Source organism: Hemitrygon akajei, chromosome 24 (assembly GCF_048418815.1).
Source record: "Hemitrygon akajei chromosome 24, sHemAka1.3, whole genome shotgun sequence".
NCBI lineage: Eukaryota > Metazoa > Chordata > Chondrichthyes > Myliobatiformes > Dasyatidae > Hemitrygon > Hemitrygon akajei.
In genome coordinates, this window is record NC_133147.1 from 58213394 (window position 1) to 58354416 (window position 141023).

A 141023-nucleotide genomic window follows, 5' to 3' on the forward strand; every position below is an offset into this window, starting at 1 on the left:
CGTTTTACTCAGGGCGCTAAATCCACGATCTGTGTACAGCACCTACCACAGTCCAAATTTCCATCCAAGATCTTGTCAATCGAACGGGCTAGACGGAAAGAACGCTAATGCTGCACGGTGAATAGAGTTGGGAACCATAGTGCCAAAGCAGTTAGTGGGTGGGTTCTGGCGACAGATGTAGGTAAATCCTCAGACAAAGACAGGAATCGTTTGGTTGAACATGATGCGACTGGTGTCCTCACAGGTCTATATTCCAAAGTAAGAAGTATTGTCAGAAGGCGGATCACTTCAGGGCATTTATGAACACATGGAACTAGGAAATAAGCCGCTATTGAGACTTGGTTGCAGGACGGCAAGGACTAGCAGCTCTATTCTTCCGGTTTGCTATGTTACATGTGAGAGAATGGGACTGATTCAAAAAAAGGGAGGAGTGGACTTATAAGTCAGAGAAAATATCACGGCAGGTCGTGGTCAGGACAGACCAGCGAGCTCGTCTAGCGAGGTGTTAGGGGTGGAACTGAGAAATAAAAGGCGATTATCCCGTAAATGTGACTATATAACAGACCACCTAACAGTCCAAGGTATTCGAGGGATAATTTTGCAGAGAGACCGCAGACTGATGCAAGAAGCCGAACGTTGCTGTAGAACGTGATTTTAATTGAGACATACTTACTGAGAGTCCCACAATGTAACAAAATTACATGGGGTAGAATTTCTCAAATATGTTCCCGAAAGTTTTCTTAACGAATATGTAGAATTCTCATCGAGAGAGTGTTCGGTACTTCTTCTGCTATTAGAGAATAAGATAGAGCAGGTTGCGGAAGTTTGTGTAAGGAAACACTTTGCATCTGGTGAGCACAATGCCATTGATTTCAAAACAAATATGCAAAAAGATAGGACTGCTCCTCGGGTTGAGATTAAAAATTGGAAAAAGGCCACTTTTGATGATATCACAAATTTTCCAGCAAGTGTGGATTGGGTCAGCCTGTTTTCGGCAAAGGTGTGTTTGGTAAGTCGGAGGACTTCAAAGATGAAATTTTGAGAGTACAACGCTTGTAAGCGCCACTTCGAAAAAGTGGCAAAGATAACTTCTGTAAGGAAACTTGGTTTTCCAAAGATATTTCTAGAGGCCTGGTTAAGAGGGGAAAAAAGTGGCTGTCATGGCAGGTACATGCAGGTGACAAAAACTCAGGTGCCTATGAACTACATGAAATGCAAGAAAACTCTTAAGAAAGAAATCAGGTCTAATAGAAGGTACGAAGTTTCTCAAGCAGAAAATGTGAAGGAGAATCGTAAGGGATGCTACAGATATGATAAGAGCAAAGCGATTGCAAGGACCGGCATTAATCCTCAAGAAGAACAGAATGGTAAACGATGCGCGGAGACAAAACAGATGGGGGAGGTTTATTTTTCCCCCTTTTGCGTCTGTATTTACAGAGTACACGGACGGGGGTCAATAGAAATGAGGCACAGCGTCGCGAATTTCATGGGCCCTATACAGATTACAGAGAAGGAATTGTTTGCTGTCCTGAGGTAAATCAAGATGGACAAGTCACCAGGGCCTGTCAAAATGCTTCCCTTGGACTCTACGTGCGTGGAAAGTCATGTCTGGCCAATCTTATGAAGTTTTTCGAGCACGTTACGGGGAAAGTGTGTGAAGGCAACTATGTGCATGTTATCTACATGGACGTTAGCGAAGCATTTGACAAGGTCCCGAATGGGTGGTTGTCGAGAAAGTTCAGTCGCTCGGCATTCAAAATGAGGTATTGAAGGGATTCCACATTGCCTTTGAGAGAGAAGCTAAGGAGTGGTAGTAGATGGTTGACTCTCTGATTGGTGGCCTGTGACTCGTAGTGTGCCACAGAGATTGGTGCTGGCTCCGTTATTGTTTGTAATCTGTAACAAAGATCTGAATGATAATGTTGATAAATCGATCAAATGACACGAAGATCGGCGGTACAGTGGGCAGCGAGGAAGGATTGCAGAGGGATCAGCTGGTAAAAATGGCTGAAAAATTGTGTAAACCAGGAAGGTCTTACACAATAAAAAGTTGGGCACTAACAGGAGTGGTAGAGGAATGGGGTTAGAGGTCCGTAGTTCGCTGAAAGTAGATGGGTGCTGAAGAAAACTTTTGGTATATTGGTCTTAATAAATCAAGGTACTCAGTAGAGGTAATGGAATGATATTGAGCACAGGACGTGTAATGTTACGTCATGAATGAGGTCTAATTTGGAGTATTGTGTGCTGATTTGATCACCTACCTACAGGAAATATGTAAATAAGTTAGAAAGGGTCCGGAGAAAAATTTCATGAATGTTGCCCAATCTCCAGGACCTGAGTTAAGAGGAATGATTGAATAGGTTAGGACGTTATTCTTTAAAATGTAGAAGATTGAGAGGAGATTTGTTAGAGGTATACAAAATTATGAGAGATATAGATAGGGTAAATGCAAGCAGCCTTCTTTTCCACTGAGACTGGGTGGGACTACAACTAGACATCATGAGTTAAATGTGAAAAATGAAGACTTCTGCACTCATATTAAGCTGCCATCATAAGTGGTGTTTGTGAGCTCGGTTTACGTTTAGATAGGTACATAGTTTGTAGGGGAATGGAGGGCTATCGTCCCCGTTCGGTTAGATAAGAGTGGGCAGTTTAATTGATTACAGCATGGCTCGAATGGTCTGTTTCCGGGCTATGTTTTTCTGTTCTTCTAATGGCCCCTACAACAAAGACCAGTCCATCTGCCCCCGCTTGTTTTTTTTATTCATGTCAATCAAACGCTATCGCTGAATAGCCGCTGTTGAAATCCCAAATTGCTGCAAATCGATGCCCTATGTGCTAAGTCGGTAAACCTGAGTGAGCTACGTCTTCTCAAGCTTCTGATCGCTGACTGACCGCTATTTACTTCATTTAAAATAGTTAAGGGTAATTTATTTATTTATGTATGGAGATACAGCACGGAGTACGTCATACTGTAATTCGACCCACGCTGCCCAGCTACCAAACGATATAGCCCCATCCAAATCACGGGACAAATTATAATGACCAATTAACTTACTAACCAGTACGTCTTTGGACTGTAACCGATGTTCCCTAAGGTAACCCACGGCACATGGGAAGGAATGTGCAAACTTGTTTTCAGAGGACGTTAGAATTGAACTCTGAATTCCGACGCTAGTAATAGCGCCGAGCTAACCGGTAGCCTACCGCAGCATCCCAGTTAAGACTAACAGTACGAAGCTGGAGTACTAGGGCAGTTTTCGGTAAGAAAATAGGGAGTTAATTTTGAGTGATACTTGGGGACGCCTACTTATGGAGGGTGTTCAAAGACCAACACACCAAAACTGTTCCATTACGAAAGTAGAACAAAATTAACAAGGTTTCGGGAAACTTGCATGTCGATAAGGACGGAAAATCTAGACAGATTTAGTCAGATACAACCAGACTGAATTGTTAGTTAATTCGGATCATAAAAATAGTAGTGCATCCGAAGGTTTCTGATTTGGCTGTAGATCTGAAATACAGCCGTGGTCATCCTCAACAAGAGGAAACTTCCGGTTGTAATGAAGAATAAAACAATGTTTTTCCTTCGGTTTTCCATCTCCAGGTCCTTCTTTTGCTTTGCAATTATATGGACCCGGAGCCCTCTACGGATTCTGTTGGCCGTTAAGATCACCTGACCACCAAATCATTACGCAACAAAATGAGATAACCGGGGCACAGCACGTTAGGGTGCAGTCAGTTACATAATATGAGGCCCAAGCGACGGACGGAATGCACCCCTGATTTATGCCTCAACGCCAGAAGACGCCAACGATGAGGTACTATGACGGGAAAATGAAGTACCACGGGACAAAATGTAAATAGCCCAGTACGCTTACTGGGCCGACAAGAAAACATAAATTCCCACCCCAAATGTCCCAAGCAAGGGTCAGTGAACAAAAAGTTAAAGATTTATTTCTGTCCATACAGGCTGCCTGACCTGCTGCCATCCTTCAGCAATTACTTGCTTTACTCTAACCGCAGGCCCTGCATTTTATTTAATCCATGATCTTATTCAAATGTCCCTTCAAAGTCCGTAATGTACCTACTTCTAATATCACCCCTGGTATCGGGTTCTATGTATCCAGCACTCTCACCACAGCACACGATAACAGTAATGTTATCGGCGAGAATATAGTTGCTGCTAAGCCATGCCTGGCTATGCGTTGTTGAGTTCAGAGAGAGTAGAGCAATGGACTATGATCTTTGAGGTGTAGTTACCTTGACTAACTGTCAATCATAGAAACATAGAAAACCGACAGCACAATACAGCCTTTCGGCCCACATTGATGTGCCGGACATGTCCCTACCTCAGAAATTACTAGGCTTACATATCGCTCTCTATTTTACTGAGCTCCATGTACCTATCTAAAAGCCACTTAAAAGACGCTATTGTATCAGCCTCCACCACCGTTGCCGGAAGCACATTCCACACACTCACCGCTCTCTGAGTAATAAACTTACTCCTGACATCTCTTCTGCACCTACTCCCCAGCACCTTAAACCTGTGTCCTCTTGTGGCAACCATTTCAGCCCTGGGAAAAAGCTTCTGACGATCCACACGATCAATGCCTATCATCATTTTGTATACCTCTATCAGGTAACCTCTCATTCTCCTTCGCTCCAAGATGAAAAGGCCGAGTTCACTCAACCTATTCTCATAAAGCATGCTCCCCAATCCAGGCAACACCCTTGTAAATCTCCTCTGCACCCTTTCTATGGCTTCCACATCCTTCCTGTAGTGAGACGCCAAGTGTGGTCTGACCAGCGTCCTATATAGCTGCAACATTCCCTCTTGGCTCCTAAATACAATTCCACGATTGATAAAGGCCAATACACTATACGCCTTCTTAACCACCGAGTCAACATGCGCAGCTGCTTTGAGCGTCTTCTGGACTCGGAACCCAAGATCCCATTGATCCTCCACACTGCCAAGAGTCTTACCATTAATATCGTATTCTGCCATCATATTTGAGCCACCAAAATGATCCACTTCACACTCATCTGCGTTTAACTGCATCTGCCACTTCTCAGCCCAGTTTTGCATCCTATCAATTTCTCGCTGTAACCTCTGACAGCCCTCCACACCATCCACAACACGTCCTACTTTTGTGTCATCAGCAAACTTACTAACCCATCCCTCCACTGCCTGATCCAGGTCATTTATAAAAATCACGAAGAGTAAGGGTCCTTTAACAGATCCCTGAGGCACTCCACTGGTGACCGAACTGCATGCAAAATATGACACGTCTACAACCACTCTTTGCCTTCTGTGGGCAAGCCAGTTCTGGATCCACAAAGCAACGTCCCTTTGGATCCCATGCCTCCTTATTTTCTCAATAAGCCCTGCATGGCAGTATCAACTGCCTTCTTGAAATCCATATACACTACATCTACTGTTCTTCCTTCATCAATGTATTAAGTCACATTCTCAGAAAATTCAATCAGGCTCGAAAGGCACGACCAGCCCTTCACAAAGCCATGCTAAATAATCCTAGTCATACTATACCTCTCCAAATGTTCATAAATCGTGCGTCTCTGGACCATCCGCAAATGCTCATCTTATTCCGTTTAGTACCATGGGCTGCTATCTTTTTTGGAAGCCTCATTTGTAAGACCTGTCAACCTGCCACAATAGCAATAATGTTCCCGTCGAGAAAATACATGGTGCTAAGCCGCGCCTGGCTATACAGTTATGATGTCAGAGAGAGTAGAGTGCGGACTACGATCCTTGACGTGTAATTGTGTTGAGTGACAGTCAATCATCTGTGCGTGCTCATATCATTCCTTTAATACCATGGACTGCTATCATGTTTACGAGCCTCATTTGTAAGACCTGTCAAAGGTCTTCTGAAAATACAAGTAATTAACATCGACAGACTCTCTTTTGTCTATCTTATCCACTATTTCCTCTAGTAATTTCAAAGTATTTGTCGGGCAAATTTCCCCAGTAAAACCATGCTAACTTCAGCCTATTTTAGATATGTGCCTGCAAGTAAACTGACAGTTCTGCTTAAGAAAGGGTTCAAACATCTTACTAACCATTAAAATCAGGCCAACCGGCCTATAATTTGTTGGCCTTTGCCTCCCTCACTTTGTAAAGTGTGGAATGATATTTGAACATTCTCAATCCTCTGGAACCATTCCCAAATGTATTGATTCTTGTAAGATCACTAGCAACGCTTCAATATGCTCTTCAGCTACCTCCTTCTGACAGGTACTCCATCTGGTCAAGGAGACTAATCTACATTCACCCCTTTTCAGTTTCCAATCAGCTTCTCCTTAGTTTTAGCAATTGCACTCACGTCTTCATCGACACGAAGAATTTCAGGCATACAGCTTGCGTGTTTCACGTTGAAGTCTAACACAAAGTAGTTATTAAGCTCCTGAGCCATTTCTTTGTTCTCCCATTACTACGTCTCCACATTTATTTCCGCGTGGTGCACGTCATCTCTCGATTTTCTTTTACTTTTTCTATGCCTGAAATAAATATTTTTGGGACCCACGTTTGCGTAACTTTCTAGCATGAAAATATTTTGTATTTTCTCTGTTTAATACTGATGGTTTTTCAAAGTTTCCCACTCCTCTGTCTTCCCTCTTGAATTTTGATATGCTAGATGCCTCTCTTTTCTGGCCTCCTGGTAGTGAAGATGCATCAGAAATGGGCTTCAAAAGAGATGGTATTCCCCATCTATTTTAATCTACTTCCCTATCTTGCCATGAAAACCTTAGGGACCCTGTGGTCCATGAGGTCACGAAGAGAAAGACTGATCTTAACGACTGAACAAAATTCATCTCTTTTCCGTTTATGCTGTTTTTGGCTTCCCTGATCAGTCACGGTTGCACCAACTTCCCTTTAGAATATATCTTCTTCTCGGGATGTACTGTATCTATCCAGTTTCTTCTAATTTGCTCCCAGAAGCTCCTTAATCAAATATTCCGATGCAATGTCACCTCTTTCTAACGACTAATTTCATTGTTTAACCAAGAGCACTACCCCACACCCTTTCCCTACGTGACTATCGTCAGGACGCAGTGATGATCCTTGGATGTTTACCTTCAAGCTATGATCTTCTTTTGAGATACTACTCAGTGTTGGCCACAACGTTATACCTGCCAATTCCATACTGCACTGCAAAATTATTACGCTATTTCGTATGCTGCCTGCATTCAGATTAAACACGTTCCGTCCTTTATTCTCTGCCTCTTTCAATTGTACCGTCATGTTGCTGGAGTTAAATCGTTATTTATTTTTCAATCTTCTTGTCTTTACTTATTCTGGAGTCCTTTATAACATTGCCTTCTCTTTTCTTCCCTTTTACGTTATTTTCACTGATAAACTATTGAACTTATTATTCAGTTTAAAGACACGATTCATCCATTCCCAGTGACAGCACATCGAATGAACTTCGCAGACAAAATATCGCACTCATGCTGCACAATTAACCCACAAATTACATCGCAACTTAGACACAAGGATAGGGGAAAAGCTAAACAAAAAGATACAACATAACAGGAATCTACACGAAGGGAAGTTGCTTTACTCATGGCAACAGGAATTAGCCGATTACTGGTACAAGTGCTTGTTGCCGCCTACTTTGTGTTCAAGGTCGAGATGATCAATTATATGTTATAGCTGCATCAGTGAGAACCTTGTTCTAGACCTGAAATATAATCTACATTTCTGCCAATAACGCGTGTACGTCACTGGATTTGAAATATTATATAGTGTTGGTCTTCGAAACCAGTCAGTATTCATACCATTATTTTATTAACTTAAGAACGAGACGAAGTGGACACTTGACCCCGTTCCTCAGCTCCTCCCTGAACTTCCGCTGGGTCACAGCATAAATAAACGTGTTGGTGCACGTATTGAGAACTTGCAACATATAAGCAGTCTGTTCTGTTATATAATTGGGATCATTATAAGAGGAATAAATGTGAATGTTTGCAATTCGCCTGTAGATTTGAAATGCAACCGAGGTAACCCACAACAGCAGGAAGCTGCCGGCAATACTGAAGAGTAAAACCATGGATTTCCTTCGGTTCTCCATCTCCAGGTCCTTCTCGTGCTTTGTAGTAGTGTGGCCCCGAAGCCCCCTGCGGACTCTACTGACGGCTAAAATGCGTCTGACCGTCAAAATATTAAACACCAAAATGAGACAAAACGGGACACAGGGCGTTAGGATGCGGTCAGTTACATCGAATGCTGCCCACGTTACTGATGTAAAGAACTCCCGCTTTGCGATGCAATGCCAGGGAACGCCAGCGATGAAGTATTTTGGTTCGTGAATGAAGTACCAGGGGACAGAAAGTAAACAACCCAGTACGCTTACTGTCCCGATAACTATATCAGCCGTTCTCTCGCAGCAATATTTTGTTTTCAGCTTATCACAACAAATGGCCACAAATCGATCAAAGGTGAAAGCAAGCGTCAGCCAGACAGACACGATAGTGGATGCAGAAAGCAAGAGAACTGTGAGACTGCACACCGGAGTAATTGAGAGGAATGAATTACCGAAATAAATCCAACCGATTCTACTTATTATAACGTCAGTGAACACAGCGAAGAGATCGGCTGCTGCCATTCCCATCAGGTAATGAGTGATGCATTTGGAGAGACCGCACTTGCCCCGGGACAGGATTAGGATCGCCAGAAGGTTAACTGTAAAAATGAGAAATGGAGCAGAGCAACTGGTGAACAGACTTTATATAAATAATGTTATGTTTGCATGAATATATTTCACTTTGCCTTTTGAGGTCTGCACCACATTCATTACAGAAGTACAACTCAAAATAGTAGCAATACATTGTTCTTCTCAGATATTCAATTCCATTTCCCGCTAAAAATGAGCACCATGTCGCTAATTTCATTTTTTTCTAGCTGAATTGCCAATAAATTCATTATTTAAATTATAAACAGTCGTTCTTCATTTAAAAAGCACCTTGCACCAGTGTTGAGCTCTGTGAACCCACTGTGCTCAGCCGTAGGGAGTACGTGAATGTCTTTGTCTTGTTTTCACATATGAAACCGTGCATCAGGTCCTAGCTATTTAATAGACTGTGGAGCCATGCTGTTTCAATGTTTAGGACAAACATACTCAATCTATATGTGAGTTGTCCTCCAGGCCTTTCTTCATCAAGTATCCTCGCATTGAATTTTCCATCAATAATCCCAGGCAAGACAGAAAGATTTAGATCAATGGCATGACTGCAGTTTCAGTGAAATCCTTCTTTCTCAGCTGTTGTTATTCTTACTTGTAGTATGTTGGCCGTATGTTATTCTGCTGAATGTAGTGGGTTTTCAATGTTGGTGCGAGAATTTGACGACATACGAGCGGGCAAACCATATAGTTCGGTTGTATTCCTTGTTAACACAAAAATGCCATTTCACTATATGCTTCGGTGTACATGTGATAAATAAATGTAGTCTAACCTAATTCAATATAATTTCTGATCATCTGATCTAATTATTTTCATCTGATGAATGTAAAATCGTAATGTCAAGCAATTGTGCTCTTCCGAAAGAAAAGGAAATTTTTACTTCCTTTCCATCCAGACCACAGCCTTTCAGAATGTTATGCGTATCAGTTATATCTCCTATGTGTTTTATGTATTTTGTTCAGATCAAAACCTGCCAGTTGATCTTTTCTTTAAGTAGAAACTTCATCCCTGACAACGTCTTTATCCACTTCATCAAAACAGTACAAGGTGCTACCATTACTTTCCTGCTCTGAAAACTGCTGGCAATGCACGGAACTGCTACGGGCAACTAAGTATTTAGGTCTTTTCCTATCTGGACGAACTTTCTATAATAAACTACGTCACCATCAACGAAAGAGTGGTCCCGATGTCAAGTGGTCTCTGCAATTGATATCACTTTTGGAATGAGTTTGACAGCCAGCTTGTCTGCACAATTTCAGGCGCTAAATATCCGTTACCGTTGTTCTCATGCACATATGGAACCACTCGCACTTTTATGTAATTAATTTCAATTGATCCTGGTTGTACCATCCATTTGTCTCGTCCGTTTATATTGTCGTCCGCCCGCAATAGATTCCACATTACCGCATTATCACAAAGTTATTACCCACTGATGGTATGTTCAACTACGATTGTTCATTTCTGAACAAAGAACAGTGGACTCAGCTTTAAGCTTTGTGCAGTCCACTAAGAATAACAACACTGACATCTGGCAGTCAGGAGCAAACTGTACCTCTTAGAATTTAACTGAAGGAAAATGATTTCTCCTTGACCAAATAAGATTTTGTAATTTTGCCACGTCGTGTGTGTCCAGTCGAACATCTTGTTGAAATCCAAGTAATATTTAACAGGCCATTATAATCTACTTCCTGTAGTAAACTCTGAAAACCCGTTTTAATACGTAGGTAAGCCTACAGGAGCAGAGGCTGAAGTTGATTTGGTATTGGGAAATGAACCAGATCAGGTGTCAGATCTCTCAGTGGGAGAGCATTTTGGAGATAGGGATCATAGTTCTTTCTCCATACCTTACAAAGTAGGGCTCGTAAAAAAAAGAGCCGTTTACGATGCTCTCAGATGGCAGAGAATGCGCAGGCATTTGAGTGCAATTAACACTATGCATGCAAAACGGATTATTTAGTTGGGCAATTAATTTGGTTTTTGATTCGGAGCAAGGAGGCTGTAGGTAAACGGCTAATGATTTCCGGAGTGAAAGCAGTTTTACTACTCGGGATAAAACAGAGGCAAGACTGCGCAGGCGCGTGACGTCAAGCGGGAAAGCGGGAAAGGTTTAAAAAGAAGACAGCCATATCCAGCGGGAAGTGGAGTGAGAGGTGGCAGAGTGAAAGGGCTTTGGCTCGACGGGCTTAGGCGATAACGGAACGCGGCGAAGCAGGTTTGACTGTGTTAATTGCGGAAAGGAAGTAGTATGTGTGTGAGGCAGGTTTTCTGTGGTCGGTGTCAGATATCGGAGGTCCTGGAGTCTCCCAGCCTCCCGGACGGCTATATCTGCACTCGGTGTGTCGAGATGCAGCTCCGAAGGGACCGAGTTAGGGAACTGGAGATGCAGCTCGTGACCTTCGCCCGGTCAGGGAGAGCAAGGAGGTGACAAAAAGGAATAATAAGCAGCGGTCACACTGGCAACACGGGACACAGACAAGTGGGTCACAGTCAGGAGAGGGAGGGGGCAGAGTTTGGTACTAGAGAGAAGCCCTGTGGCTGTAGCCCTTGACAATAAGTACTCCGGTTTGAGTACTGTTGGTGGGGTGGTGGAATAGCCTAACTGGGGGAAGCGACAGTGGCCGTGCCCTGTGGCTCAGAGTCCGGCCCTTTGGCTCAGAAATGTAGGAAAAGAAAGAGGAAGGCAGTAATGATAGGGGACGTTGTAATTAGGGGGTCAGACAGGCGATTCTGTGCACACAGGAAAGAAACTCGGAAGGTAGTTTGCATCCCAGGTACCAGGGTCCGCGATGTTGCAGATCGCGTCCAAGATATCCTGCAGTGGGAGGGAAGACAGTCAGAGGTCGTGATACATATTGGTACCAATGACATAGGTAGGAAAATGGAAGAGTTCCTGACAAAAGACTACAGGGAGTTAGGGAATTAGTAATCCCAGGATTACTACCTGTGCCACGCGACAGTGAATATAGGAATAGAATGAGGTGGAGGTTAAATGAGTGGCTGAGGGATTGGAGCAGGGGTCAGGGATTTATATTTCTGGATCATTTGGTCCTCTTTTGGGGCAGGTGTGACCTGTACAAAAAGGATGGGTTGCACTTGATTCCCGGGGGGCCGATATCCTAGCGGGAAGGATTGCTAAGGCTGCTGGGGAGAGATTAAACTAGAATTGTTGGGGTGGGAATCAAACTGAAGAGACTGGGGACGAGGAGGTTGGCTCACAAATAGAGAAAGCCTGTAGACAGTGCGAGAGGGAGGATAGGCAGGTGATAGAGAAGGGACGCGCTCAGTCCGAAGGTTTGAAAGGTGTCTATTTTAATGCAAGGAGTATTATGAACAAAGCAGATGAGCTTAGAGCGTGGATCAGTCCTTGGAGATACGATGTGGTGGCCATTACAGAGACTTGGACGGCTCAGGGACAGGAATGGTTACTTCAAGTGCCGGCTTTTAGATGTTTCAGAAAGGACAGTGAGGGAGGCAATAGAGGTGGGGGCGTGGCGCTGTTGATCGGAGATAGTGTCACGGCTGCAGATATCTTGGTCCCGTCTGGCAATTCCCCATCTTGATATTACCTTCTTAATTGAGCCTTAATCCCCTCGTCTGATTTCCAATCATTCCCAGTTCCACTAATTTCAGCACACCTGGTTCCCATTAGCGAACATAGGATAAAACTCGGGCATCACAGCCATGCTTTTCCAGTTCGTTGGTCGACTCTAGCGTGAGTAAACCTCGTTTCCTGATTGCTCAGGACTGTCAGTTCTGAGCTCCGCATCAATTCCTGGATACTCTACGTAAACTTTGTCTCAGTGTAAAGACTCTCCTCGATACCAGTTCCCCGTTCGTGTCACGACTCTGCCTCTGAGCCTGTGTCCTGCACTTGGGTTCGTGTTCAGCCTCGTCCTTGCAACAGCAGAAAAGGTAGACACCATGGAGGGATTGTCTACGGAGTCTCCGTGGGTGGAGGTTACGAACAGGAAGGAGTCAAAAACTTTGCTGGGTGTTTTCAAAGGCCGCCCAATAGTAACCAGGATATCGAAGAGCAGATAGGGAAACAGATCCTGGAGAGATGTAATAATAACAGTGTTGTTGTGACGGGAGATTTTAATTTCCCAAATATCGATTGGCATCTCCCTAGAGCAAAGGGTTTAGATGGGGTGGAGTTTGTTAGGCGTGTTCAGGAAGGTTTATTGACACAGGAGCCTACAGGAGCAGAGGCTGAAGTTGATTTGGTATTGGGAAATGAACCAGATCAGGTGTCAGATCTCTCAGTGGGAGAGCATTTTGGAGATAGGGATCATAGTTCTTTCTCCTTTACAAAGGCATTGGAGAGAGATAGGAACAGATAAGTTAGAAAAGCGTTTAATTGGAGTAAAGAGAATTATGAGGCCATCAGGTAGGAAATTGAAAACTTCAGTTGGAAACATATGTTCTCAGGGAAAAGTACGGAAGAAATGGGGCAAATGTTCAGGAGATATTTGTGTGGAGTTCTGCATAGGGTCGTTCCAATGAGACAGGGAAATTATGGTAGGGTACAGGAACCGTGGTGTACAAAGGCTGTAATAAATCTAGTCAAGAAGAAAAGAAAAGCTTACAAAAGGTTCAGAGAGCTAGGTAATATTAGACATCTAGAAGATTTTAATGCTAACAGGAAGGAGCTTAAGAAGGAAATTAGGAGAGCCAGAAGGGGTCATGAGAAGGCCTTGGCGGGCAGGATTAATGAAAACCCCAAAGCATTCTACAAGTATGCGAAGAGCAAGAGGATAAGACGTGAAAGAACAGGACCTATCAGGTGTGACAGTGAGAAAATGTGTATGGAACCGGAGGAAATAGCAGAGGTACTTAATGAATACTTTACTTCGATATTCACTATGGAAAAGGACCTTGGTGATTGTAGTGATGACTTGCAGCAGACTGTAAAGCTTGAGCATGCGGATATTAAGAAAGAGGATGTGCTGGAGCTTTCGGAAAGCATCAATTTGGATAAGTCGCCGGGACCGGATGAAATGTAACCCAGGCTACTGTGGGAGGCGAGGGAGGAGATTTCTGAGCAGCAGGCGATTATCTTTGCATTATCAGTGGGGACGGGAGAGGTTCCGGAGGTTGGATGGCTGCTCAGGAAACTATAGACCAGTGAGTGTTACCTCAGTGGTTGGTAAGTTGATGGAGAAGATCCTGAGAGGCAGAATTTATGAACATTTGGAGAGGTATAATATGATTAGGAATAGCCAGCATGGTATTGTTAAGATCAGTCCCTGCCTTACGAGCCTGATTGAATTTTTTGAGGATGTGCAAACACATTGATGAAGTAAGAGTAGTAGATGTAGTGCATATAGATTTCAGCGAGGCATTTGATAAGGTACCCCATGCAAGGCTTATTGAGAAAGTAAGGAGGCGTGGGATCCAAGGGGACATTGCTTTGTGGATCCAGAACTGGCTTTCCCACAGAAGGCAAAGAGTGATTGTAAACGGATCGAATTCTGCTTGGAGTTCGGTGACCAGTGGTGTCCCTCAGTGATCTGTTCTGGAACCTTTACTCTTCGTGATTTTTATAAATGACCTGGATGAGGAAGTGGGGGATGGGTTACTAAGTCTGTTGATGACACAAAGGTTGGAGGTGTTGTGGATAGTGTGGAGGGCTGTCAGAGATTACAGCGGGATATTGATAGGATACAAAACTGGGCTGAGAAGTGGCAGATTGTGTTCAACCCAGATAGGTGTGAAGTGGCTCATTTTGGTAGGTCAGATATGATGGCAGAATACAGTATTAATGGTAAGACTCTTGGCAGTGTCGAGGATCTGAGGAATCTTGGGATCCGAGTGCATAGGACGATCAAAGGGGCTGTGCAGGTTGACTGTGGTTAAGAAGGCGTACTGTGTATTGGCCTTCATCAATCGTAGTATTGAATATAGGAGCCGAGAGGTAATGTTGCAACTATATGGGACTCTGGTCAGACCCCACTTCGAGTACTGTGCTCAGTTCTGCTCGCCTCACTGCAGGAAGGATGTGGAAGCCATAGAAAGGGTGCAGAGGAGATTCACAAGGATGTTGCCTGGATTGGGGAGCATGCCTTATGAGAACAGGTTGAGTGAACTCGGCCTTTTCTCCTTGGAGTGAGGATGAGAGGTGACCTGATAGAAGTATATAAGATGATGAGAGGCATTGACCGCGTGGATAGTCAGAGGCTTTTTCCCAGGGCTGCAATGGTTGCCACAAGAGGACACAGGTTTAAGGTGCCGGGGAGTATGTACAGAGCAGATGTCAGGGGTAAGTTTTTTACTCAGAGAGTGGTGAGTACGTGGAATGCGCTGCCAGCAACGGTAGTGGAGGCGGATACGATAGGCTCTTTTAAGACTTTTGGATAGGTACATGTAGCTTAGAAAAATGGGTAAGCCTAGTAATTTCTAAGGTAGGGACATATTCGGCACAACTCTGTTGGCCGATGGATCTACCAAGTGCTGCAGGTTTTCTATCTTTCTACGTTTTCTAATACATCCGCACACCATCTTGGCAGGAAGAACCTGTTCCAGTGCTCTCTTGTTCCTTCTTTGATATTCCTCTATGTTCTACATGCAACGTTGGACAAGGGGGCTCCCCCCCCCACCTCCCTATGTCAATATGATTATGACTGTTTGATGCTGGTCTCCGTTTCTCTCTGGAGCCAATTCCTCACCAATATCAACTCTTCCAGTGTTTAACTAGAGTGCCATCACTTCAGGGTGTCCTACTACAATGATGTCTACGGTGACGTCGGGAATGGCCAATTAGAACTGTAAGGTTCGACGTGAAAACACGACTTTAAGGGTTCACTGGTATTTAATGACTTCCTTATTAAAGCAACTGCATTATAAGAAATAGAAAGAAAGGGGGATAGGCGAACTCTGCATTTAAAAAAAAGATAAACTGGGAGCACTTCGTAGGTGCAAGAGCTTCGGTGCAAAAAATACCACAAGTAACGCATCAGGCAGCTTTGATCACCACAGTAACACCGGCATTCGCAGCAAGTCAAAACGAAACATTGATTCCAGACATTGAAGACCAGGTCTTTACCACGGAGTATCAGGTGCAAAATTACACCAAGAATTCTGGAACATCAAATTTAAAAACTGCACGTGTGCTTTTGTTTCTGTTGCAGTTCCCGTTCAGACCACATAATGACCCCATCCCAGACCCCATTAGAGTTACACAACCCATTCACCCTGGTACGAACTGACGTGAAATCGGGTAATTGTATGTAGCTGTTGATCCCAGGAGATTATGGCTTTGTGCCTCTGGTAGACTGTGTCCTCTCCAGGGCGCAAGACGGGGCGGGAAGATTTGAAAAATCGGCTGTTGCCCCACGCAGCGGGTCCTTCTCTCTACGTTACTGATGTAGTCCAAGGGAAGGGCAAGCGCCAGTACAGTTTGGCACCAGTGTCGTCGCAAACGTTTCCAGAGTGAAGTTGCAAACAACACCAAACTGCCTTAGGGACCCCGGCTCCGGATTTCTTCCTCGGGGATTACTTCCGAAACCTTTCCCATGGATGCGCAAGTCAGCGCAAGTTTTAAATCAGAGTTTTCCTTCTCCTAGGCGGGCTGCCGTCAAAGTCTGACGAGCCCCACCTGCACGAAGCATCAGGTTTTGAGATGCCAGTGGTCCGCCTTTGCCCCTTCTTTTGTCAGTAGGAACAGTTCCACTCTCCCTTGAGTGAAGTCAACTCAAACTCTACTTTCTAGCTTCTTACAATGTAGTATGTTCGACTGCGTTTACTTCTCATACTATAATAAACATTAGTATTAGCGACGCACATTGTTTCGGCTTTCTTGATATGATCATCCTAGCCTGAGCAAAGAAACTCCAACGTGACGGGCCAAAGGAGCGGTTGGTGCACTTTTATAGTGGGGAACGTAAAGCGAAGCACTTCGAGGCAAAATGAGAAAGATGGTTAAAGTGTAGCCGTGATGGGGTCAGGGTGGCCCTGTACAGTGATGGTTAAGCAGGATTATAATGTAATTCAACGTGAAAATGCCAGTTAATGGTTCATTACTACGCAATGACCTTGTCAAGGCATCAGCGTTATAGGAAGTAAAAAGAAAAGGAGATACCAGGATTCTACAGTTTTTTACAAAATTCAAAACCTGGAAACGTTGCATCGGTGCAAGAGTTTCAGCGCAAAAACAAACAATAGACAATAGGTGCAGAAGTAGACCATTCGGCCCTTCGAGCCTGCACCGCCATTCTGAGATCATGGCTGATCTTCTACTATTAATACCCGGTTCCTGCCTTGTCCCCATATCCCTTGATTCCCCTATCCATAAGATACCTATCTGGTTCCTTCTTGAAAGCATCCAGAGAATTGCCCTCCACTGCCTTCGGAGACAGTGCATTCCACACCCCCACAACTCTCTGGGAGAAGAAGTTTTTCCTTAACTCTGTCCTAAATGACCTACCCCTTATTCTAAAACTATGCCCTCTGGTACTGGACTCTCCCAGCATTTGGAACATATTTCTTGCCTCTATCTTGTCCAATCCCTTAATAACCTTATATGTTGCAATCAGATCCCCTCTCAATCTCCTTAATTCCAGCGTGTACAAGCCCAGTCTCTCTAACCTCTCTGCGTAAGACAGTCCGGACATCCCATGAATTAAACTTGTGAATCTAAGCTGCACTTCCTCTACAGCCAGGATGTCCTTCCTTAACCCTGGAGACCAAAACTGTACACAATACTCCAGGTGTGGTCTCACCCGGGCCCTGTACAAGTGCAAAAGGATTTCCTTGCTCTTGTACTCAATTCGCTTTGTAATAAAGGCCAACTTTCCATTAGCCTTCTTCGCTGCCTGCTGCACTTGCTCATTCACCTTCAGTGACTGTTGAACAAGGACTCCCAGATCTCTTTGTATTTCTCCCTTACTAACTCTACCCCGTTCAGATAGTAATCTGCCTTCCTGTTCTTACTCCCAACGTGGATAACCTCACACTTATTCACATTAAACGTCATCTGCCAAGTATCTACCCACTCACCCAGCCTATCCAAGTCACCCTGAATTCTCCTAACATCCTCATCACATGTCACACTGCCACCCAGCTTAGTACCATCAGCAAACTTGCTGATGTTATTCTCAATGCCTTCATCTAAATCGTTGATGTAATTCGTAAACAGCTGTGGTCCCAATACCGAGCCCTGTGGCACCCCACTAGTCACTACCTGCCATTCCGAGAAACACCTATTCACCGCTACCCTTTGCTTTCTATCTGCCAACCAGTTTTCTATCCATGTCAATATCTTCCCCCCAATGCCATGAGCTCTGATTTTACCCACCAATCTCCTATGTGGGATCTTATCAAATGCCTTCTGAAAATCGAGGTACACTACATCCACTGGATCTCCCTTGTCTAACTTTCTGGTTACATCCTCGAAAAACTCCAATAGATTAGTCAAGCATGATTTGCCCTTGGTAAATCCATGCTGGCTCGGCCCAATCCTATCACTGCTATCTAGATGTGCCACTATTTCATCTTTAATAATGGACTCTAGCATCTTCCCCACTACTGATGTTAGGCTGACAGGACGATAGTTCTCTGTTTTCTCCCTCCCTCCTTTCTTAAAAAGTGGGATAACATTAGCCATTCTCCAATCCTCAGGAACTGATCCTGAATCTAAGGAACATTGTTAAATGATTACCAATGCATCCGCAATTTCCAGAGCCACCTCCTTTAGTACCCTAGGATGCAGACCATCTGGACCTGGGGATTTGTTAGCCTTCAGTCCCATCAGTCTACTCATCACCGTTTCCTTCCTAGTGTCAATCTGTTTCATTTCCTCTGTTACACTATGTCCTTGGCCCATCCATACATCTGGGAGATTGCTTGTGTCTTCCCTAGTGAAGACAGATCTAAAGTACTTATTAAATTCTTCTGCCATTTCTCTGTTACCCATAACAATTTCATTCAATTCATTCTTCAAGGGCCCAACATTGTTCTTAACTATCTTCTTTCTCTTCACATACCTAAAAAAGCTTTTGCTATCCTCCTTTATATTCCTGGCTAGCTTGCGTTCATACCTCATTTTTCTCCCCGTATTGCCATTTTAGTTAAGTTCTGTTGTTCCTTAAAAATTTCCCAATCATCTGTCTTCCCACTCACCTTAGCTATGTCATACTTTTTTTTAATGCTATGCAATCTCTGACTTCCTTTGTCAACCACTGTGGCCCCTTTCCCCCCTTTGAATCCTTCCTTCTCCGGGAGATGAACTGATTTTGCACCTTGTGCATTATTCCCAAGAATACCAAGTACTGCGTCAGCAGCTTTGTTGGCGACAAAACTCCGGTGTTCGCAGAAACTCAATGTGAGACACTTACTTCCAGATATTGAGGATCAAGTCTTTTTTACGGATATCTGATGCAAAATTACACCAGGAGTTATGGAACTGCTAATTTTCAAAATGTTCACGCACTTTTTGTTCTAATGCAGTTCCCTTTAGCCCACTTGATGTCCCCATCCCTCACCCCATTGGAGTTACACCACCCGTTCAACCTGGAACGCACCGACGTGAGAGTGGGTACTTGCAACATTATGCCTTGCTTTTACTGTAATTATGCTTCATTATTATTGTTATTTTCAACAGCACGCAGTTGCATTGCAATTAGTCCATCCTCAAGCCGGTGCAAACATTGATTCAGAGCAAACACGAAGAACCCTTGCCAGGGTTAACCCACGAAAAGCGGGAGGTCCCGACAACATCCCTGGATGTGTACTCAAGGAATCTGCTGATGTATTAGCAGATGTCCAGACAGATATTTTCAACATCTCCCTTAGTCAAGCCATTGTCCCCAGATGCTTCAAAACCTCCACAATCATCCCTGTAGCAAAGAAATCAGTTGCAGCCTGTCTGAATGATTACCGTCCCGTTGCCCTGACCCCCATGGTGATGAAATGTTTTGAACGGCCTGTCAAGCCTCATATCACGGCCAGCCTCCCCGCATCGCTGGATCCTGTACAGTTTGCTTATCGTCCAAATCGCTCAATGGAGGACGCATTATCCACCACACTGCACACAGTTCTCTCTCACTTGGACAACAAAGACACTTATGCCAGAATCCTGTACATTGATTTCAGTTCAGCATTCAATACCATCATCCCGCAGAGACTAGTGGAGAAACTGTCGCTGCTTGGCCTTAACACTGCCATGTGTCGTTGGATTCTGGATTTCTTGACAGAAAGACCACAGTCAGTCCGTGTTGGCAGGAACTTCTCTGACTCCATCACACTGAACACTGGATCCACACAAGGCTGTGTGCTTAGCCCATTGCTGTTTACACTGCTAACACATGACTGTGCAGCTAGATTCAAGGAGAACCTGATCATTAAATTTGCTGATGATACTACAGTGGTGGGTCTCATCAGCAAAAATGATGAAACAATGTACAGGGAGGAGGTTAAGCACCTAGAGAGCTGGTGCAGTGACAACAACTTGATGTTTAATGTCACCAAAACCAAGGAGATGAACGTCGATTTCAGACGGTCTCAGCCTGAGCACACACCCCTCAGCATCAGCGGCTCCACAGTGGAGAGAGTGGAAAACAAAAGTTTTTGAATCTTGAATCTTGAATCTTGAACATAATCCGATCATGAATGTCACAAGACAACTCAGAGGCGTCCACGAACATTGGTTTTATATAGACGGCAGGATGGATTTCGATTCAATACTAAGACACGGGTTTTGATGATTCTCACTCAATCATGCTAAAGCAATGGAATTCTATTTAAGGTAGTTAGAACGGCTCTTGCTGGTTGTCACCCGGTGCCCGAATGTTTGATGATTCATTTATGGATGAATTGGAAATGGAATTGAAGGTCATGTAACTATCAGCGTCATACCCACATCTGATCGAAGAGCGGTCATTGCTGTAACATCGAAAGATGTTTGGTTCTAAGGAGCAATCTGAGGAACATCCTGAGTGATGTCCTGTGCCTGGCAGGCCGACCTCTGACCATCTCAAGAGCTGTCCTGAGTGCGAGCCATTATCACAACCACAAGAATGTTTCTCTTTGCGTTTTGATGATACGATTTATCATGGATGGCTGATCCCAAATTCTGTCAAAGATTGCCTTGGGTTCAATTGAATTCACCGTCCGATATAGGCGAAAAAATTACACCCCGGAAAGATACTTTGCACGTTTAGTCGTCATCCACATTCCTTTAAGCTCTGAAATTGTCCGTAAAGTGACGAAATCGACACGAAATATTACTGATAAAATAATTACCAATACATATGAGCGAGGGAGAATAATACCATGACAAAGAAGGACGGGTTGTGGTGGATGAAGTTCCATTACCGCCTGCAGAGTAGATCGCTACAGGAGTGTATAAGGCCCAGCTATCTTCAAATGATTCATCGTTACCTTTCCTTCAATTGTAAGGAGATATTGAGTTCGCAATTTTTGGAAGAGAAATGGTGACTGTTCAGTTATCGTACAGGTGCGCATACGAATGTAGCGAGATCTGGGCGTCGATATTCCCGCGACAAAGTACAAAACAATGGCACTACGCAGCAACAGAGAATCCATGCCTCACCCTTTGACATGAAATTGTATTCACTGACTCCTACAATCAATATCCTCAGCTTTATCATTGCCCAAAAACTGAATTGGAATGAAAATGTACGGTGCGGCTACCAGAGGAGGTCAGACTCCAGGAATCCTGCGGTGGGTTTTCGCCTGCTAACTTTTAAATGCTGTTCACTGTTTATGAGATCAAGTCAGTAGTGTGATGAATACTCTCCACTTGCCCTAATGAATGTTGCTTCATAAGACCATAAGGAATATGAGCAGAATTAAGCCATTCACCTAATCGAGTCCGCTCCCCTGTTTCATCATGACTAATCCCGGATCCCATTCAACCCCATACCATGTCTCTACCATGTCCCTTGATGCCCGACCAATCAGTAATCTATCAACTTTCAGTTTAAATATAACGACGGACTTGTGTCCAACGCAGTCAGTGGCAAGGCATTCCACTGCTTCACCACTTTTTGGCTAAAAACAGTTACCATTACTAAAAGGTCACCACTCAATTTTGAGGCAGCGCGCTCTAGTTCTGGATACCCCCGCCATAGGAAACGTCGTCTCCAAAGCTACCTAATCTAATCCTTTCAACATTCGGTGGGTTTCAAAGAGATTCCCATGCATTCGTCTAAATTCCAGTAAGTACAGTCCCAAAGCTGCCGAACGCTCTTCATTTGTTAACCCCTTCATTCCCGGAATCATCCTTGTGAACCTCCTCTGGACTTGCTCCAACGATAATACATCCTGTCTGAGATAAAGGGAGCAAAATTGTTGACAAGTGCGGCCTGACTACTGACTTATAAAGCCTCAGCTTTATCTCTTTGCTTTTATACTCTATTCCCCTTGAAATAAATGGCAACATTACATTTGCCTTCTTTACCACAGAATCAAATTGTGAGTTAACCTACTGGGAGCCTTGCACGAGGACTCCCAAGTCCCGCTGCACCTCTGATGTTTGCAATTTCTCTCCATTTACATAATATCTGCTCTATTGTTCCTTTTATCAAAGTGCATACATTTCCCCAACTCTATATTCCATCTGCCACTTTTTCCCCATTCACCAATTTGTCTAAGTCCTACTGCAATCGCATTGCTTGATCAGCACTCCCGACCCCTTCACCTTTCATAGTATAATCCGCAAACTTTACCATAAAGCCATCAATTCCACTATCTAAATCATTAACAGGGAATGTGAAAAGTAATGGTCCCAAAACTGACCACTGAGGAACATCTCTAGTTTCTGAGCCAACCAGAAAAGACCCATTTATTTCCTCTCGCTGCCTCCTGCCAGTGACCATTCCTCTATCCATTCTAGTATGTTTTTATAACACCATGGGATTTTATCTTGTTAAGCAGCCTCATGTGAGGCACCTTATCAAATGCCTTCTGAAAATCTAAGTAAGTGGCATCCACTGCCTCTCTTTTGTCCACCCTATTTGTTACTTCCCTGAACAATTCTAACAGATCTGTCAGGCAAGATTTCAAAAGCCATGTTGACTTTGACTTATTTTATCATTCGTCTCCAAGTACAGCGAAATCTTGTCCTTAATAATAGACTCCAACAATTTCCTTACCACTGAGGTTAGGCTAACTGGCCTATAATTTCCTCTCTTTTGTCTTACTCCCTTCTTAAATACTGGAGTGATACTTGCAATTTTCTACTCCTCTGGGATCATGCTAGAATCAAGTGATTCTTGAAAGATCATGACCAATGCGTCCATTATTTCTTCTGCAACCTCTTTAAAGATTCTGGGATTTAGTCCATCTGGTCCAGGTGACTTAGCCACCTTCAGAGCTTTCATTATGGCTAGCATTCTTTTTCTTTGTAACAACAATGGCGCTCTCTCTTGTTTCCTGACACTCACAGAACTTGTGTCTTCCACATTAAAGAGTGAAGCAAAGTATTTATTAAGTTCATCTGCCATTTCTTACTCTCTCATTGCTACCTCACCAACATCATTTGCTAGTATCCAATATCCAATATCAACCCTCACCTCCATTTTACTCTTAATATATCTGAAAAGGAACTTTTAGTATCTTGCCTTATATTATCGGCCAGTTTGCCCTTATATTTCATCTTTTCTCGACTTGTGGCTTTTTACTTGCCTTTTGTTGGATTTTAAAAGCTTCCCCATCATCCAACGTCCCACTCGTAAAACTACCTTATATGCCCTTTCCTTAGCTCCCCTTGTCTACCACGGTTACTTACACCTGCTAGTGGAGAACTTCATCTTCTGTGGGACACTTCTATCCTGCGCTTTGTGAACTATTCCCAGAAACTTCAGCTATCTCTACTCTGCCATTATCCTCCAATCCACCTGGACAAGCTCCTGTCTCATGCCTCTGTAATTCTCTTTATTCCATTGCGATACTGATACACGTCACTTATGCTTCTCCCTCTCAAGTTGCAGGATGAATTCAATCATATTATGATCACTTTCTCCTAAGGGTTCTTTACGTTAAGCTGACCTACAGGATCTGGGTTATTACACAACAGCCAATCTAAGGTAGCCTTTCCCTTAGTAGTTCGAACACAAGCTGCTGCTCTAAAAAGCCATCCCATAGGCATTCAACAAATTCCTTCTCTTGCGATCCAGCATCAACCTGATTTCCCAATCGCCTTGCATATTGAAGTTCCTCCATTACAATTGTGATATTACCCTTATTACATGCCCTTTCCAGTTCCCTTTGAATCTCAACCACACATCTTGGCTACTATTTAGAGGCCAATTTCTCATATTTATGAGAAATATGTTTCTCATAATATTTTTTTACCCTTGTAGTTTCTTAACCTACCCGCAAATATTCGACATTCTCTGACCCGATGTCACCTCTTTCTAAAGAATAAATTCCATCTCTTACCAACAGAGCTACACCACTGCCTATGCCTTCCTGTCTGTCCATTCAAATATATCCTTTGATCTTAAGCTCTCATCTATGTCCTTCGTTCAGCTACGACTCAGTGATGCCTACAACTTCTTACCAATCTGTAATTGCGCCACGATTTCGTCCACCTTATCTCAAATACTACGCACGTTTAAATACAGCACCTTCAGAACTGCATTCTTCGCCCTTAAGAATTTTACCTCTGCAGTACAACCTTACTCTTTGTTCTGTCTGCAGCTGGCTTCTCCTTCTTTATATCGATAATTCGTATTATATCGTCTACTTACAAACCAGCTTCAACAACACTTAAATATCAAAGTAAATTTATTATCAAAATACGTATGTGTCACCATATACCAACTTGAGATTCACTTCAAAGGTTTAATTTAAGGTCAGAGAAGTGTATACAATATACGTCCTGAAATCTTGCGTCCTGAAAGGAAAATTAAAAATAAATCATAACGGTCCATTTTAGCAGGGGATCAAATACAACGACTAGGAAATCGGCCACAGCCATTCCCAGAAGGTAAAGCGTGACGCATTTGGAGAGACCGCAATTCCTCAGGACAGGATCGCAATCGTCACCAAGTTAATTGTAGAACAGAGAGGGAGAAAGAGAAAGAAAGAGAGGAATCACTAAGAATAATCTCAACAGGGTGGGGTCGAGCTGACTGACTAGTTGAAGCTGGGGACAGAGTGCCATCTAGGAACAGATAGTGCGCCATTTAAAAGGGTCATATCTGCCGAATGCGTACCGGCTGGTTAACTACCTTCTCAGACATAACTGACACCGTAACGTCATAAATCAAATTAAGTCGATGGCAGGAGAGACAGCAATGCAGGATAAACTTAACTAGCGGAGGTTTATTGTCAAGTACACTTCTCCGCAACAGTATTGTTCCACTTTCCTCTGTGCTCCTTAACTGGCTGAGTTCTTCGAGCATTCATGCTTTTATTCTCTCTCAGATTCTGGCACCTATAGCTTATTTGCTACCGATGTGAAATGAACGCGGCGATCCGGCAGAGGGAGGTATTGTCCCATCAACCAATCACACACTTGCAGCACTCCAGCGACCTGCCAGCTGGTCACAACAATTTTAGTGCAATTTGGTAACCTCAAAGCCAGACGGTACGATTCACATTGAATACATCAAACGGGAATGGGAGTGGTTGCCAATAAAATGCAACTAACCAGATCGGCGGTTTGCCCACCCCGAATGATGTCTGTTTTGGAAATAATTAAACATGTTTCGCTACTTTGATAGCCAATTAACTCAATTGCCTCTGTTCATTCTGAAATTGAGTTCGCTTCGTGGACTCTGCAGCACACCCAACGAACTCCAGTTCAGCCTCTGAATTCAAATACAGTATCCTGAAAGAAGTTGCAGAGGAGGGTTTTTTTCCACATCAATGCTACTGTTAAAAGTTGCCGATGGTTCTATTCCCGCCACTCAGTCTGACACTCGCTTCCGCTACACTTAAACACGTAATCCAATATCAGTACCCTTGCTGCAGAAAAGCAGTCATGATGCAGTTCCCACAAGACAAAAGGATACGAGACGGCTATATCCCATTTTTGAAATTCGATAGGTGACCAGAGATACACGTCTGAAGACTGAAATTAAGTATGAATTTCCACCAACGACAAATGAGGCAGTAGTTTACCGGGAATTCCAATGGCTGAAATAACAGGGTGGAAAATGTCTTCTATCCGCCAGATTATTGGATATTGAATTTCAGTGAGAAGCAGTGACCTTCATTGCTCCGGAATGCATAGCACTGGCAGCCACTCGCAGCTGATGCAGTCCAAAAGACACTAATTTCTACAAACGATCAATCTCCAGTGGCAAGGTTATAGCACCAATCATTTTCTCTGGTTCCTCACTGGAGCAAACACATTGCATCAACATTATTATCTATGGTGCATATCTTGTAGTAACACATAAATGTCCATGGCATCAGATCTCCTTCAGGGAAAAGACCAGTGTGCCGTGAAACATGACTGTTTAAAAGCAACGGCTCTATTTTCAGCTTTTACAAATATTGGCAGATGTCTGTCCTGTTCACATTTTGACCTGAGCCTTTCACTGTTTCTCTTTATTTAAAACTCTGCTGCACGTTATGATGGTTTTCTGTGCTTTGTTGTTGTCACAGCAGCCGATTAATCTAGAAATGAATGTGGTATCTCCGCAATGTTCACTGAATCTAAGGCAAATGAAACTCCTCTCATTCTGCTCCTGCAGAGTTCGCATTTATTTCCTCTTTTTTAATCCATTATCTCACGCTTTTCCCTCTTACCAGTGACTAACACAGGACACAGCACTCCACGGGAGCATATGCAATTCTGTTAAGAAGTACAAACCACTGAACTTAAATGAAATCCCAACTCAGAAAAAGAGAAAAAAAATTAGCACTACAGAAGAAAAAGTTGATCAATGGAAGAGCATGGCCCTCTATGAAATACATCCGCACGATCTGATCAGACTAGATGTCATCAAGAAAGCCTCGAACACCTGGCTCAGAGTTGGAGACCTCTTCCCAGAAACAGTGGGTTTCCTTATGGCAATACAGGACCAGAGGGTTAACACAAAATAAAATCAACAATACCTAATAAAAACATCAAATTTCACACAAGAAATGCAGAAAATGCCAAGAGAAACCAGAACAATCCAACACATCACAGGACCTCCCAGCAGTTTAACTCAATCTGATTACTTACACAGACACAATCATCCGGCAAACAACAGTTATCAAAATCTTGCTTTAAACTACAAACTCATAGAAGACACCATACCTTATTGTAAATTTAAGCCTAATCTAGTTTTAGAGTCCGGGTACAGCAAATTATGTTACAACAGATCCATTATTGCATATACGGAAATCGATAATAACCATACTGAATAAACAAGGACAGGATAAACATGCAAGAACCACTTACTTAGTATATATAGTCTTTCGAAACGCACATAACTGACAGAAATCAATAAGAAATGTAACACCAGAAATATGCTGAAGTAAAAGAGGAAGTTGAAAGAGTATGAAGCATAAACAGGGTATACCTTATCTCGATAGCGATATATATAACTACTGCCACCTCAAACTATTACAGCGTATTACCACTCGCACTGTGTGCTCTCATATACTTTCATATACTGAAAGGGCGAAGTACAGTGCATCTGGTAAGGATGTTTCGTCAACGGGAGAAGTTTAGTCTCAGAGGGTAGAGCCTCAGAATAGAGGAACATCCATTTGTTGAGGAGATGAGGAGGAATTCCTTTAGCCAGAGAGGTTGGTGATACTGTGGAATTCATTGTCACCGAGGTCATTGAGCACATTTAAAGAGGAGGTTGCATGATTCTTGTTATTAAAGGCATCAAAAGTTACAGGGAGACTGTCGGAGAATGGGCTGAGAGTAATAATAAATCAGCCATGATCAGACTAGTTGGGCCAATTGGCCTAATTCAACCCCTATGTCTTATGCATGAGAGGGCAGGTGCTATAATGAGAGGTTGGGCAAACTTGGGTAGCTTTCCATGGGTTGATGTAGGCTGAGGAGAGAGATCTGATTGAGATTTATATGATAATGGGACTCTTGGATAGATGACCAGTACTTTTCCCCCCAGCTTCATAGTGTCTAATATTCAAGAGCATGCATTGAAAGAGAGAGGGGATGAGTTCAAGTGAGATGTGCAGGGCATGTTTTTTCGGAAGAGGGTGGTGGGTGCCGGGAATGTGCTCCCAGAGGTGGTGGGTGGAGGCAGATGCAATAGAAGCATTTTAAATAGACATAGGTACACACAGGAAATTTAAGATATGGAAGGTGTGACAACTGATTACCAATGCAATTTGTTAAGCATCTTAACATGCTATATCACTGTGTGGTACAGAAAGTACACTATGGCAGACAGGAGGGTTTTACACAGGTAGTTAAAACACCGGCATCAGTCTACCTACCACCTAGAACTTTTTTTAGCAATTGCAGAGTTTGTCTTCCTTTGCACATTATGCTGTTTGCCAGTCTTTGTAAGTAGTTTTTCATTGATTTTATTGCATTTCTTAGTTCTACTGTGAATGCCCAGAAGGAAATGAATCTCGGGGTAGTATATGGTGACATATACTTTCACTTTGAAAACTGTGGTGCCTTTGGCAGATCCAACCACTTACCACTGTTCTGCCTTTCAATATGAGCATAACTCCAGTGTACCTGCCATCAAAGATGTAATTACAGAAAGGTGGCAGGAAAAGGCCAGCAATATCATAATGGATCTCACTCACCCTGCTCATAGACTGTCCCACACTCATCAGAGAAGTGGCTACGCAGCATCCCCAGCGGGATGACCAGACTCAGACACAGTTACTTTCCACAAGCAGTGAGACTGATCGATACCACCACCCACTAACCCAACCCATGACCCCACCACCACCACCACGATACACATTACATAGCGTCAGTTTAGTCGATGTATATAATAGATATTTCTTCATAGCATTCAATAGGATTGCTTTTTTATTTATACTCAATATATATCTTCACACAGAGAGTGGGGGATGCATGGAATGCACTGCCAGCGACAGTGGTGGAAGCGGATACAATAGGGTCTTTTAATAGCTTCAAAAAACAGAGGGTTATGTGCTAGGGAAATTCTAGGCAGTTTCAGTTACATGGTCAGCTCAACATTGCTAACTGAACAGTCTGTAAAGTGCTGTAGATTTCTATGTTCTGTGTTAATGTGGTTTCCCTGCCTGTTCTCATCCTGCTCATGGACTGTTTGCTCCACGCCCATCAGGGATGCTATGTAGCATCCACGCCAGGACCACCAGACTCAACATGTACATTCCTGATGAATTAAGACTGATCAACACCTCCACCCACTAACTCACTACACCACAACCTCACTGCCACTGTATTATCATGTCCTGTCCAGAGTCACCTTATGTACAGACGCTCCAGCACCTGTTGTCCATTTATGTACATACCATCCATATATGTATATAAGCTTTACTGGATTTACCATAGATTATTTGTCTTTCTTTTATTATTGTGTTCTTTATCTCATTGTTATTTTGTGCTGCATTGGATCTAGAGAAACAAATATTTTGTTCTTCTTTACAGTTTTGTACTGCAAATGACATTAAACAAATGAATCGCTCCCATGTTCCTCCACTACATTCGTCCTATGATTTAATTCACTTACAGCAATGTAATTATAAAGCAGGGAAACAAACCTTTCTGCTCAACTCACCCAAGGAATCAACTATAGTTAGTCAAAACAGCCCAGCACATCACCTTCACCAACCTACTCACCACTGAAGACACATATAAAGACAGGTACCAGAAAAGGGCCAGTTGCATCATGACGGAGCCCAATACCCAGTTTAGGGACCGTTTGTTCCATTCCCATTAGGGAGGAGGCTATGTTGCATTCACGACAGAACCACCAGATTTAAAAATAGTTAATTTCCCCAAGAAATCTGGCTGATCAACATCGCCACTAACGCACCCACTCCACACCCCCAACCACCACTACTTTATCAATTCCGATCAGTCACGTTATGTACTCCTGTACCTAACATCAATCTGTTTAAGCATATATGTATTTTATTTTTATTTAGTAATACTGCACTGAACAGGCCTTTCTGGCCCAACAATCTGCACTGCCCAACAACCCACCTATTTCACCCTAGCCTAATCAGGACAAGTTACAATGACCAATTAACTTACTAACTAGTTTAGAATGTGGGAGAAAACCAGAGCAGTTGGAGGAAGCCTGGATGAACTCTTTATGGAGGATGGTAGAATTGAACTCTGAACTCCAGTGACCCTGAATTGTAATAGAGCTGCTGTAACCATTATACTACTGTGGTATTACTACACACTTTTTTTCTTTTGATTTTGCTCTCTCCTTCCTCGTGTTTGGTAAAGGAGACACACAAATTTTGGCAGTTGAAAATAAAATATATGAATTTTATTTATAAAAATCCAAATACAAACAAGTATTAAAAACCCGCAAGCTTCTGTACATTCCCATTAACCTCAAGTCAACAGGTCATGATTAAGTACAAGAGTCAGGAAGACACATTGCAGTTGCATAGAACTCTTGTTAGGGTGCTTCTGGAGGATTGCATTCAGTTCTGGTCATCCCATTATGGGAAAGATGTGTAGAATTTAGACAGAGTGCAGAAGAGTTTTACCAGGATGCTGTCTGGATTAAAGGGCTTGTGCTATAAAGTGTTAAGAACAAAACAATACAGCAGGGTACAGGTTCTTCAGCCCATGATGTATGATCCACCTAATACCTTGCAATATTCTTACGTTCATGTGCCCATCTAAGTCTTTAATGTCCCTATTATATCAGCCTCTGCCATCCCCGGCAGTATGTTCCAGGCACCTAACACTCTCTATGTAAAACACCTACCCATGACACCTTCCCTAACATTTCCTCAAATCACTTTAAACAAATGTCCTTTGGTATTGGCCATTACCACCCTGGGAAAATGATGCTGGCTGTCCACTCCATTTATGCTTCTCATAGTCTACTAGGTCATCTCTCATCTTCCTCCACTCCAAAACGAAAAACTCTACCCTGCTAAACCTTTCCTCAAAAGACATTTCCACTAATCCGGGCAGTGTCCCAGTAAATCTCCTCTGCACCTTCTCTAAAGCTTCCCCATCCTTCCTATAATGAGGTGACCAGCACTGAACACAATACAGTCTATAAAACTGCAACATTACTTCTTTTGAAAATAATCCCCTGGCTAATGCAGGGATGTAATGTTGAGGCTTTACAAAGCACTGGTGAGGCTGCACTTGGGAGTACTGAAAGCAGTTTTGGGTTCCCTCTCGAAGAAAAGATGTGCTGACATAGGAGAGGGTTTAAAGGAGGTTCATAAAAATAATTCCAGGGTTGAGAGGCTTAACATATGAGGAGCGTTTGATGGTTCTGGGCCTCCACTGACTGCAACTCAGAAGAATGAGGGGTGTCCTCATTGAAACCTATGGAATATTGAAAGGCCTTGATACAGTGAATGTGGAGGGGATGTTTCCTATTGTGGAGGAGTTTAAGACCAAAGGACAGAGCCTTAATAGAGGGACATCTTTTAGAACAGAGTTGAGAAGGAATATCTTTAGCCAGAGAGTGGTGAAACTGGAATTCATTGCCACGGGCAACTGTGGAGGCCAAATCATTGGATATACTTCAGGCAGAGGTTAATAAATTCTTGTTTAGTCATGGCATGAAGGGAGAGTGAAGTCAGGAGAATGGGGCTGAGAGAGGAAAAGGGATCAGCCATGATAGAATGGCAGAGCGGACTCAATGGGCTAAATGGTCTAATTCTGCTCCTATATCTTATGGTCTAATGAAAACCAGCACACCATGCGTCTTCTTAAGCAGCTTATTAACTTATGCAGCAAGTTTGAACAAACTTGGATTGTTTTCCATGGAACAGAGGTTGAGGGGAGACTGCACAGAGGTTTAGAAGATTAAGAGGGGCAAAGATAGTATGGACACTCAGAATCCTTTATCAGGATTGAACAGTCTAATACCAGAGGCCATGCCTTTAAGGTGAAAGGGAGTGATTTCAAAGGAGATGTGTGGGGTAAGCTTTTGTATACAAAGAGTTGTGGTAGAGCTCCGGTCGTGGTGGTAAATGCGATAGAGGCATTTAGGTGAATCGAGATAGGCAGGCAAATCTGCAAGAAATGAATGGATATGGACATTCTGTAGGCAGAAGGAATTAGTCTTGTTAGACATTGATTTGTAGTTTAATTGGTTCGGAACAACATTGTGTTCAAGAAGGTCCCGTTTCTGTCCTGCTCAGGACAAGGGACTTCATGCTCAGAAGCAAGGGATGAACCTGAACACCTGTGGCCCCAGCACTCAGATGAGCAGGCTCTGGGTCGAAGGCTCCCACTCCATATGTTTGTGTTGATGCCTCTGGTTTGGTTCAGAACCACTCCTACCTGATATAGAGGCAGCACACACTTGGGGAGGGGAGTGGGGAGGGATTCATACACCTCCTGCATCCTGCCCTGATACATTTCTCCAATGTCATTCTTCTTGCAGGGGGCTTTAAATGGACCTCAACTTGGTCTAAGTGGGTCCGCTACTCCTCTAGAGTGGTGCTATGGGACCCATTTACCTGTCTTGAACCCTCTGTAACCTACACCCTCTCGCCTAGCCCAAGATCCAATGTAAGACCAGGACCCAGAATAACGCATGCCACCCACTGTCCAAGATCAGACCTCAGTGTAACTACAACTTCTGTCCCAGCCATGACTCTGTGTAGTCCACACCCTGACCCACCTTGGGACCCCAAGTAATGCACACACCCTGTGTAATCCACATCCACTGTGTCCCAGTCCAGGAACCTGCGTCATCCACATTCCTGTTCCAGCCCAGGACCCTGTGAAGTGTGCAATCATCCCTATCCAGCACCCTGTGTAATTCACATGTCCTGCCCCTGTGCAAAGACCAGGAAGAGCTCTGTCATGTGCCAGCCCTCCTGCATTCAGCAAAAGCTGCCCACCCAGCGACTCCACCCCACCCCCATCTGTCCATCTTGTCACAATCGGATTGTCCAATCCTCACCCCCGACTCAGGAAAAGCACTACGGCCACGGCATAGACGGGACCCAGCGCCCCACCCGCTGGCCTGGCAATTCCAGCCTGTGAGACTCGAAACGGGTAGAAGAAGTCAATGGGCAGCTTCCAGTCCAGGGATGGCCGGCCCCTGGGTGACGGTGGGTAGCGAGTGGTCTCCACGAAGATGACAGAGGATCTCAGAGAGACTTTGGTGCTTGAACACTGTGAAACAATGAAATGTTCTTAAGACACTGAAGATTCTTACACAGAACATAGATCAGTGCAGCACCAGAACAGGCTCTTCGGCAGTCTGTGATCTGCCAAACTAATTACACAAGTAGTCAAATGCCTAACTCGAGTAACCACTCCTTCTTCTCTCTTTTTCCATTCCCCATTCTGTCTCCCCTTTCACCCCTTCTCCTCTCACCTGCCTATAACCTTCTTCTGCTTCCCGTCCTCATTCCCTTTCTCCAATGGTCCACACTCCTATCAGATTTCTGTTTCTTCAGCTCTTTATAAGACCATAAGACACAGGAGCAGAATTAGGCCATTCGGTCTAACAAGTCTGCTCCACCCTTTCAACCCTATTCTCCTGTCTTCTCCCCATAACCATTCATGTCTGACTCATTCAGAACCTATCTACCTCCTATAGCTTCCTTTCTTCTGCCTCCTTCCTTTCTTGAAGAGTGACATATGCAATTTTCCATTCTTCTGGAACTGTACCAGAATCCACTGATTCTTGAAAGATTGTTACTAATGCCTCCACAATATTTTAACTACCTCTTTTAGAACTCGGGTGTAGTCCATCAGGTCCAGTTGACTTAACTACCTTCAAACCTTTCAGTTTCCAAGCACAATCCCCCTAGAAACAGAAATTGCACTCACTTCTGCCCTTTGACATTCTGGCAAACTATTAGTGTCTACCACAGTGAAGAGTGATGCAAAATACTCATTCAATTGATCCACCATTTCCTTGACCCCTATTACTACCTCTGCAGCATCCTTTTCCAGCTGTCTACTATATACTGTAGCCTCTTTTACTCTTTACAAATCCAAAAAAAACCAGTATCAATTTTGATATTACTGCCTAGCTTACCTTCATATTTCATCTTTTCACCTCTTATGGTTTATTTAATTGCCTTTATTGCTTTTTTTTAAATATTTCCCAGTCCTCTGAACTTCCCACTAATTTTTGCTGCATTCCACCTATCAACTCCCAGCTTCACACTTAATCCCTCCCCTCCCCCACCTACCTACCTTCCCCTCATCTAGCATCACCTATCAGTTTCCAGCTTGTACTCCTTCCCCTCTCTCCTATCTTTTTATTCTGGCTTCTTCTCCCTTCCTTCCCAGTCCTGGTGAAGGACCTTGGTCTAAAACTTCAGTTGTTTATTACCCTCCGCTGCCTTACTTGCTGAGCTCTTCCATCATTTTGTGCCTGTTGCTCTGGATTTCCAACATCTGTAAAACCTTGTTTTTGTGGAACTACATTAAACTCTTCTGCATAGAGATTATCCCTCCAATTCCTGGACATTTTAAGAGCCCCATGAATGCGTTTATCATATCTGCCTCTACCACCACCTTGGCAGCATATTCCAGGCATCCACCACAAAAATGCCCTGCACATCTCCTTTCAAATTGCCATCTCTCACCATAAATGCATGCCCACTGGTATTACAAATGTGTAGATATTCCCACCCACTGGAAAAAGATATCGGCTCTCTATCTATGCCTCTCATAATCTTATAAACCTCTTTCAGATCTCCCCTCAGCCTCTGTTACGCCAGAAAATGCAATCTAAGTTTGTCCAACCTCTCCTTATAGCTCTTACCCTCTATTCAATAGGCCAAAATCTTGCTTCACGACCCTATCTACCTGAGATGCCACTTTCAAGGAATTATACATCGGTATCCCCACATCCCTCTGTTCTACCACCAACTCAACCTGCTAGTTAACCTTTAGGGAATCCTGCACAAGGATTCCCAATCCCATCACCACCATATTCTTGAATAAGAAAGGCCCAGAGATCCACTGCCGTCAAAAGAAGTTTGATGAAACCTCAAGTTTCGAATGCCCACCTATTACCTCGAATCTCTTGATGCTGCCTTGAAAGGCTCTCAAACGTTCACCCCTCTGAGGAACAGACCAGGCACCTACCTGAACCTCCTGGGTGTGGTACTGGAAGCGAGCACCCAGCACAGCGGACTGAGGATTGGAGAGTGGACCCAGTTTCGCCCACAGGACCTGGATGTCCAGCGATACAGCAAGGGTGCAGCTGACCTCGCAAGTGATGTTCTGCAAAGGGAAGCACAGCGAGTTTTTGTGACAAGATGCAGCACGATAACAGGCCCTTCTGGCCTAATGAGACTGTACTGCCCAATTATACTCACTCAAATTCAGAAGAATAAGTGAGGTGGGAAGGGAGCTCATTGAAAAGTATTGAATATTGAAAGGCTTCGAAAGAGTGAATGAGGAGAGGATATTTCCTATGGTGGGGGAGTCTAAGACCATGGCACACAGCCTCAGAATAGAAGGATGTCCATTTTGAACAGAGATCGGGAAGAATTTCTTTAGAGAGTTGTGAATCTGTGGAATATGTTGCCACAGGAGGCTGTAGAGGCCAAGTTATTAGGTATATTTAAGACCATAAGATATAGGAGCAGAATTAGGCCATTTGGCCCATCGTGTCAGCTCTGCCATTTCATCATAGCTGATCTAATTTTCCTCTCAGCGCCAATCTCCTGCCTTCTCCCTGTATCTCATCATGCCTTGACTAATCAAGGATCTATCAATCTCTGCCTTAAATTGACCCCATGACTTGGCCTCCTCAGCCACCTGCAGCAAGCAATTCCACAAATTCACCATTTCCTGACTGAAGAAATTACTCATTCCATTCTGAGGCTGTGCGCTCTGGTCTTAGACTCAGCCACAGGAAACACCCTCTCCCCACCCACTCTAATGTTGCCTTTCAACATTCCATAGGCTTCAATGAGATCTCCCCTCATTCTTCTGAATTCAAGTGTTTAAAACCTCAGAGCCATCAAACGCTCCTCAAATGACAAGCCTTTTAATCCTGGAATCATTTTTGGGAATCTCCTTTGAACCATCTCCAGTTTCAGCACATCTTTTCTAAGACAGGGGGCCCAAACCTGCTTACAATACTCTAAGTGAGTTCTCACCAGTTCTATGGCAAGTCTCAACATTACATCCTTGCTTTTATATTCTTGTCCTCCTGAAATATGCTAACATTGCATTTGCCTTCTTCACCACAGACTCAACCTGCAAATTAACCTTTAGGGAATCCGGCACAAGGACTCCCAAGTCCCTTTTCACCTGAGTTTTTCATATTTTCTCTCCATTTAGAAAATTGTCAACCCTTTCACTTCTTCTACAAAGTGCATGACTATGCACTTCCCAACAGTGCATTCCATCTGCCTTTTCTTTGCCCATTCTCCTAATCTGTCTAAGTCCTTCTTCAGCCTACTTCCTCAAAACTACCTGTCCCTCTGCCTATCTTCATATAATCTGCAAACTTTGCAACAATGCCATCAATTCCATCATCCAAATCACTGACATACAAAGCAAAAAGAACTGGTCCCAACATAGACCCCATGAAATATCACTAGTCACCAGCAGCCAGCCAGAAAAGGCTCCATTTATTCACACTCTTTGCCTCCTGCCTATCAACCACTGCTTTATCAATGCTAGAATATTTTTTGTAATATCATGGACTCATAGCTGGTTAACCAGACTCATGTGGCACTTTGTCATATCAAAGTACCTAACAACCAATTAATTCTCTTTTGTCTATCCTGCTTGTTATTTGTTGAAAGAATTCCAACCAATTTGTTAGGCAAGATTTCTCCCTTGAGGAAATCATGCTGACTATAGCCTATTTTATTATGTGCCTCTAAGTGCTCTTAGACCTCATCCTCAATAATCGGTTCCAACATCTTCCCAACCACTGAGCTCATACTAACTGGCCTATAGTTTCCTTTCTTCTGCCCCTCTCCCTTCTTGAAGACAGCAGTGATATCAGTAATCTTCCATTCTTCCGGAACCATTCCAGAATCTAGTGGTTCTTGAAAGATCATTACTAATAGGACACTAATCAGACCCCACTTGTGCTCAGTTCTGGTCGCCTCTCCACAGGAAGGATGTGGAAGCCATAGAAAGGGTGCAGAGGAGATTTACAAGGATGTTGCCTGGATTAGGGAGCATGCTTTATGAGAATAGGTTGAGTGAACTCGGCCTTTTCTCCTTGGAGCGACGGAGGATGAGAGGTGACCTGATAGAGGTGTACAAGATGATGAGAGGCATTGATCACGTGGATAGTCAGAGGCTTTTTCGCAGGGCTGAAATGGTTGCCACAAGCGGTCACAGGTTTAAGGTGCTGAGGAGTATGTACAGAGGAGATGTCAGGGGTAAGTTTTTTACTCAGAGAGTGGCGAGTGCATGGAATGGGCTGCCGGCAATGGTGGTGGAGGCAGATATGATAGGGTCTTTTAAAAGACATTTACATAGGTACAAGGAGCTTAGTAAAATAGAGGGCGATATATAAGCCTAGCAATTTCTAAGGTAGGGTCGTGTTCGGCACAACTTTGTGGGCCCAAGGGCCTGCATTGTGCTGTAAGTTTTCTATGTTTCTAATGCCTTCACAATCTATTCAGCCGCCTCTTTAAGAACTCTGGGGTGTACACCATCTAGTTCAGGTGACTTATCTACCTTCAGACCTTTCAGTTTCCCAAGAACCTTCCCTCTATTTATGGTAACTTAAGACACCTGAAACTTTCTCCATATTCCTCGTGTCTTCTACAGTGAATGATGATGCAAATTAATTATTCAGTTCATCTGCCTTTTTGTTACGCATTACTACCTCTCCAGCATCGTTTTCCAGCAGTCTGATATCCACTCTTGCCTCTCTTTTACACTTTATGTATTTCAATAAACTTTTGGTATTCTCTTTAATGTTATTGGTTAGCTTACTTTCGTATTCCATTTTTACCTTTTAATGACTTTTTAGTTGCCTTGTTTGTTTTTTTAAAAGCTTCCTAATCCTCTAACTTCCCACTAACTTTTGCTCTATTACATACCCTCTCTTATGCTTTTATGTTGACTTTGACTTCTCATTATCCACAGTTGTCTCACCTTTCCTTTAGAATATTTCTTCCTTTTTGGGAAGTATATATCCAGTGCCTTCTGAATTGCTTCCAGAAATTACAGCCATTGCTACTCTGCCGTCATCTCTGCCAGTGTTCTATTTCAATCAATTCTGGCCAACTCCTCTCTCATGACTGTCATTCCTTTACTCCACTGTAATACTGATACATCTGACTTTAGCTTCACCTACTCAAATTTCAGAGTGAATTTGATTATATTATGATCACTTTCCCGAGTGTTCTTTTACCTTAAACTCTCTAATCAATTCTGATTCATTGCACAACACCCAATCCAGAAAAGCTGATCCTCTAGTGGGCTCAACCTCAAGCTGCTCTAAAAAGCCATCTTGTAGGTACTCTATAAATTCCCCTCCCTGTAATCTAGTACCACCCTGATTTTCTCAATCTACCTGCATATTGAAGTCCCTCACGACTTTTGTAACATTGCCCTTTTGGCGTGCTTTTTCTATCTCCCTGTTGTAATCTGTGGGAAACATCCTTACTACTGTTTAGACATCTGTAAACAACTCACATCAGGGTCTTTATACCCTTGTGGTTCCTTACCTCCATCCACAATGATTCAACATATTCTGACCCTATGTCACCTCTTTCTAATGATTTCCTTTCATTTTTTTTACCAACAGAGCAACGCTGCCCGCTCTGCCTTCCTTTTGATATAATGTGCATCCTTGGACATTAAGTTCCCAGTTATAATCTTTCAGCCAGGATTCTGTGATGCCTACAGCATCATACCTGGCAACCCGCAACTGTGCTGCAGTTTCATCTACCTTATTCTGTATACTGTGCGCATTCACATATAATGCCTTGAATACTGTATGCAACCTTTTTGATTTTATCGCACCATGCTCAACCTTTCGATTCATAACTTTGTCTGAGGTCTTACCAACATATGCCTCCACAACCTCTCTACTAACTGTTCTAAACTCCTGTTTCCATCTGCTGCAAATCTAGTTCAAACCCCAACATGCAGCATTAGCAAACCTTACTAGAAAATTAGTCTTCCTCCAGTTCAGGTGCAAATCATCCCTTCTGTACAAGTCCCACCTTTCCTGGAAGAGAGCCCAATGATCCAAAAATCTTATGTCTTCCCTCCTACACCAACTCCTTAGCCATGTAGTAAACTGCATAATCTTCCTAGTTCTAGCCTTACAAGTACGCGGCATGGTTAGCAATCCTGAGATCACAACCCTGAAGACCCTGCCCTTTAATTTAGCACCTAACTCCCTAAACTCATTATACAGAAGCTCGTCACTCATTCTACCCACGTCATTGGTGCCTGCATGGAGCACAACTTCCAGCTGTTCATTAAGAATGCTGAGGACTCAATCCGAGATATCCAGACCTAGCACCTGGGAGGCAACATACCATTTGGACATCTTGTTCTCATCCAAAGAAACTCCTGTCCATTCCCCTAATGAATCTTCAGTCACCACAGTGTGCCTCTTCTTCCTCCTTCTGAGTCATACTCTATGCCAGAGACCCGACCACTGTGACTTTCCTCCATTAGGTCATTCGCCCTCATCCCCTCCACTAAACAGTATCCAAAGTGATATATCTGTTGTTGAGGGGGGATGGCCACAGGTACTCCGCAATGGCTCCTTAACCCCTTTACCCTTCCTAAATGTCACTCAGATTCCTGTTTCCTGCACCTTGAAATTAACACTCTATATGTCATATTGATCACCCATTCAGCCTCCTGAATGATCCAGAGTTCATGCAGTTCCAGCTCCAACTCCTTAATGTGGTTTGTTAGAAGCTGCAGCTGGATGCACTCCTCAGAGTTGTTGTGGTCCGGGATACTGTAGGACACACTTCCTTCCCACATCCCGCAAGAGGAGCATTGCGCTAACCTGTCTGACACCTCTACTGTCCCAGGTATATATAAAAAGGAAAAAAAACTTTAGCTTTTCTTTCCTTTGCTTTCTCTGAGTGAAGCCTCTCTTCGCAAAAGCTCCAAAGAGCTAAAGTTTTAAGATCACCACTTCAACCATGTCAGTTCAGATGGTGGTGCTGCTCTCGTGCCTATCTACCTCTAATTTGCTCTTATCAATCAATCCTAAATGCCAATTGGCCACAGATCAAAGCTGTACTACACAGCTACGAACTGCTCCTGCCTTTTGTCCCTGGGCAGTAAACCTGCTTGAAGGCCCCTCCTCTTCAAACTTCCGACATAAGGCAGAGGTTGATAGATGCTTGGTTAGTCAGGGCATGAAAGGATATATGGAGAAGGAAGGAGATTGGGGCTGAGAGGGAAATGGATCAACATTGATTAATTTTGTTCCTATATCTTATGGAGCAAGTGCAATCTCACCAATTGCTTATATAGCCTCAGCAGTGCATCCTTGCTTGTATCTGCATTTCTAGCATCTGCAACACCTCTTCTGTTTATGGCCTACATCTTGTTTCTTCAGAGGTTTGGCTTGTCATCAAACACTCCATCAAACTTTAATAATGTACTGAGGAAAATACCATGACCGGTTGCATCATGGTCTGGTACGGAAACTTGATTACCCAAGAATGTACAATACTGCAGAGAACCGGACTGTAACCAATACATCATGGCACAATGTACCCCACCATTGGTAGTATTTACAGCCTCATGAAGGACGATACTTTAACAGCATTGATCTTGGGTTCCAAGCTCATAGCTCCCTGAAAGTGGCTACACAGATTGATAGGGTAGTTAAGAAGTCATATGGCATGTTTGTCTATATTAGTTAGGGCATTGAGTTCAAAAGCCATGAAATTACGTTGCTGATTTATAGTTACATCCAGGATGCTGTTGGTGCAATGAGAACACCATTGGATACCCATAAGACATAGGCACAGATTTAGACCGCTCAGTCCATTGAGACAGCTTTGCTATTCCATCATGGCTGATATACTTTCCATCTCAACTCCATTCTCCTGCCTACTCTGTGTAACCTTTGATGCCTTTACTAATCAAGAACCTATCAACCTCTGCTTTAAATATACACAATGACTTGGCCACCTGTGGCAATAAATTCCACAGATTCAACACCCTCTGGCTAAAGAAATTCCTCTTCATCTCTGTTTTAAACAGCCATCCTCATATTCAGAGCCTGTGCCCTCCAGTACTAGACTCTCCCACATCCAATCTATCTCGGCCTTTCAATAGACAGTATGTTTCCATGAGATCCCCCTTCTCCATTCTTCTAAACTCCAGTGAGTACATGCCCAAAGCCATCAAATACTCCTCATACCTTAACTCCTTTATTCCCAAGATCATTCTTGTAAACATCCTCCAAACCCGCTCAAATGCCTGCACATTGTTTTTTAAGTATGGGGCCCAAAACTGCTAACAGTACTTCAGACGTGGTCTGACTAATACCTTATAAATCCTCAGCATTACATCCCTGATTTTATATTCTAGTCCTCTGAAAACAAATGCTAACATTGTATTTACCTTCCTTATCACCAACTCAACCTGCAAGTTAACTTACACTTGGACTCCCAAGTCCCTTTGCACCTCCTAATTCTGAATTTGTACCCCATTTAGAAAATAGTCTACGCCTTTATTCCTTCTACCAAGTGCACAATTATACACTCCCCTACACTATATTCAATCTGCCACCTCCTTGCCCATTTTCCTAATCTGTTGAAGTCTCTGCAGACTCCGTGCTTCCTCAACTTCATTCGCCCCTCCACCTATCTTTGTAGCATCCGTAAACTTTGCCACAGTGTCAAGGGTGGGTAGTTAGACTTGCACTTGTTTATGGGAGATCACACCCATATCCCTCATGTGCAGTGGTGTTACCCCAACAATGTTGCGATGAGCCAATTAAATTAGTAATCAAACAGCTAACTCAACTAATTTCTTCTGCCTGCACCATGTCCATACCCTTCCATTTTACTCACATTCACATGCCTATCTAAACATTTCATAAAAGTCTGCAACGTTCTTCCTCTACCACCACCACAGAAGCACATTGCAGACATCCACCACTTTCTGCGCTTAAAAAAAAAACCTTGCATATCTTCTGTGGATGAATTTGCCTTGCACAAGCATCATATGCACAGGACATGTTATAAGCAGTATTCACAAGAAAGACACAATTTTATTTATTTATTGAGATATAGCACAGCGCAAAGCCCATCATCCAGCAACCTCAATTTGACTCTAGCCTAATCGGGGCAATTTATAATGATCAATTAACCTAGTAACTGGTGCGTCTTTGGACTGTGGGAGGAAACCTTAGCACTTGGAAGAAACCCAAGTGCTCCCTTTAAACTCATCAGGACCCTGTTTCCCACTCCCTTTAAACTCACTGAGACACCATTTTCCCCACTCCCTTTCAACCCAATGGAACACCATTATTCCCTTTAAACCACTAAGACCCCATTTCTCCCTTTAAACCCACTGGGACACCAACTCCATTTAAACCTACCGGAACCCCTATTCCCATTCCATTTAAATCCACTGGGATCCTGTCTCCCACCCCCTTTAAATTCACCAAGGCCATTTCTCACTCCCTTAAGACAGAGACCCTGTTCACCATCCGTTCCCTTTAAATTCACTGAGATTCCACTTCCTTCTCTCCTGTTAAACAAAGGCCCTGTTTCCATCTCTCCCATTAAATAAGGGCCCTGTTTCACTCTCTTCCCATTAAGCAAGGGTCCTGTTTCCCACTCCCTATAAACTAACTGTTGCCATGTTTCCTACACTCCTTTTAAACTTACTAGGTTCATTGGAAAGTATACAGTACTGTGCAAAAGTCTTAGACACATATAGCTAAGGGTGCTTAACACTTTTGCACACTATAGTAATTTCATGTATTGCACTGTACTGCTGCAAAAAAAAAAAAATTTCATGACATATGTGAGTGAGTGACATGATTCTGATATGGGTCTACTGTGCAGTGAGAGAGGAATTGTAGTTGGGAAAAGAAGTGAGGGAGAAGCAGCAGCGACAAATTCTGTAATGATCAATAACCAATTGTTTGGAATCCAATGACCTTGCCGCATGTCTCAAGGCCGGTTATGTCTGCACCAGTGCTGCTCCTCACTCCTGGCGCTCATTCTCTGCCACCTGCTCCACACCTCTCCCGTAGCTCTCCACCCTCACTGTGCCCAAACATCCTTTAATTCCTCCTGATTTAAAAACTCATTCACTGCTCCATGTTGACAAATACAGTACTGTCCAAAAGTCTTAGGCACCCTATATAGATGTGCCCAAGACTTCTGCATAGTACTGTATAACACAGGGTAACTTCAATTTTATAAATACTTTAATTAATCGGAATTTCAATTCTGCACAACATCCAACAATCAAGAACATCTGCCAGACCAGTATCACCGAAGTCCCAAACCCACAGGATTACTGGAATTTTACTGGACTGTCCACCTTCTTTCATGAGTTTGCACCCTACCTGTCTGAAATGGGTGCCGGCCATCAATTTGCAAACACAGCTGCTGCCTGACCTACTGAGCTTTTCGAGCAGTATTCCAGTGTTTGCAGCCTTTTATATCTCCATTTTCTGATGTTACAATCCTATTTACTGTAGTATATTTGTTTTGCTCCTCAGAATTATTCACAAAATTCCCGGGAGAATTCCTCTGACTCATGCCCTTCTTCTATCCACTCCCTCCTTTTCCCTCTCTCCATCCTCCCCATCCAATCCCCTCCCTCCATCCGCCCCCATTCGGTACCCTCCTTCCTTCCCTCCACCCCTTCCCTTTTGCTCCCTCACTCCATTTACTTCTGCTCTCCCCACTCCCTCTCTCCAGAAGAAGGCACCACTGTGACGAGGAGTTTCTCACCGCTGTCTCAGGAATGCCATTGATAATCCGAGTCAGACTCTGGCGTTCGCTGCCACTGGCATTACCCAGGATGCCAAGGGAATCGGGGGGATTATCTCCCAGGAGGAAGAGATTAATGACTTCCTGGCGTTGATGGCATGTATGATGGGGGTCAAAACTGCCAAAAAAAAATGAAAGTAGATGGGGTTAGCTGAAGAAACATAAAGGAAGATCACAACATGTAAGTGGTGTAGACCAGATGGAGCGCAAATGCATATTCACTGAATAGAGGCTATATTTAAACCTGATCAGTATTGCCGTGGAGAGGATGTTTCCAGTGATGTGACAGCCTAAGAACAGAGGACACAGAGTCAGAATGAAAGGATGTCGCTTTAGAATAGAGTTGAGGAGAAATTTCTTTAGCCAGAGAGCACTGAATCTGTGGAATTCACTCCCACAGATGGCTGTGGAGGATGTCATTGGGTATATTTAAAGCAGAGGTTGATAGGTTCTTGATTAGTAAGGGTGTCAAAGGTTACAGGGAGAAAGCCGGAAAATGGGGTTGATAGGGAATAATAAATTGGCCACAATTAAATAGCGGAATAGAAAATATGGGCAGAATGGCTCCTCTGCCTTATGGAAAGTGAGTGGTGAACAAACCGTTTGGTGCACCGGCCTTTATCAGACAGGACACTGTGTACAGGAGTTCAGATATTATGTTGCAGTTGGGAAAGATACTTATGAGATTACACTTCGAATATTGTATGGTCACCCAACTATAGGAAAGACATGTTGAAACTGGAAAGAGTGAAGAATAGATTTGCAAAGATGTTGCCAGGACATGGGAGCATGTGTTGGGGAGTGAGGTTAGGCAAGTTAGGTCTTTATTTCTTGCAACGTAGGAGACTGAACGATGACCTCAAAATTGCTGCACAAGTTAATGCAGTTGACAGGGTCATTAAGAAGGCATGTTGGCCTTCAATAGTAAGGGGGTTGAGTTCAAAAGCCACAAGGTAATGATCCAGCTCTATGAAGCCCTAGTTAGACCCAACTTAAAATGTTGTGTTTATTTCTGATCACCTCATTATAGGAAGGACATGGAAGTTTTACCAAAGGAGGTGATAGGCGTAAGAATAAGGATTTGCTCTATCAAAGGAGGCATAAGGCACTCCTTCCCTCCATTAGCCTACAGGTCAACCATGGGCAAGCTGTGGCACCTGATTAACTCTCCCGATCAGGGTCACATGAAGCCATGGGAGCAGGTGATGGATGGTCATATGAGCAGCTGATGCATTGCACAAGTCCTGGTTATGTGACCAACAATACCAGGTAGAAAATCTCTGGAGTATTGATAATGGCTGGGCTCACCCATCTTATAAAGACACTGCCCAGAAGAAGGCAATGGCAAACCAGTTTTGTAGAAAAATTTGCCAAGAACAGTCATGGTCATGGAAAGATCATGATCGCCTACATCATACAACACTGCATGCAACATAATGAATGAACATTGAAGCTTTAGTGAAGGTGCAGAGTAGATTTACCAGGATGCTGCCAGGATTGGAAAGCCGTGAGGAAAGGTTGATCAAGCTAGGGCTTTTCTCTTTGGAGCAAATGAGGGTGACAGGTGACTTGACAGAGGTGTACAAGATGATATGAGACACAGATCGACTGGGCAGCTAGAGACTTTTTCCCAGGGCACCCAAAATGAAGGGGCATAAATTTAAAGAAATTTATTATTTACCATTTACGTAATGAGAATGAGATACAGCTCGGACAGTTCCTTCCGGTCCTTCAAGTCACACCGCACAGCAACCCACCAATTTTAAAGCTAGCCTAATCATGGGACAATTTACAGTGACCAATTAACCTACCAACTGGTACATCTTTGGACTGTGGGAGGAAACAAGAGGACCCGTAAAAAACCCACACTTTTTATGGAGAGGACATGCAGACACCCTACATATGATGTCAGAAATGAACTCCAACGCCCAGAGCTGTAATAGCGCCGTGGTAAGTGGGATGTCAGAGATAAATTTTTTTCCCCCAAACAGAGTGATGAGTGTGTGGAAGATTCTTTTAGATAGGTAGAAGGATGATAGAAAAATTGAGAGATATGTAGGAGGGAAAGGTTAGACTGATGTCAGGGTAGGTTAGCATAACTGTGCTACAATACTCTATGTTCTATGATCTTATCTCAGGCCTCAGTTGGTCAAAGTCAACTCCTCAGTTGGGGGAGTGTAGGGGTGATTTTTTTGGTGGTGGGTCTGTCAGTGAGGGTTGTGGGGACGGGGAGCTGCAAATGAAATCAAATTATTTCACTTCAAGTTCACTTGATTGAGCTCAGCTAAGAGCACAGAGAGCAATAAGATTGTACAGCACAAAATTAGACCCTTCAGCCGATCATTTTCTGTGCAGACTCCTATTTATTTCCCCCATCTACACTAATCCCTTTTCCCTGCATTAGTTCTTGCCCTTCCACACTTTACCTATTTTAATGTCGGTCTAAATGTCTGTTCACCAACTCCGATCAGGGAGCAGGCTGTGTAGCATCCATGCCAGGACCACCAGACTCAACAAAAGTTACTTTTCCCAAGCTGTATGGCTGATCAATCCCTCCACCACTATCCCACCCTTCCACCCCCTCAACCATTTTTGCACTACTTATTTAATTTATCTATTAAAATAAACATATATATATATAGATATATATATATCTATATATATATATACACACACACACACACACATATATATACATATACACACACACACACACATATATATATATATATATATATATATATATATATATATATATATATATATTTATATATATATATCCATATAACAATATAAAAATTACAGCACGGAAACAGGCTGTCTCGGCCCTTCTAGTCCATGCTGAACGCTTACTCTTACCTAGTCCCACCGAGCTGCACTCAGCCCATAACCCTCCATTCCTTTCCTGTCCATATACCTAACCAACTTGACTTTAAATGACAATACCGAACCTGCCTCTACCATTTCTGCTGGAAGCTTGTTCCACACAGCTACCACTCTCTGAGTAAAGAAATTCCCCCTCGTGTTACCCCTAAACTTTTGTCCCCTAACTCTCAACTCATGTCCTCTTGTTTGAATCTCCCCTACTCTCAATGGAAAAAGCCCATCCATGTCGACTCGATCTATCCCCCTCATAATTTTAAATACCTCTATCAAGTCGCCCCTCAAACTTCTATGCTCCAAAGAATAAAGACCTAACTTGTTCAATCTTTCCCTGTAACTTAGGTGTTGAAACGCAGGTAACATTCTAGTAAATCTCCTCTGTTCTCTATTTTGTTGACATCTTTCATATAATTCAGTGACCAGAACTGTACACAATACTCCAAATTTGGCCTCACCAATGCCTTGTACAATTTTAACATTACATCCCAACTCCTATACTCAATGCTCTGATTTATAAAGGCCAGCATACCAAAAGCTTTCTTCATCACCCTATCCACATGAGATTCCATCTTCAGGGAACTATGCACCATTATTCCTAGATCACTCTGTTCTACTGAATTCTTCAATGCCCTACCATTTACCATGTATGTCATATTTTGATTATTCCTACCAAAATGTAGCACCTCGCACCTCACAGCATTAAACTCCATCTGCCATCTCTCAGCCCACTCTTCTAACTGGCCTAAATCTCTCTGCAAGCTTTGAAAACCTACTTCATTATCCACACTGCCATCTATCTTAGTATCATCTGCATACTTACTAATCCAATTTACCACTCCATCATCCAGATCACTAATGTATATGATAAACAACTTTGGGCCCAGTCCATATCCCTGAGGCACGCCACTAGTCACCGGCCTCCAACTTAACAAACAGTTATCCACCACTACTCTCTGGGATCTCCCATCCAGCCACTGTTGAGTCTATTTAACTACTACAATATTAATACCGAACGATTGAACCTACCTAACCAACCTTCCATGCTGAACCTTGTCAAAGGCCTTACTGAAGTCCATATAGACAACATCCACTGCTTTACCCTCGTCAACTTTCCTAGTAACCTCTTCAAAAAATTCAATAAGATTTGTCAAACATGACCTTCCACGCACAAATCCATGCTGACTGTTCCTAATCAGACCCTGCCTATCCAGATAATTATATATACCATCTCTAAGAATACTTTCCATTAATTTACCCACCACTGACGTCAAACTTACAGGCCTATAATTGCTAGGTTTACTTTTAGAACCATTTTTAAACAAGGGAACAACATGAGCAATACGCCAATCCTCCAGCACAATCCCCATTTCTAATGACATTTGAAATATTTTTGTCAGAGCCCCTGCTATTCTACACTAACTTCCTTAAGGTCCTAGGGAATATCCTGTCAGGATACAGAGATTTATCCGCTTTTATATTCCTTAAAAAAGCCAATAATTCCTCCTCTTTAATCGTCATAGTTTCCATAACTTCCCTACTTATTTCCCTTACCTTACACAATTCAATATCCTTCTCCTTAGTGAATACACCATACCTAATCATACCCCTCACCTGTACCAGCAGCCAGCCCTCATGTTGTGCCGGAAGACCACTGCTGTCCTCAGGGTTGGGGAGCAAGATCCGTCTGCCGCACTGCGCAGGATACTCAGGCTGGTGCCAGGACTAGTTAAGGAATCCAGAGTAGAAGGCAGTGATGGGAGAACAGGCCCAGAACTGCATGGGTGACAGAAGCCCTCCACACAACCTGCCCAACTCTCCCTACAATACAAACGGGTCAGTGACTGGGGACAGGCAAACTTGCCCACTGACAACAGTCACACCTACGCTGCGTCCCAATGGATACATTTGAGACTTGTGGAGCCCAGATCTACTTAAGATTCAGTAGGGTCTGAACCATACGAGTGTCCAGCTCCCTTAGCAGCCAGTGATAATTGAACCAACCCAGTGACATATTCCATGGGCACTGAGTGAAGTTTGGGCAACCCCAGAGTCATGTTCTACAGCAGATCCAGTGGAGACTGGCACAACACGGTAACCTGCTCCCTGAGCATCCTGTGGATACAGATGAGCCAGTGCCCTGTTTAACTAGGGATCCAGCAGAGACTGAACTGGATCTGTGTTGGGTTCAACCAGGGACGAGGCAGAGGCAGATGCAGAGTAGCGCCCAGTTCCACATGGGGTACAGTGACAACTGACAACCTAGACTCCTGTGCCACTGGGGACCCAGTGGAGTCTGAGCCAGTGCACAGCACCGATTAATTGGGGAACCAGCGCAGACTGAACCACTACAGAGGAAATGACAGCTGCCACCAAGGGTCTAGTGCAGATTAACCCACCCTATTGCCACACTGGATAGAGTGGAGTCTTACCAAGCCCAGTGCCCAATTCCACTGGGACCCAACTCAGTGCCCTGTTCCTCAAGAGATCCAATGAACACTAACAATATCCATGTCCTCCTCCTTCAGATTTCGGTATCCTTGGGAGATTGGCGAAATACAGTGGCCCAACCCACAGTAGTAACTACCCAAGCACAGTATTTAGCTGCCCTGGGGTAGCTCTAATGCAGGACCTGGTTCAATAGCCCACATCATTGTCTCCCATACACCCCTCATGGAAAAAGGATATGCAGAGTCCTTCCCTCTGAAGGCCAGGATGGGCTTCCCAGTCAGGTAACCAGGATTCCCGCTCAGTCTCTTTGCTGTGCTGTTCCCCGGATCCTGGACATGAAGAAAAGACATTGCTGCATTAATATGGAAAGCCACAACACACAAATCGCCCAATCAAACTCCAGCATGCCTTAAGCCAACAAAGGGGTCAACAAAGGAGGACTCCTGACAGACCAGGGCAGTCTGCAAGCTTCAACTGACTATAACATCCCAAGACAGTGCTCAAGAGGGAGTGAGAGACAAGCTGAATTAGCATGGTTTCTTTTACAAGGCTGAAACACAACTACATGGGTACTGCTACGATGAAATGCCAATGCCGAAATCACAGCAGTGAACTATAACAGACAGCAAAGCAAACAAGTCAATAAAATACTTAACACCACAAGTGCATGGACTCACACTCACACCAGCAACTTTCTTCACGCAATAACACAAAAATGGAGAGCACACACACAGAATCAAAATACACCCAGTGGCACTTCATTGGGTTCAGGAGGTACCTAATAAAGTGGCAACTGAGTGTAGTCGTGTATGTTTCTGGTATTCTGCTGCTGTAGCCTATCCACTTCAAGGTTTCATGTGCTATATGTTCAGAGATGCTCCTCTGCACACCACTAGTGTAACACATGGTTATTTGAGTTACTGTTGCCTTTCTGTCATCTTGAACCAGTCTGGCCATTCTCCTCAGACCTCTCTCATAAACAGCCCTTTTTTGTCCACAGAACTGCCACTCACTGGATATCTTTTTTGTTCTTCACACCATTTTCTATAAAGCCTAGTGGCTGGTGTCCATGAAAACACAGGAGATTAGCACTTAGTAAGATATCACACTGTCTGGCACCAACAATTATTCAACAGTCAAAGTCACTTAAAGCGCATTCCTTCCCCATTATAATGTTGCTTTGAATTAAATACCCAGGTTTCCTCGGCTGCGTAAGGCTAGGGAAGACAATCTCCTGCCCCGCCAAACTTGTGAGATTGAGGAGTGAGCCCACCCCAAATCCCCTGTTCATGTGGATGCTGTGTAATTCACTACCCTGTTACAAATGTGTCACAAAATAAATGACAGTATACCACATACAATTCAGATTTTTCTTTATAATTCTTAATGTGATTAAAGAGTTAGTAAAGAAAAGAACAAAAACGAAAAGGGCCCATTTTGATGAAACAGTCTAATGTGCACAAGTTGGTGCTTAAAGTTTCCCAAGTCATTGATCCCCAATCGTTCTTACCCTTGGCTTCATCGAATCACAGTTCCACTCCGGATTGAATCCTACAACCTCTTCTCTCTGGCATCTTCTCTCTCGAACCAAAAAAAAACCCAAGCCCAACCTTAGTGTCCCTCACCAGAGAAACCTCTTCTTCAATTCAACCATCCTAACTGGATGGTACACAATTCTCCTCAGCTTTTATCTTCAACAATAACCCAAACACAAGCTGAAAATAAACAGTTCACACAGAACAGCACAAAATGAAGTAAATACAGCATAACAGTAGAAATATAAAAACAAGCAGCTCACACAGAACTGCTAAAATGAAATACAGAACAGCACAAAGTGAAATAATACAGCATAACAGTAAAATATGAAACAGGGCATTACATGAACAACAACTAGATCTCTTGACCACGCTTGCATGCTTTTATGTATAGAGTTGCTGACACATGATTGGCTGATTAGATATTGGCATTAACAAGCAGGTGTGCAGGTGTACCTAACAAAATGGCCACTGAGTGAGATGACTTAGACTCTAGCAAATTTCTATACATGTACCATGGAGAGCATTCAAACTGGTTGCATCACTGCCTAGTATGGAGGAGCTACTGCACAGGGTAAGTCAGAGCTGCAGAAGGTTGTGAACTCAGCCAGCTCCAACATGGGCACTAGCTGCCACATGATTGGCTGATTAGATATTTGCATTAATGAGCAAGTGTATAGGTGTACCTAATAAAGTGGTCACTGTGTGTAACAAGGGCCTGCAAAGTCTATTACTGAACTATACCAACAATGGTTAGCAAGCCTAAAATATAGAAGCAGGTTAGCAAGGTTCTGAAATACAGGACACAGAAATTATCTATTTAGAGATACAGCACAGAACAGGTCCTTCTACCACAATGAGCTGCACAACTCAGCAACCCACCCACCTGACTCTAGCCTAATCACAGGTCAATTTACAATAACCAATTAACCTACTTTCTGGTACATCTTTGGACTGTGGGAGGAAACTCAAAGAAACTGAGGTTCTTTGAGGAGGTGACCAGGCATATAGATGAGGGTAGTGCAGTGGATGTGATCTACATGGATTTTAGTAAGGCATTTGACAAGGTTCCACACGGTAGGCTTATTCAGAAAGTCAGAAGGCATGGGATTCAGGGAAGTTTAGCCAGTTGGATTCATAACTGGCTTGCCTGCAGAAGGCAGAGGGTTTTGGTGGAGGGAGTACATTCAGATTGGAGGGTTGTGACTAGTGGTGTCCCACAAGGATCTGTTCTGGGACCTCTACTTTTTGTGATTTTTATTAACGACCTGGATGTGGGGGTAGAAGGCTGGGTTGGCAAGTTTGCAGACGACACAAAGGTTGGTGGTGTTGTAGATAGTGTAGAGGATTGTCGAAGATTGCAGAGAGACATTGATAGGATGCAGAAGTGGGCTGAGCAGTGGCAGATGGAGTTCAACCCGGAGAAGTGTGAGGTGGTACACTTTGGAAGGACAAACTCCAAGGCAGAGTACAAAGTAAATGGCAGGATACTTGGTAGTGTGGAGGAGCAGAGGGATCTGGGGGTACACGTCCACAGATCCCTGAAAGTTGCCTCACAGGTAGATAGGGTAGTTAAGAAAACTTATGGGGTGTTAGCTTTCATAAGTCGAGGGATAGAGTTTAAGAGACGCGATGTAATGATGCAGCTGTATAAAACTCTAGTTAGGCCACACTTGGAGTACTGTGTCCAGTTCTGGTCGCCTCACTATAGGAAGGATGTAGAAGCATTGGAAAGGGTACAGAGGAGATTTACCAGGATGCTGCCTGGTTTAGAGAGTATGTATTATGATCAGAGATTAAGGGAGCTAGGGCTTTACTCTTTGGAGAGAAGGAGGATGAGAGGAGACATGATAGAGGTGTACAAGATATTAAGAGGAATAGACAGAGTGGACAGCCAGCGCCTCTTCCCCAGGGCACCACTGCTCAGTACAAGAGGACATGGCTTTAAGGTAAGGGGAGGGAAGTTCAAGGGGGATATTAGAGGAAGGTTTTTCACTCAGAGAGTGGTTGGTGCATGGAATGCAGTGTCTGAGTCAGTGGTGGAGGTGGACACACTAGTGAAGTTTAAGAGACTACTAGACAAGTATATGGAGGAATTTAAGGTGGGGGGTTATATGTGAGGCAGGGTTTGAGGGTCAGCACAACATTGTGTAATGTTCTATGTTCTCAACAACCACACCAGAGGAAACCCACGTCCTTCACACTGAGGACATACAAACATTGCAGATGACACCAGAATTAACTCCAAACTCCAAACCCCCGAGCTGCAATTCCGTCATCCTACCGCTAAATATCAAGACGAAGTAGTCACGGCACTGAGCAAAAAGACCAGCGTCTGCAAACAGGCACTGCGGTAATATAGTGGTCAGCATGACACTGTTAGATTTTGGGAGGTTCCAGGCTATGGAGTTCAATTCCAGTGCCACTCTGACTCTGTATGTCCTCTCAGTGGAATGTGTGGGTTTTCCCTGGGTGCTCCAGTCTCCTCCCACAATCTAAAGACATATCCACGTAGGTTAATTGGTCATTGTAATTAGACCATGAGACATAGCAGCAGAATTAGGCCATCTGGCCCATCACGTCTAATCTGCCATTCAATCATGGCTGATGCTTTTTTCTATATCCTCCCCAACCCCAGTTCCTGGCCTTCTCCCCGTAACCTTTGACACCATGTCCAATGAAGAACCAATCAATCTCTGCCTTAAATATCCCCAATGGCCTGGCCTCCACAGCTGCATGTGGCAACAAATTCACCACAATTTGCCTCCTAATTAGGTTAGGGTTAATTGGGGTATGGAGTTGCTGGTGTGGCATGGCTTTATTGCAAAATAAATAAATATAAATACATAATTACACATATATCCATATACATACACATACATGCATATATAGATGCCTACACGTATCCCCAGTGATAGACTAGTACAGCAGAAGACTGTGATTCCCCCAGTTTATGAACTTGAACAGCACAGGTCTGTAATCCCCCACTGATGAACAAGAATACCTGGAGTCTATAAACTTCAGTGATGAAATGGAATAGCTGGTGACTGTAATCTTCAGTGATTAACTAGAACAACGGGGGTTGTAATGCCCAAGTTCTGAACCAGAACAGCAAGGCTCTGTAATCTCCCAGCAATAAAAAACAACAGTTGGGGTGAGTAATCCCCAGGGATAAAATAGAACAGCAGGGAACTGTAATCCCAATTAAGGAATGAGAACAACAGTGGTCAGTAATCCACAGTGATAAAATAGAACAGCATGGGGTCTGTAATCCTCAATGAGGAATGAGAAGAAGAGTGGTCTATAATCCACAATAATGATCTAGTAGAGCAGTAACCTTTTTAAACACCCCTGCCCCCAACTCCCAGCAATGAGCAGGAACAGCACGGATGTGTTATAGAAACATAGACAACCTACAGCACAATACAGGCATTTCGGCCCACGATGCTGTGCGAAACAATTACTTACTTTAAAAATTACCTGGGGATACCGATAGCCCTCTATTTTTCTAAGCTCTATGAATTGTCAATGCTAAATTATCCCATTAATATTTTGCACCTTTTCTTTACCTGTTCCATGTCCCTTTAAACTTCTATATCAATATATTGAAAATTAATGGTCCTACACCAAACACCATTAGCAGAAGTCGATCACATCCATCATCACAGGAAATAACGTGAGTAGCTGTCAATTAAAATTTCTAGCCATTATATTTAAAACTCAGCTACCTCTGCTTTCAGTTACCTACAAAGACACTATGGGTCAGAATGTCCACAGACTACCAACGTTTACCAAAATGTTGCACTCTTTTGTCACTTAATACTCACTGCAGACCTATTGCCTTTATTTTCATCATATTAAAAAGCTTAACTACCATCTATAACAGCACCTGCTCGGTATAATTAGTGTCTCAAAAAGCTATGAATAGCAAGACCAATGAACATAGTCATTATGGCAAATGACAGTGATTTTGAAAAGAACTGTAGCAACAGAGCCCATCCCAAACACCACTACAATATAAACAGGTAGCACATATATTCTACAGGATGGATTCAGTAAAACCTGAGTAGGTACAGTTGAAGGTAGTCAAGTGGCACTGCTGCAAAGGAAGCAGAACAAACCAAGAAGGAATATCTTGTCAGTGTAAGAGAACTTAGAGACCAGATTTTAGTTCAATGCTGAGAACTTACAGATTATATTTCATTCGTGAAGAGTACCGAGCTTTACTGCTATAATTTAGTGTCTGGGCTTGTCGTCATAGTTTAGTGCTTCTCTCTTATACCCCAACACTTCAGCAATAGTCTGTTAACCCCCAAAACCGAACTGTAACAACAATGGGATCTACACCCCAGCTACTGAACTGTAATGTAAAATACAAGAGAAATGGCACTATGATATTGTGGCAGCTACCACGACACCATTACAGCTAGGGGCATTGTTGGAGTTCGGATTTCAATTCTGATGTCCTCTGTAAAAACATTGTACGTCCTTCTCTTGAACGTCTTCATTTCCTCCAGGTGCTCCAGTTTCATCTCACGTTCCAAAGAAGTACCACTTCATAGGTTAATTGGTCATTGCAAATTGTCCTGTGATTAGGCTAGGGTTAAACAAATGAGTTGCTGCCTGTTGTGGCTCAGAGGCTGGAAAGGCTTGGTCTGTGCCCAATTGCTAAATAAAAATAAATATAATTGTGGTTGCTTTTTTGAGCTTTGACCAGCAACCAATCCAGACATTAGAAGTTTGAGAGGAGTGCATTTCACTCGGATCCACTGACCGAGTAGTAAAAGGCAGCAGCAGATCACTGCAGTTTATTTGAGTTTATTTCCTGCCGAAGGGTTTCGGCCCAAAACGTTGACTGTACTCTTTTCCATTGATGCTGCCTGGCCTGCTGAGTTCCTCCAGCATTTTGTGTGTGTTACCTGGATTTCCAGCATCTACAGATATTCTCTTATTACTGTATTGCAGCAGCTTATTTGACCTCTGAACAGTGACCAATCCGGACATCAGAAGTTTGAGAGGAAGGGATTTCACTCAGGTCCAGTGATTGAGTAGAAAATGGCAGCAGCAGATCTTGGCAATTTATTTAGAGCTCTGACCAGCAACCAATCGGCGTTTTGGTTTGATTTGCAAATTAAAGGAAGACAGGGGTAAGTGCAGCCACCATTGTCAGAGTGGACATAGACGTGAGGCTTCATCTCTTCAAGGTTTCAGCAAAGAAAGGCTTCAGTCAGAGAGGCCAAAAAAGAAAAGCTCCATTTAGAGTTTTTTTTTTCCACTTCTTTATATCTGCAGAGTTAGGACAATAGGGATGCCATGCAGGATAGCTAAATACTCCTCTTGCAGAATGTGGAAAGGTAAGGAGACCTCAAGTGTCCCTGATGACCACAACTATCCAGCTGCAGCTTCTAACATCCACATTAAGGAGTTGGAGCTGGAACTGGATGAACTCTGGATCATTCAGGAGGCTGAAGTGGGTGGTAGATAGGACAATAGAGAGATAGTTACAAACAAGGTGCAGGACACAGGAAACTGGGTGACATTCATGAAGGGGAATGGGGTTAAGGAGCCAGTGCAGAGTACCCCTATAGCCATCCCTCCAACGACAGGTATATCACTTTGGGGGATGATGTATCAGAAGAAAGTCACAGTAGTTGGGCTTCTAGCACTGAGTATACCTCTGTGACTCAGACGGAAGGGAAGATGAATAAGCCAGCTGTGGTGATAAGGGTTTCGTTAGTTACAGGAATAGACAAAAGATTCTATGGATAAAAATGAGATTCCTGGATGGTATTTTGCTTCCTAGGTACCACAGTCCAGAACATCTTGGTTCAAGTCCTCAGTATTCTTGAGCGGGAGGGTGAACAACCAGAGGTCATGGTCCATGTCGGTACCAATGACGTGGGTAGGACGAGTGACGAACTTCTGCATTATGAGTTTAAGGAGTTAGGTGCTAAGTTAAAGGGCAGGACCTCCAGGATTGTGATGTCATGATTGCTACCCATGCCACGTGTTAGTGAGACTAGAAATAGGAAGATTATATAGTTTAAAACATGGCTAAAGAGTTGGTGTAGGAGGGAGGGCAGAAGATCTTTGGATCATTGGGCTCACTTCCAGGGAAGGTGGAATGTGTAAAAAAGGGACGGATCACACCTGAACTAGAGGGGGCTAATATCCTAACGGGAAAGTTTGTTAATGCTGCTTGATGGGGCTTGGGAACCAGAGTGCCAAAACAGATAGTGATGAGCCTGTGGAGACAGATGTTGGTAAGGTATCAGATGGTGTCAAGAATCAAAAGGTTGAACATGATGTTTCTAATGTCCTGAACTGTTATGTCAATGCAAGAATTATTGTAGGAAAGGTGAATGAGCTAATTGTATGGATCAATACCTGGAATTATAACGTTATACCCATTAGTGAGACTTTAGTGAGTTTTAGGAGGGGCAGGATTGACAACTCAATATTCCAGGGTTCTGTTCTTTTAAACGTGAAGGAGCAGGACGGATTAAAGGAGGGGGTGGCATTACTCTTCAGGGAAAATGTCACGGCAGTACTCCATCAGGACAAAGTGGAGAACTAAACTAGTGAGGCATTATGGGTGGTACTGAGAAATAAGAAAGGTATGACCACGTTAAAGGGGTTATATCACAGTCATAGACATTTAGAGGAAAAAATTTGTAAAGAGATTACACATTATTGCAGGAAAAATATGTTTGTTATAGGAAGTGATTTTAGCTTTCTATATATTAACTGGGAATCCGTGCTGTAAAAGGACTAAATAAGATAGAGTTTGTCAAACCTGTTCAGGAAAGTTTCCTTCATCAGTACACAATAGTCCCAACGAGACAGTGTGCAATAATGGATCTGTTATTAGGGAATGAGAAGGGCAGTTGACAGAAGTATGTGTAGAGGAACACTTTGCATCCAATGACCACAAAGTCATTAATTACAAAGTAAATATGCACAGGGATAGGTCTGGTCTGCTGATTGAAATTTTAAATTGGAGAAAGGCCAACTTTGATGGCATCAGAAATGATCTGACAAGTGTTGATAGAGACGAGCTGTTTTCTGGCAAAGGTGTATTGGGCAGTGGGAGATTTTCACAACTAAAATTTTGTGATAGCACAAGCTTGTACATGCCTGTCAGAATAAAATATAAAGATAACAAGTATAGAGAACTCTGCTTTTCAAAAGATATTGAGGGTCTGGTTAAGAAAAAAAAAGGTGCATAGCAGGGATAGGCAAGCAGAAACAAATGAGGTCTTATGGAGTACAAGAAATACTAGAGAACACTGAAAAAAACTTCAGGAAGGCTAAAAGAATGCATTAAGTTACTCGAGCAGACAAGAAAAAAAAAAGGAGAATCCTGAGGGATTCTACAGGTATGTTCAGAGAAAAAGGACTGTAAGGGACAAAATTGGTCCTCTGGAAGACCAGAATAGTAATCTGTGTGCAGAGCCAAAGCAGATGGGGGAGATCTTAAATGAATTCTTTGCATCTGTATTTCCTCAGGAGATGGGCACAGAGTCTATAGAAGTGAGGCAAAGCAGTAACAACTTCATGCAACCTGTACAATTACAGAGAAAGTATTTGATACCCTGAGGCAAGTCAGGGTGGATAAATCCCCAGGAGCCAATAAGGTGCTCAGACCCTACGGGAGGAAATGCAGAAATTCCTGGGGCCCCAGCAAAGAGATGTAAATCATCCTTAGCAACAGGGGAGCTACCTGAGGATAGGAGGATATTCAATGTTGTTCTGCAGTTTAAAAAAGGCTTTAAACAGAAACCAGGAAATTAGTCTGACATCAGTTTCAGGAAAGTTATTGCAAGGTATTCTAAGGGACCAGATATATAAGTATTTGGATTGACATGGACTAATTAAGAACAGTCAGCATGGCTTCTTTTGTGGTAGGTCACGTCAGACCAATCTTATATTCAAAGAAGTTACCAGGAAAGTGAATGGATAAGGCCATAATTCATTGAAAGTGGCATCACAAATGGATAGGGTTGTAAAGAAAGATATTTTACACATTAGCCTTCAAAAATCAGTGTACAGGAGATTAAATGTTATGATGAAGTTATATAAGACACTGATGAGGCCTAATTTGGAGTATTGTGTGCAGCTTTGGTCACCTACCTTCAGGAAAGAGGTAAACAAGGTTGAAAGAGTACAGAAAAAATTTACAAGGATATTGCTGGCTCTCGAAGAACTGGGTTATAGGGAAACATTGAATGACTAAATAAACACTATGAATAATAGAAGAAAGTCTCCCTGAACCCCTAACACTGAATTGCAATATGAACAGTGTATAAACATCCTTTAAAATTCGAAGTAAATTTATTATCATAGAATGCATATGTCACAATATAAAACACAGATTCAATTTCTTGTGGGAATTCACTGTAGATACAAAGAAATAAAAAAAACAACAAATAAGGAATAAATATGGAGAAAATGAGATGAAGTTTCCTTGGAAGTGGGTACATAAGTTGTGGGATCAGTTCAGCATTGGGGTGCATGAAGTAGAATGAAAATATCCCCTGCTCAGGAACCTGATGGTTGTGGGGTAATAACTGTTTCTGAACCTGGTGGCGTGAGATCTTAGACACCTGTACCCCCTTCCTGATTGCAGCAGTGAGAAGAGAGAATGGCCTGGGTGATGGAGTTCTGTGATGATAGATGCAGCTTTCCTGCAACAGCATTTCATGTATAGTCAATGATGGGGAGGGCTTTACCTGTGATAGACTTGGCTGTATCTACTACTTTTCAAAGGGCTTTCTGTACAGAACATTGGCGCTTCAGTATCAGCCAATTGAAACTAGTCAGCATATTCTCCACCTCACATCAATAGAAGTTCGTCAGAGATTTAGATGAATACTGAATCTTCACAAACTTCAAAGAAAGCAGAGGAGTTCCCATATTTTTTTTTGTAATGGACAGAACAGAACCATAAAGAAAGGGTCTATAAAGACCGGTACTGAAGTCTGCTGGGTCAGACCTTTAAAATCTTGATCCACTTCTGTGAGTGCTGTTCACATTTGATTCCTGCCATTATCTGTGCATCCTGGGCTGAAGATCGAAGCCCAAAGGCAGATTAGAGGCCCAGATCAAGGCCTGAAGGCTGACCAGAGATCTGGATCAAAGCCTCATGATCAATCAGAAGTCCAGACATCAAGGTCTAATAACCAGAGCCTGGGTCTCTGAATCTCTTCAAGTTCATTGGTGAAGTCAGGGACCAGTGTCTGGAGACATACATGGATGAGAGGGGTACGTTCAGTTGCAGCTCAGTGGGACTAAGCAGAAAACCAAGTTGGCATGGACTAGATAAACTGGCATAGGTGTGAAGGAGGAGCGAACAGGTCTTGTTTCATTGCTATTGCTCTGTTTTATTGTCCTCTGTGTTGTTGTGTCAAGCATTGCGAAGCACTGGAATATATGGCGACACTTGCCCCTAGTACATTCTTGGCTGTGTTGGGTACTAACATAGATGACACATTCCACTTACCTTTTCATCTACACATGATAAATTAATCTAAATCTGAATCTGTCACTTTCTGGACCTTGAACTCACCATTACAAAGAAGACGCGATAGGTTTGCTGAATGCTGGTGGCCGTCAATGGTAAGTTCGTGAAGGTGAAGCTGACGTTTGCCTCAACGATCCCTTCTTGGCCTCGACTTCTTATCATGTAGGTCACCTGGGAGGGACAGGAGGAGGAAATACACACTCAGTGATTGCTTCGTGACAGCCTGAATCTTGGTCTCATGCGCTAGACAGTGGAAGTGCCACCTCAGAGCTCAGACAACCTTTTACATCTTCACCCCCTGGTGCTGTGTGGTGTTTGCCCATATCTCTCATTACTCCACAGATTTCTCCCCAGGATCTCCCATTTCCTTCTGTGTCCCCATGACTCCAATATTGGTAGCTTTGTAGGGAACCACAACCCATGAGGAGTGGTATAAGGAGAGGTAGAACAAACTTCTGTTGTTTTCTGTGGTGTGGTGGAGGCTGAGGGGAGAGCTAGTAGCAAGAAGAGGAGGAAGGGAGTTATTGACATTGGTTCATCAGGGACTCTAGTGTTTTATAGATAGATAGCTGGACTATATCCTGTACATCTATACTCACGTCATTCTACAGATAGGCAGTAGAAAGCAGCCTAACATGATGGATCACTGCATGACATGGAAACTGCACTGCGGCGGATAGGATGGCTCTAGAACCGGTAGTCAAAACGGCCCAACGCATCACTGGCACCAGCCTATCTGCCATCAACGACACATATGCAGAAAGGTGTCAGAGAAAGGCCAGTAACATCACGAAGGATGAAACTGAATTGACTTTATTATTTACGAGGGGTGATTGATAAGTTTGTGGCCTAAGGTAGAAGGAGTCAATTTTAGAAAACCTACCGTAGATTCCGGACTACAGAGCGCACCTGATTAAAAGCCGCTGGCTCTAATTTTAGAAAGAAAATCAATTTTGTACTTGTACAGGCCGCACCGGATTTTAGGCCGCACCGGATTTTCGGCCGCACCGGATTTTCGGCCGCAGGTGTCCCACGTTGTAATATGAGATATTTACACAGAAAGATATTACACGTGAGGATTTTTTAACTTTTAATTAAATCCATATGGTAACATAAACAAATACATATTGCAAATGCTTTTTTTCGAACCGTGCCCGTAACGCGGCCACTTTTAAATATACGTTGCGTATACTTTTTTACTGAACAACATTCCAATATCTCCTAACGACTGGTAAAAAATATATATACTGCAGCCTACCAGGAAAAGTTATTGATCGCCTTTAACTTAAAAGCAGCGTTTTCGCTCCGCCGCTCGCCCCCCGCCGTCCCGTTTATCGCAAACCGGCATTTTTCCCACAAGACGCGGCGAAACCGGGTGTGACGTCATAGCATCCCGGGAAGTAGTACAGAAAACAAATATAGTTAAAACACTTCTAACTTTAACTAACAAATGAATTACTAAGCGAAAATATTATAAACTAAATAACTGCCATAAAGGCAGCACAATGCTTTTCTTCGAGTGTTTTCCATGTTGATGAGGGTGAGTACAAATGACTGATTTACAATAATTTAATTGTGAAAGTGCGCTTGATTTATCGTACAATTTCATTGGACCTCTGTGAACTACTCATCAATTTTATTGGTATACTGTTACGAGGCAAAATGTTTTTGGCGGGATGAAAAAAAACCATGCATTAGCCGCTGCGTATTAAAGGCCGCAGAGTTCAAAGCTGTTCAAAATGTGGGGAAAAAGTAGCGGCTTAAAATCCGGAATCTACGGTAGTTTTTTTTTTATCGTAGTCCCTTCCTACATTTACACACTTAGTCCAGCAGTTGTGGAGCATAAGGATCTTGGACCTCCAGAAAGTGTCCACAGATGAGTGATTGATAAGTTCGTCGCCTAAGGTAGAAGGAGATGAGTTACACAGCTCTCGTTACATGCACATGCAGTTCAACTCTTTGAGTAATAATGCAGAAAGTTTGAAGTTAATAACTCATCTTCTACCTTAGACCATGAACATATCAATCACCCCTGATGAGTTATTAACTGATACATTATTAACTTCAAACATTCTGCATAATCACTCAAAGAGTTGAACTGCATGTGCATGTAACGAGAGCTGTATAACACATCTCCTTCTACCTTAGGCCACGAACTTAACAATCACAACTGCTGTGGACACATTCTGGAGGTCCAAGATCCGTAGGCTCCATGACCGCTGGACTAAGTGTGTGAATGCAGGAGGGGACTATGTTGAAAAATAAATGTGCTAGGTTTTCCAAAATTGAATCATTCTACCTTAGGCCACAAACTTATCAATAACCCCTCATACTTCCTTCACATACATGAGGAGTAAAAATCTTTATGTTACGTCTAAATGTGCAAAATGCAATCATGGTAATTTATAATAATAAATAGAACAGTCAATGTTATATAGAGTACACTCAAGTCACCATGAGTTCATCAGTCTGATGACCTGGTAGAAGAAGCTGTCCCAGAGCCTGCTGGTCTTGGCTTTTATGCTGCAGTACCGCTTCCCAGATGATAGTAGCTGGAATAGATTGTGGTTCTGATGGCTTGAGTCCCCAACGATCCTACAGGCTCTTTTTACACCTATCATTGTAAATGTCCTGAATCATGGGAAGTTCACAACTACAGATGCACTGGGCTGTCCGCACCACTCTCTGCAGTGTCCTGCGACTAAGAGAGGTACAGTTCCCATACCAGGCAGTGATACATCCAGTCAGGATGCTCTCAATTGTGCCCCTGTAGAAAGTTCTTGGGAATTGGGTGCCCATACCAAACTTACTTAACCATCTGAGGTGCAAGAGGCACTATTGTGCCTTTTTCACGACCCAGCTGGTGTGTACAGACCACGTGAGGTTCTTGGTGATGTGGATGCTGAGGAACTTAAAGCTGATTACCCTCTCAATAGGGGTTAGACCGTCTCCACTCCTCCTATAATCCACAACCAGCTCCTTTGTTTTTGCGACATTGGGGGGGGGCTGTTTTCTTGATCCCACTGTATCAGAGAGATTACTTCTTCCCTGTTGTGGAACCATTCCTTCGTACACTCTTTAGCATGGTCTTCTCTGCTATGCTGAATGATGCCTTCTACGATTGTCAGGATGGTTTACACGTCAGATACAGGACTGGCGGTGGGCTATTCAACCTCTGGCGTCTACAGGCTGTTACAATGGTAAAGGAGACCGTCGTCAGAGACCTCTTATACGCTGATGATTGCGCCCTCAACGCCAGCACAGAGCAGAAGATGCAGCGTGAAATGGACTACCTCTCACAAGCCTGTGACAACTTCGGATTTACAATCAGCACCAAAAAGACCGAAGTTATGTACCAGCCCACACCCGGAAAGCCCTACCAGGAACCACACATCACAGTAAAGGGGCAGAAGCGACTGGCAGTTGACAACTTTACTTATCTGGGCTTTACTCTATCACGAGCGGTGAACATAGACGCAGAGATTAGCAACAGAATTGCCAAAGCCAGTGTTGCCTTTGGGAGACTCCATGAGAATGTATGGGAGCGGAGAGGACTCAGCCTTACCACCAAGCTGAAGGTCTACCGAGCAGTGGTTCTCACCACCCTCCTCAATGCCAGCTAGACCTGGACTGTCTACAGCAGACACGCTAAACAGCTCAACCACTTCCACTTGAGCTGCCTGCGCAGACTTCTCCGCGTACGATGGCAGGAAAAAGTCCCAGACATGGAGGTCCTGGAGCGGGCTAGCACCCACAGCGTCTACACCCTCCGACAGAAAACCCAAGCCAGATGGGCTGGCCATGTTGTCAGGATGTCTGACAGTCGACTACCAAAACAGCTGCTGTATGGAGAGCTGAGCCAGGGCAAGCGCTCAGTTGGAGGGCAGAAGAAACGTTTCAAAGACTGCCTCAAAGACCTCAACATCAATCCCAGTAGCTGGGAATCGCTTGCTCTGGACCGCCCAACCTGGTGGTGCAGGACCACGAAAGGAGCGTATGCAGCAGAAATCAGACGCACCACAGAAGCTCAGAGGAAACGCGCTGCGCACAAGGCTCGATCTACCTCCACTTCCACTGCAGTACCTACCCTCATGTGGGTGAGCTTTCAGGGCCTGGATTGGCCTCACCAGTCACCTCTGGACCCACAGTCACAAACCCTCCGCCTGACAGAAGTCGTGGTCGTCTTCAACTCCGAAGGACGAACAACAACAACAACAACACTTCTTCCCTGTAGGCCATCTCATTATTGTTTAAGGCTCAGTACACAGCTCTGAGGGGCTCTTGTATTGAGAGTCAGAGGTTGGAGGTGAGGGAGCCTACTCTTACAATCTGCTGGTGATCTGATAGGAAGTCCAGGATCTAGCTGCACAAGACAGGGTCAAGGTCGAGGTCGCTGAGCTTCTTGTCGAGCCTGGATGGAACTATGGTGTTGAATGCTGAACTGTAGTCCGAGTACAGCATTCTTCAGATGTGTAAGGACAGTATGTAGAACAGTGACTATTACATCATCTGTCAATCAGTTGTGTCAGTAGGCGAATTGTAGGGGGTCCAGTTTGGGTGGTAGCAAGCTACAAATGTAATCTTGACCATCCTCTCAAAGTATTTGCTTATTATTGAGGTGAGTGTGACAGGACGCCAGTCGTTCAGGCATGTTACCTTGATCTTTTTTGATTATGGTGGATAATTTGAAGCAGGAGAGCACTCTACACTGGGAGAGGGAGAGATTGAAAATGTTTGTAAACAGAATTGCTAGCTGTACTGCGCACACCTAAGTACTCACCCTGGGATGCCGTCTTGTCCCACAGCCTCACGTTTGTCCACTCATTGGAAAGATCTGCGTGCCTCAACCTCAGAGATAACCAGGTTGCAGGTTGTAGCGGTTGCTTTCCTCGAAGGCTCAGATTTAGCGACATTGAACCGAGGTTAGAAGGGATTGAGCTCATCCGGGCAAGAGGCCGTGATGTTGGTGGCACCACAATGTTTGACTTCGAAGTCTGCGATGACATGCAGCCCTCGCCACAAGTCACGTGTGTTATTCGTTGTGAATCTTGACTCAATCTTCTCCCTATATTGTTGTTTCGCAGCCTTGATAGCTTTGCGTAGATCGTAGCTGGTTTTCTTGAGCCCTAGCTGATCGCCAGCAAAGCAAGCTCTATGTAGCACTGTAAGTGCTGCTCGCACAGAACTACTGATCCAGGGCTTATGGTTCGGGAAGACCCTGACCAACTTCTGGGGGACAACATCGTCAATGCACTTCCAGATGAAGCACGTGACTCCATGTGCTTGAAAATATCCTCATCGTGGAAGACATTCCAGTCGACATCATTGAAGCAGTCCCGCAGCATGGAGGCTGATTGGTCAGACTAAAAGTGGACAGTTTTAACTATAGTTGCCTCTCATTTCAGCTTCTGCTTGTATGTCGGCAGAAGCAGGATCAAAGAATGATCTGATTTTCCGAAAGCTGGGTGAAGCAGAGCTTTGTGAGCATTGCGGAAGAGACTGTAGCAGTGGTCAAGTGTGTTATCTCCACAAGTGCCCACCTGCATGTGCTGACCAAACTTCAGAGAGACTTTCGCCAGCGATCCTCAGTTAAATTCACCAGCGACGATGAAGGCAGTCTCTGGGTCTCTGGCAGTCACCAGCGTGTTGACGGTCACGTACAGTTCCTTGAGCACCAGGTCTGTATCAGCTTGTTATGGAATGTACACCACTGTGACGATAACAGCCATGAACTCCCTAGTCAGCCAGTAGGGTCTGCACAGCAGCACCAGGTATTCCAAGTCTGGGGAACAAAAGGATTTAAGTGCATGCACATTCTGGGGATCGCACCAAGCATTGTTGACCATGAAGCATAACCCTCCTCATTTAGTCTTCCCAGTGAGGTTTCTCGACATGTTTGCCCGGAACAAGGAGAACCCAGAGGGCTCGATGGCATGATCCAGTATCTCCTCCGTCAGCCAGGTCTCCACGTAGCACAAAACATTACATTCCTTTGTTTCCCACTGATAGGAGATTCTGGCTCTCAGTTCACAAAGCTTGTTATCCAGGGACTGAATGTTAACCAGGGGTATGCTAGGGAGTGACGGTCAATTTGCACGCCGTCTCAGCCTCACAAGGACGCCAGCCCTTCTCCCTCACCTCCGGCGCTTCTTCCGAGGTAGTGGCGGCATAAGACTTGAGTCTCCCATGGATCGCGCAAGCAAGGGATCCCAGTGTAGGAAAGGTGGTACATCGAGGGTAAATGCCATCTTACCAATGTTCAGAAGGTCAGCCTATCGTATCTGATGTGACTATCAGCTACTTGAACAGAAAATGCTAGAAAAATCGTAGAATTTAGTAGTATACTGTAGATTTGGAATGAGCTCACAACACGGCTGCAATACACAGCGTCATCTTGATAATACTCCTCCCCACCTTGCTCAAGATCTGTGGATACTACAAAGCCCATCAGGGAGGAGGCTTTGTGGCATCCACACCAGGACCACCAGACTCACAAACAAGTCACTTTCTCCAAGCAGTAAGACTAATCAACATCTCCACCCACTAATCCATCCCCATACCCCCACCAGGACTGCTTTATCATTTCCTGACAGTCACCTTATGTGCAGACACTCCTGTACCTAGTGTCAATTTATGGTCATCTATGCATACAAGCCATCTTATGCATTCATATTGTGTTTTTTTTATTATTGTGCTCTTTATCTCATTGTGGTTTTTTTGTGTGGCATCAGATCCTGACTAACAATTAGTTTGCTTTCCTTTACACTTGGGTACTCGAATTGAGGTTAAATAATCCTGACATCTTGCTATACCATCCTTACCACCCTACCAACCTGTGTAGCCATTCATTGTTTCTTCCCAGAATTGGATACAAAACTCATTGCTGGTGGTTTAGGATGGGTGAAGGTGAATTTCAATGGACAGTGATGACAGTGTGTTACCGAGACTGGGACACTGCAGACACCCGTGTCATGTTTTTTATTCTGCGGCATTGGATCCAGAATAACAATTACTCTGTTCCCCTTTACACTTGCACACTGGAAATGGCATTAAAAAATCTGAAATGTAAATTGTGTGTTTTATGAATTCTTGAATATTGCATGATAAGGTATTATTCTAATATTGTAAACATTTGAATGATCTTTGTTTTTTTTAAAAAAGATGTTGACAGCTGCGAAGGTCCTTCTCCAGATGATTTGTTGTTCCAGATTTCTTATTTGCAGTCTCTTACATTTCTCTACTGCACTTATAAATGCCCAGAGTCACAAATTCCATCATGTTAAAAGATCTCCTTAATACACAGTATTCCTGTAACCTTGTGAAGGTGTAAAAAAAAATCACCTTGCTCATGGGAAGGGTGAATGCACACAGGTTCACAAAAATGATTCTGAGATGGAAAGGCTTATCATACGAGAAGCAATTGAAGATCCTGGGCCTGAACTCACTAGAACTCAGAAGAATGAGGGAGATTTCAATGAAACCTATCAAATGTTGAAAGGCCTCAAAAGAGTGGATGTGGAGAGGTTGTTTCTGATTGTGAGGGAGTCTAAGACCAGAGGACACAGACTCAGAATAGAGGGATGCCTTTTCAGAACTGAGATAGGAGAAATTTCTTTAGCCAGAGAATTGTGAATCCATACAATTTGTTGCCACCGACAGCTGTGGAGGCCAAGTCATTTGTAGCCAATTGTTAAGGATGAGGTTATGGAGTACTTGGTGACACAGGACAAGATAGAACAAAGTCAGTATGGTTTCCTTAAAGGAAAATCTTGCCTAACAAACCTGTTGGAATTCTTTGAGGAGATTAGAAGTAGGATTAATAAAGGGGATGCAGTAGATGTTGTATGTTTGGACTTTCAGAAGGCATTTGACTAAGAGCCACACATGAGACTGCTTACAAGTTAAGAGCTCATGGTATTACAGGAAAGTTGCTTGCATAGTTAAAGCATTGGCTGATGGTAGGAGGCAGCCAGTGGAAATAAAAGGATCCTTTTCTGGTTGGCTGCCAGTGACTAGTGGTGTTCCGCAGGATTCAGTCTTGGGACCACTTCTTTATATGCTGTAAATCAAGCTTTGATGATGGAATAGATGGCTTTGCTGCCAAGTTTGCAGCTGCTATGAAGATTGGTGGAGGGGCAGGTACTGTTGAGGAAACAGGTAGGCTGCAGAAGAACTTCAAAAGATTAGAAGAATTTGCTCATTCTTGCCCGAAAGTGGCAAATGAAATACAATGTTGGAAAATGCATGGTCATGCACTTTGGTAATAGAAATAAATGTGCAGACTATTCCCTAGATGGAGAGAAAATCCAAAAATCCGAGAGGCAAAGGGACTTGTGAGTCTTTGTGCAGAATACCCTAAAGATTAACTCTGAGGTTGAGTCAGTGGTGAGGAAGGCAAAGCAAAGCTATCATTGATTTCAAAGGTCTAGAATACAGGAGCTGGGATGTGATGCTGAGTCACCTTGAGTATTGTGAACAGTTTTTGGTCACCTCATCTAAGAAAAGATGAGCAGGCATTGGAGAGGGTTCAGAGGAGGTTCACAAGCACGATTCCTGGAATGAAAGGGCTATCATAGGAGGAACATTTGAAGGCTCTGGGTCTGTACTCACTGGAATTTAGAAGGATGAGGGGGGATTTCATTGAAATCTCTTGAATGTTGAAAGGCCTCAACAGAGCAGATGTGAAAAGAATGATTAAAATGGACTAATTCTGCTCCTATATCTTATGGCCTTTCTCCCATTGAAGGGGAATTAAAAACCAGAGTGCAAGTTTGATGTGAGCGCAGCAAGACTTAAGAGACCAGAGAGGCAACTCCTTCATGCAGTGTGATGAGTATAGTGAAACAATAAGAAATAGGAGCAGAATTAGGCCTTTGGCCCACTGTGTCCACTCTGCCGTTCCATTAAGGCTGATTTATTATCCCTCTCAACCCAATCTTTGATATCCTTACTAATCAAGAACCTACAAACCTCTACATTAAATATATCAAATGACTCAGCCTCCACAGCCATCTATGGCAATGAATTCCAGATATTTACCACTCTGGCTTAAAGAAATTTCTCATCTCACATCATCTCCAGATACAACCAAAATGAACTCAAACTACCTGGATTGGAAACCATGCCTTATCAGGAAAGGCTGAATGAGCTAGGGCTTTTCTCTTCACAGCAAAAGGAAGAGAAGGGGGGATCTGACACAGGTGTATGGTTATGAGAGGCATACATAGAATGGGCAGCCAGTGTCCTTTTCCTAAGGTGGCAATATTAATACTGGAGGGCATCTTACAGTAGAAAGAGTGAAGGAATAATTAGGAGAGATGTCTAAGTTAGGTGTTTTTTTTTAAAAAGAGTGGCATATGCCTGGAATACAATGCCAGGGACTGGTGATAAAGATGGAAGAAACACTTACAAAACTTTTAAACAGGCCTATTGATCTACAAAAATAAAAGGAGGGCTATGGGGTGTATAGGAGAGAAGGGTTAGATTAATCGTGGGCAACACACACAAAATGATGCTGGAACTCAGCAGGTCAGGCAGCTTCATCCCTTCCCCCACCTCCTTATTCTGGTATCTTTCCCTTTCCTTTGTAGTCCTGATGAAGAGTCTTGACCTGAAACACTGACTGTTTATTCATTTTCATACATGCTGCTGGATCAGCTGATTGCTCCCAGCACTTTGAGTGTGTGTTGCTCTGGATTTCCAGCATCTGCAGAATCGCTAGTAATTAGATTAATTGTTGAGCAGTTTTATATAGTTAGCACAACATTGTGGGCTGAAGGGTCCATACTGTGTCGTACTAATCTATCCAAAGCAGAAAATGCCACAAACATTCATCAGTAGGTCAGACTGCCATCCTCGGGCATAGAGGAAGAGCTAGGGTGCTGTATCAGAGGGATATTAGGACCACTTGCATCCCTTGTTTAATGGAATCCTCGTTATCCCCTTCTGTACTGGACGCAGCAATTCAGACAAATTAGGACTAACGAGTGTCTCAAAAAAAAATTGAGGTTTATGGCTCATGATCAACTCCTCTGTCACCCACACCTGACCCCTTACAATTTGCCTTCTGACACAACCAATCGATAGACAACGCAATAACACCGTCCTTACACATCTGGAGAAGAGGGCTGCTTATGTGAGAATGCTGTTCTTGGACTACAGTTCGGCATTTAACACCATAATTCCCTCCAGGCTTGAGAAGAAGCTCAGAGACCTCAGCCTTCGCCCTGCCTTGTGGAGCTGGATCCTGGACTTCCTGTCAGATCGCCAGCAGGTGGTAAGAGAGGGCTCCCTCACCTCTGCCCCTCAACACAGGTGCCCCTCAGGGCTGTGTACTAAGCCCCCTCCTTTACTCTCTGTATACCCATGACTGTGTCGCCAACCACAGCTCCAATCTGCTAACTAAATTTGCTGACAACACTTAAATAATAATGAGGAAGCCTACAAAGAGGAAGTCATCACCCTGACACAGTGGTGTCAAGAAAATAACCTCTCCTTCAATGTCACAAAAACAAAGGCACTGGTTGTGGACTACAGGAGGAATGGAGACAGGCTAACCCCTAAAGGCATCAATGGACCTGGGGTTAATAGGGTGGACAGCTTTAAATTCCTCAGCATATACATCATCAAGGATCTCACATACTGGCTGTGTGGTGAAAAAGGTACAGCAACGCCTCTTTCACCTCAGACAGTTGAAGAAGTTTGGCATGGCCTCCCAAATTCTAACTTTCTGTAGGGGCACGATTGAGAGCATCCTGACTGGCTCCATTACTCCCTCAATTGCAGGACTCTGCAGAGAGTGGTGTGGACAGCCCAACGCATCTGTAGATATGAACTTCCCACTATTCAGGACATTTACAAGATAGGTGTATAAAAATGGCCCAAAAGATCATTAGAGACCCGATTCACCGCAAACACAAACTGATCCAGCTGCCACCATTCGGGAAACGGTACTGCAGCATAATAGCCAGGACCAACAGGTTCCGGGACAGCTTCTTTCACCAGACCATCAGACTGCTTAATTCATGATGATGCAACTGTATCATTATATTGACTATCCTGTTGTACATAATACATAATATTATAGATAGCTATAATTGTACAATGCACATTTAGACAGAGACATAACAAAGATTTTTACTCATGTATATGAAGAATGCAAGTAATAAAGTCAATTCAATTCAATTCTTGGTGCACAAATGTATCAGTGATGTCCCAGTTCTACTCATCAGACCTGGAATACCTCACAGTTAAGTGCCATCCATTTAACCTGCTGCAGGAGATTTCAGCGATTATTTTGGTAGCGGTGTACATTCCAGTTCAGGCCAATGTCAAACAGGCTCTAGACTATATACCTCTACACCCATTACTGTGTGGCTAGATATAGCTCAAATGCTATTTATCTATTTGCTGATGATACAACCATTGTTGGTAGAATCTCAGATCGAGATGAGAGGGCATACAAGAGCAAGATATACCAGCTAGTTGAGTGGCATCACAGCAAGAATCTTGCACTCAATGTCAGTAAGACAAAAGAGTTGATTGTGGACTTCAGGAAAGGTAAGACAAGGGAACACGAACCAATCCTTATAGAGGAATCAGAAAAAGAGAGATTGATTCATCTTCTTGGGTGTCAAGATCTCAGAGGACCTAACCTGGTCCCAACATATCAATGCAGCTATAAAGAAGGCAACACAGCAGCTATTTTTCATTAACAGTTTGAACAGATTTGGCTTGTCACCTAAAATACTTGAAAATTTCTACAGATGTACCGTGGAGAGCAGTCTGACAGTCATACCACTGTCTGGTATGGGAGGGGGGGGGGGGGGGGCATGCTACTGCACAGGACCGAAAGAAGCTACAGAAAGTTGTAAAATTAGTCAGTTCCATCTTGGATACTGGACGCTATAGTATCCAAGACATCGTCAAGGAGCAGCACCTTAGAAAAGTGCTGTCCGTTATTAAGGACCCATATCACCCAGGACACATCCACTTCTCATTGTTGCAATCAAAAAGAAGGTACAGATGCATAAAGGCACACACTCATTCAGGAAAAGCTTCTTCTCTCGGACATGGTTCCTAAGTGAACATTGAACCTATGAACACTTCCTCACTAGCACCTTTTTCCCAGGGCAGTAATGGCCAATATGAGAGGATATACTTTTAAGGTGATTGGAGGAAAGTTGAGGATGTATGTCAGAGGTAGTTTGACACAGACAGTAGTAAGTACTTGGAACATAATGCCAGAGCAGATACAATGGAGACATTTAAGAGACTCTTAGATAGGCACATGGATGTAAGAAAAGTATAGGTGGTGTTATGATACCAGCCCCCTCCTTTGTGAAAATCGCAAGAACTCTAGTTAAGGGGGGTCAATGACCCGAGAGAGAGAGAGAGAGAGACAGGCTGAATGGACACAGGAAATGGAAAGACAGCAACGTGCTGGATACCGCATTCCACTGGGACAAAAGCTGGCGACTGGCATTGTTCTCAGGAGACACCTGGGAACTGCAGACGTGCCAACTCGCAGGGACATTGTAAAGCCCTCGGGCAAAGTGGGCTGGTTGAGAGAGAGATTGCATCACCTGCAACCTGATTGACACCTGAGATCCCGTGAGGCAGTATAAAGAAGGGTCTGAAAGAGGACGACCCTCAGACGCACCAAGGAGACACCAAGAAGCACGATACCGCTTCCCATGGGAACGGGAAGCCATTTTGAAATAAGCCACGTGCGTTAAATTCCGAATGCGGGGTTTGTGGCTGGAACCAACGGAAGATCGCTTTTAACTAACAACGGGGAAGATCGCTCCCCTGATTCCACGGATGTTTTGGGGCAAGTTTTTCCGTTTTATCTCTCTCTCTCTCCAACACGTGAAACCAAAAGCCTGCAGACTTCAGAGTGACTCTTTATATTTCCAATTGGACTCAGTATTATATACCCTAGACAACGAAAGAGCTTATTTCTGATTGATTATGGTTACACCGGTGTTTTAGATTGAGTTTTGACGATTTGAATGTTTTGTATTAACCATACGTTTGTGCCCTTATTGAATAAAACGTTTGAAAATAGTAGCATCCGACTCAGCTGATCCATCTATCTTTGCTGGTAAGTTACCTGGTTACGGGGTTTTCGTAACAAGTGGGGGCTCGTCCGGGATTTGACACCAAAAAGGGGGAGGTCAGTCAATCGGGATTGTAAGTCAAAAAAAAAAATAATTTGGATCTGGTACGCAGGTAGCCAGACAGAAAAACCAGCAAAGATGGACGTGTGTGAATTTATGAAAAACGCGACTGTGGCGGCGCTAGAGGTGAGCACCAAATCAGACTTGTTAAATTTGGCGAAGGGGTTAGAGGTGGAAAACGAGCAGAATCAAGCTGAGAGGCAAAGACAGCATGAAATTCGGATCAGAGAGTTAGCAGCAGCCGAGAGAGCGGCAGCGGGGAGAGAAAGAGAGAGGGAGGAGCTAAGGAGAGAGCGGTTTAATGTTAGTCGGGAGCTGAGAGTAGTACCTCCGTTCGAAGAGACGGATGTTGATAGTTATTTCTTGCTTTTTGAAAAGGTGGCAGTGAACCAGAAGTGGCCACAAGAGCAGTGGGTCGCGTTGTTACAAAGTGTGTTAGCAGGAGGGAGGATTTGGGCAGCCATGATGCCGACCCGCCGAACGGCGAGTGCGGTGGCCCCGCCCCTAGAGTCCCAAAGCTATCGCGCATGCGCGGTCACACGCAGCCTGTCCAGAAAAGCAGTGAGCAGTTTAAATCGGGCCAGCAGTAATCTGGCCAAGATGTTTTTACCGACCCTGTACCATGAGGGTTCCGAGGGTGGTAAAACAGAAAGCAGTATAGTGAAAGGGGGTAAGGGAGAGGAAATAGCCCTGCCCTTAGTGAAGAGAAAGGTCCTAGAGGTAGGAACTAAAGTTGAGAAACGGATAAAGTTGTTAAAATGTCCAGAGTTGGACATGGTTAATCTGTCTTGTTTGGCAGAATTGTTTGAAGAAGTTCAGAGTTCTAAAGGTGTTCTCGATAGTCCCGAGAGTGAAATGAGGGCAGTCTTAGAGAGGAAGGGTATCCTTGCTGTGGAGAAGTCAGCTGAAATGGCCGAGGAGGTTGTTTCAGCTCGCAGGGTTGCGCCTTCCCCAACGGGGGGCTGCCTAGAGAGTAACTGGAAGGATCGGGAGACGTTAGAATTTGAAAAAGGTACGGGTATTGAAAGCCTGGAAGGGGCCAATGTCCCGTTTGGGTGTGTCCAAGATGGGGGCGCACGTGGTGCTGAACCTGGTAACAGAGCTCAGGGGAAGTCTGAGGTGTTTGATTCAGGGGGACGGGGCGGCCGTCTTTGTGGATCAGATAGGGTTGGTTCAGTAGGAAAAGGGTTAACCTTGGTAACCGTGGGAAGTGTGAGTTCCACGGTGTTTGTATTCGAGAGTGGGGCCAAGGTTAATGCCGAATTTAAGGGGGGAATGAGGATTGTTATTGAAGGAAACGGAAAGTCTGTAGTTCCCAAGTCGAAGGAAGAAATTTTAAACCTGGCAGATCGCTCACAGAGTGAGTCGGGAAATAGCGGGGCCCCCCACTCTATTGTTACGCCAGGGTGGGGTGTGAAGAGGTTGCATTCGAAATGCTACCTGAAAGAGGAGTTGGAATTAAAAACAAATAGCCTGAAGGGTCGTGACAGTTTGGGGCATGGTGTTGAAAAAATAGCCCCGATGAACGAGGCGGGCGGGAGTTCACCACGCCAAATTACTCAAAGTCCCAACGGGGGGGGGGACTCGCCAGAAAAGAGGTGACGGTTAATGGGGGATGCCATTTTTTTTTAAACAGCAAAGCAGGTTTTACGGGTTGCGCTAAAGCCTGTGAATAATAAAGACAGACCTTTGGAGACCTGCCGGCGAAGTAAACCGACCGAAACGATTAGTATTCGCATAAACTTTTGTAGATGCACCTAAGCTAAGATCACACCTCCGCAGTTTTGTGGCTGAAAACAATAAATAAATAGGTGGTTATTGAATTGAAGTCTGATGCTACAAGACTTTAAGATATTAAGATGTTAAGATATTAACTAAAGGGGCACTGTACTTGTTAACTGTTTAGAGGCTGACTTGAATGTATAACTGTATTACTCTGTAGTGAAAAGAAAAGCTTCTGTATTGTGTTAGATTCAAAATTTCTGTAAGACTGTACCACTCTGGGTTTTAACCGCTGGTAAAAACCTTTTTAAGAGGGGAGGTGTTATGATACCAGCCCCCTCCTTTGTGAAAATCGCAAGAACTCTAGTTAAGGGGGGTCAATGACCCGAGAGAGAGAGAGAGAGAGACAGGCTGAATGGACACAGGAAATGGAAAGACAGCAACGTGCTGGATACCGCATTCCACTGGGACAAAAGCTGGCGACTGGCATTGTTCTCAGGAGACACCTGGGAACTGCAGACGTGCCAACTCGCAGGGACATTGTAAAGCCCTCGGGCAAAGTGGGCTGGTTGAGAGAGAGATTGCATCACCTGCAACCTGATTGACACCTGAGATCCCGTGAGGCAGTATAAAGAAGGGTCTGAAAGAGGACGACCCTCAGACGCACCAAGGAGACACCAAGAAGCACGATACCGCTTCCCATGGGAACGGGAAGCCATTTTGAAATAAGCCACGTGCGTTAAATTCCGAATGCGGGGTTTGTGGCTGGAACCAACGGAAGATCGCTTTTAACTAACAACGGGGAAGATCGCTCCCCTGATTCCACGGATGTTTTGGGGCAAGTTTTTCCGTTTTATCTCTCTCTCTCTCCAACACGTGAAACCAAAAGCCTGCAGACTTCAGAGTGACTCTTTATATTTCCAATTGGACTCAGTATTATATACCCTAGACAACGAAAGAGCTTATTTCTGATTGATTATGGTTACACCGGTGTTTTAGATTGAGTTTTGACGATTTGAATGTTTTGTATTAACCATACGTTTGTGCCCTTATTGAATAAAACGTTTGAAAATAGTAGCATCCGACTCAGCTGATCCATCTATCTTTGCTGGTAAGTTACCTGGTTACGGGGTTTTCGTAACAGTGGGAAGAAAGGCCGAGATTCTTCTTGGAGTAAGTTAAAAGGTCAGCACAATGTCATAGGCTGAAGGGCCTATACTGTTTCATTTTCCAGGAACTGGAATGCTAAAAATAAAATCCCCTAGTGCTCTCCCTGCATCATGAACAACTTTCCCCAACTTCTGCCATATATATACACACCAGGAGCATTATCCGATGCCCAAATAACCTAGGAAATCCATGGTTTATGACAGGGATTTGTTCCTCAGAATGTAAAGATACACCGGGACACTGAATGGACTTGCAGACTGAGTTGTACTACTAGGCCTACATCTCCAATAATTCTTCTATTTCATTGAATATACCCTATGTCACATCTCTCTTAGAAATATTTGGTATGTCATCTAAAACTTTAACAAACTTCTATAGAGGTGAGGTGGAGAATATATTGACCGGCTGCATCACAGGCTGATATGGAAACACCAACGCCCTTAGGCAGAAAAGCCTACAAAAATCAGTGGATCTGGCCCAGTCCATCACAGGTATAGCCCTCCCACAACTAAACACACCTACATGGAACACTGTCACAGGAATGCAGCATCCATCATCAAGGACCCTCACACCCAGGCAAGTTCTCTTTTTGCAGCTGCCATCAAGGTAGTGGTACATGAGCCTCAAGACCCACACCACCAGGATCATGAACAGTTGTTACCCCTCAACCATCAGGCTATAGAACCAGAAGGGTTCACCCCATTCACCCCATCACTACTCCCACAATCTATGGACTCACTATCAAGGACTCTTAATCTCATGTTCTCAATATTTAGTTATTATGATTTTTATTCTCTTTGGCTTTTTTTTTTGCACATTGCTTGCTGTCTGTCCTGTTAAGTACACTCTTTCATTGATTCTTTTGTTTTCCTTGCACTTACTGTGAATGTCTGCAAGAAAATGAATCTCAGGGTTGTTTATGGAGATGTGCTTTGACAATAAATTTACTTTGAACTTTGAAAGTCCTGTTTCCATGCTGTAAGACTATGACTGCAGCTGTTCATACTTCAATATGTTCAAAAGTTGGAAGTGCACAACAGGTAGGATTTTCACTGTGAATGGTAGAGCCGTGGAGTGTTGTGGACCAAAAGGACCCAGGAGTACAGGTACATGGTTCATCAAAGTGGCAACACAGGTAGACAGGGTGGTAGAGAAGGCTTTTGCCTGCTGGCCTTCATCTGTCAGGGCTATAAATATATTAGAGTGATGTTATGTTGAAGTTTTACAGGAAGCAATAGTGAGGCAGCTTGGACAACTATGTTTGGTTTTGGTCGCCCTGCTATTGGACAGATGCCATTATGCTGGACAGAATACTAAGGAGATTTTGCAGGATGTTCAATATTCAACACAAAATGCTGGAGGAATTCTGCTTCCCAGGCAGCATCCATGGAAAAGAGAAAACAATTGACATTTTGGGACAAAACCTTCATCAGGACTCACATATGATAAAAGGTTTTGCCCCAAAACATCAACCGGTTACCCTTTGCCATCAATGCTGTCTGGCCTGCTGAGTTCCTCCAGCAATTTGTGTGTAATTTGTATGATTTCCAGAATCTGCAGATTTTCTTGTTTGTGTACAATATTCAAGATTGTTTGATGTCATTTCCAGTGTAAAGAGATCCAAAAAAAAATGCTACTCCAGATCCAATACAACACAAGAAAAACACAATAAGACTACAAACACAACAACAGTATAAATACAGAAATATAAATAGATAAGATAGCTTATATATATAAATTGATAGTATGTCCCTCATGACAGATTCATCCAGAAAGTCATGAGGCATGGGATAAGTGGAACCTTGGCTGTTTGGATAAAAAATTGGCTTAAAGGAAGAAAGCAGAGGGTAGTTGTGGAAGGAAAGTATTCTGCCCGGAGGTTGGTGACTAGTGGAGTGCCGCACGGATCTGTCCTGCTATTAGTGATTTTTATAAATGACCTGGATGCAGAGGCAGAAGGATGGGTGAGTAAGTTTGCGGATGACACAAAGATTGGAGGAGTTGTGGATGGAGCTGTAGGTTGTCGAAGGTTAAAAGAGGATATAGACAGGCTGCAGAGTTGGGCAGAAAAATGGCAGATGGAGTTCAATCTGGGGTGAGTTCAATCAAGTGTGAGGTGATGCATTTTGTAAGGACAAACCAGACGACTGAGTACAGGTTTAATGGTCAGTTACTTAAGAGTGTGGATGAACAAAGGGACCTTGGCGTTCAAATCCATACATCCCTCAAGGTCGCTGCACAGGTTGATAGGGTAGTTAAGAAGGCCTATGGGATGCTAGGCTTCATTAACTGGGGGTTTGAGTTCAAGGATAGAGGGGTCATGTTGCAATTCTACAAATCTCTGGTGAGACCGCACAGAGTATTGTGTTCAATTCTGGTCACCTCATTATAGGAAGGATGTGGAAGCTATGGAGAGGGTGCAGAGGAGATTTATCAGGATCCACAAAATGCTGGTGGAACCAGCATTTTGTGTGTGTTGCTTGAATTTCCAGCATCTGCAGATTTCCTCGTGCTTGCCTTTCAGATTTACCAGGATGTTGCCTGGTTTGAAGAACAAGTCATATGAAGCAAGGTTAGCAGAGCTGGGATTTTTCTCTTTGGAGCGTAGAAGAATGAGAGGGGACTTGATAAAGATCTACAAGATTATGAGAGGCATAGATAGGGTGGATAGTTAGTACCTGTTTCCCAGGGTACCAATAGCAAACACCAGAGGACAAATGTATAAAATTAAGGGAGAAGTTTAGGGGAGACATCAGGGGCAAGTTTTTTTGTTTATTTGTTTGTTTTTTTTGTTTTCTTTTTTTACACAGAGGGTTGTGAGTGCCTGGAATGACTTGCCAGGGATGGTGGTGGAGGTTAAAACATTAGGGGTATTTCAGAGCCTCTTGCACAGGTACATGGATGAAAGAAAAATGGAGGGTTATGGGGTAGTGTTGGTTTAGTACTTTTTTTTAAAAGGATTATATGGGTCGGCACAACATGGAAGGCTGAAGGGCCTGTACTGTGCTGTGGTGTTCTATGGTTCTATGTCAATAAAGTGACACTAGGCACAGGAGAGTCTGTACATAAGGTGATTCTGACAGGAAATGATAAAGCAGTGGTGGTTGGGGTTGTAGAGGGATGGGTTAGTGAGTGGAGGTGTTGATCAGCTTTACTGCTGAGGAAAATAACTGTTGAGTCTGATGGTCTTGGTGTGGATGCTACATAGCCTCCTCCTTGAATGTTGCCAGTATTTCAGTGGGTTCTATGGAGACATTAAGTAGGCTCTGACTTTATTTCTTGGAGCATAGGAGACTGAGGGGTGACCTGAAAGAGGTGTATAAAACCATGAGGGGCATAGATAGGGCAAATATGCACACTTTCTTTCCCCAGGGTTAGGAAATTAAGAACTAGAGGACACAGGTTTAAGTGAAGAAATTTAACAGAGGCAACTACGAAACAGATACTAGAGGAAGTGCTTCAGGCAACATATAAAAGACATATACGTATTACTTCAATAGGGAAGGTTTTCAGAGACCGTAGCATATGGGGCAAGAGCAGATGAACATATTTCCAATAACTTTCTACAGGAGCACCATCCAGATTGTTCTGTCTGGCTGCATTATTGTGTGGTATGGAAGTTGCAAGGCAACAGACTGCAAGCCCCAACAGCGGACAGTAAAAACCACCAAGAGGATCATCGGGGTCTCCCTCTCCCCTATTTCTGACATTTACCAGGAGTGTTGCAGACAAAGAGCCCAAAGCATTGTTGAAGATCTCTACCAACCATCTCACAATATCTTTGACCCAATACCATCACAAAGTAGGTACAGGAGCATCAGGACTAGGATTGCCAGACTAGGTAACAGTTTCTTCACTCAGGCTGTGAAAGTAATGAATTGTTGCCACCACCGTGATCTCATCACTAGGATAACAAGTTGTTTACTATTGTTTATCTGTGCTACACTTTACTACATGCATTTTGAATTATATTTTATTAATTAATTCATGGTATATGATTTTGATTTATGTGCTATGTATGATACATGTTGTGTGGGTGAATCCTGATGCGGAGGAATGTTGTTTTGTTTGGATGTATATATGTACAATAAACTTGAACTTGATCTTAGTCAACCTGCAGGGAAGATATCAATAAGAGTTCAGATAAAATTTACAAGGATGTTGCCGGGAATCGAGGGTCCTGAGTTATAGGGGAAAGGTTGAATAGACTAGAACTTTAATCTTCACAGCACAGGAGAATGAGGGGAGATCTTATCCAAGCAAATTAAATTATAAGAGGTATAGATAGAGTAAATACATACAGGTTTTCCCCTGCAAAAGGTGAAATATTTAACGATAACTTGTGGAGGAACTTCTTCACTCAGAGTGCTGCGAGAGTGGAACAAGCTGCAATTAAGAGATATTTATTTAGGTTCAATATGTATGTGGATGAGAGAAGCTCGAAGGGCTATGGTCCGAGTAATGGTAGATGGGACAAGGCAGAAGACCAGATTGGCATGGGCTGGATGGGCTGAAGGGCCCATTTCTGCACTGTAGTGCTCCAGGACACTAAAATGACATGGTGGTTTGCACAAAAGGCCTCTTTCCATTCTCTATGATTCTATGGTTCTGTAACAATATGCAGAAGAGAATCACGGAAACTATAACGGCAGAGTGGCCACCAACCGGCCGTAATGACTCACTGAGTGAGCAACTGCTATCGGATGTCTGTAGGTCAGTTGCTTTCGTGCAGTAGCTGCACAAAAATCAAAAACTCCAGCATCTCGGTCTTTACGCATTGGAATTTAGAGGTAAGGGGGAAGAGAAGATGATCTCATTGAAACCTACTGAATCTTGAAAATGCCAGATTATAGAGGAGGTGCAGAGGGCATTTGTCAGTAGTGAGAGAGTCTAGGATAAGAGGCCATGGCCTTGGAATAAAAGGACATCCCTTCAGAATTGAGATTTGAAGGAATGTCTTTGACCAGTGGGTGATGAATCAGTGGAATTCATTTCAACAGAATGGCTGTGGAGGCTAAGTTGTTGGGTACATTTAAAGAGGAGGTTGACAGGCTCTTGATTAGTGAGGTTGCAGGGGAAATGGGTGGAGAGGGAATAAATAAAATCAGGAATAAATGGGGAAGCAGCGATAGCCAAATGCAGCAAAACACACTCGATGAGACAAATGGCCTAATTCTGGTCTAATTGGTATAAAATTGTCACACGTGCAAAGATGCAGTGAAAAGGTTGACTTGCATATTGTTCATACAATACAGATCAGATCATTACACTATGAATTGAGGTGTGTTCTTTCATAATGTGTCGTCTCATATGACATAGGCAATCGGAGTCTTTCCCAGGACCATGATTGTTCCTGACAAATTTTTCTACAGAAGTGGTTTGCATTGCCTTGTACAAGATGGGTGATGCCAGCCATTGTCTGGCTGGTGCCAGTGATTGCATAACCAAGACTTGTGACATACACCAGCTGCTCATACAACCATCCCCCACTTGTTCCCATAGCTTCACGTGACCCTGATTGGGTGAGGAAGAAGTTGCTAAGCAGTTGCTACACCTTGCCTAAAGGTGACCTGCAGGCTAGCAGAGGGAAGGAACGCCTTGCACCTCCTTTGGTACAGACACGTCTCCACCCCACCACCCACTGAGCTAAAACAAGGAAACACAATAATAATGCAGAATAGGTTCAAACTTCAAAGTAAGTTTATTACCAAAGTATATCTTCCACCATATACCACCCTGAGATTCATTTTCTTGCAGGCATTCACAGAGGAACAAAGAAATGCAGTAGAATCAATGAAAAACTGCACACAAAGACTATCAACAACCAATATGCAAAAGAAGACTGGACAAACAGACAGACAAAAAATGCTGAGAACATGAGTTATAAACATCCAAGAGGACCACAAACTTGTAGAGTTTGGAGGCTTGCATGCTTCAGTGATCTGGAGAGCCAGCAGGGTTGGTTGGGTAACTCATGCCAAACAAGTCAAAGTGGTTAAATTCCAAACTAAATGTGGTTCACTGGTCCTCCAGGTTCAGGGATTCATCTCAGGGCCAACAACCCTAACTGGTAAAACAAAACTTATGGAAACAGCAATAAAGAATCCTTCTACATCTGTGTGTGACAGTATTCTTGAGCCTACACCTGGGACTTGCAGAACTGACAGAAGTGAAATCTGAGAGGAAGCTACTGACATAATGAAGGAAGCTCTAACCTCTGCCAGAAAATAAGGACCTTCATTGCTGCCCTAAATGCTAGCAGAATAACAGGCAGTAAGGACAAGTTGTAAAGTGCTTGAAAGCAAGTTCATAATTTGGGAAATAGATTAAAAGCGTTTACACTTTATACCGCATTGCTATTGTCTTACATTATTCTAGATCAGTCAAAAGTGCATGCAGGTAAATAATAAAGTGCAAGATCATAATGAGGTAGATTATAAGGTCATGAGTCCATCTTATTGCACAAGACGTCTTATGCTCCAATGTCTTACGGAACTATACTAATGTGCACACCTATTTAGGGTGTGGAGAAAGCCCACAGCGAGTTGGGGAGGAAAACGTGAAAAGACCACGCAGAAGGTATGATACCTCATGCAGTTAAATAGCTGACAAGTGTGAACCCTAACCCACTCCTTTCTTCTGTGCATACTGACTCTAAAAGCTATCATATGGGTCCACTCACACACACCACCACTGCCTCACTTACCTCCGAGATGACGTTGACGCACAGGTCATTCAAAAGCGTCGGGGAAGGCACAACCTGCCCACCTTGAGGCTGAATCATCACCTAGAACACAGCAGAAACACGCCCAGAGTGAACAGAGCAGGCAGAGTTCTACCGGCTATGCCTTCAGGCAACAGCGAAGGGGACAGAAACACAACCAGACCATCAAACGACAGAAGGGATGGACACAGGGAGGCTTCTTTGTTCTAGTACATCACAAAGACTCAGAGGAGGTACTGATCATCCACCAGTCCGAGCAGGAATGGCACCAGTCACATGAAGAGTGGAGCTCCCACTGTGCCATTTCATCATTCACTCACAGAGCATAAATGGGACAGATAATGGACAAAGTGAAGCTCCCACAGTATTGGGAGCCAGAGTATGGCTCACCTCTATTAGACTGCACAGTATAATTTTTAATATTTTTATTATTTTTCAGTTTAACTTTGTATGCTAATTTGTATTTTATGCAATTATCTATACACTCTACATTCAGATCCTTAAGGCTGTTATATTGGGGTTGGTAGTGCAGATAAGCTCCTACTACCTATTAAATGCTCCTAATGACATGCATCCCAAAAGGTCTCTGATAACCAAGTCCAGCTCCTGGCCTTCATGTAAGCCCAGATAAACCATTTCTATTGACAGGAGAGGAGACAAAGCAGGTTACTAACACCTTAAAACCAGTTGCTTCGGGCAGATGGGGCTCATCAGCCATGGTAGGCAACTCATCTGGAAGAAGCAAAACTCTGATCTTGAATGTCCACTGCCTTGAGACTATACCCACTTCGGCGGAAGGTTTCAGGAGTAAACCCCGTAGAAGCATTCAGAGCTGGAGTCCCTAAAGAAGACCTACGTCAAATTCAACACTGACTGGCAACTTCTGCAATGCCACTGGTGCCAAACTGCATCAACCTCTGTCGTTCCTTTGGATTCATCAGCTATGTGAAGGGGGAAGCCTGCTGCATGAGCAACAGCTTGCTCTCCATATCATATTGTGCAGGCTTGCGTATCACGTAAACAGGCAGGACGCAACATCTATGGCCAACCCCAACCAATGGAAGGTCTCAACACATGAAATTATTCAGTGTCCCCCGTAGTGGTTACGGTTCTTTCTCTTCTAGAAGTGTCTTTGCTATCACATTATTTGAATAGGGGACATCTGATTGATTAACTCTTATGTACTAACTTGAATGGAATGTCTCTTATCTATGGTATAAGAAGGCCTGAGCATGTTGACTCACCAGCCTTTTCTATTCTTTACTCTTAGTTATTAGGCTTTTGCTACTCTACATTTCCAATTCCTTTGTTCTCTGAGCACTTATAAAACAATTGTGAAGCAACAAGTTTTGTCCATCTTTCTCGTCTTCCAAAAGAACCTTGGATTAAAATATCATTATACAACACTACCCTCATCCTCACTCCTAAAGGGATATACCTTTATTCTAAGCACCTGCTGGTTCGAGACCCTTCCAAAAGTTGAAACATTATCTCCACATCCACTATATCGAGGCCTTTGAATATTCAAAAGGTCTTAATGAGATTCCACGCCCCCTTCATTCTTCTAAACTCCCGTGAGTACAGGCCTAGAGGCATCAAATGCTAGTTATACATTAACCCTTTCATCCCAGTATTATTCTCGTAAACCTCACCTGGACCCTCTCCAATGCCAGCACATCATTCCTTAGACATTCTGCCCAAAATCTATTCACGTTATTCCAAATATGGTCTGACCATCTCCTTACAAAGCTTTAGGATTACACCTTTGCTTTTATTTTATTATTATAGCAATACCGCACAGTAACAGGCCTTTCTGGTGCAAATTGATTGTGTCACCAGTCATGTGGCCAATGAACCTACTAACGCATACATCTTTTTGGAATGTGGTAGGAAAGTGGAGCACCCAGAGGAAACCCACGTGATCACATACAAACATACAAATTCCTGAATTTAATCCAGGTTGACGGTGCTATAACAGCATTACACTAACTGCTATTCTACCATATTCTAGTCCTGTCAAAATGAATGCTCAAAGGAGAATGACAGAATCTTTAGCAGAGAGGTCTTACCTCTCTCATGATTGTGGTATTCGGAGTCTGCAAAACACAAAATACATAGAGAGAGAGCAGGTTAGAACATAGGAGTCAACGCCAGCACCATGTTCAAAGTTGCAAAGAGCTACAGTAAGGTAGACAGGCAGTTCGGCCCACCGAGTCAGTGCTACCCATCAACTGGCACTACACTCATCTCTGAAGCATCTGGATAACAAATATACTTACATCAGATACAATTTATCAATGACAGCTCTGATTACAATATCATAATTCCAAGCAAACTGATCCACAGACTCCAAGACCTGGAACTCAACAGTTCCCTTTGCAACAGTCTTTGTCATTTTCCCAGGTTTGGGGTGTCCTTAAAGTTGTCATTGCTTGGGTGGGTGGGGGGGGGGGGGGCAGGTGTTGTAGTTGGGAGTTACTCATGATGAGGCCCCACTACCTATTAAATGCTCCCAATGATGTGCATCTCAAATAACCTCTGAAATTAAGTTCAGCTCGTGGCCATGCCTGGATTAACTAAGCCCAGAGGAACTGTTTCTGCTAACAGGCGAGTCACTGGTGTCTTAAAGCCAGTCCATCTGGGCCAATGGGGCTCGTCACTCCTGGTTGGCAGCTCATCTAGGAGATGGAAAACTCTGACCTCAAACCTCCACTGCCTTGCGGCAATACCCACTCATGGAGAAGGCTTCAGGAGTAAACCCCGAAGAAAAATCCAGAGCTGGAGTCCCTAAGGCAGTCCTTCATTGAGTTCAATGCTGATTGACAACTCTTACAATGCTGTTGCTGCAGAAATGTATCGGTTTCTGCTGCTCCTTTGGGTTTATCACAGTTGCTGTATGGGCAATAGCCTGTTCTCCATGTCATACTGCCCTGGCTTGTGTATCATGTAAGCAGTTGGGACACAATATTCATGGTCAACCATGACCAATGGCAAGGGCCCATTGGGTGTCCAAAATGAGTAGGGCAGTTTCAAGGGGGGGAAGCAATACACACAAAATGTCGGAGGAACTCAGCAAGTCAGGCGGCATCTATGGAAAGGAATGCTATTGTCAATGCTTCAAGCCAAGACCCCTCATCATGACTAGAAAGAGCGGGGGCAGAAGCCAGAATCATCTTTCCACCTACAAAAGAAGCTCCCCCTTCTTTTCCACCAAGCCCTCCTCTTGAACCACATTGGCATGTCACCACTGGAATGAATTAAAGACATCCTCACCTGGAGAAGGACGAAGTACTTGTAATATTCAGCTGCATTCAATGCACGGAGCCTGTTGCAAGATGTGCGCAAGTCCTGCAGGCTGCGGGAGCACATGGAGCTGCGACTTTGCAGAAAACCTAGCCAGAGAGGAAAAAAAAAATTAAACTCCCTCCATCAAATGCTCTACCACCTTTTAATTGTCTTTTCATTACAGACAACAAACTTAGAACATACAGGCCCTTCGGTTCATGATGTTGTGCCAACCTAGATAAATGCTTCCTTCTCATGGCATTACTTGTTTAAGATGTCATTTATGGTGGGGAGGAGGTGCTTGATGGAGCTGACTAGTCCTAATACATTCAACAATTACATCCATATATTTTTAAGTGTCACTGTTGGAAATATCAGTGGGAAGTGTATATAGGAGGCTACTACTGCAGATGATCAAAAGCATCTGCAGAAATTTCTGAACTCCGCTCCATTATGGGCACTAGCCCCTCCAGCATCAAGGACATCTTGAAGGAGCGATGCCTCAAAAAAGTGACCTCTATCATTAAGGACCACTATCACCCAGGTCATGCCCTCTTCTCAATGCTACCATCAGAGAGTAGGTACATGAGCTTGAAGGCACACACTCAACGATTCAGGAATAGCTTCTTCCCCTTTCCCATCAGATTTCTGACTGGATATTGAACCCATGAATACTATCTCACAATTTATTTCATTTAACTATTTTATTTTTATATATATATATATAGTTCATTCAGAACTTACTGCAATTTATTTCGATCCTGTGCAGTAGTAGGTGCCCCCATACACACTTGATACTCACATCTCCAAAGGCAATACAAAAAAATCTATGGATGCAATTGTTGAATGTCTATATACACATACACACACACATAGTGTAATTCACAGCATTTTTATTATGTCTTGCATCGTACTGCTGCCATATAACAACAAATTTCGCAACAGATACTATTTGATATTAAACTTGATCCTGACTCTGAAAAGGTTTGATTTTCCATATTTACTGCGTAACAATAATTCTTCCATGCAATCATGATATTTAAGTTAAGTCAAACAGCATCCAAGTGTAGATGCACCAATGAGGTCCTCTGAGGTCGGGGTCGACCATGGATGATGTATCCCAGCTACTGCATGATACACAAGTTAGGGCAGTACGATACAGAGAGCAATGTTTTAGGAACAGCTTTATTTATTTAGTTTATTCAAAGATACTGCATGGAACCACATCATCCAACAACTCCAACAACCCTAATTTAACCCTAACTCGATCATGGGACAATTTACAATGACCAATTAACCTACTGGTTACGTCTTTGGACTGTGGGAGTTAAGGTAAATGCAAGCATGATTTTTTTCCACTGAAGTTGGGTGCGACTGCAACTAGAGGTCATGTGTTAAGGGTCAAAGATGAAAAGTATAAGGGGAACATGAGGGGAAACTTCTTCACTCAACAGGTTGTAAGTGTGGAAAGAGCTGCCAGTGTAAGTGGTGCACGCAAGCTTGATTTCAACATTTAAGTGAAGTTTGGATAGGTACATGGATGGTAGAGCTATGGTCCCGGTGCAAGTCGATAAGAGTTGGCAGATTAAATGGTTTGACATGGACTAGATGGGACAAAGGGCTTGTTTCCATGCCGTACTTTTCTACCTCTATGACTATGAAATCAAAGCACCTGGGGAAACCCATGCATTCCACAGGGACTCCTTACAGAGGATACCGGGATTGAACTACAAGTTGTGAAGCACTAACTGCTACTCTACCGTGGTGCCCTGTTTCCTCCCACTGCCATCAGCTTTCTGAACGGAGGATCATCCACTGTCATCAACCTCATAGTTCCCACACTCCACACCTCCTATTTCTCCTCCCTACCCAAGCTCCACAAACCCACTTGTCCAGGTAGACCTATTGTTTCAGCTTGTTCCTGCCCCACTGAACTCTAATCTGTATACTTCGATTCTGTCTTATCACCCCCAAGTTCATTCCCTTCCTACCTACATCTGTGACACTTCACATGCTCTGGATCTTTGCAATGATTTCAAGTTCCCTGGCCCCCATCATCTTATTTTCACTATGGATGTCCAGTCCCTATATACCTTCATCTCCCACCAGGAAGGCCTCAAAACTCTCCGTTTCTTTCTGAACAGAAGACCCAACCAATTCCTCTCCACCACCACTCTCCTCTATCTAGTGGGACTTGTCCTCACTCTTAATCATTTCTCTTTTGGCTCCTCCCACTTCCTTCAAACAAAAGGTATAACCATGGGCACTCGCATGGGTCCTAGCTATGCCTGTCTTTTTGTCGGCTATGTGCAACAGACTATGTTCTAAGCCTACACTGGTGTCCATCCCCCACTTAACCTATGCTATATCAACGACTATATTGGTGCTACTTCCTGCAGCCATGTCAACTTCATCAACTTTGCCTCCAACTTCCACCCCCCCCCCAATTTACTTGACTCATTTCCGACACCTCCCTCCTCTTTCTCGATCTCATTGTCTCTATCTCTGCAGACAGCTTATCTACTGATGTCTATAATAAACTCACTGACTCTTAACAGCTACCTGAACTATACCTCTTCTCACCGTTACTTGTAAAAATGCCATCCCCTTCTCTCAATTCCTCCAACTCCACCTGATCTACCCTCAGGACGAGGCTTTTCATTCTAGAATGAAGGAGATGCCATTTCCAATCAAGAACCTGTCACTCTCTGCCTTAAATACACCCAACAACCTGGCCTCCACAGCAGCATGTGGCAACAAATTCCACAAATTCACCACACTTTGGCTAAACAAATTTCTCCCCATCTCTGGTTTGAAACGGTACCCCTCTATCCTGAAGCTGTGCCCTCTTGTCCTGGACTCTCTCACCATGGGAAACAGCCTTTCCACATCGACTCTGTCTAGGCCTTTCAACATTCCAAAGGTTTCAATGAGATCCTCCCTCATCCTTCTGAATTCCTGTGAGTACAGACCCAGAGCCATAAAACATTCCTCGTATGATAACCCTTCTATTCCTCGAATCAGCCTTGTGAACCTCCCCTGGACCCTCTCCAATTTCTAAGATGAGGGGCCCAAAATTGTTCACAATACTCAAGGTGAGGCCTCACCAGTGCCTTATAAAGCCTCAGCATCACATCCTTTGCTTTTGTATTCTAAACCTCTTGAAATGAACGCTAATATGGCGTTTGCCTTCCTCACCATTGATTCGACCAGCAAGTTAACTTTTAGCGTGCTCTGCACAAGGACTCCCAAGTCCCTTTGCATCTTGGATTTTTCGATTTTCTCCCCATTTAGGAAACAGTCTGCACATTTATTTCTACTACCAAAATGCCTGACCATGCATTTTCAAACATTGTATTTCATTTGCCACTTTCTTGCCCATTCTCCCAAGTCCTGCTGCATCCTATCTGATTCTTCACCACTACGTGCCCCTCCACCCATTTTCGTATGATCTGCAAACTTGGTAACAAAGCCATCTATTCCATCATCTATAGCACTTATATACAGCATACAAAGAAGAGATCCCAACACTGACCCCTGCAGAACACCACTAGTCACTGGCAGCCAATCAGAAAAGGATCTTTTTATTCCCCCTCGCTGCCTCCTACCAATCAGCCAACGTTCTAACTATGTTAGTAACTTTCCTATAATACTGTTATAGGCTGTTAACTTTATAAGCAGCCTATTGTGTGGTACCTTGTCAAAGGCCTTCTGAAAGTCCATATATACAACGTCGACTGCATTTCTTTATCTATCCTACTTGCAATCTCCTCAAAGAATTCTAACAGGTTTGTCGGGCAGGATTTTCACTGAAGGAAACTATGCTGACTTTGTATTATCCTGTTCTTTTGTTTTTAAACTTTATTTTTATTGTTTTACCAATAACAGAACAAACAGGATAAAAACAGACAGACAGGGTCATCATAGGTGAAGTAAAATCCGTATCTTATAATAGAAAAATTGAATAGTGAAATGGATTACATTGCTGTATCAAGGTTAATCAAACTCTTATGTCCATAATTGTCCTTCAAAGTCTCAGGGGACCTTACAATCCATAACTCTGAAGTCCATTCTGCAGGTTCCCTCATAAGAAGAAATAAAACAAAGTTCTTCAAACCAAATAAATGTACAGTGAAGAAGTCATTTCAGGCTCAAATAAAATGTCCAATTTTCCCAGTATCTTTCAAACTTTTTAGTGGCATGGCTCAGAGAGAAAGTCAATCGTTCCATAACATAAATTTCCTGAACTATTTCTATCCATTCCAGGACTGTAGGAGACTCTGTGCTTAGCCATCTCCTGGTAATTGCTTTCTTACTGGCTGCTAGTAATACTTGTAACAAATACCTTTCATGTTTTTTGAGCCCATTTGGTACATTACCCAAATAAATAACGTTAAAGTCAAAATTAATCTCTGGGCTGATTATTGACCTTATCTCTATTACCACATCTAACCAATAAGACAAAATCTTTGGACATTCTCAGAAAATATGAAAATGATCAGCCAACATATTATCACACAACATTCCCCAACATTGACCTTGTTCAGGTCTGTAAATTTGTACCTTCTTTATTTTTGGCGTTATTAAAAATCTTAAGGTATTCTTCCAGGTGAATTCCCTCCACAGACCTGAGCTTGAAGTAGTCAAATCTGTTCTGCATATGTTTAACCAATCATCTTCTGTCAATTTTATGTTGGCTTCTTTCTCCCATTTGTATTTAACATACATTGTGGAGAGACCCGTTAGATTGTAAAATCGAGTAAATCCTGGTTATCAATTTCTTTTTAATATTACCTTTATACACACCAATGAATATATTAATCAGACTTAACCATTTCTCTCCAATAGTTTTAATATTATTATTAAAATATTGTCTTAGTTGTAAGATATCTAAAGAAGTCTTGTTTCTCTCAGTGATATGTTTCTGTGAGCTGTTGAAAGGACTCCAAACCCTTAATGAAGGATATTGTACAGTATGAGGTGATTCCCTTACTTGTCCAATGTGTAAATCTACCATCCAATTGTGCTGGAAAGAATTCTGTGTCATGTGCCACCCAACGTAGTATTCTTACATTTCTTTCAGATTTTGGGTCTTTAAATTCTTTATACCAGATGTTTAGAGGGACTGTTGTCCACCTAGCCAGTTTATTTAAATGCTTCTTTGAGAGTGTTTTATCCCTCAATAAAGATTGGAGAGGGAAATTTATTAGACTTTGTTCTAAATCTTTCCACTTTGCCTCACAATTAGGGTCACACCAACAGACCAGACCGCGCAGCTGTGCTGCTCTATAATACTCTTCAAAGCAAGGCACTGTAAATCCTCCTTTATCCTTAGGCAGCTGTAATGTCTGAAATCTAATTCTTGGTTTTTGTTTTCCCCAAATAAATGTTGAAATCATTCTTTTCCATTCATTAAATTGCTTACAAGGTACTTCAACAGGCAGAGATTGAAAACGAAAGAGCAATCTAGGTAATACATTCATCTTCATGGCTTCTATTCGATTATACATATTCATTGGCAGCAATGACCATCTATTTAAGTCTGCCTTAATATCAGCTGTTATGGGAATGTAATTATGTTTGTAGATAGTAGACAAGTCTTCAGGTATTTGCACTCCTAGATATTTAATATTACCTTTCCATTTGAATTTATTCATTCTGTAAATGTTTTCTTGTGGTTCGTAATTAAAATTTAAAGTTTGGGTTTTATGTAAATTTAATTTATAGTCAGAGTAAGAACTGAATTCTTCCAGCAGGAATAATTTAGGCAAACCTGCATTGGGATTGGTAAGAGTCACGAGAATGTCATCCGCATATAAACAAATCTTATATTCTGTATCTCTGATCAGTACACCTGTTATAATCTTGTCTTCTCTGATTGCCTGGGCCAATGGCTCGATAAAAAGAGCGAAAAGCATGGGGCTTAGGGGGGCACCCTTGTCGACATCCCCTTTCAAGAAATATTGTTTTAGATAAATTCCCATTTATTTTAATTCTGGCTGTAGGGGAAGAATATGAAGATTTCAGACATCCAACTACCTGATTATTAAAGGCAAACCATTTAAGTACCAAGAAGAGATATTCCCATCCAACCAAGTCAAAGGCCTTTTCAGCATCAAGGCTAATAACTACAGATTCCAGGTTATTATTGCTCATATGGTCAATGAGATGAAGGGCCTGTCTCACATTGTCCTGAATTTGCCTACTTTTTACAAAACCTGTTTGATCTGTGTCAATAAGATCTGGAATTATATTTTCCAATCTTTTTACTAATATTGATGCAAATAATCTATAATTTATGTTTAGAACAGATATGGGCCTATAGGAACTGCATTCAGTCCGATCCTTACCACTTTTAGGAATTACTGAAATTATTGCTTGATTCCAGGTCAACGGAGTCTCCCCTCCTCCGAGAACATGATTAAAACATTTCTTAAGTATTGGTATTATTATCTCTCTGAAAGCTTTGTACCATTCCACTGGATAGCCAGCGGCACCTGAGGTTTTATTTGTTTTTAATGCTGATATAGCCTTACCTATTTCTTCTTCTGTTATCTCCTGAGTTATTTATTTTGCTCTGTTACCTACCGATGGTAAATCTAAGGACGTTAAGAAATTAGGTATGTCTGCTAACTCTGCAGCTTTGGGCTGAGCATATACCATTGTGTAGTACATTTCGAAAGATTTTTGAACGTCTTCCAATTTATGAAGCATCTTATTAGTCTGGGGGTCTTTCATCTCTCAGCCTGTTGTTTATGTATTCTCCATGCAAGTAATTTCTTAGATTTGGGACCATTCTCATAGAAATTTTGTTTAACAAGCTTAGCTCTCTTCTCAACTTCACTTTCATAAATATTATTTAGAATTCATTTTGTATCCAAAATTTGATTCACGACATTACTGTCATTATATTCCATATGCTTACTCTCCAAAAAGTGTAGTTTTTCAATAAGATCTTTGATTTGTTTCTCTTTTTCCTTTTTCTTCTGATCTGACCACCTTATGAGTTTAACCTTAATAACAGCTTTGGCAGCATCCCACAGAGTGCTGGAGAACACCGTTCCATTATCATTAAATATCATATAATCTTCAAACTCTTTCTTTAGGTATTTTAAACACAGGGGATCATTCAAAAGACTGGTATTAAGTCTCCACAAGGTATCTTTGGGTTTGTCGTCCAAATGTAATGTTAAGTAAACCCCTGCGTGGTCAGGGATGTCTCTTACCCCTATATCGCATTTTATAATGCTGTGTCTCTGAATTAAACATTTTAAAAAATCTATTCTCGGGTACACAGAATGGGGGTGAGAAAAAAAGGTGAACCATCTATCAAGTGGATGTAACTCTGTCCATATAACTATCATGCCTATTTTGTATTATCCTGTTCTGTGTTACCAAGTACTCCATCATCTCATCCTTAACAATCGACTCAAACATCTTCCCAACCACTGAGGTCAGGCTAACTAGTCTATAATTTCCTTTCTGCCACCTTCCTCCATTGCAAATGTACGTTTACAATTTTCCAATCCTCTGGCACCATTGATTTCTGAAAGACCATTTCTAATGCCACCACCATTTCTAACGCTATCTCTTTCAGGAACCCTAGGGTGCAGTTCATCTGATCCAGATGACTTATATACCTTTAGGTGTTTCAGCTTTTTGAGCATCTTCTCTCTTGTAACAGGAACTGCACCCACTTTTCTTCCTTCACACACTACAACATCAGGCATACTGCTCGTGTCTTCCACAGTGAAGAGTGATGCAAAATACTCATTTAATTCATCAGCCATCTCCTTGTCTCCCATTATCATTTCTCCTGACTCATTTTCAAGCAGTCCTATATCCATTCTCAATTCTCTTTTATTAACATACTTGAAAAAACTTTTATTATCCACTTTGATATTATTTGCTAGCTTGCTTTCACATTTCATCTTTTCCCTTCTAATGATTTTTAGTTGCTCCCTGTAGGTTTTTTAAAACTTTCCAATCGTCTAACTTCCCACTAATTTTTACTTTGCAGTATGCCCTTTCTTTTGCTTTTACATTAGCTTTGACTTCCCTTGTCAGCCATGGTTATACTATTTTACCACTTGAGTACTTCTTCATTTTTGGAATACACCTGTCAAGCACCTTCCTTATTTTTCCCAGAAACGCAAACCATTGCTGCTCTGCTGACGTCCCTGCCAGCAGCTCCTTCCAACTTACTTTGGCCAACTCCTCTCTCATACCACTGTAATTACCCTTACTCCACTGAAATAGTACTACATCAGACTTTACTTTCTCCCTGTCAAATTTCAAGTTGAACTCATATTGTGATCACTGGTTCATTAGCTCCCTGATCACCTCTGGTTCATTACGTAACACCCAATCCAGTATGGGTGATTCCCTAGTAGGCTCAAGGACAAACTGATCTAAAAAGCCATCTCTTAGGCATTCAACACACTCACTCTCTAGAGATCCATTACCAACCTGATTTTCCCAATCAACCTGCATGTTAAAATCTCCCATGACTACCACAACATTGCCCTTTTGACTTGCCTTTTTTATTTCCTATTGTAATCTGTGGTCCACCTCCCAGCCACTGTTGGGAGGCCTGTATATAACTGCCACCAACATCTCTTTTACCCTTGCAGTTTCTTAACTCAACCCACAAGGATTTAACATCTTCTGATCCTATGTCACATCTTTCTACTGATTTGATGCCATTCTTCACCAGTAGAGCCACACCACCCCCTCTGCCTACCTTCTTATCCCTCCAATATAACGAGTAACTTGAACATTTAGCTCTCAGCTACAACCAGCCACGATGCAGTGATGGCCACAACATCACACCTGGCAATCTGTAATAGTGCAACAAGATCATCCACCTTATTTATTTTACTACACACTTGAGTACAACACCTTGAGTACCGTATCTGCTATCCTTTCTGATTCTGCATCCCTAATGTTTTGATACTCAGCCTGTTGGCTGCAACTACATCCCATCACCTGTCTGCCCTTCCTGACAGTCTGACTGCATGCTGTCTTTACTTTTTTACCATCTATCCTATCCTGAGTCCCTTTAGTCCAGTTGCTACCTCCCTGTTAAATTAGTTTAAACCCTCCCCAACAGCTCTACCAAACCTGCCCGCTACTCTAGCCCTGTATCTTTCAACAATCAACGTCCCAGCTCTTTATTTCATCCCTCCCCCACCCAGTTTCACCTGTCATCTTGTGTTTCTCTCTCTCCTGTGTGTGTGTCTCTCTCTCTCTCTCACACTCACCTTGCAAATCTATTTCGCATCTTTTTTTTCTCCAGTCCTGCCGAAGGGTCTCGGCCCGAAACCTCGACTATACTTGTTTTCCACAGATGCTGCCAGCATTTTGTGCGTGTTGGAAGATTAACCAATGTACGCTCCCTTGCAACCTTTTCTTTTTTTGATCTTTTTTCACTATTTATCTAAATCTATAGATCTATATTTTTAAAGTCATATTATAATTTATATTTTTCACTATTTATAACAACACATTTCACAACATATGAAAGTAATATTAAACCTGATTCTGACTGCAAATGAGGGGAATTCTGAAGGACCAGGATTCACAGTGATCACTTTGAATGGTCAGCAACGATACCTGCTGGGTTCCTGTCCGTGCACTGCCCTCCAGCCAGCGCAGTAGGCTGCATGAAGACACCTAGGGCATGGGCTTGTGGGAAGTAGGTGAGAATCTGTTGACCAACCTGGAGTTGGTGGGGGGGGGGGGGGTGGGAAGTGGGGTGTGAAGAAAACGGGGTGATTAGTTTCACAGATCAAGGATGTCAAACCCTGTCAGCACTCTTTTAATCAATGCACCATTCTGTCTGGATGCATCACGGCTTGTAATGGCAACTGCTCTGCACTTGACTACAACAAACTGCAGAGAGTTGTGGACACAGCTCAGCACATCGCAGGACCAGCCTCTCCTCTATAGATCCTGCCTACATTCCTCACTGCCTTGGTAAAGCAGCATCCATCATCAAGGGCCTCTGCCATCCAACACAAAGGTTCAAAAGTTCATTTTATTATCAAAGTTTTGTATGTAGAATACAACTCTGAAATTTGTCTCTTCTTCAGAAAGCTATAGAATACATAAAATCATACAAGTAGTTGAAGGAAAGACATCAATCCACCCCCCACATGAAAAGAAAACACAAAACCTCAAACTTCAAACACCTCGTGTAAAAACTAACAGAACACCCAAAACCCCAGCCCACAAACTGCAACAAGAAAGAATGGGTGAGAACACAAAAAAAAACCAGAACTCTTCTTGCTGTCGCTATCTGGAAGGAGGTGCAGAAGTCTCAAAACCCATACCATCAGGTTCAGGAACAGTTATTACACCTCAACCATCGGGCTTTTCAACCAGAGGGGATATCTTCTTTCAACCAAACCCTGAACTGTTCTCACAAGGTATGGACTCACGTTCAAGGACTCATCTCATGTTAGTTTACTTATTATTATTTGTCTATCTCCTGCAGCAACACACAAAATTCTGGAGGAACAAGTAGGTCAGGCAGTATCTATGCAAGGAAATAAAGAGTGGACATTTCGAGCAGAGACCATCAGGACTTGATGAAGGATCATGATGATGGGTCTCAGCCTTTAAAATCAACAATTTACTTCTCTCTCTACGTGCTTCCTGAACTGCTGAGTTCCTCCAGCATTTTGCGTGTGTTGTAGAAAGAACAGCCTGTGACCTGAAGTAGCCTAAACCCAGTGTTTGGCTGACCTGGCTAAACTCCTTTGAACTGGTCCAATTTGGGAAGACCTGAGGCACAAACCATGAAGTAATACTGTTTAAACACAAGAGATTCTGCAGATACTGGAAATTCTCAGCAACACACAAAATACTGGAGGAACTCAGCAAGTCAGGCAGCATCTATGGAGAGGAGTAAACAGTAGACATTTCGAGCCAAAATCCTTCATCAGGACTGGAAAGGAAGGGGGAAGATGCCAGAATAAGAAGGTGGGGACAGGGAAAGGAGGATGTTGGAAGATGATAGATGAAGCCAGGTTGGTGGGGGAAGGGGGAGGATGAAGTAAGTTGCTAGGAGATGACAGGTGATAAAAGTAAAGGACTAGAGAAGGAGGAATTGGATAAGAGAGTGGACCATGAGAGAAAGGGCAGGAAGAGGACTACCAGGGAAAGGTGATAGGCAGGTGAGGAAAAGAGGCAAGAGGCCAGACTGAGGAATTGAAGAAGAGGGAGAAAATTACTGGAAGTTGGAGAAATCATTGTTCATACCATCAGGTATAGACTACCTAGTTGGATAACGAGGTTTGCTCCCCCAACCTGAAGTAATACTGCTTATAGTCTTAAGCCAGACCCAATAAGAAGCTAACACAGGTCAGTCAGATGTGCCTGAGCCAACGATATATAAACGTAACAAATCAATCTGATAAACGAAGATAAGAATGGAGAATACAGGGTTGAAAGGGAAATGGATCAACCATGATGAAATGGCAGAGCAGACTCAATAGGCTAAATGCCTTAATTCTGCTCCAAAGACATAGTCTTACCTCTGGAGTACAGGCACCTACCAGACTTTGCATTAAAAAAAACTGGCTTTTCAATTTTAGATCTCAGTCGAACTTCTTGCATCGTACTTTAAAACAATGACGTCTTGTTTTTAACATTTACACACTGGGAAATAAAGGACTCTGACCATATATCTAGTCTATGTTACTATATTTATATAAATTTCTCTTAGGTTGCCTATCAGCCTCCGAAGCTGCAAAGTAAACAACCAAAATTTGCTCAACCTTTCCTTACAGCTTATATTCCCTCATGGAGGCAACTTCCAGGTAAAATTCTTTTGCACCATCTTCAAGTCTCTAGAAACACACAAAAAACGTTCTGGGATTTTGTGTACATTGCTCAAGATGCTCAACATCTGCAGAATCTCATGTCCACAAAACCTCCACATCCTTGTTGTAATGTGCAAACCCAAAATGCACACACTACTCAAAGTTCACAGTAAATTTATTATCACATTATAATATACAGCCCTGAGATTCACTTTCATGTGGGCATACTTAACAAACCTATAGAATTGTAAGAGAATCAGTGTAAGACCACCCAACTAGGGTGTTCAACCATGAGTGCAGAAGACAACAAACTGTACAAATACAAAAAGAAGAAACAATAGTAATAAATAAATAAGCAATAAATATGGAGAACATGAGATGAAGAGTCCTTGAAAATGGGTTGAAGCTGAACTGTTATCCCCTCTCTTTCAAGAGCCTGATGATTGAGGGGTAATAACTGTTCCAGAACCTGATGGTGCAAGTCTTAAGGCTCTTGTGCTGCCTTCCTGATGGCAGCAGTGACCAGAGAGCACATCCTGGGTTGGGGGGGGGGGGGGGGGTTGTCCCCCCAATAATGGATGTTATTTTCCTGCACTGGCATCTTTTGTACTCCAGATGCTGACTAACCAAAGTTTTAGACAGGTCAAACATAATAACCCAACTTTTATACTTAATGCTCCCACCAGTGAAAGCAAGCATACTGCACGAATTCTTCCCTGCTCTGTCCAATTCTGTCACCAGTTTCAGATACAAATGGCCTTCCAGTTCGCTCTGTACACCACTGCTCTTAAGGGTCCAGCTACTTTGTACTTTTCTCTTACATTTGACCTCCCAAAGTGCAGCACCCCACACTTGACAATAAACTCCATCTAGTTTCTCCCCCACATCTCCAGCTGATCTACATCCTGCTCTATCCTTTCACAACCTACTGCACCATTCACAACCTTCTGCACAATCCACAACTCAACCACTTTTTCTCACCAGGTTAGGCAACAGCTATGGAGGGGAATAAACAGTTAAAGTTAAGGTTTTAAGTCCCAGAACCTTCATCAGGACTGGAAAGGAAGGGGGCAGGCTAGAATAAGGTAGTGGAGGGAAAGGAGTACAAGCTGGCAGATTTTAGGTGAAACCTGCTCACTGAGCTGGACTTAAGTTGTGGCTTTCAACTAGTGGACTTCTGGATCGGCTGCAGTGATGCCCAACATTGCGAACTACAGTTCTGAATGCTTTTGCTTTACTTTTATTGTTTGCAAGATTTTTTCCACTCTCTCTCTGCACACTGGGTGCTTGGATGGTCTTCATCAGCCATGATCTCAGAATGGCGGTGCAGGCTCAAAGGGATGAATGGTCTACTTCTGCACCTATTGTCTATTGTCTATTGTCTATTTTCAATCGGTTCTATTGGGGTTCCTTTTGTCGTAGCTTCCCGTAAGGAGGCAAATCATGAAACTGTACAAGATATACACATTTTGATAATAAAATGTACAGAACTTTGAAACCAAGTGAGGGGGAATGTGGATGGGTGGAGAAGGGCGTCATCACCAGGTATGAAGGGCCACTATATAGGATCAAAAGAGACTACAGAGGGTTGTAGGCCAGCCAGCTCACTCATGCGCACAACATTCTCCACCATTGAGGGCATCTTCATCAGATGGTGCCTCAAGAACGTGACATCCATTAGTAAGGACCCTTACCATCCAAGACATGCCATCTTCTCATTGCTACCATCGGGGAGGAAATACAGATGCACACTCTGCATTTAGAAACAGCTACTACAAGCAGAAAGGCAGGAGTAATTCCTGAAATACTTGTGAGACGCAGGAAGGGACATTCTTTTACACCAACCCTGACTCACACTGCTTGCATTGAAGTGTGGGGACGTGTGGCATATCTACAACAGTGTAACTAGTTCCCCAGCAGACAGATTTAACACTCTCATCTGATGCTTCCTATCCGCGTTCCGTATTCGGAGGAAGCCGCGTTCCTACATTGGTGTGAATTCACGCTGCTTGCTAGGATGGAACACTGGCAATATTTCCTAAAAAGAGAAGAATCAGTTTTGCAGCAAAGACACTTGCAAATTTCTACAGATGTACCATGGGGAGCATTGTAACTGGTTGCAGCAACATCTGATATGGGGAGGGGGGCACTGCACAGGATCAAAAAAAGCTGCAGAAAGTTATAAACCTAACCAGCTCTATTATGGGCACTCACCTCCCCAGCATCAAGGACATCTTCAAAAGGCAATGCCTCAAAATGGCTGCAGCCATCATTAAGAACCCCCACCCCCATCACCCAGGACATGTTGTCTTCTAATTACCATCACCTGGGAGAAGGGTACAGAAGCCTGAAGGTGCACACACTGAATAATTCAGAAATAGTCTCTTCCCTCTGCAATCAGATTTCTGAATGCACATTAAATTGATGAAGACTATTTAATTTTCTCTTTTTGCACAACATATTTCACTTTTTAAAAATATATACTTCCAACTGTAATTTATAGTTTTTATTACAATGTATTGCAACATACTGCTGCAGCATAACAACAAATATCATGACATATGCCAGTGATATGAATTCTGATTCACCAACAGGTGGTGCCTCAAGATGATGACATGCTCTCTTCTTATTGCTACCATCAGGGAGAAGCTACAGGAGCCTGAAGATGTACACACAACATTCAGAAATTGATTTTTTCCTCTGTCATCAAGTAACTGAATTGGCCATGATCCCATATACACTACCTTCCCATTCCTCTTTTGCACAATTTTTTATTCCTTAATGCAACTTATAGTAACTTTTAATATATTGTATTGTACTACAACCACAAAACAATAAATTTCATAACATATGCCAGTTATAATCAACCTAATTCTGATTCTGTAGCCCAAGTGCCAAACTTAAATAAATGTATCAAGCTTACCTTATAGAAGTTTCCAAACTCATTTAGGCTCTGCATTGAAGGAAGAGAGAAAGCAAACATTATACAATCGCAAGACAATTCTTTGAAGCAAATGACAGCTCAAAAGATCAGCTGAATTCTCAGGATACGAGTGCCGTATGTGAACTCACTGAGAAGCCTGTACACTACATTTAAAAATTCCAGGGCCTGCTGTCCATAAACTAACTATGCACCTCTATCAAATCTCCTCTCAATCATCTATATTCCAATGAATAAAGTCCTAACCTATTGAATATTTCCTTATAACTCCGGTCCTCCAGTCCTGGCAAAATCCTTGTAAATTTTTTCTGTACTCTTTCAACCTGATTAACATCTTTCCTATAGGTAGGTGACCAAAACTGCACATAATACTCCAAATTAGGGTTGACCAATATGTTATACAAATTCAACAGAAAATCCAATTTCCTGTACTCAATAACAGCACACACAAAGTCCTGGAGGAACTCAGCAAGCCAGGCAGCATCTATGGAAAAGAGTAATCAGTCAGTGTTTTGGGCAGGATGAAAGAAGCACTAGGGGTAGCTGTGGTGTCAGGCTACAAAAAGGGGTAACTGTGGTGTGGCTGTCATGTAGTGGTTAGCATGACACTATTACAGTTCAGAGCGTCGGAGTTCGGAGTTCCGAAGTTTTTATGTCTGTCCCGTGAGCACGTGGGTTTCCTCCCCACAGTCCAAAGACCAAGCAGCTAGTAGGTTAATTGGACTTTGTAACTTGCCTTGTGATTAGGCTAAGGTTAAATGGGTGGGTTTACTGGGCAGTGCAGCTCATTGGGCCAGAAGGGCCTGTTCCAAGCTGCATCCCTAAATAAATAAAAGGAGAAGTTTTAACTTTTTTATTTTATTGAGGTACTACACAAAATAGGCCCTTCTGGCCCTTCAAGGTATGCAAACCAGCAATACCCCCCCCCCCCCCCCAATTTAATCCTAGCCTAACCAGGAGACAATTTACAATTAACCACTCAACCGGTAATGTCTTTTTGAAACTGTGGAAGGAAACTAGAGCACCCGAATAAAAACCATGTGGTCACAGGGAGGACTTACAAACTCCTTAGGCAGCGACGGGTATTGAACCCAGGTCGCCAGTACCTGTGCTAACCACTATGTTACCAAGCCACCTGCATGGAGGAATTCATTTGCTTTTTTTAAAACACAGAACCCTGGCTGCTTGGAATGCCCTGTCTATAGTGGTAGAGGCACATAGGATAGAGGTAATTAAATGGAGACGTGAACATGCTGAGAATGAAGGTATATGGAACAGATACGGACGTAAATGAGTGGATGCCATTAGCTTTATTAGTTCACATGCTTCGTTAGCATTATAGACCAATAGGACCTGCACATAAGCTCTATTGTTCTATGCTCACATTCGCACCCAATTCTAACCCTCGTCTACAGACTAGGGGCCAATAAGCTCATGAACCACACATCAGTGGGAAGTGGGAGGGATCCAGGGAAGTTAGGGGGTGGGGAAGACCACCCAGGACAAACTTGCAATTCTACAGACAGGTATTGCCAGAAGTCAAGATTGAACCCGTTTGAGGTCAGTTCTATCAGCCACCAGCCTTATCCCCATGTGTCTAGTCACTGCTACAGCCACGACGGGGTCCCATAACTGTCAGTATGAAGGTTCCACCTTACCTTGTCCTTGCCCTCGAACACTGATAGCTGTGAAGGGATGACGAAGGAGTTTCCGCCATACTGTGAAGCCAGCAGCGGGAAACTCTCCCGGGTGACGGATCGTGGCGAGACAAAGTAATTTGCATCCGCTGGAAGAGGAAACATTTGGTCACATTTTCTGAAACTTAAAGTAACCATGCTTCATACACTGTATCAGTCACAGAACATAAAACTCTGCAGTGTAATACTGGCCTTTCAGCCCACGATGTTGCGCCAGCATTTCAATCCACTCCACGACCAATCTAACCCTTCTCCCCAACACAGCTGATAGCCCTTCAATTTTCCTTTACCCAGTGAGTGCTGAATCTGTTGAAATCATTGCCACAAATGGCTCTGGAGGCCGAGTCATTGGGTATATTTAAAGCGAAGTTGGATAAGTTTTTAATTAATAAGGGTGTCAAAGGTTACAGGGTAAAGGCAGGAGAATGGGATTGAGAGGGATCGCAAATCAGCCATGATTGAATGGCAGAGCAGACTCAATAAGATGAATGACCTAATTCTGTTCCAGTGTTTTATGGTCTTAAGAATCTCTTAAATGTCCCTAACATATCAGCCTTTACCACCGTCAGTGTGGTAGAGCATTCCAGGCACTTTCCACTCACTGCGTGAAAAAAACCTCTGACATCCCTCCTAAACTTTCCTCAACTCACCTCGATAGGACGTCCTCTGGTATTGGCCATTGGCGCCCTCAGTAAAAGGCACTGGCTGTCCAATATGATGTGCTTGTGACGTATGTCATCCAGGTAAACAAAAATACAGTTTTATTGGGGGCGTTGAGGAGGTCACTGAATGCACAACAGACTATATTAACTTTTGTGTGGATGCCGTTGTTCCTGTTAGAACTGTTCGCTGCTATCCCAATAATAAGCCCTGGATCACTAGTCACATCAAAGGCCTCCTAAACCAGAAGAAGAGGACCTTTAAAGATGGTGATCGGTTGGAGCTTAAAAGAGTTCAGAAGGAACTCAGAGTACAGATAAGGGGGGCAAAGGAGCAGTATAGGAGGAAGCTAGAACAAAAGCTGCAGAAAAAAAACATGAAGGAGGTGTGGGATGGGATGAAGATCATCACCGGATGCGGTGCAAAGCGGGGAGCAAACATAAGTGGAGATGTGGAGAAAGCGAACCAGCTGAACAACTTCTTCAATAGGTTCGACAGCACAATCTCATCCTCACCGCATAACTCCACACCAGGCTTACTTCCCTCACAGGAAAATAGCCACTCACAGGAGACCTTGCCCACGCCCAGGATTACGGCTGCACAGGTGGAAGGTCAACTGAGGAAGATCTGTACCAGCAAAGCGGCGGGACCGGATGGAGTTTCCCCACGATTACTGAGGGCCTGTGCGACTGAGCTAGGAGAACCACTACAGCGCATCTTCAACATGAGCCTGGAGCAGAGAAGAGTACCCAGACAGTGGAAAACATTGTGGTACCAAAGAAACCACAACCAAAGGAGTTGAATGACTTCAGACCTGTTGCCTTGACGTCACACGTGATGAAGACCATGGAGCGGCTGATAATACAGAATCTGAGGCCACAAACCAGGCACGCCCGGGATCCTCTTCAGTTTGCGTATAAGGAGAAGGTGGGAGTGGAGGATGCTATCACGTATTTGCTGCACAAATCCCTCTCTCACCTAGATGGGGTCAGTGGTGCTGTGAGGATTACATTCCTGGACTTCTCTAGTGCCTTTAACACCATCCAGCCCAAGATCTTAAGGCACAAACTAACGGAGATGGGAGTAAACTCTCACATGGTGGATTGGATAGTGGACTACTTGACAGATAGACCTCAGTATGTGCGGTTGGGAGACTGTAGGTCTGACACGGTGGTCAGCAGCACAGGAGCGCCGCAGGGGACCGTGCTCTCTCCGGTCCTGTTCACCCTGTACACATCAGACTTCCAATATAACTCGGAGTCCTGCCATGTGCAGAAGTTCGCTGACGACACGGCCATAGTGGGGTGTGTCAGGAATGGACAGGAGGAGGAGTATAGGAAACTGATACAGGACTTTGTGATATGGTGCAACTCAAACTACCTGCGTCTCAATATCACCAAGACCAAGGAGATGGTGGTGGACTTTAGGAGATCTAGGCCTCATATGGAGCCAGTGATCATTAATGGAGAATGTGTGGAGCAGGTTAAGACCTACAAGTATCTGGGAGTACAGTTAGACGAGAAGCTAGACTGGACTGCCAACACAGATGCCTTGTGCAGGAAGGCACAGAGTCGACTGTACTTCCTTAGAAGGTTAGCGTCATTCAATGTCTGTAGTGAGATGCTGAAGATGTTCTATAGGTCAGTTGTGGAGAGCGCCCTCTTCTTTGTGGTGGCGTGTTGGGGAGGCAGCATTAAGAAGAGGGACGCCTCACGTCTTAATAAGCTGGTAAGGAAGGCGGGCTCTGTCGTGGGCAAAGTACTGGAGAGTATAACATCGGTAGCTGAGCGAAGGGCGCTGAGTAGGCTACGGTCAATTATGGAAAACCCTGAACATCCTCTACATAGCACCATCCACAGACAGAGAAGCAGTTTCAGCGACAGGTTGCTATCGATGCAATGCTCCTCAGACAGGATGAAGAAGTCAATACTCCCCAATGCCATTAGGCTTTACAATTCAACCGCCAGGAGTAAGATATGTTAAAAGTGCCGGGGTTGATTGTATTTAATGTATTTAAGTAAACTACTTAAGAACTTTTTAAAAGCTATTATTAATGCTTTTTGAGAGAGTGATTTGGATGCATATCATATTTTTACTGAGTTAAGTATGTATGTAATTAGTTTTGCTACAACAAGTGTATGGGACATTGGAAAAAATGTTGAATTTCCCCATGGGGATGAATAAAGTATCTATCTATCTATCTATCTATCAAACAGCCATTGGACAGTCTGGACTGCATTTTTCAACCCAGATGGCATGTGCAGAAACTCAAAGAAGCCAAGCAGGGTTATCATCGAACTTAGGGATCGTATAGAGGGCAAAGCCCACGGGCTATTCGACCAGCATACCATGCCAAATCTTTCCATGTTGGCTAACTCAGCCTTTGCAGTTGTCCGCTTTTCTGTGTCCCATCTACACACATGGGCATGGATTTGTGGGCCAGTTGTGGGAATCTGGTGCTCGATCCCATGTTTTGTGACTGTAGAGGAGAATAGGGGCTTGGTGAGTTTTGGGAATTTGCCCAGCAGTCCAGTAAACTCACATGCAGTGGTGCACACACTTGACAAAGTCATTGTGGTCATTGTGGGGAACTTACTTGGGGGGGGGGGGGGGAGGGTAATGATCCAAAGTCCTCGACATCCACAAGCCAGCCATTTTTAAGATCGACTAACAGTCCTTGGGCACACAGAAAATCTGCACCGAGCAGGTCTAGCCACTTTACCCAGGACAAAGTCCCATGTGTAACGTCACCCACTGAAGTAGAGCATCACTCGTTGAGTCCCACCAAGTCTAAATCACATTGCCGTTGGCAGCCTCCTATGAGGTTTTGTCACTCTTTGCTTTCTCATCAATATGTGATGTTGGCAGCACACTTAATTGAACACTCATGTCACACAGGAAGTATCACCCTGCAAGGGTGTCTGTAGTGAAAAGTCGACGACCCTGGCAGCTGGAATCCATGGTGTTCACAGATCTGTGATGTCCCAATATGCAGGTACTATTGAAGCTGTAAGGCAGATAGCACTTCCTAGCATTTGTACCAAAGTGAGCGTGGTAAAAACACAGACCTGGCATCGTCTGTTTTGCAGCATTGCTAGTAGCCTGTTTTGCGTGCTTATGTTGGAGGCCTTGCTGTGGACTTATTGAGGAACGGAAAAGAGAAGTAATTATACTCCAGCCAAGTTGTGTATAGACCATCTCCCTATAGTCCTTCACATGTGTATTAGCAAGGGCTATGCAAACTTAATCAGGCATTTGCTGCATGAAGAGTTCTTTAAAAATAAAACAAGAATGGTGATTTCCCAGGAGAAAAAGCAAGTGGCCCATTAGCTCCAATGGCTTAACATCGCAAAGACCGGGTAATGAGAGTAACTATTTGGTGTGTTCAGACTCCAATAGTCCAAAAATCAGTAAAACGTGACTTATCAGCAATCGGTATTTATCGTGCTTCGGCGGGTATTCAAGAAGACTCACCACTCTCGCAGCTATGGAAGAGTTTCCAAGCGATGCTACCACATAGTAGGATTTGGTGTTGTTGGCAGTGATTTCTCGCAGCGCAAATTGGGCCTCAGAATGTACAAACCAAGCAATGGCATTTTGCTCCCAAAACTCCAGCAGTTTCAAAGCGACTGCATTGGCTAACATGTTCAGTAACTCCTGGAATCATCCTCCAGCATTAAGGTCAGCAAGGTAGGTTCTCATAAAAATAAAACGGTCCTGTCATTTTATTTAAGAAAAAGCTGTAACAACTCATTTATTAAACTCCAAAAAACTAAACACAAAGCACGGTAGAAGTCCTTTACGTAATTACGTCATCACGTCAGACCAGCCTCTTAACATGAACCCCAAGATCAGTGGTTGTGAATTATGCTCTTTCCACTAATTACATTCCCTACATGCTGATTTAAGAATTTCTTAAATGTCCCTAATGTATCTGCCTCGACCACCACCACTGGCTGTGAGTTCCACGCATCCACCACGCTGTATACAGAAACCTATCTTTGATATCCCCCCCTATACTTTCCTCCAATCAACCTAAAATTATGACATCTCATATTAGCTATTTCCGTCCTGGGGAAAAGTCACTGACTATTCAATCTATGCCTCTTATCATCTTCTACACCTCTATCAAGTCACTTCTCATCCTCCTTCATTCCAAAGAGAAATGCCTTAGCTCGCTGAACCTATGCTCATAAGACATGCTCTCTAATTCAGGCAGCATCCTGTTAAATCTCCTCTGCACTCCCTCTCTAAAGTTTCCACAACCTAGATTGAACACTATACCCCAAGTGTGACCCAACCAGAGTTTTATATAACTGCAACATTATCTCTTGGCTTTTGAACTCAATCCGCAATTAATAAAGGACAACACACCACACACCTTAATACAGTAGCATTCTTTACTTAAATTGTTGGCCTGGGGTAAACAAAGGGCCACTGGTATTGGTGTAGAGCAGGGGTTCCCAACCTTTTGTATGCCATGGATCCCTCCCATTAACCTAGGGGTCCACGGATCCCAGGTTGGGAACCCCTGATACAGGCAATAAAGTGCAAGTGTCATCACCAATTAACTGGAGTCTGAAACTCACATTCATTCCTCAGTCATACTCAAGGAGAACAGCACGGTCCCTGTCACCAAACTGCCCTGAAGTCTGAACAGAGAAATGCCATTTTTATCCAGGATTGACTAGCAGTTATTGATACTGACCATTTCAAAGTTCAAAGTAAATTTATTATCGAACTATATATATGTCACCATATACAACCTTGAGAGTCATTATCTTGCAGCTATTCATGGTAAATACAAGCAATATAATAGAATCAATGAAAGACCACCCCCAACAGGACAGACAAATTACCAAAATGCAAAAGACAGCAAACTGTGCAACTACAAACGAAAGTAGACAAAATGAAGAGCCCTTGAAAGTGAGTCCATAGGTTGTGGGAACAGTTCAGTGATATAGATGGCAAGTGAAGTTCAATGAAGTTATCCTCTCTGGTTCAAGAGTTTGATGGTTAAAGGGGAATAACTCTTCCTGAACCTGGTGATGAGAGTCCTGAGATAGCTATGCCCTCCATACCATTCAGCATGCTGTCACAGGAAAGCAGCATCCATCATCAGGACACCCACCACCTAGGACATGCTCTCTTCTCACTGCTGCCATCAGGAAAGAGGTACAGGAGTCTAGGGACTCACACTACCAGGTGCAGGAATAGTTATTACCCCTGAACCATCGGGCTCATGAACAAAATGGGATAACTTCACTCAAAACACAAACATACAACTGCAGATGCTGTGGATCAAAGAATACCAACACAACACTGGAAGAGCTCAGCAGGTCAAGCTGCTGAGTTCTTCCAGTGTTGTGTTGGTATAACTTCACTCAATTTCACTTCCTTACTGGAATGTTCCCCTAAGATTCTTGAGCATCCACCAATCCTTGTCAAGAGGTCAACAGTGGAAAAGGTGAGCAATTTCAAGCTTCTGAGTGTCAACATCTCTGAGGAGCTATGCTGAGCCCAGCATATTGATGCAATTATGAAGAAGGCACATTAATGGTTATATTCAGTCAAGAGTTTGAGATTTGCTCTGTCACCAAGGACTCTAACTAATTTCTATAGATGTATCATGGAGAGCATTCTGACTGGTTACATCAACATTTAATATGGAGGGTCCACTGCACAGGATCGGAAAAAGCAGCAGAGGGTTGTAGACTTGACTAGCTCCATCGTGGGCACTAGCCTCCCCAACATTTTCAAAAAGTAGTGCCTCAAAAAGGCGACATCCATCATTAAGGACCCCATCACCCAGGATAGGCCCTCTTCTCCTTGCTACCATCAGGGAGGCAGCATGGGAGCCCTGAGACACACACACAAGAATTTAAGAACAGCTTCTTGCCCTCAACCATCAGATTTCTGAATGGAGAATGAACCAACTTATGAACACTACCTCACTATTCTTGCTTTTTACACTACTTATTTAATATTCATTTTTATAAACATTTCTTATTGTAATTTATAGACTTTTATGTATTAAACTGCACTGCTGATACAAAACAAAAAAAATCACCTGTGTTTGTGATATTAAACCTCATCCTATAGATGTACGGTGGAGAGCATTCTGACTTGTCACATCACAGCTGGTGCTGGGGCTCCAATGCATAAGAAAAGACGAGGCTACAGAAAGTTGTAGACTCAGCCAACTCCATAATGGGCACTAACCTTCTAGCATTGAGTACATCTTCAAGAGGCAGTAGATACCTCAGGAAGGTGGCTTCCATCACTAAAGACCCTTCCCATCCAGAACATCCCCTTTTCTCGCTATCAGCATCGGGAAGGAAGTACAAGAAACTAAAGACCCACACTCAATAAATCGGCTTTTTCTACTTTGCCGTCATATTTCTGATACTTTAAACACATGGCACTACTTCATCATTCTTTTTTTTTAAATCACTATTTAGTTTGTAATTTAGAGTTTAGTCATAGAGCACTACACAGAAGCAGGTCCTTCGGTCCATCTAATCCATGCCAAACTATTATTTTACCTAGTCCCATCGACCTGCACCTGAACCATAGCACTCCATCCCCGCACTTATCCAAACTCCTCTTGGCATCGAACATGGATTGACCACTTACGTTGTAAATTAAGCTTTTGTTCTGTGCTACTGTCACAAAATAACAAATTCTATGTCAGACAAGACCGATAGTAAACCTCATCCTGCTTCTGATTCTAATCCCATCAATCCTACAGAGATACAAGAGACTGCAGATTCTGGAATCCAGAGCAACACAAAAAGTGCTGGAGGAAGTCATCAGGTCTGGCAACATCTGTGGAGGGAAATGGACAGTGACATTTTGGGTCAACAATCTTCCATCCAGATGAAGGGCATTTACCCAGATCTTCTGGTAGTTTGTTCCATACGCCCATAACTGTGTTAAAACTTTCTTCCCCACCCCCCCCCCCATATGCCTCTTTTAAACCCTTCCCCTCGCACCTTAAACCAGAGAGGTTCCTAACCTGAGCTTTACTGATCCCTTGCCTAATGGTATTGGCCCATGACATGATAAAGGTTGGGAACCCCTGCAAACTGATAGCATGCTCTCTAGCTTTAGACTCACCTACCAGGAGAAGAAAAAACTGTGACTATTCTGTCTAAATTACTCATAATTTTATAAACTTCTCGGACAGCAGACTTAATTTAATAATTCTTGGACAAAGTGCTTGCTTCACTCTGTTTTCTTGGTCAATTTCAAAAAACATTAACTGTCACTCATGAATTACACCCTGTGCGCAACTTACGATTGTTGACGATCACACAGAAGAGAACGTCCAAACCGCTCTGGTCGAGAACTGTTGGGAGAGGATTATTGCTGACGAAAACAACAGAGTCCTTGATGCAAACCCGGCTAATGACCCTGCAGTGGACAGAGAGGAGAGTGATGGTCAGAACCTTTCTGGAGTATTCGAGTAGTTTCAGGCCACTTATCTGAGAAAAGAGGTCTGGGCATTGGAGAGTGTAAGAAGTGGTAGATGAGAATGATCTTGGGAATGAAAGGATTAACGTATGACGAACATTTGATGGCTCTGGTTCTGTACTCCCTGGAGTTCAGAAGAATTGGGGGGGGGGGGGTGGCAATCTCACTGAAACCTATTGAATATTAAAAGGTCTAGATAGAGTGGATGTGGTGAGGATGATTCATGTAGTGGGGGAGTCTAGGATCAGAGGACACAGCCACAGAATAGAGAGACTACCGTTTAAAACAAAGATGAAAAGGAATTTCTTTAGCTAGAAGGTGGTGAATTCATTGGCACAAATGACTGTGGAGGCCAAGTCATTGAGTATATTTAAGGTGGAGGTCAAAAGGCTCTTGATTAGTCATGGCGTCAATTACAGGAAGAAGGTAAGAGAATGGATGTGAGAGGGAATAATAAATCATCCATGATGGAATGGCAGACCCAACTAGATGGACAGATTGGCTTAATTCTGCTCCTATGTCTATCATCTTAGGTAAAGTTGGGAGGAGAAAGGTGTGGAGCAGTGCGGAGGGTGCAGTAAAATGACAACTAACCAAGACGCTCCAGCAACCTGAGTTCAATCTAATGAGGTCTGCATGGTGTCCTGGTGGCTCAATGAGCTTCCATACACTTCCTCAATACATACAAACTGACAAGTTATTCAGAATGTGGAGCACACTGCATGAGGGGGTTTTCGAGGCAGAGCCTCCAGTGTACAACTTGCTTCTGCTGCATGGCTATGTAGCATAATCTGGAGAGATTTTTGCAAACATGGAAAATCAAGAAAGCTCACCAACACTTCAGGTTCTTCTGGAGGCTAAATAAATTTAGCATGCCCCCATCAATTTGTTAATCCTTCCTTTGTTTAGTGGCCATAACCCCTCATTTTCTTTCCTCCACATGCCTATCTTAGAGCCTCATAAACATCCCTTTTATATCAATCTCTAGCACCACACCTGGCAGTTCATAGCTGGCACTTACCACTCTTTAGGTAAAAAAAAACTATCTCTGACAGCTCTCTCAAACTTTCTACCATTCGGCTCAGATCAGAATCATCAGTCACTTTATTACCAGTATACGATTGTGGTTCGGTACCAGGCACAAACCACGGGAAAATACCATACAGCCAACACAGTAGCAACCAACAATTTACAAGACAATAGTGCACACAGATAAGAGGAATCATCCATTAGTACGGTCAAATGTGCAAACATCAATAATCAAACAAATAAAATATTTTTCTTATTAAAATGTGTTTTATGATCATAAGACTATACTCCAAGAACAATAATTATAGCAGGGCTACCGCATCAGTGATCTGTTTGTTGTTCAGAGCCTCCGGTGGACGGGTCATGAGGTGAAGGATTTGGCGGATGAGCTGGAGAAGGCTCCGAGGAGCTGAGCTGGGTGCAGACCATGCTGCTGCCTGCTACTTGAAGACATCAAAGTTGGTGTGTGAAAGCAGTGTGCAGTGTAACGTGAGTGACTGTCTTGGACATTACTCTTGCAATCGCAAGACCCTGTTGGACATTGATAATGTAAGATGCCGCAGGCCTGTTTCCCTTGTTTGGCAGCAGCAATGTGGCCTCGGTTGTAACAAGGACAAGGCCTCAAGCAGGCTTGCCTGCTGCTGCACTCCAGCTGAACGACACTGGAGAGGAAAGCTGAAAGAGGACATTAAACTATCCAAATATATAAAAGAGGGTATAAAAGGTTTTTTCAGACCACTGGGAAATGACACTGGAGATGTAACAATGGTGGACAAAGAAATGGCAGATCCACTTAACAAATCATAGAGTCAATATTAAGCATGGAAGACAGAAGTTCAAGCCTCAGGGGGCAGAAATGAATGTAGGTGCTATTACTAAGGAGAAGGTGCTTGGGAAATTGAAAAGTCTGAAGGTAGACAGTACACCTTGACCAGATGGACAACGGTTCAGAGTTCTGAAAAAGGTAGCTGAAGAGACTGTGGATGCATTAGTAATAATCTTATAAGACTCACTGAATTCTGAAATGGTTCTGGCGAACTGCAAAATTGCAAATGTTGCTCCACTCTATAGGAAGGGAAGGTGTCAGGAGAAAGAGAATTATAGGCCGGTTAACCTGACTTCAGTAGTTGGGAAAATATTGGCGTCTAATATTAAGGATGTGGTTTCAGGGTAACTGGAGGCACATGATAAAATAGATCAAAGTCAGCATGGTTTCCTGAGGAGAAAATCTGGTCTGATAAATCTGTTGCAATTCTTTCAGGAAATAATAAGCAAGATAGGCAAAGGCAAGTCAGTGGATGTTGCCAGCTTGAATTTTCAGAAAACCTTTGACAAGAAGCCACAAAAGAGACTGCTTAACAAGATAATAGCACATGATATTACAAGAAATATACTAGCATGGATAGAAAATTAGCTGACTAGCAGGAGACAAACAGTGGGAATAAAGGGGGCCTTTCTGCTGGCTGCCAGTGCCTAGTGCTGTTCCACAGTGGTCAGTGTTGTGACCACTTCTTTTCACCTTATATGTCAATGATTTAGATAACAGAATTGATGGTTTTGTGGCAAAGTTTGCAAATGATACAAAGATAGGCGGACAGCGGGTAGTACTGAGTAAGGAGAGAGAATGCAGAAGGGAAAACAGATTGGGAGAATGGGCAAAAAAAGTGGAAAATGGAATACAGTGTTGGGAATTGCACTTTAGTAGAAGGAATAAAGATAAAGGTGTAGACTATTTTCTAAAAGGGGAGAAACTTGAAAAATCAGAGGTGCAAAGGGAATTGGGAGCCATCATGCAGGATTCCCCAAAGTTAACTTGCAGTTTAAATCAATGGTGAGGAAGACAAATGCAATGATAACATTCATTTCAAGAGGATTAGAATATAAAACCAAGGATGTAATCCTGAGGCTTTATTAGAGATTGGTCAGACAGGACTTGGGAATATTGTGAACAGTTTTGACCTTATCTAAAAAAGGCTGTGCCATCATTGGAGAAGGTACAAAGGTGGTTTACGAGAATTATTCTGGAAATGAAAGGGTTAACGTATAAGAAGAGTTTGAGGACTCTGGGCCTGTACTCACTGGAATTTAGAAGAATGAGTGGGAATCTGATTGAAAGCTATCGAATATTGAAAGGTCTAAATAAAGTGGGCATGAAAATGATGTTTGCCATTGTGGAGGGAGTCTCGGAGTCTGACGTGTTCATTTCAAACAGCGATGTGAGGAATTTCTTTAGCCAGAGAGAAGTAAATCTGCAGAATTCATTGCCACAGACAACTGTGAAGGTCAAGTCATTGGGTATATTTAAAAAGGAGGTTAATGGGTTCTTGATTAGCCAGGACAACAAAGGTTACCAGGAGAAGGGAAGAGAATAGGGTTTAGAGAGGTAATAACTTAGCCATGATGGAATAGCAGAGCAGAATCCATGGACTGAATGAACTAATTTTGCTCCCATGTCTTATGCTTTTATTTTTCTAACATGCATATGCCTATTTAACAGTCTCTTTAACATCTCCAATGTAACCGTCTCTGCCACCACACCTGGCTGTGTATTCCATGTACCCACAACTTCGTAAAATCCCCACTGCATATCCACACTAATATGCCACCTGCACTTTCCTCCAATCACCTTAAAATTATACCCCTTCGTATCAGCCCTGGGAAAAGTCGCTGGCTGCCTACTTTATTAATGTCTCTTATCATCTTATAACAAATCACCTCTCAGCTTCCTTTGCTCCAAAGAGAAATTCTCTAGAAGCTCAACCGTTCCTCTTAAGATAACATTCTGGTAAATCTGCTCTGCACTCTCTCTAAAGCTTTCATGTCCTTCCTATAATGAGATGACTGGAACTGAACACAGTAACAGTCGCGTGGCGGTTAGCGTGATGATATTTCAGCTTGGGACATTCAGAGTTCAATTCCGGCAGCGTATGTAAAGAGTTCGTACATACTCCCCATAACAGCGCGGGTTCCTTCCAGGTGCTCCTATTTCCTCCTACCATCCAAAGACGTATCTGTTAGTAGGTTAATAGGACTTTGCAAATTATCCTGTGATTAGGCTACTGTTAAACAGATGGGTTGCTGGGTGCTACAGGCCATTGGGCTGGAAAGTGCCTGTTTCACAGTGAGTCTCTAAATAAATAAAAAGTGGTGATTGTCCATCATGTCAGATGATGACAGGAAACCTGTGCACGAGAGATTTTAAAATGGAAAAGCTATTGCATTCTCTCAACCTTAAAAGTCCGGGTCCAGTGGGATGAACAAGCATCACACACTGGGGTCTTTCTTGGTTGGAGTAGATGACCATGATGTCTTCTGTGCCTTGTCATGCTCTTCACTCTCTATAGAGCATTGCAGTACCACCTTCCTATCAATTGAATCTCATTGTAAATCGCATGCTAAGACAGGTATGTCCCTCTCTCACCGGGGTATAAGGCCACCAGCTAACCTCGTCTGGTTTAACCCGCCTGTCAAAGTGGTGTACCAGGGTGTGGGTGCTGTCGCATGCTTGGAGCCACAGGGACCAAAGGTGAGCAAGCTTCCCCTAATTTAACACGAAAACCACTTCACCAGAGGTGCTACCATTCTGGACAACCCATACACACCAAATAAAAAGTACTCCATGGAAAAATATTCCTACCTTCATGTCACCTGCAAGCTTCTAACTCTGTTCTCAAATTCCTCATCCAAAGTCGTTTGTTAAAAAATTGTAAAGACTTGGGGAGCCAGAACAGATCCCTGTGTATACATGTGCATCGGATAATAAGCTGGGGTTAGTCATTCACGCACCCAACACTCAGGTCTGGCAATAGTAACTGAAAGAGACTCACGGTTCACTGCCCGGCAGGCAGGATGAGAAAGCACGGACATCAGTGGTGGAGCAGTCACGATCGCAGCAGCAGTTCAGTTCGCACATTCCTGGGGTGAGGTCACAGATACAAATGGGAACCGCTGTAAGAGGAGACATAATCTTACAATACAGCAATGACAGCCTCCAAAGATCCAAGAAACCTTTAGCACAATAAAGATGGACTCTACACCTCTCGTTGCCCTGGTAAAGCAGTCATAGAGCATCCTCACCTCTCGCATCCCACTCTCTTCTCCCCCCTCTCAGGCACTGAGTTGGTTCAGCGCTGAGGTGAGTATAGCCTCACAGAGTAGTGAGCTGAACACCGGTTCACCCTCCGTCCTCAGCCTCAATGCCTCAGGAGCGAAGGGTATGATAAGGCACCAAAGACTTCTTGGTCACCTACTGCAACCAAGGAAGACCCAAGTTTGTGACACTTCTCTGTTTCACTGAACCCGGACCTGAGGTCAAGAGAGTGGAACAGCTCCAGTGCAACGGCTTTTCCACTTTAAAAACTCTCCTGCACAGGTTTCCTGTCATCTTGCACAACTCTGAGATTCATCATCTTGCAGGCAAGCACAAAACAAAGTCACAATAGAATCCACAAGAAACCTGACAAAGACTGTCAGACATTGAATATGCAAAAGAAACAAACAGTGCAAACAATTAAGAACTAAAGGAATAATAAGTAGAACATGAACCGCAGAGCCCCCAAAAGTGAACACACACAGAGTTGGTTCAGCACTGAGGTGAGTATAGCCTCACAGAGTAGTAATCCGGACACCAGTTCACCCCCTGCCCTCAGCCGTAACGCCTTAATTCCTTTAAATTCAGCTCAGTGCTCAAATCCGCTCTTGGATTTTTCCACTCTTGGACTCAGGCTCTGCCACTTCCATCTGGCCCAAAGTTTCAATCTGGCCCAAAGTCCACTCCAGCAACGGCCATTGCGGCTGTACTTGCATTCGAGAGTCCAGCACACTGAATCCGTCAGGACACCACAAAAGTGCTAGATCATACAGACAGTTCCAGAGCATAGCTCCCAAAGGGAAGTTAGAGGCTGCAGAGTGCAGTGATCACAATCCAGAAAAAGTTTTTTTTAAGTAGAATAGTCAGTAGTTCTGCCCAACAAATGTCACCATATCTCACCAGCACAATCTTAAGACCAAGGCATTGTGGCCCTTGCACCTTATTGTTTACCTGCACTGTACTTTTTTCTGTAACATTCACTATGTCATTCTATTATTGTCACTTTGTACTACTACAATGTACTTATGCGATGAACTGTGTAAGTGGTATGCAGAAATGAAGTTTTTCAATGCACCTTGACACATGGTGACAATAAACCAATTTCAATATGAATACTTTGACTTTGATATACATCTCCTAAAATGTTGAGTCTAGGGCTTCAGGCTCCTTTCCCCACTCTCCATTGGTGATTTTAGTGGCCAATTCTAATCAAACCAAATCTTCTATTAACTGGCGTGCTGGAGCTATGGCATCAACACAGGTGAACCAATCAATAAACCAATTAGAACAGCTGGCTCTGTTGTAGGAGTCAAACTGCACACACTGGAGTCTGTGGTAGAACAAAGGATGCTACGGAGAATCCTGGCAATTCAGGACAATGTTTTTCACCCTCTGCATGCCACCTTGGCTGAACAGAGGAGCACTTTTAGTAATAGACTAAGACAACTGTGCCGCTCTAAGGAGCGCTACATGAGGTCATTCTTACCCTTGGCAATTAGGCTCTATAATGAGCAAACCTATAGCCGGGGAAGTGATGAACCCCTCCTGTTAGGCTGCTTGTAGTATTTTCTTTATTCTTTCTATTTCTCTTCTAACATTTAAATCTGTGCACTTGTAATACTACTGTGACACTGTAATATCCTTTGGGATCAATAAAGTGTCTCTCTATCTTGCCACTGCTGGCAATCTCCATGGATTTCTTATTCTTGTATGACACACCCTCACCTCCAATAATGATTGTTCCAAAGTCAAATATGTGTATTCGATCCTTTATTCGCAAACATACAATTTTGAAGCGATGGAACTTAAGCATGCCCGGCTGCAGGTTAAGCATAGTTGAGTATTTAACTAAAGATATGATATCCACCAAACCTCAGCTGCAAACAGCAACACACAAAGCAAGAAGACGCAACTTATTCTGTTTGCTTTTACCACGCCCCCCCCCATTCATGATACTAGTTTCCATAGCAACACAGATAGAGAGCAGGTGCATGGTACCTGCTGTGGTAGTGAGAAGAGGGCATGCTCCAGGTGCTGAGAGTCATAGAAACAGAAAACCTACAGCACAATACAGGCCTTTTGGCCCACAAAGTTGTGCCGAACATGTCCCTACCTCAGAAATTACTAGGCTTACCTATAGCCCTCCATTTTACTACCCACTCCTTAATGATGGATGCCACCTTCTTGAAGCACCACTTCTTCACAACGTCCTCAATTACTGGGAGGATAATGCCTGTAATGGAGCTGGCTGAGATTACAAACCTTCTGCAGTCTCTTTCGGTTCTGCACATATGAGCATCCGTACGAAGGAAATCTACAAGGAGCACTGATGTATTAAAGTATCATCCATCATCAAGGACCCCCACCATCCAGGCCATGCTCTCTCCTCACTGATGCTATCAGGAAGTACCACACCAAGTGCAGGGATAATTATTACCGTGCAACCATCAGGCTCCTGAACCACTGTGGATAACTTCACTCAACTCAACTCTGAACGGACTCCACTTTACGGACTTGCTTTCAAAGACTCTACAACTCATTATTTATTTACATTTTTTATTATTTGCACTATTATCTGTATCACATTGGTTGTTTGTCAGCCTTTGTGCATAATTTTTCATTGATTCTATTGTATTTCTCTGTTCTACTGTAAATGCCTGAAAGAAAATGAATCTCAAGGCAGCATATAACAACATATAACGTATATTGATAATGAATTTACCTTGAACTTTGAGAATGTAATGTGAAGATAATTTTGGCCCGCTTCCATGTCACTCTTAATTTCTCCTCCCCACTCCTGTGATCACTGGATTTGGTGTGCTCCACTGGATGCAGTGAGGTGCTACATCCAAGTTGCTGCCCCCAGTGTTCACTCAACAAAAGACAAGCTGTATGGTGTGTAACTGCAGACCGCTGTAATATTCTGGGACTCAGGGTCATTAATGATATTTTTTGTGTGACTGTATTTTACTGATTATACTTATCTTGCACTGTGTGTGTCTGCTGATACTGTGTTTTGACCTTGTAATGCAGTTTCATTTGGTTGTATTTATGGGTATTCATGTAATTAAGACAATTAAACTCGAACTTGAACCTGTAAAAGCAGCAGCAGTAAAATGACCTATTACATGGAGATACATCCTCACTTTATTCACTTCCATTACATCTGCTCTCCAAGCAGATGGGGCTCATCAGCTGTGATTGGCAACTCATCTGGGGGAAAAAACTCTCTGATCTCAAACCTCCACCGCCTTCATGGGGAAGGCTTCAGAAGTAAACCCCAAAGAAATATCTGGAGCCAGAGTCCCTAACACAGTCCTACTTTGAAGTCTCCTCTCAGCCTTATGAAGCTCTCAGCCCTGAAGAAGGGTCTTGGGCTAAAACATCAACTGTTTATTCCTCTCCATAAACCCTGCCTGACTTGGTGAGTTCCTCCAGCACTTTTGGTGTGTAACTCTTCTCAGCCTTCCATTCTCTATTCTTGATGATGTTGGATGTGGCCATTCAACCCACCGATCAGTCCTGTTTCCCCCATTTATATCCTTGCAATTGTACTAACCCTCGTCATACAGCATAAAAATTGGACCTGCCCTTCAAGTGTAACGTGTCCATTGTTGGATTTAGGTTCAGATTGTTGTTTTAATTATGTTTTTCCTTGTAGCTTTAGCGTTTTCCACACTCGTTACGTTATTTCTATAATCACCTATTTGTCTGTAACCTGTAGTACATTCAGTTCTATGCTTACATAGCATATTTTGATGCACCATAATCAACAGCCATATAGTCTGACAAGATCTGCTATGTCACCACAGACTAACCAATACCTACAGAAGTACTATGAAGAGAATTCTGACTGGTTGCATCACCACCTGGTGTGGAAACTCCAATGCACAGGATTAAAAGAGGCTGTGGAGTGTTGTCGACTGAGCCAGCTCCCTAATGGGCACCACCCTCCCACCATCGAGGACACATTCAAGAGGTAATACCTCTAGAAGGCAGGATTCATCATTAAGGACCCCCATCACCCAGCGATGTCCTCTTCTCATTAGTACCATCAGGGACAACATTTTACAGGAATTTCTTCTTCCCCTCCACCGTCAGATTTCTGAATGGTGCATTAATACTACCTCACTATTCCTCTTTTGTACTATTTATCTATTTGTTTATTAAAACTTATAGTAACTTTTATGTCTTGCATTGTACTAGTGCCACAAAACAATAAATGTCAGTGATAACAGACCTGATTTAGATTCAATGTTGTAAGTTTATTATCAAAGTACATATATGTCATCATATACAACCCTGAGATTTATTTTTCTGTGGGAATACTTAGCAAATCTATAGAATGGTAACTATAACAGGATGAATGAAAAATCAACCAGAGTGCAGAAGACAACAAAATGTGCAAATGTAAATAAAAATAAATATTGAGAACAAGATAAAGAGTCCTTAAAGTGAGATGATTAGTTGTGGGAACATCTCAATGGATGGGCAAGTGGATGCGGTTAACCCTTCTGTTCAAGAGCCTGATGGTTCTGGAGTAGTAACTATTCTTGAACCTGATGGTGAGTCCTGAGACTCTTGTACCTTCTACCTGATGGCAGCAGCACGAAAAGAGCTTGGCCTGAGTTGTGAGGATCTCTGATGATGGATGCTGCTTTTTATGATAGTGGTTTATGTAAATGTGCTCAACGGTGGGAAGGGCTTTACCCATGATGTCCTGGGCCAAATCCGTTCAATGGCATTGGTGTTCCCATACCAGGCCGTGATGCAGCTAGTCAATACACTCTGCACTACACATCTACAGAAGTTTGTAAAAGTTTTGGATGTCATGCCGAATCTCTGCAGATTCTTACGGAAATAAAGGCACTGCCGTGCTCTCTTCAAAATTACACTTATCTGCTGGGTCCAAGATAGGTCCACTGACATAGTAACTCCCGGGAATTTAACATTGCTAACCCCCTCCATCTCTGATCCTCCGGTGAGGACTGGTTCGTGGACCTCTGGTTTCCCTCTCCTAAAGGCTACTATCAGTTCCTTGGTTTTGCTGACATTGAATTGTTGTTGCTGTTATGACACCACTCAGCCAAATTTTCAATCTCCCTGTAGCAGTTATACTTTATTCTACATGCTGTTATTATCTTACCTTGTACTACGTGCCATTGCATGAATTTATCTCATTTGGGCCCCAGGGTGTGAGGTAGGGAGGAGAGTGTCAATCAACTGTTAATCAAAGCAGCCTCACAAACATTGCCCACGCACATTTCAAAGCTGCAGAAGGAAATTCCATCGACCCCGGGCGGACTTGTTTCGACCAGTGGAAGGACATGATTATCTTTATTTAAGGCTGACCCACATTCCCCTCCCCTCCCCTCCCCTCCTCTCCTCAGACGCAACTTGACCCGCTAAATTCCCAGCCATTTTCCTCCCTCCAGCGTCTTACCCGTTCTCAGGTTTCTTTCCCCTGTCACTAGCCGTCCGGGGCTACAGGTCCCGCCACCTGCCCATAGCAGCAAACACAAAGAGCGCAGAATAATAACGATGACGGCGGCGGTGGCACTGGCCGCCATCATCGTACCTAGGCCACCGCCGTTGCCAGGTGACGGTGCTGCCTGACGTCATCACGCTAAACTCACCACACGACGTCTACACATGAGATGCCATCGGTTGCGCGCACGCCTATCGCTGCCACATTTGCGGACCCCTGTGACGTCATGGCGCCCTTTGTTCTCAAGCTGTTCCCCCTTTCCGCTCACTGAACCCATTGCCCAGCAACGTGGGCGTTCTCCAATCATAGCCGGGAGGCGGGTCACTGCCGCTCCGATTGAGATCACGTGAAGGGACAGCTGTCACAAGGAGGGAGGAGCGTGTCAATCAAAGAACCCTTGCAAACATTCCGAACAATGCTCATTCACATTTGAAAGCAAATCTAATGGCTTTCGAGTTACACGTGCAGTTTGCATACATTTAAGAAGGAATTTAATCTATTTGTACTTTTTATTTTAGAAATACAGCACGGAACAGGCCCTTCTAGCCCTCTGAGCCGCATTGCCCAGAAACCCAGCGAGTTAACCCTTAACTAACCAGTTTAACGTGCATTTATTATCAAAATATGTATACATTACACAGCCTTGATATATGTCTCCTTACAAACAGCCTCAAGAAACCGAAAAGAACCCATTTTTATCCCTCGCCTCGGACCCCAACACCCTAACCTTTTCATTCAGGCCCAGCACTTAAATCGTCATGCAAACATTGAGTTCTATAGCTTCTATACACTCTAGGGCCTGGACCTAGCCGCCTCAATTCGACCTGAATCAGACCTTTCTAATTCAGCCCAGCAGTTAAATCGTCATCCAAACATTGTGTCCTCTCGCTCCGATACGCTCAGGGATCTGGACCCGCTGCCTCATGGCGGTCGCAGGACTCGCTGAGGTTTGGGTGCAATGGGACAAGGGTGAAGTCTTTACTGAGGACAGAATGTTCTGCCTCAGAGAGGGGAAGGTGGAAGAGAATTGTGAAGAACCGGCATGGATGAGAGCTGGGATCGCTCATCCCTCGCCATTGATCTTCCTCCTTGCACGGGAACAGGTACCACACCTGCCCTTGCACCTCCTCCCTCAATACCACTCAGGGCGCCTAACAGTCCTTCCAGGTGAGGCGACACCTCACCTGCAAGCCTGTTGGAGGGTCATCTACTGTATCCAGTGCTCCCGACATGGCCTCCTGTATATCGGTGAGACCCGACGCAGATTGGGAAACCACCTAGTTGAACACTTTCGCTCCATCCGCTACAAAAAGCGGGATTTCCCGTCTGCCACCATTTCAATTCTACTTCCCGTTCCCATTCTGACATGTCAGTCCACCATGGATATGCTGGGCCCAGGATAGATCTTCAGAGATGTTGATACCCGCGAACTTGAAACAGCTCAACCTTTCCACTTAAGATCCCAAGCATCGTAATCTAATTGATGAACCTTCTATGAAGGTACTGGCCAAACACCTTACCTTACTAGACAACCGCACCATCTCAGAGATCTGTCTTGGGACCAACACATTGATGCTATCATGAAGAAGGTGTGGAGGGTACAGCAGGTCAAGGGTTAAGATAATATCCTGGCAAGGATAATTTACAGACAGTGTGCATTGAACCCAAACAGGAGATGACTTTGCACAGCATGAGACTGGAGCCATTTGACATGCTGAGACAAGATACGGAAGCCAAAGGATTCTAGGGTGACACCTACGATTGGAGTGTTACATTACTAATTCTAAAGTATTAACGGCCATTGATGCATAGATTCTATTGACTAGTATATCTTCATAGTGCTACCATATCCAACCAGACAGCCTCCAACCTAATGGCATGAACAGAGACATCTCCAGCTACCGGTAATTTATCCCCCTCTCCTTCCCTCTTCTCATTTCCCTATTCTGAATGAATGAATTGACTTTGTTTCTTACATCCTTCACAGACATGAGGAGTAAAAATCTTCACATTGCATCTCCTTCTAAATGTGCAATGAGCGATCTTAGTAACTTATAATAATTTATAATAAATAGAACAGTCATAGAAATACACTCAAATCAGCGTGAGTTAATCAGTCTGATAGCTTGGTGGAAGAAGCTGTCCTGGAGCCTGTTGGTCCTGATTTATATGCTGCGGTACCATTACCCAAATGATAGCAGCTGGAATAGATTGTGGTTGGTGTGACTCGGGTCCCCAAATATCCTTCGGGCCATTTTATCACACATGTCTTTATAAATGTCCTGAATCATGGGAAGTTCACAACTGCAGACATACTGGGCTGTCCGCACCAATCTCTTCAAAATCCTGCGATTAAAGGAGGTACAGTTCCCATACCAGGTAGTAATGCAGCCAGTCAGGATGCTCTCAATTGTGCCCCTGTGGAAAGTTCATAGGATTTGGGCGCCTGTACCAAATTTCCTCAGCTGTCTGAGGTGAAAAAGGTGCCATTGTGCCTTTTTCACCACACAGCTTTGAACTCTTATCTCATCTCCTCACCCGCCTATCATTTCCCCCTTCTGTCTTCCCTTTCTCCATTTGTCCACTCTCCTCTCCTATTAGATTCTTTATTCTCCAGCACTTTTCTCTTTTCACCAGTCATCACCCAGCTTCCTACTTCATTTCCCCCAATCTCACACCCACATGATTTCACCTGTCACCTTCTAGCTTGTACTCCTGCTCCTCTCATTAGTGACGGATCAATTGATTCACAGACAGAGACAGAGAGAGCTTCACACAGGTCAGGGAAAAGAGTTTAAAATAGGGGCTTTTGTGGGGCTTGGCACATTAGCAGTGGACCAATCAATTCACAGAGAGAAAGAAAGCCTTGGACAGGTCGCGGAGAAGAGCTTTGAAATGGAGCATTTCGCATGGCTCAGCGCATTAGCAGCAGACCAATCGATTCGCGATTCATTAGCAGGAGCAAATAAAAGTAAAGCAGGGTCAAAGCAGAACAGCCATTGTGTGACTGGACCAGTATACGAGTGGGAACTTGAGGCTTTGGCTCAAGGGGCTTCAGCGAGGAGGCACGGGTAAGGTGAGGGTCAGATTTTTGCAGTGGTTGAATGAAGAAAATCGCTAAATTATAGCTAATTAAATAAATTAGGGATGATGCAGGATCAGGTGATGTGCATGATTTGGGAGCTGGTGGATCCCATGGCAGTTCCTGGTGACCGCATCTGCAGCAAGTGTTGGCTGCTGAGGAACTCGGGCTCAAAGATGATGACCTGCAATCTGAGCTTCAAACACTGTGGCACGTCAGGGAGGGGGAGAGTTACCTGGATTGTCTGTTTCAGGTGGCAGTTACACCCATTAGATTAGCTGCCTCAAATCTGGTCTGTGGTCAGGGACTAGAGGCATTCGATAAGGTGCCGCATTAAAGACTTATCCATAAGATAAGGGTGCATAGAGTTGGGGGTGATGTATTAGCATGGATAGAGGATCAGTTAACTATTAGATAGCAGAGAGTCGGGATACATAGGTGTGATTCTGGTTGGCAATCAATGTTGCATGGTGTGCCACAGGGATCGGTGCTGGGCCCACAACTGTTCACGATATACATTAACAATCTGGAAGAGGGGACCGAGTGTGGTGTATCTAAGTTTACTGTTGACACTAAATTGAGTGGAAAAGCAAATTGTGCAGAGGATATGGACTTGCCACAGAGACATGTAGATAGGTTAAGTAAGTGGGCAAGGGTCTGGCCAATGGAGTACAATGTTGGTAAGTACGAAGTCATCCACTTTGGAAGGAAAAATGAAAGAGTATGTTATTATTTAAATGGTAAATACTTGCAACCTGTTGTTGTGCAGAGGGACTTCGGAGTGCTTGTGCATGAATCATAAAAGGTTGGTTTCCAGCTGCAGCAGGCTATCAAGAAGGCAACAGAATGTTGGCTTTCAATACGAGAGGGATTGAATTTAAGAGCAGGGAGGTTATGCTGCAACTGTACAGGGTACAGGTGAGGCATGCAGTTCTGGTCTCCTTTCTTGACAAAGGATATACCGGCTTTGCAGGTGGTGCAGGAGAGGTTCACAGGTTGATTCCAGTAATAAGAGGGTTAGACTATGAGAGACTGATTCGCCTTGGACTGTATTCGCTGGAATTCAGAAGAATGAGAAGAGATCTTATAGAAGCAGTTAAAATTATGAATCAGAATGGGAATCAGAACCAGGTTTATTATCACCGGCATGTGACGTGAAATTTGTTAACTTAGCAGCAGCAGTTCAATGCAGTGCATAGTCTAGCAGAGAGGGAAAAAGTAATAAAAATAATAAATAAAATAAAACATAATAAACAAGTAAATCAATTATGTATATTGAATAGATTTTTTAAAATGTGCAAAAACAGAAGTAATGCATATTGAAAAAATGAGGTAGTGTTCAGGGGTTCAATGTCCATTTAGGAATCGGATTGCAGGGGGGAAGAAGTTGTTCCTGAATCGCTGAGTGTGTGCCTTCAGGCTTCTGTATCTCCTACCTTATGGTAACAGTGAGAAAAGGGCATGCCCTGGGTGCTGGAGGTCTTTAATAATAGAAACTCTATTTCTAAGACACTGCTCCCTAAAGATGTCCTGGGTACTATGTAGGCCAGTGCCCAAGATGGAGCTGACTATATTTACAAACTTCTGCAGATTTTTTCGGTCCTGTGCAGTAGCCCCTCCATACCAGACAATGATGCAGTCTAACAACTGTAGACGTTTTTTGAATGTGTTTGTTGATATGCCAAATCTCTTCAAACTCCTAAATAAGTATAATAAACTCTAATAACGTATAGCCACTGTCTTGCCTTCTTTATAACTACATTGATATGTTGGGACCAAGTTAGTTTCTCAGAGATCGTGACACCGAGGAACTTGAAGCTGCTCACTCTTTCCACTTCTGATCCCTCTATGAGGATCGGTATGTGCTCCTTTGTCTTACCCTTCCTGAAGTCCACACTCAGTTCTTTCGTCTTACTGATGTTGAGTGCCAGGTTGTCGCTGCAGCACCATTCCACTAGTTGGCATATCTCACTCTTGTTACGCCCTCTTGTCACCACCTGGGATTCTACCAACAATGGTTGTATCATCAGCAAATTTATAGATGGTATTTGAGCTATACCTAGCCACACAGCAATGTGTATACAGAGAGTACAGCACTAGGCTAAGCACATGCCCCGTGTTGATTGTCAGTGAGGAGGATATGTTATCACCAATCCATACAGACTGAGGTCTTCTGGTTAGGAAGTCAAGGATCCAGTTGCAGAGGGTGGTACAGAGGCCCAGGTTCTGCAACTTCTCAATCAGGATTGTGGGAATGATGGTATTAAATGCTAAGCTATAGTCGATGAACAGCATCCTGACGTAGGTGTTTGTGTTGTCTAGGTGGTCTAAAGCTGTGTGAAGAGCCATTGAGACTGCATCTGCCATTGACCTATTGTGGCAAATTGCAATAGGTCCAGGTCCTTGCCAAGGCAGGAGTTCAATCTAGTCATAACCAACCTCTCATTTCATCACTGTCGATGTGAGTGTTACTGGGTGATAGTCATTAAGGCAGCTCACATTATTCTTTTTTGGCACTGGTATAATTGTTGCCTTTTTGAGGCAAGTGGGAACTTCTACCCGTAGCAGTGAGAGGTTAAAAATGTCCTTGAATACTTCTACTAGTTGATTGGTGATGCACCATCAATAACTCACTCTGAGACATAAGAAGCGAGATATCAGCTTTTATTGACTGGAAGAATGAACAACACTACATCCTGGAGAATGAGGCCGGGCATCAGGCCTCAATCGCCTTTATACAGGGGTCTGTGGGAGGAGCCACAGAAGCAGTTAGCAGGGGTCTGTGGGAGGAGCCACGGGAGCAGTCCAGACAGGTATATGTAGTTCACCACAATTGGCACAGGTTTTCAGAGCCTTACCAGATACTCCATCAGGACCTTCTGCCTTGCGAGGGTTCACTCTCTTTAAAGATAGTCTAAAATTGCCCTCTGAGATGGAGATCACAGGGTTATAAGGTGCAGCAGGGATTTTCACAGCTTTAGTTGTGTTCTCCCTTTCAAAGCATGCATAGATGGCGTTGAGTTCTTCTGGTAATGAAGCATCGCTGCCATTCATACTATTGGATTTCACTTTGTAGGAAGTAATGACTTGCAGACCCCGCCTCAGAAGCATAGTCAGAATCATGTTTAATCTCACTGGCATATGTCATGAAATGTGTTGTTTTGTAACAGCAGTACTTTGCAATACATAATAATAAAAACTATAAATTACAATAAAAACATATAAAAATAAATTAATTAAGTTGTACTCATTTAAAAAAGAGAGCAGAACAAATAAAAGAAATTAATAGTGAGTTGGTATACATGGGTTCATTTTCCATTCAGAAATCTGATTGTGGAGGGGAAGAAGCTGTTCCTGAAAAGCTGAGTGTGTGACTTCAGACTCCTGTACCACCTCCTAGAAGGCACCAATGAGAAGAAGGCACATCCTGGGTGATGGGGGGGGGTGTCCATAATGACAGACGCCGCCTTTTTGAGGCATCACGTTTTGAAGTTGTCCTCGGGGGTTAGCAGAGCTAATGCCCATGATGCAATTGGATGAGTTTACAACTTTCTGTAGCTTTTTCCAATCCTGCACAGAGGCCCCTCCATGCCAGAAGGTGATGCAACTGTTAGAAAGCTCTCCAAGCGACATCACTAGAAATTTGCATGTATCTTAGGTGACATACCAAGTCTCCTCAAATTCCTGATGAAGTACTGTATTGCTGCCATTGTGCCTTCTTTGTAATTGTGTCACTACATTGTGCCTGGGATAGATGCTTCCTTTGTCTCCAGCCCTCATGCTAGCCCTAGGTTCTGAGAAAGTGTCTTCAGCACATTACATTGTGTTTCTCTCTCAACGCCAGAACCTGATGTTGGTTTATATTGTACTAATTGATAACTTTTCTTGTAACTTTATTTTATTTTGTTCAAAGCTCAAAATAAATTTTATTATCAAAGTATATCTATGTCCCTATACACAAACCTGAGATTTCTTGTGGCCATCCTCAACAAATCTATAGAATAATAACTATAAGAGAATCAGTGTAAGACCACTCAACCAGAGTGTAGAAGACAACAAACTGTGCAAATGTAAAAAAATGAGGAAACAATTATATCAGCAAATAAGCAATAAGTATTGACAACATGAGATGGCGGGTTCTTGAAAGAGAGTTCGTTGATAGTGGGAAAATTTCAATGATAGGGCAAGTGAAGATGAGTGAAGTTACCCCTTTGGTCATGGTTTTGGGGTAGTAACTGTTCCTGAACCTGGTGGTGTGAGTCCCAAGGCTTTGTATATTTGCATGATCACCTATTTGTCTGTAAATTTTCAGTAGATTTTCAGTTCATTGGACTATTGTTGGTTTCTTATTTCTGTCTTTATTCTCTTACAGATGAGAGCATAAGACCATAAGACATAGGAGCAGAATTAGGCCATTTGACCCATTGAGCCTTCTCCACCAGTCTATCAAGACTGAATAATTATGCCCCTTAACCCCATTCTCCTGGCTTCTCCCTGCCACTTTTGACACCTTTACTAATCAAGTACCTATCAACTTGTGCTGATATGTATATATGACCTAGTGTGTGTGTGTGTGTGTGTGTGTGTGTGTGTGTGTGTGTGTGTGTGTGTGTGTGTGTGTGTGTGTGTGTGTGTGTGTGTGTGTGTGTGAGAGAGAGAGAGAGAGAGGGGGGTGGAAGGTGCAGGCTTCATATCCATTTTCCCATTTACAACAACAGTATAGGTTGGGATAACACTGTAAATGATGCATGGACTGAGGTTATATATATACAAATTTGTGTGTGTGTGTGTGTGTGTGTATTAAACAGTACTGTACTGTGTACTGTACTACACAAGCTGTACTGTTAACTTAATTCTGTTTCTGAGTGAATCGGATGCCGTAATAACCAATGGAGTCTTGTGGCAATTGTGCTCGGTCTCTTTCATTGGTTTATTGAAGGAGTGCAGAGAAAATTTGCAAGGCTGTTGCCAGGTCCTGAGGACTTAGTTATAGGGAAAGATTAAATAGGTTAGGAATTAGTTTTGATTAAGGTAAACAAAATTATAGATAGGGTAAATGCAAGCAGGTTTTTTCCAATGAAGTTGGGTGAGACTCGATCATGGGTTGAGGGTGAAAGGTGAACTGTTTAAGAGAAACCTGAGGGGGAACTTCTTCTTTCAGATAGTGGTAAGAGTGTGAAATGAGTTCCAGTTGGCGATTTGGGTTCGATTTCAGCATTTAAGAGAAATTTGGATTAGGACATAAATGGAAAGTGTATGGAGGGCTATGATCTAGGTAAAGGTCAATGGGACTAGGTAGTTTATGGTTTGGCACAGACTAGATGGGCCAAAGGGCCTGTTTCTGTGGTGTAATGCTCTATGACTCTATTGATACTGTTTGATTTTACTGTCACATTTAACCAGACAGTGAAAATCTGGTCTTGCATACTATTTATAGAGATCAGCTACAGTTCATTGAAGTAGAACAATAACAGAATGCAGAATAAAGTGCAACATCCACAGACAGAGAGAACTGCAAGTGAACAGTGAAGGCAAGATCATAACAAGGTAGATTGTGAGGCCAGGTGTCCATCTTATTCTTTAAGAGTCCAATAACAGTGGGATAGAAGCTGTCCTTGAGCTGGTTTGGTGGGACATGCTTTCTTCTGCCTGATGAGAGCGGAGAGAAGAGAGAATGTCCAAGGTGGGTGAACACTTGGATTATGCTGGCTGCTTTACTCAGGCAGCAAGAAGTATAAATAGTGTCCGTGGAGGGGAGGTTGGCTTCCATGATGTTCTGAGCTGTGTCCACAACTGTCTGTGGTTTCTTGCGGTCATGGGCAGAGCAGTGTCATACCAAGCCATGATGAATCCAGGTAGGATGCATTCTGTGGTGCATCAATAAAAATTGGTAAGAGTCAATGGGTTCATGCCAAATTTCTTAAGCTTCTTGCTGAGGTAGTGCGTTTTCTTCGTCATGATGTCTATGTGCTTGGACCAGGATGATGTTCACACCTAAGCACTTGAAGCTGACAACCCTCTCAACTATAATATAATTGATGTATACAGTACTGAGTCAATGACACAATTTGTTTTCCTTTGCACATTGGTTCTTTGTCAGTCTTTGTTATGTTCAGTTACAATAAATTCTAAATAAATGCTATTGTTGCAATGAAGGCGTTCAATCCCGGGGGTCCAGAATCTGGTGATGAGTTTACTTGGAATTATAATTTTGGAAGTACAGTATTATAATATTCAACAACTGTTATTACACCTCAACCCTCAGACTCCTGAATCAGTATGGATAACTTCACTCGCCTCAACATTGAAGTGATTCCACAACCTATGTAGAGACTTTCAGGTGTCTGGAACTCACATTATCAATATTTATTACTTATTTACTATTACCATTATTTTGATTTTTTGTTTCTTTTTGCATTTGTAAATTTTTTTTGTCCTTTACACTTTGGTTGCTTCTCTGTCTTTGTAATGAATTAGATTCAGAATCAGAACCAGGTTTATTATCACCGACATGTGACGTGAAATTTGTTAACTTAGCAGCAGCAGTTCAATGCAATACATAATGTAGCAGAGAGAGAGAAAAAAATAATAAATAAAATAAAACATAATAATAAATAAACAAGTAAATAAATTATGTATATTGAATAGATTATTAAAATATGCAAAAACAGAAGTACTGTATATTAAAAAATTGAGGTAGTGTCCAAAGCTTCAAAGTCCATTCAGGAATTGGATTGCAGAGGGGAAGAAGCTGTTCCTGCATCGCTGAGTGTGTGCCTTCAGGCTTCTGTATCTCCTACCTGATGGTAACAGCGAGATTTTATTGTGTTTCTTTGTAGCTACAGTGGATGCCCACAAGAAAATGAATCACAGGGTAGAATATAGTGACATATATTACACACACATGCGCACACACACACACACACACATATATATATACTTTGATAATAACTTTTACATTGAACTTTGACTCTGCATTTTGTTAGACCTACCCTGGTATGTCCTCCCACAGTGCAACACTGTGAACTGCAAGTGAACTGTGCAAGTCCTGCCCTGGTTGGTCGGAAAGGCATTGCCTAACTGTCCATGTTGATCAATTTAGAGATAAAGAGTCCTACAGCATAGATTAGGCCCTTCACTGGACCCAGACCATATCCCTCCAAACCCTTTGATGGACTGTTCATATATGGACTATCAATTGAGTGTGGACTACTGATAGCATTAAATACGGAATATGAATGGAATCCCGCTGTATCTGCAGAATGTTCGGTGCTCCATTAAGGGCACTAGCCACCCCAGCATTGCGAACAACTTCAAAAGGCAATGCATCCATCATTAAGGACTTCCACTACCTAGGACATGCCCTCTTCTCAATGCTACCATCAAGGAGGAGGCACAGGAGCTTGACGACACTCAGTTTATTCAGAAGCAGCTTCTTCCATTCCGCCGCCAGATTTTATGAATGGAAAGGGAACGACAGGCTGCCTCAACATACTCTTTTATTTTCGCGTACTTTTTGCACTACTTATTTAATCACACACACATATAATTTTATATATTATAATTATAAATATTTTCTCTTGTAAGCTGCGTTTTAATTATATATTGCGTTTTGCTGCAGCCTTAAACTATTATATTACACGACATATGCCGGTAATATTATCCTGAAGAAGGGTCTCGGCCCCAAACGCAAACGTCCGCTGTTTGTTACTTTGCCGTGTGACCTGCTGAATGCCTCCACCATCTTGTGTGTGTTAGTGACAGTGATATTAAACCTGATCCTGATTCGGAGGCGAAGTGCTCCTCGAGCAATTCATTCCCTTCCCACTAAGTTGTTTATTTCGCTCGCCCTGCTGATGATTGGCAGGCAAAGACGCGACCTGATTGGCCGAGGTATAGCAGGCCAATGGGATTGGCTAGCGACCTGTCAATCATCCGCCGGGACAACCACATTCCTTGCAGAAGCTTTGGGGAGGAGAGCAAGCGGATTTCCTCATTCTTTGTGGAGAAGGTTTTTTAAATATTTAACCCCCTCGATTAATCTCGGAGGCGAAATGTCTGGGCGAGGAAAGACCGGTGGTAAAGCTCGGGCCAAGGCCAAGTCTCGTTCCTCTCGGGCCGGGCTGCAGTTCCCGGTGGGCCGTGTCCACAGGCTGCTGAGGAAGGGCAACTACGCCGAGCGGGTAGGCGCCGGGGCTCCGGTCTATCTGGCTGCTGTGCTCGAGTACCTGACGGCTGAGATCCTGGAGTTGGCCGGCAACGCAGCCCGGGATAATAAGAAGACCCGCATCATCCCCAGGCACCTGCAGCTGGCTGTCCGCAACGACGAGGAACTCAACAAGCTGCTGGGAGGGGTGACTATCGCTCAGGGCGGGGTGCTGCCGAACATCCAGGCCGTGCTGTTGCCCAAGAAGACCGGCGGAGCCAGCAAGTGAAGTGACCTGATCTGAACCACCTCCCCCTCCCCCCACCCACGAACCTCTCCACCCCACCACCCTACCCTCCAAAGAATAGGAGAGAGAAAACACACACAAACAAAAAAAGGCTCTTTTCAGAGCCGCCCACGGTATCTGTTTGCAAAGGTTGGGTACAAAGGACTGTGCTGATTTAAAGAGCGAACATTGCAAAAGACAAACAAAACCGGCTGTTCTCGCAGCGGGCGGTGAGTTTTTTTTTCGCGATCTACTAATATTTTTCCCGGAGGCTCGGTCGCCGGGGTTCATTCCGAAACAAGAAGACATCAATAGACATTTCTGGACATTTCAATGGTTTGTTGGCGAAGGGTGGAGGGGTGGAGGAGAAAACACCGAGGAAAATGGCGCCGAGGTAATCTGATTGAATGGCGAAACCGGCCTGGACAAAGCCACACTGTTGTTCCCTTGTAGATTTTACTCTGGTCTTGAAATAAATTTGAATCTGATGTGGGCTTTTAATCGCCGTCCTGTCGCTTCTTTTTTTGGTCCTGCTAATTCGCTGTACGGCTTTTTTTTTCCCTTGTTGAAGACGAATTTAACATTAACGTTGAATAGTTTGTGAGAGGCTTTAAACAGAATTCCGGTTCGGACATTTGTCCCCTCTCGTTTCCCTCTGCCCGGGAACCCTCCGACGCCACCGCTCCGTTCCCTTGCAGGATGGATCTGAGAATGGGTATTGGGTCTAGGCAAGCGACCGTTCGGCCCGTCGACCAGCTCTGGCAAAAAGAAATCGGGATCAGAATTCCATGTGACAGAATCATGTTTATTGTCACTGCCGTTTGTCGTGAATTCTGGCTTCGGGGCAGCACTATAGTGCAAAAGCATTAAAGTTATTGTAAATTAGAAAACTAAAAATGTAAACGACAGATACTGAGGTAGTGAATCAGAATTAGCTTTGGTATCATCGGCATATGTCGTGAAATTTGATATTTTATGGTATGAATACATTGCAAAACGTAAATATAATTTAAGTAGGTAGTGCAAAAAGAGAAAAAATAGTGACATAGTGTTCATGAGTTTACTGTCCATTCAAAAAATCTGATGGAGGGGGAAAGGCCGTTCTAAAATAATTGAATGCGGGCGTTCATGCTCCTGTAGCTTCTCCCTGATGGTGTTATCAAACAGAGGGCATGTCCCGCATGGTGAGGGTACTCAGTGATGCATGCTGCCTTTTAGAGTTACTGTCTTGTGAAGATTTACTTGATGGTGGAGGGGGGGGGGGGGGCAATTTGGAATCAGTTTTAATAATCACTGGCATATGTCGTGATTTTTTTTTTTTGTTTTGCTGCATCAGTGCATTGCAAATCCTAAACTTAAAAACAAAGTTATAATAAGATTTTGTATTACTGTGCAAAAGTCCTAGGCACATGTATATCACTAGAATGCCTAAGAATTGCATTGTGCTGTAATTTTTCAACGTGGAGTGAAGAGCACGTTTGTAAATCTGGGAGCAAAGGATGTTGGGAATGGCAATGGTGGAGTACCACAGTAACAGTGTGGGGCAGGTGGCAGAGAAGTTGTGCCAGGGGTGGGGGAGTGGCATGGGTGCAGACACACAGCTCTAAGACACCAGGCAAGGGCATTTGATTCCAAACAATTGGTTTTGGATTCCCCTCTCCCTGCCCCCTTCCCACTGTCAGACCACAATAGCGAACCATATTGGGATCAAGTTTATCATCACTCACATATGTCATGAAATTTGTTTCTTTATTTACAGCAGTAGTGCAATACAATACAGAAAATTACAGTACCTTGCAAAAGTCTTTTTACACTTGTTCACTGTATACACACACATACATGTACAAAAAATAATGAGGTAGTGTACATGGGTTTATTGTCCATTCAGTGGTAGAGGGGAAAAGGTTGCTTCTGAATCATTGAGTGTGTGTCTTCAGGCTCCTGTAACTACTCCCTGATGGTAGCATTAAGAGTAGGGCATGTCCTGGGTGATGGGGTCCTTAGTGATGGATACCTTTTTGAGGCATCGATCCTAGAAAATCTCCAGGATATTCCAGAGGCAAGTGCCCATGATGGGGCTGACTGAGTTTACAGCTTATTTCAATCCTGTGCATTCCTCCTGCCCCTCCAACCAGATGGCAATGCAGCCAGTTAGAATGCTCTCTACAGTACCTCTTTTGAAATTTGTGAGTTGGTACACTATGGTATAGCACCAGCCCTTTGGCTTTTGAGGTTTTGTTGACTTTTTATCTTATTCTAAGATCAATCTTGCCCTTCTCTCCTACAGGACCTCCATTTTTCAATCATCTATATGTCTATCTAAGAGCCTCTTAAGAAATACCTAATATATCTGCCTCTACCACTACCCATGTCAGCACATTGCATTCACCCACCACTCTAGTGTGGGGGTGAAAAACTTAACCTTGCCCCCATGCTTACATTAAAATCACCGTAAAAATTATACCCTTTTGTATAACCCTGGGGTAAAGTCTCTGGCTATCCACTTGATTTATGCTTATCTTTTTACACCTCTGTCAAGTCAACTTTTATCCTTCATTACAAAGAGAAAAGCCCTAGCTCGCTCAAACTATAAGATGTGCCAACCTTTTAACCTACTCTTAGAATCGATCTCACCCTTCACTCCTACATAGCCTCAATTTTTCTGTTACCCATGTGCCTATTTAAGAGTTTCTCAAATGTCCTTAATGCATCTTCCCCTACTCCCACCTCTGCCAGGATGTTTCACTCAACCACTGCTTTCTATATATTTAAAAAAATAAATAATTTTACCTGTTCTACATCAGTGTACACTGTAATACTTTCATTCAAAGTCAAAATTTATTGTCTTGAGTACACAAGTGTACTCATATATAACCCTAAAATTCTATTCCCAGGCATACTTCACAAATCTATAGAACAGTAACTGAACATCAAGAACTATAAACTGTAAATTATGCATTTTCAGGTATAAATAAATAGCAATAAATAATGAGCGTGAAATAACAAAATAACAGAGTCCTTAAGTGAGTATAGCTATCTCCTTTTGTTCAAAAGCCTGATGGTTGAGGGGAGGTAACTGTTCTTGAATATGGAGGTGTGAGTCCTGTGGCACCTATACCTTCCATCTGATGGCAGCAGTGAGAAAAGAGCATAGCCTGGGTTGTGAGGATCTAAGATAATGGATGCTGCTTTTCTAGGGCAATGTTTCATGTAGGTATGCTCAATGGTTGGGAGGATTTTCCTCATGATGTATGGACTGAATCAACTCCATTTTTACACTTAAAGGCATTGGTGTACCTATGCCAGAATCAGGTTTATTATCACCGGTATGTGTCATGAAATTTGTTATCTTAGCAGCAGCAGTAAAATGCAATGCATGATAATATAGAAAGAAAAAAATAAAATAAAGTTAATAAGTAAATCAATTATAGTAAGTGTATATATGTATATTAGATTGAAATAGTGCAAACATAGAAATAATATATTTTTTAAAGTGGGGTAGTGGTCATGGGTTCAATGTCCATTTAGGAATCATATGGCAGAGGGGAAGAAGTTGTTCCTGAATTGTTGAATGTGTGCTGTCAGGCTTCATACCTCCTTCCTGATGGCAACACTGAGAAAAGGGCATGCCCTGGGTAATAGAACTCCTTAATAATAGGAACGTTTCTGAGATACAGTTCCTTGAAGATGTCTTTGATACAACCAGGCTGTAATGCAGCCAGTCAGCAGACTTTTCACCCCACATTCATGGAAGTTTGTCAAAGTTTTCAATGTCTTGTCGAACCTCCGCAGACCCCTGAGGAAGTAGAGGCGCTGCTATATGAACAATATGCAAGACAAGCTTTTCACTGTACCTTGGTATATGTGACAAAAATAAATCAATTGCAAAACTACCTTGACAAGGTAATAGAGTTACAGAAGCAGACCCTTCAGCCCATCTAGTACATACTGAACTATTTAAACATTGATGTGCTCAGGACTATAGCACTTTATACCCCTACCATCCATGTACATTTCCAAACTTTTCTTAAACATTGAAATTGAACTTGCAAATCATTCCATGCTTTCATGGCCCTCTGATTGAAGAAGTTTCCCCTCATGTTCCCTAATGTTCCAGCTTCATAAAACCCTGTTTTGGACCACACAGAATGTTGTTTTCAGTTCTGGTTGCCTCATTACAGGAAGGGTGGGAGATTTAGAGAGGGTGCAGAGGAGATGTACCAGGATGCTGCCCAGATTAAAGAGCATGACTTATGAAGGTAGGTTGAGCGAGCTAGGGCTTTTCTCTTCACAGCGAAGGGAGATTAGTGGTGATGATAGATGTGCACAAGATGATAAGAGGTTTAGAATGAGTGGAGAGCAACAAACTTTCTCCCAGGGTTATACAAAGGAGCATAATTTCACGGTGACTAGAGGTAAGTATAAGAAGGAAGTTGGAGGTATGTTCTTTTACCCAGTGAGAAGTAGGTGTGTGGAATGCCCTCCAGGGTTGGTGGTAGAGAGAGCCACATTAGGCACATTTAAATGAATCTTAGATAGGCCCATGGATGATAGGAAAATTGTGAGCTACGTGAGAGGGAAGGGTAAGGTTGACCTTAGAGTTGGTTAAAAGGTTGGCACAACATTGTGGATTGAAGGGCCTGTACTGTGCTGTAATGTTCTATGTTTCATGACAAGGTTAAATTGTTTTTTGTCATGCACATTTGCACAGTTGCAATACAAAACCTCCAGCAGCATCACAGGTTTTTTTTTGCCTCATATTCACAATAGGTACATTCACAAAAAAATAAAAATTCAATATGAATTAAATACAATTTTCACAAAAGAACACAATTATAATCAAAACAAAGCCAATTTTTGTGCTAAGTGATCAAATTTGTAGTAAGTGCTGATAAAGTCTAGAGATTGCCATTGTGACATTGGGTTCAAGAATGGACAATTGGAGGGAATTAGCTGTTCCTGAACCTAGTGGTGTGGGTCTTCAGGTTTCTGTCCCTCATACCCAAAGGGAGCTACAAGAAGGTGGCATAGTCCTGATGGTGGGGATCTTTGAAGGTTGACATTGACTTATTGAGGCACCGCCTCTTGTGGGTTCTACCGAAGGTGGGGAGGAGGGATGCCTTTGATTGTTCATTCACCCCTGCTGGGTAAAAATCATTCATTTGCAGATGGTCCATAAGAGGAGTAACTACCCTTTTTTTATGTCATGGACTAATAGAATAAAGCAAGGGGTCCATGGAGGGAACCCCTGGTCTAAAACTTTCCCAGGACAGGGAATCCAGACACGCAATTTTAATGTGGACTCTCTTGAGCTATCCCAATTATTAACTCAGAATCAGGTTTAATATAAGACCATAAGATGTAGGAGAAGAACTAGGCCCTTCAGCCCACTGAGACTACTCTGCTTTTCCATCATGACTGATTTATTTTCCTTCTCAACCTGATTCTCCCACCCTCTCCCTGTAACCGTTGATGTCCTGACTAAGCATTTTCATCCTGTCACTGATGTACTGTCATTGTCATCATCATTATGTGCCTTGTCGTATGATGTGGATGATCATGTCCTTTCCATGACCATGATTGTTCTTGGCAAATTTTTCTACAGAAGTGCTTTCTTGTGTTTACAGGACAGGTCACACCAGCCATTATCAATACTCTTCAGTGATTGTCTGCCTTGTGTCAGTGATTGCATAACCAAGACTTGTGATTTGCACCAGATGCTCATAAGTCCATCCACCCTATCTGCTCCCATGGCTACTTTTAGTGCTGGTCAGGGGTTTGTCGTTAAATATGTTGTTTTCTGACTACAGGACAATGCAAGAACTAACCCAAATCACAATAAATAAATAAACAAACAAGCAAACACTCATAAATAAACAATGTAAAAGGGGAATAGTGAGGTCCATGATTTCATGGACCATTCAAGAATCTGATAGTGGAGGGGAAGAAGCTGCCCTTAAAATGTTGAGAGTGAGTCTTATGCTGAGAGCCTTTAATGATGGATGCTGTTTACTTGTGGCAATGTCTTTTGAAGAAGTTCCCAGCAACAAGAAGGGCCTGTGATGGAGCTTACTGAGTCTCCAACCCACTGAAGCCTCTGATGTTCCTGCATGTTAGAGCCTCAGTACCAGGACACGATGCAACCTGTCCACCAGACATTTGTAAAAGTTTGCTGGAATTTTTTTGTTGGTTGCTTGTGTTGTTCTGCTGAAGAATGTGGGCATGCTATGTGGGCACTGGAATGCTTGAAGACCCTTTGGGGGCTGCTGCCAGAATGTGCTTGGGCTGTGTTGGTTTTTAATGCAAAAACACATTTTTATGGTCTGTTTTGATGTACATGTGATAAATAAGTTAATCTGAATACCAAATTTCTGCAAACAATAATTGGAGTATAGCTGCTGGAGTGCCTTCTTCATGATTATATCAATGGTTTGGACCCAGGATAAATCCTCCAACCTATTGATGCCCAGAAACTTGAAGCTGTTCACCCTTTCCACCTTTTTCCCCTCAATAAGGCTTGGTGTGCATTTTCCCAGTTTGATAAAAGGTTCAAGATTGTATATTATCAAATGAATTGACTTGACTTTATCTCTTACTTCATTCACAACATATGTGAAGAGTAAAAATCTTTATATTATGTCTCCATCTAAATGTGCAATGTGCAATCACAGTAATTTATAATAAATAGAACAGTCAATGTAATATAGCGTACACTCAAATCAGTGTGAGTTCATCAGTCTGATGGCCTGGTGGAAGAAGCTGTCCCTGAGCCTTTTCATTCTGGCTTTTATGCTGTGGTACCGCTTCCCGGATGATAGCAGCTGGAATAGATTGTGGGTGGGATGGCTTGGGTCCTCAATGATGCTACAGGCCCTTTCTACACAACTGTCCTTGTAAATGTCCTGAATCATGCAAAGCTCACAACCAGAGCTTCTCCGGGCTGTCTGCACCACTCTCTGCAGAGTCCTGTGATTAAGGGAGGTGCAGCTCCCATACCAGGCAGTGATGCAGCCAGTCAGAATGCTCTCAACTGTGCTCCTGTAGAAAGTTCTTAGGATTTGGGGGCCCATACTAAACTTCCTCAACCATCTGAGGTGAAAGAGGTGCTATTGTGCCGTTTTCACCATACAGATGGTGTGTACAGATCACGTGAGGTTCTCGGTGTGTTACGTACCCCATAACTGGGTGTCTGACCAGCAGAGAAAGAAGAATCCATTGGAGTCTGGTGGTACCAAACTAAAGGTGTTTATTAGTAAACTACACAATACAATATCAAAAATGCAAATATACATATAAAACAAGTTAGCAGTAATAAACCTAAAAGTGTTGGAATAATAATAATCAATAATAAACAAGCTCTATCGATGTCTAGGGGTAAATGAATTGTCATAGGAAAGTATAGAGTTCAGTTCATAAATGCTGAGGTAGTTATGGTTGTTGTATTGAAATCGTTGGAGAGAGAGAGAGAGAGCGAGATGTAACAGCAACAGCTGCAGCAGGCAAACCTTTTGTGGCTTTCTTAATCCATCGTGTCATTGTGGTCATTCAGTTATGACCCCTCTGGTCTTCATCTAGACCGTTCTTCTGTGGTGGACTCGTCACTCTGGCATGAGTGGACACACACACACATCCCCACCAGCCCTGCTGTAACACTGAGCTTTACTGACCGATCTCCTGGTTCGGTCTCTGAAGCCCCCACCTTTCTGAGGGTTCCCAACACTCAATCAGTGTCCACTGGAGTGTCCGAAGGTTGTCTCTCCAGACCTGTCTTTTATCCCTACTAACGGGGTCTCAGCTATCCATCAACTCTGAATGACTGTGTCCATCAAATCAGGCCACACCTGCTATCTCCTGAGGAATGTTAACGAGCAAAATAAAGTCATTGTAATGGAAGGTAAATAATCCAGGAAGAGTTAAAATACCATAAATCAACAGTCTCTCTCTCCCTCTTATCTGTAGCAGATGTTCCTGCCTGTGTTTCATCTCTCTCTCTCTCTCTCTCTCTCTCTCTCTCTCTCTCGCTCTCTCGCTCTCTCTCTCTCTCTCTCGCTCTCTCGCTCTCTCGCTCTCTCGCTCTCTCTCTCTCTCTCATGAGCAGCATAGCAACAGTAATAGTTCG

At 43.2% G+C, this 141023-nt stretch overlaps 2 protein-coding genes across 2 annotated transcripts; one reads left to right on the forward strand and one right to left on the reverse strand.

Annotated features, from left to right (window-relative positions):
• Positions 1-30073: 30073 nt before the first annotated feature.
• LOC140716081 (tectonic-3-like) lies at positions 30074-121519 on the reverse strand. Its single transcript, XM_073028774.1, has 15 exons — positions 121346-121519; positions 115640-115760; positions 110608-110723; positions 102609-102736; positions 100933-100962; positions 95797-95902; positions 86170-86288; positions 84966-84992; positions 82879-82959; positions 60145-60270; positions 49279-49370; positions 48205-48306; positions 43672-43828; positions 34868-35005; positions 30074-32932 (listed from the first exon to the last, which is right to left on the reverse strand). The coding sequence occupies exons 1-15, from the start codon at positions 121473-121475 to the stop codon at positions 32714-32716; spliced, it is 1692 nt and encodes a 563-aa protein (XP_072884875.1). The 5' UTR covers positions 121476-121519; the 3' UTR covers positions 30074-32713.
• Positions 121520-132401: 10882 nt separating this feature from the next.
• Positions 132402-133405, forward strand: LOC140716082 (histone H2AX). The gene has a single exon (XM_073028776.1). It carries the CDS (start codon positions 132527-132529, stop codon positions 132905-132907), a length of 381 nt encoding a protein of 126 aa, XP_072884877.1. The 5' UTR covers positions 132402-132526; the 3' UTR covers positions 132908-133405.
• The last annotated feature ends 7618 nt before the right edge of the window (positions 133406-141023 follow it).

Coding starts and splice junctions, on each gene's coding strand:
- LOC140716081 (XM_073028774.1), bottom strand. CDS start 121,475: ATGATGGCGGCCAGTGCCACCGCCGCCGTCATCGTTATTATTCTGCGC. Junction 115,761..121,345: donor GGAAAGAAACCTGAGAACGG/GTAAGACGCTGG, acceptor CTCCTCTTACAG/CGGTTCCCATTTGTATCTGT. Junction 35,006..43,671: donor ATGGCATTCCTGAGACAGCG/GTGAGAAACTCC, acceptor TTCCCTTTGCAG/AACATCACTTGCGAGGTCAG.
- LOC140716082 (XM_073028776.1), top strand. CDS start 132,527: ATGTCTGGGCGAGGAAAGACCGGTGGTAAAGCTCGGGCCAAGGCCAAG.